This window comes from Diceros bicornis, chromosome 36 (genome assembly GCF_020826845.1).
Source record: "Diceros bicornis minor isolate mBicDic1 chromosome 36, mDicBic1.mat.cur, whole genome shotgun sequence".
Classification (NCBI taxonomy): Eukaryota; Metazoa; Chordata; class Mammalia; order Perissodactyla; family Rhinocerotidae; genus Diceros; species Diceros bicornis.
Window position 1 is genome coordinate 22440525 of NC_080775.1, and position 144179 is coordinate 22584703.

Sequence of the window (144179 nt, forward strand, 5' to 3'; positions counted from 1 at the left end):
AGTCCCATAACCGCATTATATTCAATATACTTTATTCTCATGATTCTGATCTGGGTTGTATTTTAGATCAACTCATTTAGTCTCAGTTCAAGGGATCCTTCCTTAAACAGACACAGTTGTTCAAATTTAAAACAAGCTGAATGCCAGAAGCCAAACTAGGGCATTCTCTTCATGTCAAGTGGTTGCTCTGACAGCCCTTTCTACTGTTTATCCACCAGCATGGGTTACACAGCCTATGTAGAGGGAATGGCTAGCAGTCAGAGGTGGAAGAAGTCATCCTGGGGCATCCTTCACAGAATGAGATATTATCTCAAAGAGACATGTTGTCTCAGACAACTGTTATCACTTTTGCTTTAAGTGAGATGTACCCAATTTTCTCTTAAACCTCACAACCTGTAATCTAGCAAACCAGCAGAAATCTCCATAGTGCAAGTTACGGAAACTGAGTTCAGAGTCAAAAGAATGTAAAAACCAGACTAGGAAATAAATGATTGCTCCTTAGGGACCCAGTCCACTAAGTTAAGCTGATTTTAAAGGCCTGGAGTCAAGTACACAGGGAACATTGTTTACTCTGAAACTCTATCTTTCAGGCTTTTAAATGATCTTGTTTATAGTGTGGCTGCCTGTTGTGTGAGGGGATCTTATTTTTTCACAGTGGGTGCTTAGTAGATTACCCTTGTGAATAGCCAAAAGGGCTCCCCACTGTTTCGTGACTGTTTGCAGAAGAGTGTCAGCCTCTGGGGTTCTTAATTTTTTTCTCCCCTGGTCCAACAAGACAAATGCACTGAAATCGTGCCAAGATTTTGTTTCAACCATAGCATGAGATAAATGGGATTTACAGGCAAAGAACTCCCTTGAACAGCAGCCAAAAAAGCAGATAACTTTTAAATAACACAATGTGGTGGAAGAAACTGCTCTGTGGCAATCCACTGTTGAGAAAAAGAGCAGCTATTTACAGTAATTGTTGGCAAACTATGATGCTTAAGCTCTAGAAAAGGTAGAAGGTTACCATGCTGTTTTTGGGTTTTCTTACATCGCTAACACTGAATTGAATGTCACAAACAGAAGTCTTACATTTTTATTATATATCTTCAACCAATTTCAATTGATTTCTGACAGTCAACCATATGACTAATTCAATTTGAATGGAAATGAATTCAAAGAATACATTAAAAGGAACATATTATGATAAATTACCTAATATTATACAGATGTACCCCCTCACTTTAAGCGAATTTAGATTTATAAAGTAGATAAATAATAGATAATTGCTTTCTTTTACTGAAGGGCTCTTTTCTTTTTCTATATAAAATGATTCATCCTCAGATTTCTCTAAATAGTGAACTCTCAATGTTCTTAAAGTATAATCAGTTTTCAAAAGTTCTTTTCAAAAACATATTTTTGGGAACATATCTACTGAATCAAATGAAGTTTGTTATGCAAAGGCTCTCAAGTTGCTAACATGGGAGATTTGGTAGTATCATGTGGTTTAATTAGCTCCCAATACCACAGTGCTTGTGGGTGATGCATGAGGGTGACAGTACCCAAGGACAATGATTTTTAACTTACATAATATGAGGTGACAAAATGTCTCCTAGCCACAGAAATAACTACACCGACTGTAACAAAATCCAGGGGACAAAGATGCTGTGTCTGAAGATCAATAAGAATTCAGTGGGGCAGAAAAATCCATCAGATTTCTCCCCTCCCCTAGTTCTAGTTCATATTCAGCCCCAGTGTTCTGATAGCTAAGTTAGTGCTCAAGTACCTTAATACCAGGAAAGGAAGTGCACTGATTTAAGGAAAGTGGGAATAGCTCTTACTATAAATTGTTTAATAGACTCATTTGATGATCTCTGCATGTATGGATAATGTCGAGTTACTGAACCAGGACTATTGGGGACCAAGTCCTGTAGATCTCACAGAACTTCTCGTGGTCAGTAAGACTAGATCAGTGGTTCTCAAACTTGCCCACATTATGACACATGCAGAAAATGATAATATTTATAAGTCCTACTGAGATGAACTGCAGAGGATTTGGAGGAGTCAATATGGGGCTTACATTTTCTTTATATTATATATTTATGATAAAGAAAAAATAAAAATTTGTCAAGATATATTAAATACTGAGTTTATAAAAAAGTTTACAAATAAAACAGCCTCATGTTTTGAAATGGAAAAGTTGTCTGCTTCTGTGAATGTTTCTCTCTCTCTCTCTCTCTCTCACACACACACACACACACACACATCTGATTTATAGCTCAAAATTTCTACATGTAATTCCTGATCAAAACCTTTCATATTCTTCCTAGTGACCTTGGTCAGAAACTATCTTTACACAAGTAGAGGTGGCAAATAGCAAATTATCACTTTTTCTTCAAAGAATGAAAACTGCTTTCTTGCCGTTTATTAGATAATTTGATCTTTTAAAATCTTATTTCATAGGTTTATCATTTTTTACGTATAAAAACTCTCCTGTCTTTGACAAATGCAACATTGAAATGTTTTGTGATGAGTGGATTTTGAATCCTTTAAAATGTTTTCATACTAAGTATTCAAAAATTTTAACGAAGTTTTTCTTCCCCCATAAAGATATTGCTCCACTGGTCTTGCTAATTCCCTAGTATTCAAATTCTAACACTTACTAAACATCAGCAGTGATTTTTTTTTTCTTTGAATCCATTAATGTTGACAGTGCACATTACTATATTTTGTGTGGTCCTTCCAATCTTGGGTCATGTTCATTAAGAAGCTCAAAATATTGGTTAACATATTTTTTTAAGCCAACAAAACAACCTTCAAATCTGCAAAGTAAGAATCAGTTATACCCAAACTTCTACCCACAATTTCAATTCTTCTTTTAGCTCAGAAACTGTGGAGAAAATTTTCATTGGTCATCTTCTGTGATATGAACTGGCAGAGTATGTTTCTGATCTTAATTCTTCACATAAAACTGTAAACAGGTATGACTACAGTGGCTTGGATTCACCATTTTGGGAATATCACTTAATGTAAAATACAGATCCACGGAAAATCTTTACTCCTACATTCCTCTGTAATTAAAAGAGGGAGTCCTTTCACTGATAGCGTTTTGGGAACACACTATTGATGTAAACCCTTTAATCTCTAACTGATTTTACCTTTAATTGATTAAAGCATTAATACACACATTTAAGCATTGTTCCTGATATATCTTATTTATTTCAACACATTCATTTAGCACTTTAAATACCTTACCTCAAGGAGTTTGTTTTGGTACCTCTTTGCAGAACAAATAATGTTTTTCTGAAACATTTCTCTTTAGGTAGTCTAACCAGATCTATTACGTGGGCACACTGCATAATGCCTGTAGATTCATCAATCACTTTTTGATTTAGCTATCTTCTAGATTAGTGTTACCTCTATGGCACCTCACATGTCATAAACGCATCTGCTAATGGTACTATTCAAAAGTGACATCTTTTCTATGTCTTTGTCTTGCTGGTCCCAAACATAGACAATTTTCACGTAGGCTGTTAAATTGGATGATTCTGAAAATACATGTGTGACTTGGCTTTAGCTATGAAATTGAGCTTAATCTCATTCAGGTGTGACTGATTTCATGAAAGAATTTCATTTTTTATTTTGAGCTTGCGGATGCTTTAAGAAGTTCAGATCCTTTTCTTTTGAAGATATAAGTTTTGTGGAGTGGAGCTGGCCTGATTTGCTAGGCACTATTGCTTCACTTGATAACTTTTCCATGACCAAAAAATAAGGCTGAGGAGGAAAGAAATTAATGGAGAATATATATGCTGATTTGAGATAGCAAGTTATTTGCTATCATCATTCTGCATGAAAGTGACTTAAGCTTCCTGATTCTTGGCTTTCTCAGTTGGCCATTTCTACAGTATTTTCCCCCCAGCTTTATTGAGATATAATTGACGTATAACATTATGTAAGTTTAAGGTGTACAATGTGATGATTTGATACACCTACATGTTGTAAAATGATAACCACAAGAAGATTAGTTAATGTATCCTTCACCTCACATAATTACCATTTTGTTATTGTTATTGTGAGAATATTAAATCTCTACTCTTATAGCAACTTTCAAACATACAATAAGCATTGTTAACTATAGTCACCATACCATAACTTAGATCCTCACAACTTATTCATCTTATAACTGAAAGTTTGTACCCTTTGACCAACATCTTCTCATTTTCCCTGACCCCTCAGCCCATGGCAACCACCGTTCTACTCTGTTTCTACGAGTTCAATGTTTTTAGATTCTATATATAAGTGAGATCATACAGTATTTGTCTTTCTCTGTCTGACTTATTTCACTTAACAGAATGCCCTCAGGGTCCATCTATATTGCTACAAATGGTGGGATTTCCTTCTTCCTCATGGCTGAATAATATTCCATTGTATATAGATACTCATTTTACTTACTATTGATGGACACTGAGGTTGTTTCCACGTCTTGGCTATTGTGAATAATGCTCTGCAGTATTGTTTTGAAAGTCATCTCTGAATGCTCATCCTACAACCTGGTCCTCCAGCCCTCACAACAATGCTACAAGTCTCTAATTCCCTGCTAACTAGAATAGATTTTGAGGTCTGCAATGGAACTTCAAATGATACAGTAATTGGAACCAAAAGTGGTTACTGACCTTAGAAGCTCAAAGATGTAAATGTGGGACTGATTGTTTGACCTCGTCGAATTTGAAAACAGTAAAGATCTGCTTACTTTGAGAGGATGTCTTATTGGGAGTCTCCTGTGGTCTCTTAGAAAGAAGTACCTGTTGGAAACAGTTTTGCTACTGCCATAGCACAGTGTGATGGACAAAAAGACTACAAGGGATGTGGTGTGGATGAATTACTTATATTTAGTAGTTCGGAGACAAAAAATGACAAGCTTAGAGTTTTAAGATCCCCGTAGAAGCCATGGCTAGAGAACCAGAGAGTTCCTATGACTGCCAAATGGTGACATCTTATCTTTTGTAACCACAGTCTGAATCTGTAGATTTCTGATTTATAATGTGTGCTGAATTCATAGCTTCACTGGGCTTCTGAAAAGGCCTAGAAGCAATAACCAATCCAGTAGCAATGAGCAACCATAGTGTTTAGATTATGGTTTCTAAATTTCATTTTCTGCTATAATGAACCTAGGCAGAAAACATTTCCAAGTTATGTATATGATAAATGACCTGTATCTACAATATATAAAGAACTCTTACAAATCAATAAAAATAAGACAAGCAACCCAGTTAAAAGTAGGAAAAATATTTGATCAAATATTTCACAAAATATAGAAATGCTTAACAAGTACAGAAAATGAACCCATCGTTATTAGTCATGAAAAAAATGCAAATTGAAACCAGAAGGAGATACCACTACATACCCAGTAGAATGGCTAAAATTTAAAAGGCCTGACAATAACAAGTGTTGAGGGGCATATGAAGCAATTGGATTTCTCACTCATTGTTGGTGGGAATGCAAATATAGTATAGTTCTTTTGGAAGACAATTTGGCAAGTTCTTATAACATCACACATACACATGGCATAAGACCCAGAAATTCCACTCTTGGGTATTTTCCCAAGGAAGGAGAAACATATGTTCACATGAAAACCTGTGTATAAATGTTTAGAACAGATTGATTTATAACAGTCCAAAACTGGAAAGAACTCAAATGTCCATTAACCAATGAATGGATGTTGTACATCCATGCCATGCAATACCACTCAGTAATCAAGAGAGACAAGCTACTGATACATACAGCACCATGGACAAAAGCATTATGCTAAATTAAAGAAACCAGACACAAAAGGCAGCATGTTGTATAGTTCCATTTATAAGACATTCTAGAAAATGCAAAATTATATAGAGAGAAAGCAGATAAGTTTATCCCAAGGAAGCGGGGTGGAGGAGGAGGTTTGACTTCAAAGGGGCATGAAGGAAATTTGGGATGATGGAAATGTCCCATATTGTGGTAGTAGTTACACAACTGCAAACATTTGTCACAACTCATCCAACTGTATACACTAAAATAAATAAGACCCCCCAAAATGCACACGTATTAGTGTACTTAGTAAAGAGTAAGTCTATGACAAAAAGAATCAAAACAGCAGTTTTAATTATTTCATGAAAACTCTTTACAATTGTTATAGCACTGTACTTTCAGGATGAGCTGGTACGATGGATTGGTTCAGAACACGGCTATAAGAGTCAAGCTGACCTCAGTTTAAGTCCTGGCTCTGCCATTTATTAGTAGAGTGACCTTATGCCAGTTACTTCATTCATCATACCTCATAGGGTTATGGGGGGATTTAATGATGCACTTTAATCACTTCATAATTGCCTGGCTAATAATGAGCTTTCAACAAATGTTAGTTATTTGAAGAACGTTAGAAACAGCCTAGGTGGGGAGATACACGTATAAACAAATAAATGACAATATCACGTGAAAGTAGCAGAAATAGAGTAAGTGTAAGGTACAGTGATGGTACAAAATGAGAAAGTCTCACTATGTCTGGAGAAGCCAATGGAGACTTCCTGAATGAAATCATGACTGAAAAAGATTTTGAAAGACGAATAGATGGTTTTCAGGCTGATTAGGAGAGTGAAGAGCATAAAATGTCACGGCATACTTGGAGAGTTATGAGCAGTTAGCTTTTTTTTTTTTAGTGATTAGAGAAGCTATTGCAGCAGGGAGGAGTCAGCCAGAACACGATCTTGAATGCCAATTTAAGAATCTTGTTGCATCTCATCCTGTATGTGGTGGAGTGATTGAGAGCCAGCAAGGAGAGAGACAAATTACAAAGATGAACTGGGTCACCCTGGAGAAGATGGATTGAAGCCAGGATGAAGTCAGATGATGGGAGACCTCTCAGGAGGCTTGTTAGGTGAAATCAGGTAAAGGATGGTGATGTTCTGTACCTGGACTATGGAAACGGAAAGACGAGAATAAATTCAAGAGCCTTTTAGGAGAATCCAAATAACTGTATATGAAGGAGAATGAGTCTAGCATGCCTGTCAGACTGGATGTTTGGGTATCTAGGTGGATGCTAGTACCCCTTGATAAATAGAAAAATATGTTTATATTGGGAAAATGATGAGTTTAGGGGGGTAGTGTTCATGTAGAGGTATCCAGCTGGAGGTGTCCAGTAGGAGGAAGGATATATGAGCCTAGAGCTCAGTATTGGAGAGTCTGATGGGGAGCTATATATACGGCAGTTGAAGTCACAAAAGTAACTAAGATCAGCCTGGAAAAGCATATAGTATGAGAAGAGAACCAGGTGCAGAACCCTGGGAAATAGCAACATTTAAGGCTCTATAGAAAAATATCTTAAATAATAGTCATGAAAGTAGGAAGAGGATCAGGAGCAAGAAATATCAAGAAACCAAGGAAAGCGTTTCAAGAATGAGGTATCATCAAGAGTGTTATATGCAGCAGTGATGTCAAGGAAGATGAAGGCTAAGAAATACTCCATGGATTTAGCTAGTTTTAGTGGTGAGACCAAATTAGATCACTATAGTTCAAAGAGTGAATGGAGGTTAAAAATGTGGTAGTATCCAATGCAGCCTAGTTTTTTGGAAAGTCATGGACAGGAAGAGAAAGAAAAATAGAAAGAAAGCTAGAAGGAGATACTGGTTCAAAGGAGGGTTTTTTTGTTTTTGTTTTTTGTATGAGGCAAAGGAGAGACTTCACAGTATTCATATACTGAAGGGGAAAAGGCTGGAAGAGAGGGAGAGGCTGAAGATACAGGAGCGTAATACTCAAGGTCCAATCAGGAGACCGAAATCACGTGTTATTCGACCATAGAAAATTTAATAGAAAGAATTGTTAAACATGCATAAAGCTGTTTATCAGGTAATTTAAAAGGTGAGGAGAGGACATAAAGGTATATGAAAGTAGCAATTGTAGGGCTCTTAGAGCTGGGGGACCAAGGGTGGCAGGTAAGAGATCCAGTTTGAAAAGTGTGAGGGGAGTTCAGGAGAGGGAGAGATTTTTTGCTAAAGTCAATTGGAGTATTTTATGAAATGGCCTTTGAGCTGGGCTTACTTAAGTAGAAATGAAAGAATATTCCAGGAGTTGCATGTGACTTGGCAAATAGGAGGTGCTTAATAAATATTTGTTGAATAGATGAAATAATGAAGGAACAGAGTGAGCCAAAATATATAAAAGTATGGAAAATTTGGGGGGGACAGTAAGTTTGGCTGGGGTTTGGGTGGTGGGATAGTGACGGGAAATAAGGCTATGATAAATAAATGAAAAGCAATAGGATATATTGGAGTATTTGAAGAAGCCATTTGGTTTAAAACTAATTTGGCCTGACCTTGTTTTTCCAAAGTGGCCTCATATGGCCTATTGAGCATGATTGTACGTCTACTTTAAATATTTACTATGTCCCAAAGACAAGAACAATGCCCTTAAAGATAGGGATGTAACTTCCCCCCATACCGGCATTTCTTTAAGGATAAGTATCTCTTCCTGGGAACTAAGGATTAATTACCAGCCTGCTGTGCTCACCTTGTGATCACTGACCTGCTGATCACTGATCTGCTGTGCCAGCTAAGCATCTCGTGACAATTGTAAAAGGGACATTCCTATCACATGTGATGTATGTTCTTTGTTTCAATACGATATATAACCACTCAGTACACCCCACTCTTTTGGTGCCCTTCCAGGCTAGTGGTCAGATCTGGCTCACAATAAACTCACCCCAATTTTTATTTATAGATTGATTATGGATTATTTGTGCCGACAGCTGCACAGGCAAAATAGGGATGGGCAGACAGCTTTGAATACCAGGCTAAAGAGTTTAGACTTTATTTTAGGAAGGCACTGAAGTTTGATTAGGGGAGTGACATGACTGGAGCAATAAGTTCTGGAAGGTTGATTTGTCTGCGGTATGCAGAAAGAACTGGAAGGAGAGAGAAACTGAAGTTATCAGTTAGAAGGCCAAAAATGATGAGCTGGATTGGGGTGACAGTAACGATTGAAGAGAGGGAATAGATCGGGAACGAAATGTAGAGAGCCAACTGAGTTAACTGCTGATTGGAGTTGGGGGGCGGTAGATGAAGGGAAACTGAGGCTCTAGGCAACTGGGCAGAGTGGCAGAAAGAGGAAAGAAAGGAGGCAGTGGAGGAGGTTTTGAAGGGACATGATAAGCTCTGCAGAGAAAGACTGGTCACCCTAGTGCGTGGAAAGCCGGCAGTGCAGGTCTACAGTTTAGCAGAGTTTTCATTTCAAAGCGGCGATCTGGAAGTCATCTGCTCAGAGACCCCGGCGGAGGCCTGGCATAGGTAGAAGGCAATAGCATCTCAGAGGATGTGAATCAATAGTTAGTAGAAGCTGAGGCTGCGCTGCCTGCTGATTTTCAGTTTTCACCTGGGCTGGCCCTCCACAGCTAGGAAGAGGAGGATTCCCACTGTCTATCCTACCCCAAAGCACAGGACTCAGGGAACCGAGGACGCACAGGGCTCTGCCCGGACTGACCGCCGTCCCCGACAGGACAATGGGCGCCTGGGGCAGCCGAGCGCGTACTTCCCCCGCGGAGGCGCGCGTTCCCGCCGCGCGCGCGCGCCCCGGTGTCGCCTAGCAACCAGGGACAACAGTGAAGCGGGAGGCGCGCGCTGGCAGCGGCGGGTGCGGTTCGCGAGGTCTGAGGAGCCGCTGCTCGGAGGATCTCCCGGCAGGTAAAGGCAGGCGGGCAGCTGCACGGCTACCCCCGCTGTTTGGAGAGGCCAGGGCAGAGGCCCCAGCAAAACCTGGGGAAGGAGAGAGTGCCCGGCGGGTGGGGACATCTGGCGCAGCTGAGCGAAAACTTGTGAGCGGTTGTCGTTACCTGCCCTAAACCCGCAGTGGTTTCATAACATCCCGGCCTCCTCGCGTTCAACAGGGTACAAAACTGAGGCCCCAAGTGGGGATCTGAGGGTCTAAGATTCTGTTACTTGACTGGGAGCATCTCAAGAAGTGTGTTCCCACTTGCTCCAGCTCTCCTCCTCCCCTTTAAGTCTTCTCAAAATAAATCTTCCCGTTAGAAAATATTTAAGATCTCATGGCTGAAAGTTCACGAAGGAGAAATACAAATGATCGATAACCTCGTGAAAAAAATGTGGCTCCTCTCCAATAACCAAGAAGATGCAAATATCAAGCGGACTTGTTTTCAGACCCGATTCCGTGAAGTTCATACCTTTTCAGCCAGTTATTTTACTGCTAGGGATTTATCCTAAAGAAACGGATGTGGGTGAAAATTTTTTGTCCAAGGATGTTCATTGCTGCCTTGTCGATAATGCCAGAAAATTGGAAACAAATGCTCAACAATAGGGGACTGGCTAGATAAACAGTGGATTTTAAATACTGTTTTAAAAGACATGATATGCTGATCCATTGGAGACGATTGGAGCAATAGAGGGAAACTGAGATTTCACGAACTTGTCCATTAATTTAAGAATTTCGTAGGAAACTGGTCCTGGAAGGGAAGTTGAGAATAGGGGATAAAAATCCATATAGGATGGTAAAATCACTATAGAAAACACATAAAAAAGGAACTATATTGAAATAGTGAGGATCTCCCTGAGCTTACTTCTGGGTGATTTTTTTTTTCCATGTGCCCTTCTTTATTTTCCAAATTGTCTGTAATGAAATGTATTACCTGTGTAAGTGGACAGTGGACACAGAACTGTACACTTAAAAATGGTTAGACGGTACATTTTATGTTATGTATATTTTAGCACAATAAAAAAAATCAATAGGCAGGTGGTAAAATAGTCAAGGAAAATAGGCTTAGTTTGCTTCAAATAGTCAAAGCGATTTATTTTCTTAATTTGACATCTCTGTAGCCTTAAAGGGAAACAAATCTTTAAAGAATAAAATAATATACGGTAATTTAGTTCTGTCAGGTTGATTTTAAGTGAAATGCGGAATTGACAAAGTTTAAAAAAACCCTTATCATCTCTGAGGCTCATTGCCCCTGGCCTATGTCAGCTGTATACTTTCTCCCTCATTAACTATTATACCCAATATGGTAATAAAAACTCAAACTCAGTGCTCTGTCTTTCACAGTATCGTGTAGGACCAGCTCCATCACTGTTATCCCGTATGTTTAGGCTATTCTAGCCTCTGTACTCTTCAATATGCGCTTGCTAAAAATCACTATGCTGAAATGCGAAAAATAAGTTCCTGAGTGAAAATCAGATGACTTAAAGTAACTTTATGCAGGTGTAATTTAATTGCTTCTTGAACATTATTCATAAGGAATTCTTGTGTAAATCAAAGGCTACTATATCTTGGAACTGGTTATAAAGAACTATGAAATCTCTTTTTCTTAGAGATTAATCATAGGATGGATTTTCATTTGTCCGAAATAGTTTCCGTGTGTCTGCCTGAAACCTTATAGGCACAAGGTCTAGCACCTATGAAAGATGTTTGAGATTTGAAAAAAAAATTGGCTCTAAAATATGAAAAGAAAACTGAAAAATTAATATTGTGTTTTTTACTAATACTAAAATTACATTTGAAAACAATTTCCCCATTTTGCAAGAAGAATTTCCACGTGTGTAAAATGATGCTGAGTAATTTCAAATGCAAAATTTCAAAACTTTTTATGGTGAAAATTATATTTAATGGGGGATGTGGGCACATTTTAGTGTTTTAATATAGAGGATACAGTGTGAGATAGTGCATCACAGAGTAAGCTTGCCCAGGCCCTCAAAGATCTTAAAATTGATGTGATCTGAAATTAGGGACCTGGAACGGATGTCTTTCAGAAGTCCCTATGAGTTTCTATGAACATGTGGCTTTTTAGCTTATGTGATAAATTCTGGTTAGTGTCTCTAATCTTAGGAGTTGCTTTTGTTCCTTGACAAGCCATCTGAACTATCCCTGACATTGTAGCTTCTCTCCAATGATTTTCTGCTTCCCGGAGTTTCTCTTGAGACAATAATTTCCTTGAGACTAGAATATACCAAATGAGATTGCCCTGGTGCCCAACATAACCCCACAAACTCTCACTGGAGAAAACATGAAAGATTTCTAGGATTATTCTAACAGTCGCCTACATCTTGGAAAGTTCTCTGCACCCAGGTGGAGTTACTCCCCTGTGGTATATCAACTATATATGCTATTCCTTTGACTTTTTTCTGCACAGTCATGGGCATATGAGGGCAGGTAGAGAAGAGTCTTGCAAGGAGCAACCCCAATTTCCCCAGAATACGTCTCTTTAGATTCTCAATTACTTTTTTATTGAGCTATGGATATTACAGAAAACTTTTTTGTTATCTGGGAAAATGACACAAATGTTAATTTGGAGTTGGTAGATCTTGGATACTATTCACAAAATCATTACTCCCAGGAAAAACAGATTATCGAATGCCTACTATGTACCAGTCACTGATCTAAGTCCTTGGGATAGATTAGTGCAAGAAAGCAGACAAAAATCCCTATCTTTGTGGCAAAACATTCTTGCAGATCTCAAAAGTAACTTGGATTTAGTCTCCCAAGCCCTACATAAGTAAGCTATAAGCATAATAAACTATTTCTTGTTATGTAAGTAAAAGTTATGTCACTAATATATTCTCTGTTCCAAACTGGAAGCCAGGACTAATGCTCGACAATCTTATCAATAAGTTCCTTTCAAATTTTTGAGTTTGAAATAAGGCTATAGGTACCATAATTGTACAGGTGCAATAATTTCTACATGTCTTGCGTAGTCTTTTTTTAGGTAAAATTTAAAGGAGGAAATAAACCTCCTCCTAAAGACATAGGTAACTGAGAGATTTGTGCATATGTGATGTACAAATGACACTTTAACCATTCATTGCATCTTTTTCCAGAATGGGTAAAAAGATAAAGAAGGAAGCAGAACCTCCTCCTAAGGATGTGGTAAGTTTCTGATTTGAATACTAGTAGCACATTAACAACCAGTTTTAAAAATAAATTGTTCCAACAGTTTGGCATGTACCAGTATACACATGAGTACACGGTGGCAGAAGTCCAAAGTCTGACTAATGATAAGATTAGCCAGATAAATCTAACGTTATGTAAACAAACATTTACAACATTGTCATTACATAATTAGCACAATTAGAGAGTAATTATTAGCTTTCCAGTATGTGGATGGCATGTTTATAAGCCTAGTTAATGAATAAATAGTTTTGGTTGGTTCTTTTAAATACTTCACATTGACATTTGCCAGTCTGTCATTGATGTTAATTATCCAAGTAAATTTTCAAAAATTACTGGAAGTTATGCTACAGCTATTGGATATGTATATAAGGTTGTCTGAAGATGACTGTTTGGACATCAGAAGTCCTGTATTTTCCAATTCTATGGGGAGAGAAGTCTGGGTTCATCACTTTTTTCTATTCCAAATGCTTAAGTAATGCATTTCCCACAACACAAGGCCCTGTCTCTCTCTCTTTTTTAATTTTTTTAAATTCCAAACAAAAGCTTTTATTTTCATAACCCATAATTTACACCCAAATTTTTCAAAAACACAGTTGCCTTTATTTTATGAATATATCCAGAATCTTATACAACCTCTGCTTTATTTCCTCTATGTCGGAGACTATCAATTTGTCATTGGTGTCATATTTAGACGCAAGGCACTGTGCGGGGACATGCAGGTGATTCAAAGAGGACTAAAAGATAACTCAAGATATCAAGAATACTATTATCAAATAGAGCTGCTAAAATATATTTTCAAATAATTATCATTCAAGAAAATAATGCACCTGATTCCATAAGTTTGACTGAGATCAAATAAAGTATTATGACTTTTTTGTAGAAGGGAAACATCTAATCTAAAACCTATCAGCTTGTGATTAAATAAAAACTATAAAATATATTATGTTTAGAAGTCTGAGCTCTGCAATTAAATGTTTGAAACTCTGACCCCTGAATCTACCAGCTGTTTGATCTTGTCCAAGCTACTTCATTCCTCTGGCCTTCGTGTCCTAATCTTTGAAATGTGATCAATAATTGAGGGGTCTGCGATAGCATAAGCGAAGCACATGGTAAGTGTTTTACACAGAGCACGTGATCGATAAATGTTAACATCAGCGCTTTGTCCACATCACTTCTAGTCTCAACGACTTCCTCGTTCCGGCCTGCATTTCCTAACTCACAAGCACCAGCCTACAATGTTTGTTATTCCCCTTCTTGTTCCCTTCTAACTGAGGCATGCCCTTCCAGACCTAGTGAAAATTTGCCTCTTTTAAGAAGCTTTTGTTCTTTTTTTTTTTAATTTTTTGTTTATTGCAGTAACATTGGTTTATGACATTGTAAAAATTTCAGGTGTACATCATTGTACTTCTATTTCTGCATAGATTACATCATGTTCACCACCCAAATACTAATTACAACCCATCACCACACACGTACCGAATTATCCCTTTCACCCTCCTCCCTCCCCGCTTCCCCTCTGGTGACCACCAATCCAATCTCTGTCCCTATGTGTTTGTTTATTGTTGTTATTATCTACTACTTAATGAAGGAAATCATACGGTATTTGACCTTCTCCCTCTGACTTATTTCACTTTGCATTATACCCTCGCATACCTTTGCATCCATGTTGTCACAAATGGCTGGATTTCATTGTTTCTTATGGCTGAGTAGTGTTCCATTGTGTATATATACCACAGCTTCTTTATCCATTCGTCCCTTGATGGGCACTTAGGTTGCTTCCAAGTCTTGGCTATTGTGAATAACGCTGCAATGAACACAGGGGTGCATGTATCTTTACAAATTGGTGTTTTCAAGTTCTTTGGATAAATACCCAGCAGTGGAATAGCTGGATCATATGGTAGTTCTATCCTTGATTTTTTGAGGAATCTCCATACTGTTTTCCGTAGTGGCTGCACCAGGTGATATCTCATTGTAGTTTTGATTTGCATTTCCCTGATAGTTAGTGTTTTTGAACATCTTTTCATGTGTCTGTTGGCCATCTGTATATCTTCTTTGGAGAAATGTCTGTTCAGGTCTTTTGCCCACTTTTTAATTGGGTTGGTAGTTTTTTTGTTGTTGAGATGCATGAGTTCTTTATATATTTTGGAGATTAAGCCCTTATCAGAAGTATGGTTTGCAAATATCTTCTCCCAATTGTTAGGTTGTCTTTTCGTTTTGTTGATGGTTTCCTTTGCTGTGCAGAAGCTTTTTAGTTTGATGTAGTCCCATTTGTTTATTTTTTCTATTGTTTCTCTTGCCCGGTCAGACGTGGTGTTTGAAAAGATGTTGCTAAGACCGATGTCGAAGAGCATACTGCCTATGTTTTCTTCTAGAAGTTTCACAATTTCAGGTCTTACATTCAAGTCTTTAATCCATTTGGAGTTAATTTTTGTGTATGGTGTAAGGTAAGGGTCTACTTTCATTTTTTTGCATATGGCTATCCAGTTTTCCCAACACCATTTGTTGAAGAGACTTTCTTTACCCCATTGTATGTTCTTGGCTCCTTTGTCAAAGATTAGCTGTCCATAGATGTGTGGGTAGGCCCTGTCTCTCTCTTAAAAGCAGGGTTTTATCTTCTCTCGTTAAAGTTTATGAATTACTAAACGATTGTATTAAAAATAGAAAATGACGTTGGGCAATTTTCAGTTTAGAAACTTTAAAAATAAAATTTTTTTTTTTGCCGAGGAAGATTTGCCCTGAGCTAATATCTGTGCCAATCTTCCTCTATTTTGTACGTGGGTCACTGCCACAGCATGGCCACTGATGAGTGGTGTAGGTCCGCACCCGGGAACTGAACCTGGGCCGCCAAAGCGGAGTGTGCTGAACTTAACCACTAGTCCACAGGACCGGCCCCTAGAAACTTATTTTGAAAAAGACGCTTGGTGTGATTTTCTTCAAATAAAATGTGAATGGAAAAAAATGAGTGTAGTTGACAGACTCAAACAGAATTTTACAGTTTGAAGGAATCTGAGCTAGGTGCAGGGATCTCCCCGAGAACATTGGAGCATTGTGGTTATGAATGTGAACTTCGTCCCAGTTCTGCCTGTCACAAACTGTTGTTATTTTGGAGAAGTTGCCAAATTTGGCCAAGTTATTTCAGTTTTTCTCTATCTCTTAAGTGGGAATTGCAATGTCCAACTCATTTCAGCTGTTGAGTGAATTAAAATGAAGTTAAGCACATAAAGTTCTCAGTGCCTGGCACATAGTTAATACTCAGTAATTAAGATCTATTGTCATGGGAATCCTTTAGACTCTGCCACACACACACACACACACACACACACACACACCTGTGTAACTACTTATATCTGACCCTTTAATACTGCTGGGAACAAAGACTACAGAAGCACCTGTCTGCCCAGCTGTAGGAAAGCTTTACAGAGGTGGTCATTGTGGTCTCCTGATGTAGTTTCATCAGTCTGGCTGCTCCCTTTTGGACATACTTCTAAAATGTTCCAAATTCTCTTAGTTTTTCATTGCATCCTAGGTTTGCACTACCCCTCTTTATGCTGCCAAATAGCATCATTGACATCTTATTACTAGAAAGTGGACATGTGAACATAGTACTTGACAGCAAACACTTTCTGATTAAAATTGGAATCAAGGAACTATTAAACAATACATATATTTGTCTAATACACTTTCTATAATTTCATAATGTCTTGCTGGTATTCTCCTCTGTCCTCCAATCCTTGGGGAACACAATCAAGGGCTTGAGAAACAATTCCAATCCTAGTGTTAACAAAAATCGAGCTCTTGTTTCCTCAGTTCACTACAGCCTTGGGGGCAGCCAAAGATGTGTAACAATTACCAATGGTCCTTCTATCCTCCCCCTGCCCTGACTTTATGTTAATAAAGCTGATAGACTAGTATTGAAATATCTAACCACTTTTCTATGTCGTAAATTCGAATACTTCAAAACAGTATACCACAATTTAAAGTATCTGAGCATGGAGTTTGTCCCAAGGTGTACCTCTTCAAAGTCTATGAAAGGTTTGTTGTGCAAATTATAAATGAAAACCAGATTTAAAAGATGGATATATAACTGCTTCAGAAAATAAACTTTTCTATGTCAACTAATGACAATTTGCTTCTTATACATTTCCTAAAAACATTGTTTCCAAAGATTTTAATTTTTGTCTTTCACCTACTGGTTAAAATGGATAACAGGGATAGAAAGCAGAGTTTTTGGTGATATGGTTAAAACAAAAAGCTCCCTTTGCTTTTCTTAATATTGTCATTATTACAAGGTACATTAATATGTGAATGTATGGTTTATTGAGCTCTATTCCTTCTCATAAAAGAGAACACTAGCTAAAGAGATGCCTAGATGTGGGGAAGATATGGCTTGAATGATCAATACAATTATATTCTGTGTCTCCAAATCATTTCTATGTCTGGCTGAAAGGTTGTTTGTGATGCTTTAATAAAAGGCAAACTTCCCGTGGAATGATTGCATAGAAGAAGTATTAACAGAAACGACCTTAGTAAGCAGTATTTAGTATAAGGCAAGATATTTAATGAATAAGAGTATAGGCTCCAGAGTTACGTACTGCCAGAGTCTGATCCTTACTCCACCATCCACCATCTATGACCTGGGGCAAATTTCCTAACCTCTGCCTAGCCCGGTGGGGGTGTAATGGTACCACTTCATAGGATATCCACTTCATATCCACTCCCAGCGATGAGGCAAGGTTAGATAAATATAAGATGCTTAGAACAGTGCCTGGCACTAGATAAGAACTTAGTAAATGTTGTTATTATGGATGATATAGTTGAGGGTGCTGTTCATCATTCTACAAAACTGTAAAAGTTTGTATGAACTGTGAAAGGAGGCAGGGATATCAGCTGTGGAAGACCAGCTGGCCACTCAAGTTCCCGGAGGCCCGTTGTGTGGCTGTCATGATTCATGGTCAGGTCTTGGAGTTTATGAGCATGGAAATTTTATTCTCTTAATATTTCAGAGGCGACTGAGCTTCAGTGGGTAAATCTACAGTATCTAAACTCACACGAGATTATGACCTGGCTCCAGAATCTCAATAAGTATCAAGTTAACTAAACATTTATGTTATTGGGTCAACACCTTCTCTCCCTAGTTAAGTGCTTTTGGAGGGCTAAGCTTGGTGAGTGTTGGGTCAGAGCAACGGGCAACAGCAGAATCTGCTCCCTCACCTGGGCAACCAGACCCAGTTCCTCAGAAGAGTAGGATGTCTCCGAGGGCTTGTTTTTCCCAGACCCTCTTCAACCTCAGAACTCAACCTTTAACTCTTTGTCGTACACTGCCAAAACTGCCATAAACTTTCTTTAGAAATGAAGTATCATAGGAACTTATTTTCCCTTCTTTCTCCCTCATCACAGATAAACAAAACATCATAAATTAATAAAAAATATAGTATAAATTCATAAATAACATATATATACAAAACTGTATAAATAATTACCAGCTTGCTTACCTTGCTCTAGAAGTTTACTTTGATTCAGATTATAAAGAAAGCTAGAGGCCATTTTAGTTGCTTTCAATTTGAACCTTTACACTTTTTAGTGGATTTTAATTGATGTCTAGATATTCTTGATGAAAAGTTTATACTAGAGTGGTACAGTCTACCTCCTTCTCTTTATCAGTCTCTCTCTTCCTGTGTAATTGGCTCCTCATGATCTGGGACCACTGATGTGGTCAACACATTCCAAAAGAAGTAAAAAAAGTCTTTTATTTGCATTTATCGATACCATAAAAATCATTCAGTTGTCATGATTTACCTATTTTCACTGAGTTTAACTTGATAATTTTGTATTCTTTTAGACCTGTGCTTCTAATACAGTAACCACCAGCCACATATGGTTATTTAAATTTAAATTTATAATAATTAAAATTATATTAATTAAAATTAACAATTAAAAAATAAGATAAAAAGTTCAGTTCCTCACTTGCATTAGTTATACTTTAAGTGCTCAAGAGCCACATGTGTCCTGTGACTGCTGTTATTGGACAACGCAGAATCAGAACATCTCTATCATTGAAGTTCTATTGGACAGTACTATTCCTGACAGTCTTATTTCCTTAACAGAGATATAAAAATATTTCTATAAGTCTATCGCTTCTCTAATTAACTGAGCTTAGAATTCAGAGCTTAGCCAAATCCCTTCCCTTTCTTTCATTCCTTTTGTAAATAATTTTGGTTCATCATTTATTTTGTACAGAGCGTGAAATTATAATTCCACAATCAGCTTACTGGTGACTGACTGTGAGTTCCTCACGGGAAGGCAGATGGGATATGTAATTACAGCACAGTATTATTTATTTAGTCATGTGCCATTCTGTTATAGCTATCATTTTATTCTCAGTGCCTTTTTTAATAAAAAATTACTATAATGCTGTAGGCTCTGTGGGAGAAACAAATGTCATGCCAAGTTTCTCCACTCTCTGCCAAGCACTGGTATTTCTCCTCCTTTGATAGCTCTTTAGATTGTAATTCTCACAGTCTCAATCTTCCCTTTAAGCTTCTTGTACCCCGTATCACCTTTTTCTTGATGATGACTGGAAGATATGGTAAAATACTGAAGTGTTTTCTAAACTAGTGAAGGGGGATTAAGAGGTAATAACTATAGTTTTTGTTTAAATGTGTTTTCATGGGGGCCAGCCTGGTGGCGTAGTGGTTAAGTTCATGCGCTCCGCTTTGGCGGCTCAGGGTTCACAGGTTTGGATCCCGGGCGTGGACCTATACACTGCTCATCAAGCCATGCTGTGGAAGGTGTCCCACATATAAAATAGAGGAAGATGGGCACAGATGTTAGCCCAGGGCCAATCTTCCTCAGCAAAAAGAGGAGGATTGGCCACAGATGTTAGCTCAGAGCTAATCTTCCTCACAAAAAAAGAAAAGTATTTTCATGTACTCTGCTTCTTTGAGAATTGTAGTCATTCTGTGGAGATCACGACATATCCATGTTTCAATATAGGAAATTTATTCATATGGTTATAAAATCAGCTTTAAGAATATAAAATGTCAGAGGGCTCTGAAGTGGAAGTTCTAAAATTGGAAGGGAAATTTTGTTCTAAATGGGGGTTGCTGGAGAAGGTAACCAGCCAGAATGCTGGGAAAACTGTCTTATGTGGTAAAGATAATCTAAGGGTTCGGTGGGGAGTCAGGAGGCCTTATGAGAGTAGGATGGTAACTGTGGACCCTCTCCCCACAAAAAAGCATGCACGCACACACACACACACACACAGAGAAAGCCTAAGGATTTTCAATATCTAAACTACCATGAATAAAAAGCAAGAGAAAATTTATCCAGAGAGATAGAGTCCTGACAATTTAAAAAGGTATAAGCTTCTGTAGTTTCAAGTATTGTTTTATTATTATTATTATTTTTTTTAACATCAACTTTTTTTTTTTGAGGAAGATTGGCCCTGAGCTAACATCTGTTGGCAATCCTCCTCATTTTCTTTTTTCTCCCCAAAGCCCCCAGTACATAGTTGTATATCCTAGTTATAGGTCCTTCTAGTTCCTCTATGTGGGACACTGCCACAGCATGGCTTGATGAGCAGTGAGTAGGTCCATGCCCAGGATATGAACCTGTGAACCCTGGGGGCCACCAAAGCAGAGCGTGCGAACTTAACTGCTGCACCACCAGGGTGGCCCCTGTTTTATTATTTTAATTTTCTAGAAATGAAATAAAACTATCAAGAAGTGGTAGGTGACGTGGTGATCACTAATGATGGCCTTAGTGAGAACTATTTTGGTGAGTTGATGAGGATGAAAGTCACATTGGGGATGTTCAGCAGGAAGTGAGAGTGAGAAAATGGAGAAAAGTAAATAATTCATAAGATTTTTGACTGTGAAAGGGAAGGAGAGATAGGTTGGCACATGGAGGATGATTAATATCTGGGGAAAGTTTGTTTTTGTTTTAAAATAAGAGTTTTGAGAAATCAGAGTTCACGGAGGCTAAGGTGGCTGGAATTTTCAGGGCAGAGTGCGAGAGTGGAGGGGAGTGCATAGACAAATAGCTCTAGAAATCTGGTGAATGGGGTCTTTGATTCTTTGACTTCTAAGCTGCACAGGGTAAAACTCCATATGACAAAGAACAGGCATGATCAGCTATTAGGGAGTTGTCAGCTGAATAAATTTTGGAGTTCACACAAGTCTGGGAGACATTCTAATTTTGAACATAAAGAATGGAGAGACCTTAATGAACACCCAGGGCATTAAGTAGAGGCCCCAAAAGGGTCATATATTAGCAGTAGTATGGCTAAACCAGCTCTAGAGTAAAGGCTTCCCTAGACCTGCCCTAATAAAGCTTTAAAACAGGCCTTAGATAGATCAGGCTGATCTATAAGTAAGGCAACTGCCTAGCAGAACTAAATTCAACATCCTTCAAGAGAAGACCCCTTACCTAAAGAATCCAGACACTCAACAACATAATTTTCACAATGTCCAGTATCCAATCAAAGATTATTATATAAGCAAAGGAAAATGTGACCTATAACCAGAAGAAATATCAGTTGATAAGTCAATAGGGGAGATAAAATTGGATACTAAAAAATTCAGTTATCCAAAAGAAGACAGGAAAAAAGTAACAGAGAACAAATGGGAAAAAGAGATAACAAATAGCAAGATGGTCCATTAAAACCCAACCATATCAATGACTATATTAAATGTAAGCCATTTAATACCCCAATTAAAAGTGAGAGATTGTCATACTGAATAAAAAAGCAAGACCCAACTATAAGCTGTGTATAAGAAATCTCCTTTAAATATAAAGATATAGATAGGTTAAAAGTAAAAGTATGGAAAAATATATACCATGCAAACCCTAATGATAAGGAAGCTGGAGTGCCTGTGTTAATACTGGACAAAGTATATTACAGGACAAGCAATATTACCAGAGAAAAAGATATACATATCATAATAATTGAAAAGATTCATTTTTAAGAGGAAAAACAGTCCTAAATGTTGTTCACCTAAAAACACAAGTTTAAAATACATGAAGACAAAAAAGATATTATTTGCCATAGCATCAAAAACAATGAAATATGCAGAGATAAGTCTAACAAAATAAATGTAAGGCCTATATGCTGAAAACTATAAAACATTGCTGAGATAAATTAAGAAAGATCTAAACAAGTGAAGAGGTATACTGTGTTGGATACAGATACATTGCTGATGGGAATGCAAGACATTAAAACTACTTTGGAAAAAACTTTTGTTTTCTGGTAAAGGTAAACATACACTTACCAGACAAGCCAGCAATTCCACTCCTAGGTATTTACTCAAGAGAAATGGAAACATACGTCTACAAGAAGACTTGTATGAAAATGCTCATTGCAGCTTTATTCATAATGACCCCAAACTGAAACAACACAAAGATCCATCAACAAATTGAATGGATAGACAAATTATTCATACATCTCATATATTCATACAATGAGATACTACTCAGCAGTAAAAAGGAATGAACGATTGATACATGGAGCAATATGGATGAATCTCATAAGCATTCTGCCAAATGAAAAGAGCCATACATAAAGAGTACCTATGTGATAATTTCATTAATATGAAATTCTAAAACGGTCAAAATTAATCTACAGTGAAAGAAAGCCAGGTCGGTGGTTGCCTTGATTGGATATGGGAAGGGGAATCAACTGCATAGAGGCGAGAAAGAATGTTTTGGGGTAATGGAAAGTGCCACATATTGTTTGGACTGGTTGATTTTATGGTCATATATATTTCTCAAAACTCATCAAACGTACACTTAAAATAGGTGCATTGTATTGAATCTAAATTGGCCCTCTGTAAAGTGGATTCAAAAGAAGTATATGGGAATAATTCAATTAATAGGAAGAAGTTACTACACCTGAGAAAGAAGGGATGATTAATACTAGGAGGTAACTGAGAATCTATAGGTTTTATGAGAATGGGGGACTTGATTATCTTGTTTAATGTGCTGTTCTTAGTGTCTGCGACTTATTAGGGGTTGAGTATAAATGTTTATTGAGTGAATGAATTGATTAACATGAATGGATTAAAAATCCAAAACACACATTAGATAATGGGCTTGGATAGTAGAAGAAACAGTTTGTCTAGTGTAACAGAAGAAAATGTGCAGATATGGTAGATTTGAGTCCCTTCTGAAATTGTTGATCATGAATTTATAGGAACACTAATTTTTCCTGTAGTTTAACATTCTCTAAGAATGCTTGGATGCTTGATGCAAATGCAAAGAAAGCAAATACTAGTGTTTGTTCATGGTTTGGGTTTTCTAAAACTGATTTAATGAAACGACAGAAGGACAAGGAGGTTTAGGGTTTGGCAGGAGTGTTATTAAAATAATAGATCATAAAATCTAAGCAGGGTAAGAAGTAAAGTGAAGGAATGAGAAAGCTGATGAAGTGAAACTAGAGGGAATAAATGGACTGGGGGTCCCAATGAAGTTGAAGAATAGCTATAGTGGGAGTAGCTGAACAATGAAGCTGTATCTTTAACCACTTGTTGGTTGGCTACCATGATTTTCCATGTGCAAGTATTAAATTGGCTTTTCTCCTGTTAGTCTGGTTTTGTGTCAATGTTGTTATTAATCCAGCCATAAAAATTCAAGAGGAGTAGAATTCTCCCTCCCTGACAGTTTACATCCAAGAGAAATGAAGGCATATATCCACAAAAAGACATGTACAAGAATACTCCTTGCAGCTTTATTCATGATAGCCTCAAACTAAAAGAAAAGAACCCAAACTAGTATATTCATGCAACAGAATACTATATAGCCATAAAAGTATGACTTAGTAATACAAAAATGTGAATGAATCTCAAAGACATTGTGCTGAGCTAAAGAAGGCAGATGTGAGAGTTCATGTTGTATGATTCCATTTATATGAAGTTTAAGAACAGGAAAAACTAATTGATCATTTTAAAATTTGTATAATGACTATCTTTCTGGAGTTTTGGAGGAGAAAGGAATGTGAAGGAAATATTCACCGGTGATAGAAATCTTCTATATTTTGGTCAGAGAGATCTGAATTCATATTCTGGACGATCAAGTGGAAGAAATATCTATCGATACACAAAAAAACAGAGTAGGTTTTGCTTTTTAACCCAATCTGACAATCTTAGTTAATGAGATTTATTTACCCTATTGATGTTTATTTTGGTCATTGATATATTTGATTTTATTCCTGTCATTTTATTTTAAGTTTTTGGTTTTTCTTTGCAACATTTTCATGTTGTATTTGTTTTATATTTTCTTTCCTTTTTCTGAATTGAGCCACTTTGCTTTGGTACCTTTTCCTTTTGGTAATTTGGAACTCTACTACTTATCTGTAGCCTATTAAAAACACATATTTAAACCTGTTTTTCCTGTTGATGTAAAAAATAAGTAATAACTAGGCAACAATCTTGTTTTCTTTACCAAAAGTTTCTTTTACCTGAGTTTTGTTGAAAAAAAATCTAGAATTTTAATTCCAAGTCATTATTAACGTTTTTCTTGTAGTGTGTCATTGTTACTTCAGGACTCTTTTCTTAAGAATTACATTACGATTCACAGCATCTTATCAATCAGTTTGACTATATATTTTACTGTGCTTGTTGATCCACCACTGTTGTTTTTATATTTTGTCCTCCCCAATTTTGGCTGGAGTATTTTCCAAGTAATTTGTTTGAGTATATAGTTGTTGAGTTTGTGAATGCCTGAACATATCTTTTTCACTTATGAATGATAACTTAGCCAAATATAAATTTCTAGGGTCACAATCCTTTTACCTCTGAACTTTGTTGACTATCTTAGTAGAGAGTTGAGTGAAGGGAGGGTCATTGGGTCATTTGCTGAGGCCTTGTCTTTCCTTATTATTCAAAATTATTTCTGCTTCCTATTATGTATTTTCTATTTAGTCAAGCTCCTCTTTTATCCACCATAAAGCCAACGTTCATTCCCATTTTAAACCTGCCTAGTGCGATTTTTCCCATTTGAATATCCTTCCTCCTTATCTCAACCTTTTATTCGTTCTTCAAATCATATCTAACATTTTACCACCTCCATGGACCTTTCTCCATTTACCTCAGTTCAAATTAATTTCCCCTTCCTCATCCCAACATTTATTGTCTCTGTCATGTTTTTGTATTTCATAGAATCCTAGAGTTTTATATCTGGAAGAGATCTAAGAGGTATAATCCAACTCCCTGATTTTTCAAATTAAAAAAATGTGGTCAGTGAGCCACATGTGTAATCTGATGACCCCAAGTCCTCTGGCAATCTGGGGCTGCCCTTTAATACCTAAGTAAGATGGTTCTCATGCTTCAGTCCTCAAATACTTTCAGAAGTTCTCCCTTAAAATTTCTGTGGATTTCTGCGTCCTTACGCTCTCCTGATCAGGGTTGCAGCCAGCAGTCTAGCCATTGCTCTGGGCTCTGCTAGAGGCCATCTTTTCTCACTGGTTCATGTCACTGGAAACACAAATACCACAAGCCTGGTGCACATGGCAGACTGTTACTGAAGATTTTCCCCCAAAAAAGAGTCTAAGAGGCTTGAGAACAAACAACATGACTTTCTTAACTCTTACAGTTCCTAGTATAGAGTTAGACATACACAGACAACAGCTTTAATTTGGTTGTTCGATATTGCTGTCTTAAAATCCAACAGCCATTTCCCCTTTAAGGGGAATGTTTATCCCAGCCGTGCCCTTTCAGGTCATTGCTTTCTGCCATCTTCTCTGTCTTCTTCACTCTTCCATCCTCACACAGTTATGTTTCGTTATTCAGAATAATGTGTCTCTACATCCTATGCCTGAAACGGAACACCAATTTTTGTTATATCCCAAAACACAGTGAGATGTTCATTTAGGAAGGGCCAACACAAAGAGCCAGCTAAAGCTTTGAAATTCAATTTTGTTTTTAGCATAAGCGGAACTTCCTCTGCCACCAGTCTAAGTGGAAGAAAAATAGTGTAATAATTTGTTTTCTCCTTGACCGAAGAAAGCCCATAGGTGTCATGAGTTTGTTATTGTTCATTTTAGCTACACGTGAATTCTCAAGATCTCGTGGCAGGATATAGGTCTTCCTGGAGTTATATATATTTTCTTTATACTAAATTACTATTTCCCCTGTTCCAGATTTTATCCAATTTTACATTTTGTTATATGCTGTTTTCTATTGTTTTTTAGTTGTTTCACAAATGTAATTCCTCCTTTCCCAGAAATAGTATAGTGATTAGAAAGCAGGTTCTGATTATGGATACTGTCAGGAACTCTATTATATCCAGGTACTCAAGAACTCTTATGTATTGACTAAGAATTATTCTAATATATGTTATTTAGTCAGCATCTATTATGTGCCACACAATGTGCTAAGTGCCTTACATGTATGATCTCTAATCCTCTCCTGATCCTTTAAGATAGGTATTATTATACCCATTATACAGAAAAGGAAACTGAAACTCTAGCAGCTTAAGTAACTTGTTTGATCCCGCATGGCTAAATTAAGAGGCTAGATTTGTCAGATTTCAAAACACTTTGCTTTTCCCACCATCCTCCAGGAATTCCAAAGCTGCCAATGTTGACAACGGTCTCTCTATCAGTGATATTTTTTAAATAAAAACTTTACAATGCGCTTAGTGCGCAGTGACCACATCTTTTTTGTAAGGTTACATTCTCTTTAAGTTTCCAGACACTATTTATTTTTTATGTGCTTCAAATCTCATATGTGAACCTGATATTTTTCTCTCTGCGTTTCAGTTTGATCCATTAACAATTGAAAGCAAAAAAGCAGCAACTGTGGTGTTAATGCTTAATTCTCCAGAAGAAGACATTTTGGCTAAAGCATGTGAAGCCATTTATAGATTTGCTTTAAAAGGTTTGGATTTTTTCAGTTTATCTTTCTATTTCATTAGTTTCTTAAAATATTTCCTACATAATGGGCACTCTTCTCCCTAGTCTTGAACTTACTTCCTGTCAGATGCATTCTTTCAGACAACCAGAATATCATTTAATGCATTACCTGTAAGTAATGCATCTCCCTAAGTGCCTAACCTAATCCTAAGGAGTAATTCAGTCACTGGGTAGAATAGTCATTTTGAAGGTTTTATTGACGTTTAAAAAATTGTAAATGTCACAGGAGCTGAAAGAACTTCCAAAGGTCAAAGCTGGAACAATTTGAGCAACAAAATAAATAAAGTAGTATTGGATTATAACCCAAAGTAGAAAATAAATATCTATGAGCCTATACTGATACAAATAAATGATTGAATAAGTAAATAAATGGGAGAGAAAAGACAAATCCCCTATGTGGAAGAATTCCAAATAATTTACGTAGCTACTCTGCCCTCAAGGAGGCAGAATATAACTTCCCACTCTTAGATGCAGGCTGTGCATAGTGACTTCTTTCCAAAGAGTACAAAATGGAAACAGGGGAAAAAAGACTAGGTCTATATTGGAGAAACCTGACAAACACCACCTCAGCTAGGTGATCAAAATCAATGTCAACAGTGATAAGTCATGTTGATATGTGACCTTGACATGATATAATGAAAATGGTATTTACTTCTGTTATTTTTCCCAAAAACCTATAACCCCTAAATCAGGCAAATTCCAAGTCAGGGACATTCTACAAATGCCTAGCCAGTACTCTTCTAAACTGTCACAGCCGTCAAAAGCAAGGAAAGTCTGAGAAACTCTCACAGCCAAGAGGAACTAAGGACCCATGATGACTAAATGTTGTGGGGGAACCTGCATAGGATCCCTGAACAGAGAGAGAGAGTTAGGCTAAAAGTAAGGAAATCTGAATAAACTGTGGACTTTAATTAATGATAATGTATCAATATTGGTTCATTAATTGTAACAATGTACCTACTAATGTAAAATGTTAATAACATGGGAAACTGGATGTGGGATATGTGGGAACTCTCTGCACTATCTTTGCAATTTTTCTGTCAAACTAAAACTGTTGTAAAAAATAAAGTTTATTAAAACATTGTAAATGTTACAAATTAGGATCTATTGAAAGGCTTATTCATAGAGGATTTACAAACATGAAAGATGGTTATAATTTAGTTCATTTCAAATGGTGATAAAATGAGACTTACACGGCATAACATTTTAATTGCAATATTTGAAGAGTTCAGTATAACTTGGTATTTTTAACAAAACCTTTTAAACTAAGATAGGAGCAATTTGATTTTTAAAGAAATGATACCTTAAACATTGTTTTGGGACTTGAATGATAGAACAACAAATCATTCAGCTAGCACATGGTGAACCACTTGCCTTGCTGTATCACTCTACTGCCTACTGTATCATCACTGGGAACCCAGACAGAGACCAGAGTGGTTCTGGAAGGTATGGTCCATGAGTAGATTGTGGAGAATTCTGTGTCAAATTTCAGGGAAACACTGGATCATGCATCTATGGCAGCATGAGTCTCATTCAGCCTTATAGAGTCATCATCTGTCATGGCTTTTTATATGACAAGAAATAGGTAGGCATGTATTTTATGTGAAATCAATTGAGAAATTATTCTAAGTCTGGTGTTTTGTACTAGTAGTATTTTCTGAAATATTTTTTTAGGATAAATGATGGAGATTTGCCTTCTGGCCAAGATAGAGTAAGGGGCCAGGTTTATCCTCCTGACTGAAACAACTAAGAAAATAGAAAAATATATGAAATAACAGTTGGCAAAACACTGAATATCAGGCAATGAAGAACAGTGACCATTGAGAGACAGGAAACAAAGGAAGAAGCCCTATGATTGTCCCAGCTTATTGATTTCAGAGAGTTTCCAGGCCATAGCACAGGAAGTGCCTGGTGGACTCTCTGAGTTGAGAAGACAGATCTGAGAGTCCAGAGAGACAAAGGCAGCAAGAGTTTTCAGGACAGAGTAACAGGAAAAAGTTGTACAGAGAGAGAACTCAGGAGATCTGTAAAGGGTCTCACTTCAGTGATCTGAGTACTGATCAGCATGTACATGTGTGGGAACTATGTGAAGTCAGACCAAGTACCCAACAGAATTAGAGATAACAGTGCCTGGTGCTCACACAGGGCCAGAAGTAGTGCCTGTTCCCATCAGTCACACTGAAAAACCTCAAGATTCATGGAGAATCATGTAGGATACACAGACGGGTCTTGCCTCAATACTTAGAAATAATTAGCCCTAGATTGAGCCTTGTTCTAGTATTACCTAGGAAATATTTAAAAAGCAAGTCTGGAAAGGATCAAACTGTTTCCAGAGAACTTAACTGTGTCCCAGAACAAATTTCAAGAATACAAATATATCCATTGTCCAACGAGGTAAAATTCATAATGTCTGGCATCCAATAAAAAATTGCCAGGCATGAAAAGAAGCAGGAAAATACAACTCATAATGAGGATATAAATCAATCAGTAAATGCAAACTGACCCAATGTATGTGTAACTAGAGTCTCTGAAAAAATGAGAGAGGGACAGAAAAAGTATTTAGAGAAATAATGACCAAAAATTCCCCCAATTTGATGAAAACTCTAAGCCTCCAATTCAAGAAGCTCATCAAAACTCAAGCACAATGAATATGAAGAAAACTATACCAAGGGACGTCGTAATCAAATTACTTGAAAAGAGTGATAAAGAGAAAAATCCTAAAAGCAGCTAGAGAAAAAAACATGCTACATTCAGAGGAACAAAGATAAAGATGACAATAGACTCATCATCACAAATGATACAAGCAAGAAGTCAGTGGAGCAACATCTTTAAAGTACTGAAAGAAAAAAACTTTCAACCTAGAATTCTATATGCAGCAAAAATATCTTTCAGAAACATAAGAGAAATAAAGTCTTTTTCAGACATTCACAAGCTGAAGTAGTTCATTGTAGGCAGACCCACACTACTAATTATGGTAAAGTAGCTCCTTCAAGCAGAAGGAAAATAATGCCAGATGGAAATATGGATCTACACAAAAGAATAAAGGTAGAACACGAGAAACAGTAACATATAAGATTTCTTTCTTATTATTTAAATCACTTAGAAGGCAATTGGTTATGTTAAACAAAAATGATAATCGTATATTGTGCAGTCTGAAACGTATGTAAAAGAAAGATATATGACAACAACAGAACAAAGGTAAAAAGCGGAAAAATGGAAGTATGCTATTGTAACGTTCTTGTTCTATACGTGAAGTGGTATACTACCACTTGAAAGTAGACTGTGGTAAGTTAATGTATATTACAGACCCTAATATAACCACTAAAATAACAAAACAAAGAGTAATATCAAATAAGCCAAGAAAGGAAATGAAATGGAATCATAAAAATATATTCAACTCATACAAAGAAGGCAGAAATGAAAAAAAGGAAAACAAAGAATAATGAGACACATCAAAAACAAATAACAAGATGGTAGATTTAAACCTAACTGTATCAATAATCATATTAAATAAGTGGTGTGAGTACCTCAATTTAACAGGGAGAGAGTGTTATATTGGATAAAAAGCAAAATCAAATTATGTGCTGCCTTTAAGAATTGCACTTATAGTATAATGACACAAATAACTTGAAAGTAAAAGAATGAAAAAAAGATATCCTATGCTAGCACTAATCAAAAGAAAGCTAGAGTGGCTATATTAATATCAGAACAATAGAGAAAAGAGTAGTATCAGAGGTAAAGAAGGTCATTTTATAATAATAATAAAGGGGTTAATTAATCAAGAGGCTCTGAAAAATCCTTAACAGTTACATACTTAATGTCAGACTTTCAAAATCCATGAAGCTAGAAATGCAAGGAAAAATAGATATCCACAATTATAGTCGAGGATTTTGATACCCTTCTCTCAATAAATGAAAGAATAAATAGATGTTAAATCTGTAAGGATATAAAGGATTTGAACAGCAATATAAATGAATTTAACCTAATTGATATTTATGGAACACTCCAGCAACAGCAGAGTATACATTCTTTTCAAGTGCATACAGGACGTTTATCAAAATAGACCCTATTCTGGGCCATAAAACAAGCCTTAATAAATTTTTAAAAGTTCCAGTCATACAAAATATATGTCATATCACAATAGAATTAAACTAAAATTCAATAACAAAAAACTCTGGACAAGCCTGAAATAGCTAGAAAGTAAATAACACACTTCTAAATAACTTCTGAGTGAGAGAAGAAATCAAAAAAGAAAAATCCAAATTGAAAATGAAAACACAGCATATAAAAATTTGTAGGATGCCACTAAAAGAGTATTTAGAGAGAAATTTATTGCACTAAATGCCTCTTAGAAAACAAAAAGTTCTCAAATGAATGACCTCTGCTTCCAGTTTAAGAAACTCGAAAAGAAGAGCAAATTAAACCTAGTTATTAGTAATAAGGATATAATATACATCAGAGCAGAAATCAATGAAATAGAAAAATAATGCACAAAAGCAATGAAAAGAAAAGCTGTTTTTTTTTGAGAAGATCAATAAGAAAGATAAATATCTAGCCAAACTGATAAATAAAAAGAGAGAGAGAAAAATTACCAATATCAGAGATGAGAGACAGAACATCACTATGGATCCTACAGATATTAAAAGCATAATATGAATATTATGAATAGTTTAATGCCAATAAATTCTACAGTTTAGATGAAGTGGGCAAATTGATTTTAAGACACAAATTCCCAGGGACCGGTCCGGTGCCCAGGGGTTAAGTTCGTGAGTTCCGCTTTAGCCACCCGGGGTCCGTAGGTTCAGATCCTGGGAGTGGACCTACTCATCAAGCCATGCTGAGGCAGCATCCCATATAGAAGAGCTACAACTCTACAACTATGCTACACAACTATGTACTGGGGCTTTGGGGAAAAAAAGGAAAAAAGAGAAAGTTTGGCAACAGAAGTTAGTGCAGAGCCAATCTTCCTCAAAAAAGAAAAAAAAAAGGAAGGCATCTTGACCTTACTTCACTCTTAAAGAAAAAAAAAAAGAGAGACACAAACTCCCAAAACTCACTAAAGAAAAAGTAGCCTGAATAGCCCTATATTTATTACAGAAATTGAAATTTGTAGTTAAAAACCTTCTCACAAAGAAAACTCTAGGTCAGATATTTTCACTGCTGAATTTTACCAAACACTTAAGGAAAAAATAATACCAATTATACACAAATTCTTTCAGAAAATTGAAAAAGATGGAATACTTCCCTCTTCATTCTATGAAGCCACCATTACCCTGATACCCAAAATCGACAAAGATATTACAAGAAAAGAAATCTACAGGCCAATGTGCCTCATGAACATAGATGTAAAAGTTCTAAACAAAATATTAGCAAATTGAATTCAACAATATATAAAAAAACTAACAGATCATGACCAAATGAGATTTATCCCCAGATTTCAATGTTGCTTTAACATTTGAAAATCAATCAAGGTGTTTTACTGTGTGTGGTAGGGAGAATAATAACCCCCGAATGTCTGCATCCTAATCCCTGGAAGTTGTGAATATGTTATGTTACATGGCAAAGGGGAATTAAAGTTGCAGACATAATTAAGGTTGCTAATCAGCTGAATTTGAGGTGAAGAAATTATCTTGGATTATCTAGGTGGGGCCAACACAATCACAAGGGTCCTTATAGGTAGAAGAAGGAGATAGGAGAGTCAGAGTTGGAGAAAAAGACATGACAGTGGAAGCAGAAATTGGAGTAGTGTGATTGCTGGCTCTGAAGATAGAAGAGGCTCATTGAGCCAAGGAATGTCCGTTGCAAAAAAAAAGGAAATGGATTCTCTCCTACAGCTTCAAGAAGGAATATGGCCCTACCAATACTGTTGAATTTAGCCTTTTGAGACCTACTACTACTTCTGACTTCCAGGCCACAGATAACAAATTTGTGGTTTAAGCCACTAAGTTTGTGATAATTTGTTACAGCAGCAATAGGAAAGAAATAGATCATATTGTTTAAAAGTAAAACCATATGATCATCTCAATAAATGCAAAAAAAATGTTTTTATAAAGTCCAAAATCTACTCCTGATAAAATATCTCAGCAAAGTAGGAGTAGATACAAACTTCCTCCACTTGATGAAGGGTATCTATAAAACACCTATGGCTAACTTACATCATACTTCATGGTGAAAGACTGAATGCTTTCCCTTTAAGAGCAGGAGCAAGAGAAGGATGTCTGCTCTTACCACTTTCATTCCATATTGTATGGGAGGTTCTAATCAATGCAATCAGTCAAGAAAAAGAAACCAAAGACATCCAGATTAGACAAGAAGAAGCAAAACTATATCTGATTTATAGAAGATGACATGATTTTTATATAGAAAATTCTATTGAATGTACAAAAAACTGCTAATACACGAGCAAAGTTGCAGGATACAAAATCAATCTACAAAACTCAATTGCATTTCTGCATACTAGCAATAAACAATTGGAAATTGACATGAAATATAATACTATTTACAATAGCACCAAAACGTATGAAATACCTAGGGATAAATCTGACAAAAGATGTGAAAGATCTGTACACTGACAACTGTAAAATATTTCTGAAAGAAATTAAAGAAGTTCTAAATGAATGGTGAGATATACTGTGTTCATGGAGTGGAAGATGTTAATTGTTAAGATTTCAATTCTCCCCAAATTTATCTTTAGATTCAATGCAATTCCTACCAAAATCTCAGCAAGGTTTTTTTTTCGTAGAAATTGACAAGCTAATTCTAAAATTCATATGGAAATGCAAAGAACCTAGTATAGTCAAAACAATTTTGAAAAAGTAACAAAGTTGGAGAATTTACACTATCTGATTTAAGAATATTAGAAAGCTACAATAATTAAGATAGTGTTATTGGCTCAAAGATAAACAAATAGATCAATGAAACAGAATAGACAGTCCATAAATAGGCACACATATAAATGGACAATTTTTTTGACAAAAATACAAAAGCAATTCAGTGGAGTAAAGACAATCTTTTCAATAAGTGGTTCTGGAACAATGAGATATCCACATGCAAAAAAAAATTTGCACTTCAATTCATATTTGTGCCATATGCAAAAATTAACTCATAATGAATAATAGACCAAATTGTAAAACTTAAAACTGTAAAACTTTTAGAACACACAAGAGAAAACCTTGGGTTCTGACCTTGGCTTAGCCAAAAGTTTCTTAGATGTGACACTAAAACATGATCCATAAAAGGAGAATTGACTAGATTTCATCAAATTTACACTGAACACACACCTCATCAAAGAAGATATACAGATGACAAATAAACATCTAAAAAGACATTGTATGTCATTAGGGAATTGCAAATTAAAGCAATAATGAGATACCACTACACACCTATTAGAATGGCTAAAATTCTAACACTGACAACACCAAATGCTGACAAGGATGTGGAGCAACAGGAACTCTCATTCATTGGTGTGAATCCAAAATAGTATAGCCACTTTGGAAGACAATTTGGTAGTTTCTTAGAAAACTAAACTTAGTCTTAACCATATGATTTACCAATCACACTCCTTGATTACCCTAAGGAGTTGAAAACTTATGTCCACACAAAAACCTGTAGTTTATAGCAGCTTTATTCATAATTGCCAAAACTTGAAAGCAACCAAGATGTCCTTCAATAGGTGAATGGATAAACAAACTGTGGTACATCCATACAATGGAATATTGTTCAGTGATAAAAGGAAATGACCTATAAAGCCATGAAAAGAAATAGAGGAAACTTAAATGCATATTGCTAAGTGAAAGAAGTCAATCTGAAAAAGCTAAGTACCATATGACATTCTGGAAAAGGCAAAACTATGGAGACAGTGAAAAGATCAATGGTTGCCAGTAGTTTGGGGTTAGGGAGGGTAGGATGAATAGGTGAAGCATAGGGGATTTTTATGGCAGTGAAAGTATTCTACATGATACTTTAATGGTGGATACATGACATTATGCGTTTCTCAAAACCCATAGAACTGTACAACAGGAAGAGTGAATCCTAATGTAGATCATGGACTCTAATTAATAATAATGTATCAATTGGTTGGTCAGTTATAACAAACATACCACACTAATGCAACATGTTAATAACAGGGAAATGGGGGATGAGGGGAGACGGAGTATATGGGAACTCTGTACATTCTATTCATTTTTTATAAACTTAAAACTGCTCAAAAAAAGGTCTAGTAATTTAAAAAAAAAATATGCTATAGACTGCAAGAAAAGTTTTGCAAATCATGTATCTGATAAAGGATTTGTGTCCAGAATATACAAAGAACTCTCAAAACTCAATAAAACAAACCAAATTGAAAAATATATATGAGCAAGAGATTTGAACAGACGCTTCACCAAAGAGATATATGGATGATAAAAAAGTACCTTTTGTTCAACATCATTAGTCATTAGGGAAGTGCAAATTAAAACTATGATGAGATACCATTTCACACCTGCTAGGATTGCTATAATCAAAAAGATGGATGGTAACAAGTGTTGGCTAGGATGTGGAGAAACTGGAACCCTCATACATTGCTGGTGAGAATGTAAAATGGTGCAATCACAGTTTCTTAAAAAGTTAAATGTACACCTACCATATGATCCAGCCAAATTGTGGTATATCCATATAATAGAATAGTACTCAGCAGTAAAAAGGAATGAACTAAGATACATGCTACAACATGAATTAATCTTAAAACACCTAGACTGAGTGAACAAAACCAGACAATAACAAGTACATACTGTGTGATTCTATTATATAAAGTTCTAGGAAATGCAAAATAGTGCATAGTTAGATATGTTCATTATCTTAATGGTGGTATTGGTCTTATGGGTGTACACACTTGTCAAAACTTATCAAATTGTTCTCTTTAAATATGTATGGTTTATAGTATGTTCAATCATATCTCAATAAAGCTGTTAAAAAAGAATAAAAAATAGATATAAAAGGTGACAGACAAGTTACTAGTTTTGCAAATCCTTTTCCTCCAGTCATGAAATTAGAATATATACCATCATTTTAAAAATGATAGGGATAAATGTGTTTTAATGAAGAAATAATTTGTTATATGATAAAAGTCTCAGACTGAAAATTTAAAGACAAAATTTTAATTTTTATAAAAATCTGATATATAACATAGAGTTTTATTTAAGCATAAGTATCTTAAAATTTATCTTAAGTTAAAATTCACTTGACAAAATATTTTCATCTAAAAAATTAACTTTTAGAATTTCAGTAAAATGCAAATATTATGGAAGACTTGAAAAGGAAGTTTGTAATAGTCAACAATGCAAATGTCAACATATTTTTACCAGGTGACAGATTTGATCATTTAGAAACAGGGCAATTCCATGGGCTATAAAAAGATATAGTCAGTATTTTGAGAACTGGTTATCAGAATATGAACTTATAACTTAAAGTACAAAATACTTTAATTTTATGACAGAACAGGCAAAACAAGTTAGTGACTTTATTATATTCTCAAATTAATTTTGAAAGTGAAATTTGTATTTTCATAGCCCGTGAAATTGAAAAGCTGAAATCAATCAGACCTAGACATTATTCCTGACTTTGTAGACTGGTATCCCTCTCATCAGGGTGTGGATAAACTGCTTCCACAGTTAGGTGAGACTCGCCTTACCTGACCTTCTGGTTCTGGGGCTTCTTGCCACAGTTAAGGGGTCCCCAGTTACCCTGGCGGCTCGCCTCTGGGTGCACCTCCATGCTGGCTGCAGGCATATCTTGCGTGACATAATGGGAGCTGTAACCCCATTGGGTGAAAAATGAGCCCCCCAAACTCCACCACGCACACTCTAACTTAAAGTGGGGACTGTGTGTGTTAATTAATTTTTATAATTAAGTTGGAAATTATGCAATTAATTATGCCAGTACCTGACTGGCACCATGCTAGGCACTGAGGATATAAGAGAATAGAACAGAAAGGGTATCTGTCCTCACAGGAAGTTAAGTTATAGTGGAGGAGGCAACAATGCATGGAGGTCCTTAAGTGGTGTGAAGAAAATAAAGCAGGATAAAGAGAGAAAGACTTGCATGTAGTGATAACACTAGATAGACAGATTAGAGACCCCTCTGAGGAGGTGCAGTGGAACTAAGAACTGAATGACAAGAAGCCAGCTTTGTAAACATCAGGGGAAGGAGAGCAGGAATGTCCAGGATACCTGTGCTCTAAAGTTTATTCTGAGATAAATACATGTGGAAGCAAAGAGGCATGTGAAAGGCAGATGGCAAATAAGAAATTGGAATGACACAAAGAAGAGTTTTGATGAGATTGATGATATCCATGCATGATTTTATTTTACCTGTGATGTAGGTGAGGAAAATAAAGCAACCCTTCTTGAACTTGGAGCTGTGGAACCTTTAACTAAACTGCTCACCCATGAAGACAAAATTGTAAGAAGAAATGCTACTATGATATTTGGGATCCTGGCTTCTAATAGTAAGTAAATCAACTTTCAAAAATAATCAAATAATCTCGTGTAATACATTATCCTTCTTTTAAATGTAATGTTAAGGAATTTGTTTTAATTTTATTCAAACTGACTTTAATGTTAATAAAAAAGTTAAGTATAATGCAACAAAATGTATGATTTCTTATTTTAAGGGATATTTTTAAAATATAAAAATATGTGCAAATATATCCACAGAAAAACTCTCAAAGCTGGTGGTGTAGTACGTTCCATCTTACAAATTGGCAGAGCAATCATTGTCTCTTCAAATTAAAATAGGTTTTCCTTGAGTTAGTATAATGTAATTTGTCTGTCTTTATGTAAGTTACACTTCACATGTATTTCATGGTGAAGGAAGCCCAAGGTAAAGAGTTTCGATACATTTATTTTTTTGAAACTGTAAACTATATTTTGCGAAAAATAAATTTAGACGTGTATTTACTCCTTAAATCAGACCTATTACTTGCTTGAACATTTTCATAAATTTAATGTGGTGAAATAATAGTATTAGTTAAAATATGCCATTATGTCTATTAGAATATCAGTTTGACCAAAACCATGCCAATAAAGGCAGTCCTTGACTAATGAACAGGATGAGTTTTCCATTTGAAAGTCATTTTCAAATTATAGTGGTAGCTTTTTGAGTTAGCCAACAAAGCCTCGTAATTTATAATAAAAAATAACATTCTTGGTGGAGACTGAATTCTAACATGAAACTCAGGCTGCTGGGATAAACATGTCTCTCTTTATCGTAGTACATGACTAAAATCGTCATACTTCCCCCTCTCAGCAAAAACACAAGCACAAATTCCTCCCCTAACTTCCTGCCCATCCCTCCCCCACCCCCTACTTTCTCTGGACGCTGTGTGAGACAGTGGGGTCTCCTTATTCTATGGCATCCAGCAAGGAGTTAGTGTCTTCAGACACAGCTATGAGTGGAGGATGGAAGAGAAGAGGAAGGAGAGTTTTGTGTGGCGTCTGTGCCGTTACAGCCACAGCTGCAGAGACTGTGTGAACAGCGCCCTGCAGTGTCGAGGCAGATGGGACTCAGTAGGGTTTGTTAGTGTAGGGGGTTCTGGTAACAACTGCAGGAGCTCAATGGTGGCTGTGCTGTAAAGCGGGGGCTCTGGGAGTATTTCTGGGAATGGCAGCAGGATGAGGACAGTTGGGGAGTGGATGTTCCACCAGCCTAGATTATGATAACATTGTCAACACTTCTGTAGCACTTACAATGTGCCAGGCACTGTTCTACGTGCTGTTTATATGTTAAATCATTTTAATGAGGTTGGTGCTATTGTTATTCCCTTTACATATGAGGCAACTGACGCACAGAGAAGTTAAATAAGGTAGTAATTATTTGTATTGTGGGGGCTCCATAGATTTATCTCAGGGGTTGCCTGTATACTAATTCTGCCATATTGAATGAGCCATATTGAACGCATTTATAACCAAAAAAGAGAAAATTTAAAAGCTTCTTAAGTTTTATTCTGTTTACACAACACAGAATTTGAGAACCATAGGAACTTTGTAACACCTCTTGTGCAACTCCTCATTTTAAAAATAGGGCAGAACCCTCAAAGGATTAGGTTCCTTGCCCGAAGTCATGGTGGTGGTTAGTATCCATTATTTTTGCTGATTTAACCTCAAGAAAAGAAAGATTCTTTGAACAATCTGATGTCAAAAAGCAAACTAACAAATTGATCAACTGTGCCATCAATTTACAAGAGCTGCCAGTGAATCTGAATCATTCATTGAGCCATATGAAAATGGTCTAGTGGATAGTTCTACAAGCTCTGTTATTGAACAGATTTTGGCTAAATTCATACAGATGAGGGAATTTCATGCCACGGAGAATCCTCTGATGAAAACTTTTAACTTGTTTGGGCAGACCAAGGCATGGTGTCACATACAGATGCAGCAAGGTGGCGTCTTCCTGTAGGAGCAGATTCTTCCTGCAGAGAAACAAGAGGAGCAGAGAGCTCCCAGTGCATGAATCTTTTTGACCTCATGGTCAGTCTTGCAGCTGAAACTTTGAAGTATATGGAAGGTTATTTTGTATACTGAATGGAGAATGTCCTTGGAGATCTAAAAGGCCAGAAATATTTTTGTTCAAGCATGTAAACATAGACTTTGGTACGGCCTTCACACAAATCTTTCCAAACAATATAGATTGGACTCATAAGAGTGAGAAGAGAATACCAATACTCTTCCAGAGGGTACACATCTGTATAGTTCACCAGAACACTTGGAAGGATCTGAGTATTATGCCAAGTCTATTATTTCTTAACCTGTGGAGATGACACTTGGTTTTTTTTAAATGAATGTTGACTGTAGAATGATGCCCACCACCTTAGGACACTGCACTTCCCAGAAGCTCGATTATTCTTTTGTGCTTCAAGCTTATTCACATACATATAGCTAGCTGCAATTTTGCTGGCTCTCTTTTAGCCATTTTGAACAGAAACAGAGAGAGCAGAAGTTTTGACAGGTTGAAGAACAGCACATCCCTGAATCCCACAGGAAAAGGTGTCCAGTAAAAGCCAAGTATATCCAGTGGTTAGTGAGGAAGAATTCATCCAGAGACCATCTGCTTCAGCTGCTGCAAGGTGAACTTTTCCAAAATTCTGTTAATGCTAATTTTGGCTTACAGATGAAGATAATTGACCAAGAAAAGAAATTGCAAAACTAAAGTAGCAGATGGGAGTGCAAACTGGTGCAGCCACTATGGAAAACAGTATGGAGATTCCTCAAAAAATCAAGGATAGAACTACCATACGATCCAGCTATTCCACTGCTGGGTATTTATCCAAAGAACTTGAAAACACCAATGCATAAAGATACATGCACCCCTGTGTTCATTGCAGCGTTATTCACAATAGCCAAGACTTGGAAGCAACCTAAGTGCCCATCAAGGGACGAATGGATAAAGAAGATGTGGTATATATACACAATGGAATACTACTCAGCCATAAGAAACGATGAAATCCAGCCATTTGTGACAACATGGATGGACATTGAGGGTATTATGCAAAGTGAAATAAGTCAGAGGGAGAAGGTCAAATACCGTATGATTTCCTTCATTAAGTAGTAGATAATAACAACAATAAACAAACACATAGGGACAGAGATTGGATTGGTGGTTACCAGAGGGGAACGGGGGAGGGAGGAGGGCGAAAGGGATAATTTGGCACATGAGTGTGGTGATGGGTTGTAATTAGTATTTGGGTGGTGAACATGATGTAATCTATGCAGAAATAGAAGTATAAAGATGTACACCTGAAATTTATACAATGTTATAACCAATGTTACTGCAATAAACAAAAAATTAAAAAAAAAAAAAAACTAAAGTAGCAGCTATTACTTCTCAGAAAAAGGGGGTTAAGGATGGCAGGAAAGAAGTAGGGGCATACCTGTCTAGCCTTAATTAGGCTCATATAAATAATACAAAAATGAACTTTAAAAAAAATCAATATACTTATCTTTAAACATTTTTGGCATTTCTGATAATTAAATGGAATGCAAACAAGATGTAATTCTTACTTGCATTCTGTACAAGTTTTATTAAAATCAAAATTTAACATGGATGGATATTGAGGGTCTTATGCAAAGTGAAATAAGTCAGAGGGAGAAGGTCAAATACCGTATGATTTCCTTCATTAAGTAGTAGATAATAACAACAATAAACAAACACATGGGGCAGAGATTGGATTGGTGGTTACCAGAGGGGAAGGGGGGAGGGAGGAGGGTGAAAGGGATAATTCGGTACATGTGTGTGGTGATGGGTTGTAATTAGTATTTTGGTGGTGAACATGATGTAATCTATGCAGAAATAGAAGTACAATGATGTACACCTGAAATTTTTACAATGTTATAAACCAATGTTACTGCAATAAACAAAAAATTTTAAAAAAAAATTTAAAAATGCCCTCCCAACAAAACAAAAATTACTGCTGAAGGGGAGGAAAAATTTCTCCTCTTCCCTTCTAAGTTCTTCTCACTGGTCTAAGAATTAAATTGACATGAGACAGATTTGCAGGAGAAAATCAAATTTAATTTCGTATGTATGGGGGCTACATAAGAATATGAGGCCCACTGGAAATCAGGCAATTGAAACTTATATGCCATTGTGGGGAATCAGAATTGGCCACCTCAAAATATGTCTCTTTACCTTGATTATTTTCTCTGGAAGAAACTTTGATGCTCCCCCCCCTACCTCCACTAACTGCCTAAAAGAATTTAAGATAGAAAGCCTGTCCCTAGGACAGGCCATGACCATAGATAACTCTGGGGATGGATAGACTGGGAGGGTCCTTGCTAAGCCCATTCTTATCAAAGCTCTGGAAACCAAGTAAAAGTAGAAGTTACCCTTTGTAAGAAACATTTACATTTGTAAGGGAAATCTCCACTTGTAAAGGTATCTCCCTCTCTGTACCAGGAAGAAGCGGGGATAACCTCACCTGTAGAGACTTATCAGTGTGGAAGATGAGGCCTTCAATCTGCATAATAACCTTACTCTTGTTTACTGTGCTTTTCTGGTAATCTCCCATAGCTGACTCCCCCCACCCCTAACATCCTCCTTTGTCTTTATCTGAATATGCTATTTAAGATGCGAACCTCCACCATTTGTCGAGTTACTCAGTTTCTCTGCTCTCTCCCATGTAGACATGTTATAAAGCTTTGTTCGCTCTTCTCCTGCTATTCTATCTCTTAATGAATTTAATTTGTAGCCCAGCCAGAAAGGACCCAGAGTGGACAGAGGAGAGTCCTCCTCCCCTTCACCATCAAGAGCTAAGGAGAAGCGGGTAGGAGTCTGGGACTTCAAAGGGGAGGAAAACAATTTACAGGAAGATGCAAAAAACAAATATTTGATAAGCAAATGTTTGCCATGCTATGCAGAGACAATGGGACACAGAGAGGACTTTGATCAAACAGGCCCTGCTAAGTTTCCCTGGGTCTACCACACCTAGCTCATATGCTTTGCAAATATCTCTGGTGATACCTCTTCTTCCTGGAACAGGCCCTTTATCTAAATTCCTTTAGGTAGTTAAGGGGGAAGTAAAAGCTCTTCCTGAGTCTTTTGTTTCTTAAAAACAATCAGCCTAAAATAATCCTCATGCCGAATAGACACATTTTGGGGTGGCAAATTTTGCTCCCTTGCGCTGCTATATGATAAACAAGTATAGGGCACGGTAACTCAACTTTACTGATAGGTGTTCTAGGCACATTTTGCACTTCTATGGTTATCTCTTCTAGTGTTTTGGAAGGTAGTATAGCTCAGTGATCAAGGAGTGTGGGCTCGATTCTGCCTGGGGTCAGACAGACCTGGGCATGAAACCTGGCCCCGCCACTAATTTGCTGTGTGATTTTGAACCTCAATTTCCTTATCTGGAAAATTAAATAATAATTGAACCTATCTTATGAGGGACTATTCAACAGACATTGCTATTATTATTATCTTTAATAAATGTTAATATTCTGTTTCTTCTTTTGTAGATGATGTCAAAAAATTGTTGAGAGAGTTAGATGTCATGAATTCTGTTATTGCTCAACTTGCTCCAGAAGGTAATTTTGCATCTTACTTCTCTTTCAAAAAAATGGGACTGGTTTATTTTTCACATTTGATTAAACTATTTATTGAAAATAGTTTATGAAATACCAATTGTGAATTGTCACTAGAGTCTCTCAAACCAAGATGGGCTCCAACCAAGGTAAGATTCGTGAAGCTTTGGTTTTCAAAGCATGTTTTAAAATAATGGTTGAGTAAGCACTTAGCATACTTGTGTGATTTATTTTTGATGTGCAGAAGAAGTAGTTATCCATGAGTTTGCTAGTCTTTGCCTAGCAAACATGTCTGCAGAGTATACCAGCAAAGTGCAAATATTTGAACACGGTGGATTAGAGCCACTCATTAGACTGCTGAGCAGCCCAGACCCTGACGTGAAGAAGAATTCTATTGAGTGCATTTACAACTTGGCCCAGGTAAGAGCAATTTCTAAAAATGTGTTTTGACAAAAACTGATTATGTAATTTATTTCCCCATCAACCAAAGGAAAAAGCTTTTAAGAACTCACCGGTTTTGATTAACCAGTTCTTCTCAGTACTATTTAGTAGTTATTATTCAGGGAAAAAAATAATAGAAGTTTAGTGCGGATAACTTTCAGTTTTCACATTTTATAAGTAATTGTCTCCCATGAAAGGGCATTTTAAAAGCATATTTAAATTTTAAAAGAATAGAACAGCTTATAAATTAAGGTGGCATTATACTAGATAAAATGTATTTCTTCTGATACAGGAAATCTAATACTCATGTTGAAATAGGTTTGACCTGGGCAGTTTCCTATTGACATAACCTTGGTGATCTAAGCACACTGGATGTAAAATACGCCCTCTTCAGTGTACCAAGATTTTGGATTAGACTTATTTACTGTTGAAAACCTAGTGAGTTGAGTATGTTGAACAGAACTCATGGTTCACAATTGCAAGATGCTATCTCACTGTGCTGTTTTCCCTTGTGGAAAGAAACAGCCTACCTCCCCCTCCCCCACCTATTCTGTCCTCTGCATCCCCATCCCCCATCCTTCAACCCAATGCACACACCCTCACACCCACAGCAGGTCAGCTCCCTGACACTGGGGACAGACTTCTCTGCTTCCTTCCCTGCTCAGGCTCCTGAATAATTCTCACGCACATTCTTTAGATCAACAGAAAACACAAAAACACCATTTTAAATAGCCAGGATTAGAGTGTAAAAGGAAGAGATCGTGAAGCATAGGTACGGGAGGGTTCATTGAGAGGCACAGTATCTAGACAAATTATATACAAAAAGAGAGACAAATGGGCTCATGCCAAAAGGCAGCAAAAGCATACATTCCTGGCCTTGGATGTAATGCCATGTGGCTGGACACTCACTGGTTTTACCTTCAATCCTCCTCCCTAAAAGAGATATCCTCAAGAGGACGCTCAGCTCTGTTTCCCTTCTCTGCTTACGTCACCTCATCCAATAGGCCTAAATAATCCTATAAATGTTTGTGTTTTTCATCCCAAGACTCCTCATAGCTCTACTTCCCTATATTTTTTATCAAATGGAAATGAAGACTTAACCTCCGCTATTCTTCATAACAGAAATACTAGTTAATAACAGTGTATTAATTTCCTAGGACTGCTGTAACAAAGTACCACAGACTGCGTGGCTTAAAACAACAGGAATTTATTCCCTCATGGTTCTGGAGGCTGGAAGTCGAAATCAAGGTGTCAGCAGGGCCATGCTCCCTCTGTGACTCCCGGTAGAACCCTTCCTTGCCTCCTCCGAGCTTCTGGTGGTGGCCGTCGATCCCTGACGTTCTTTGGTTCACAGCTGCGTCATCACAATCTCTCCCTCTATCATCTCTCTCTCCTCTTCTTATAAAGACACCAATCTTACAAGGACACCATAAATACCCACCCTATTCCACTGTGACCTTAACTTAACTAATTACATCTGCAATGACCCTGTTTCCAAATAAAATCACATTTTGAGTTACTGAAGGTTAGGACTTCAACATATATTTTGGGGGGACACAATTCAACCCGTAGACAAACAGCAACCTCTAATTTTTATGTCCAAAGGAAGCTGAATATTAGAGGTCACTTGAAGGATGGATAGAGGAAGGCTAAGCTATAAGTGGGATCTTTTCCACCTTTAATACTATTTTACATTTACCATGATTTGATTTAAAATGTCATGATTTAGCAGTCAGAGTTTCGGGACTTTTCATGGCTTTTTAACTTGTTTTTTTCATTGTTCACCCCAACCAACCCCTCCCCCGCACACACACAGAATTACAGACATGCGATGCAGAGCAACTTGCCTAGACCCTAATGACCCCTTGATATTGTAAATGTCTTAAATAAAGGTCATGTGTCTGAACTAAACCTGATGTAAATTTGCATGCACAGAGCCTGCCAACAGCACTGTGTGTGTATAAGCATTTTATAAACAATCCATCTGAAGGAAGATAATAAGGAATTGATGCCATCATTTCATTTTATCAAATACTATTTGAAACAGGATATAGAGTGTGAAAAGCATTTTATTATGCATAGATTTTATCGTAATGCTGTTTATAGTAATAGGAATTTGTTGTATTCCTATTACTATACTATAATAAAGAAACAAGAGATACTGCAAAAATCATAGATCATGTCTGTTTCCTGTTATTGACAATGTCTGCATAGATAAAAAGAATATTTTGGTGTTGTCAATTTTAGGGTTTGCTTATTTTTGTGAGTTGTTTTGGAAGAGAATCTGGAATAAAAGATGGGAAAATTATAACATTCTTTGTTAGAAAATAGAATTTGTCCCTTCTTGAGACTGTATTTTGCTCTAAAAATTACTTATTTGATCGTTTGTATTTCATGGCAGGATTTTCAGTGTCGAACTACGCTTCAAGAACTAAATGCAATCCCTTCTATATTAGATCTCTTGAAGTCAGAATATCCAGTCATTCAGTTGTTGGCTCTCAAAACCTTAGGTGTTATTACACTTGACAAGGAATCCCGGGCAATGCTAAGAGAGAATCAAGGAGTGGACCACCTTATTAAGATCCTAGAGACTAAGGTATTTCTAACATTCAGTCAACTCTCTATGAGGAAGTGTATCTCTCTTAAATATTGTTATAAAATACAAATTGTAGAATTTTTTTTAAATGAACGCTTATTATATTTAAGTATGATACTAAGTATAATAGACTAATTTGCTTATTGCTCCATAGTTTATCAGCATGATTAAATCGGCTATTAAAAACAATTGTTTAAATCTTCTGGTTTAAAAGATTTAAGATTTTTGAATTCTTGTTTATGATCTTCTTCAAGATTTCCTGAAATGCCTAGAATTAGTCTTTTAAACTTTGTCTGCCATAGTTTTCTCTAGGTAAAAGCAATGAGTAATTTACCCCACATTATAGAGGGTAATCTGCTTTACTAAGGCTACTGATTAAAATATTAATTTCACCCAAAAAATACCTTCACAGAAACATCTAGAATAAGGTTTGACCAAATATCTGGATACCATGGCCTAGCTAAGTTAAAACATAAAAATTAACCGTCACAGGTCCATCCCTTGTCAATTTGGCACCATACACATCTCCTTAAATCACACTTCATCTCCAAATAAAAACAATAACAAGGTCTTACTTGCACCTAACGTGATACAACTATCCTGTGCACAACCAAAAATGCACTGACTCTTTCCCCAGAAGAGGATGCAAAGTCCTTGCATGATGTTTACTTTTCTCCTTGACATCCTGTAACGTAAATAAATTAACTAAATACTATTTTATAAAGTCAATACATCTTATGTTACCTAAGAGGGTAAGAGAGGGAAGAAAATAAAGATATTTCATACACACACACACACATTCCTAACAAAATAAGGAAGAAATACTCATGACAATTACAGTCCTTTTTTCTGTAACTGGTCACATGGTTGGTATTTATAACTACCTTCTTCCAATACTCATTCCATAGTCCCTTTGCCCTCAGCAAGTGCCTCAGCTCGTCTTGGTTCTTTGCCTGGTGGGGTGACACACACCTTCATTCCTGAAGGGTCTGGGCCATAGGTAGTCCTGCCTGGGTTGGGTTGTTGTGGTGGTCCATTGACCTTAATCACAGGGCATGGTAATACTAAGGATGCCCTAAGGGACCTCCTCTGTTCCAGACATACTTTTCCTTACCTCTGTTGTAGAGGAGCTATCCATTTTCCCCTTGGTAGTTTGGATCAATCACCCTAGTCAGCACAGTAACTCTCTTCTTTGCCTGTTGATGCAGAGGCATGAGGAGCCCAAAGTGGGTAGATGGCAACCTTAACTTTTAGTTCAATGGAATCATTGTTGTGCCTCCTGGTGGAAGCATTCCTCCCTTTGGAACTAAGACCTTTAGGCCAGCAGAGCATAAGGTCGCGGAGACAGGAAGCAAAAATTTTGCTAGTGGGTCACAAGAGGTAATAATGAGTGATGCCACTCCCATTTCTACCCATTGATCCGTGGACTCATGAACCCTGGCTATGGGAGAAACAGCACCATGTATTGGACACTGATTCAGAGCATATACAGCCTTCTGGAGAACCTTGCTTCAGCCCTGCAAGGTATTGCCACCTAGCTGGCCCTGGACAGGAGTCTTAAAAAGGCCATTCTATCAAGCCAGCTGCTTCAGGATGATGGGGAACATGGGAAGGCCAGTGAATTCCATGAGCATGGGCCCATTGCTGCACTTCTTTTGCTGTGAAGTGAGTTTCTTGATCAGAAGCAATGCTGTGTGGAATACCATGATGGTGGGGCATCCTTTCTGTTTCTCTCATTTTAAGGATTTCCACCTTAAATTTTTAGCTGTTTAAGTAAGGCTGCAGTTTTCCACTGCTATGGAGATTCAGGAGATTCCTCAGGCAAGAAAGCCACACACTCACAATACTTCCCTCTACCTGTTGGAGATTTTAAGGTTTATACTTCCCTTCAGCTTCTGACTGATTTTTCAAAAAATATTTTCTTCTGCTTTTAAAATAGTTGTTGGTGGGAAGTTATATGAGCAACTTTACTTGGATACCATTACCAGAAGTTTCCATTAATTATTTTTTATACATAAAACATTTTGGAGTAGGGGAAATGAGAAAAGATGGGGCAAATGAGTAGAGAGAATGATGTTCTGTTAATAAACAGAACTGTTTGCTTGAGCCTCTGTCACGACAAAATTAATTACATTATGTTCTGACTGACCTTAGTCTCTCTTGTAAAATGTGGAAAGCATAAATTTCTTTTAGTAGAACTTGCTAGAGTTGTGATGTTTTTTTCTTATTAGGAATTTAATGACCTTCACATAGAAGCACTTTCGGTGATAGCCAATTGCCTCGAAGATATGGATACCATGGTGCTGATTCAGCAGACAGGGAGTCTGAAGAAGCTCTTATCATTTGCAGAAAACTCTACAATTCCTGATATTCAGAAGAATGCAGCAAAAGCAATTACTAAAGCAGCTTATGATCGTATGTCTCATTTTATATAAACTAAGCATACATATTTCCTTTTATACTCTTAATTTTGATTGGTACTAACAAACACTAGAGTATTTGTCTGCTTTTAAATGACCATTTGAGAATAGCGCTGCACTTACTACTTAAGGCCAAAATTCATCTCAGTGCCAATGAGTTAAAATAGAGATTATGTTGTCAAGGATGTAATAACCTCAATGTGCTTTAATTATACCCCTATCTTTTTTAAACAATCCATTCTTAAATTAAATTTTAAGCTTTTATTTCTCTTGATTTTGGAATTATACAGAATTTATGCATTGTTTGTGATCATGAAAATGTTGTTTCAATAAATCCGCATTTGGAGTGATATCTATATAGTAATTTCAAGTTTCAGCTGGAGGCTAGCAGTGCTATGTTATATAGCTGTGAAAAATAATATGCTCATACTATATACATAATACAATTTTCACTTCAGTGGCAAGCTACGTTGACATAAATCTGTAAAATATGAGAGATTAATTACATCACAAGCACCGAAGATGAAATTATAGTTTTAATTTATGTATATTTAGAGTATTTTATTTAATAAAAGATGTGATTTTATTTCCCCCTTCCACATCACTTCTCTTATAAATGGCAACAGCTTTGACTAGTTTAAGTGATTTATATTCTAAACATATATACTCACATCTGTATATATGTCTGTGTGTATATTATGGGAAACATTTCCTTTTCCACCCATGCTGGATTTCTTCAAGGCAAAGTTTTAATGCAGTCAGCCGAATTCCACTATCCAGTACACTGCTAATATAGAGAGGCCTTGTGAGTTACATTATAAATGCCAAATTTAAAGACAGGCTGTAAAATTAAGGATTTTAATATTGGCAAAAGTTGATTGATTCAGTATTCTGTCCAATGGAACTTAGACCTTATCATATCCGGTCAGTTCTGTTTTCTGTCTATCCCAGGCCTTCTTAGCTCTTTGAGACCCAAAGGGAGGGCCGTGAGAAAATATGGACAATGTCAAACCTAAAATTTTTGTATATCTCCACTTCTCCTTGGTCTGGTGTGGCTGGGCCATTCAAAGATTGTTCCAGCCCCTCTTGGGGTAGTGAATTTCATGAGTTTATTACCCATCATGTGACATAGTAGCGGAAAGAGCACTGGATGCAGAGCTCCTGGTGTTCTAGTTCTACTAGTAGTTCCACGGCAGTGACCTTGGTGTGTGACTCTGAGTAAACTACAGCCTCTCCGGACCTATTTATTAAAGATTTATTGAGTCCCCACTTTGAGTCAGTAAACCCAGAACCGGCAAGTAAACGTGATCACAATGCAGTGTTAATGGCACTTGATGATGGGAGGACAGGGTCCCCCAGGAGGGCCCCCTAATGCAGACTTAGATCAGACAAGTCTTCCTGAAATAGGTGATCTAAAAGCCAGGACCTAGAGTAAATAATAGAAACTGGCTGGGCAAAGAAGGGCCTGGCGGGAGGGGGAGGATCAGCATTGCTCTAAGGAGAAGAAACAGTGCGTGTAAAGGCCAGAGAGGGACAGAACGTGGTAAATTCCAGAACTGAAAGTTTTCAGAACAGCTAGTGAATAGAATGCCGCAGAAAATGGAGAGTTAAGGCTGTGGAAGCAATGAGGAGGCAAATGCTAATGGACATTGTAAGCCAAGTTAAGGACTTTGGACTTGATTTTGATGACTTAGAGAGGAGAGGGAACATTATGGATTTTCACTTTTTAAAGAAAGAGCACTCTTGCTGCAAGGACACAGAGTGATCAGGAAGGGGATTGCTGCGGTGATGTAGGCGAGAGGCGAATGTCCTGAAACAGAGGCATGGTGGTTGAGATGGCTCAGAGGCATTTTTGAGAAGAACCACCAGCGCAGTGCTTGGCACACTGGGGAGTCCATAAGTGTTTATTGAATGACTACATGGGTTGGGGAGGAAGAAGGTGATGTCAAGGACAAGGCTGGGTTTCCGGCTTGGACAGCTAGAAGTAGAATGGTGCCGCTCACAGAAATGGGGAACTCAAGAAGAGGAGCAGGTTTTGATTGAAGGAAAGGAAATGAGTTCTATTCCTTTTTTTTTTAAATTGTGGTAAAATACACATAATATAAAATTTACCATCTTAACCATTTTTAAGTGTACAGTTCAGTGGCATTCAGTAAAGTCACATTGTTGTGCTACCATCACTACCATTCATCCGCAGAACTCTTTTCATCTTGCAAAACTGATACTCTGTACCAATTAAACAATAAGTCCCCACTTCCCCCTCCCTACAGTCCCTGGCACCCACTATTCTTTCTGTCTCTATGATTTTGACTACTCTAAGTTCTTATACAAGTGGAATTATACAATATTTGCCCTTTTGTAACTGACTTATTCACTTGGCATGATGTCCTCAAGGTTTATCCATGTTGTAGCATGTGTCAGAATTTCCTTCCTTTTTAAGGCTGAATAATATTCCATTGTATGTATACACTGCATTTTGTTGATCCATTCATCCATTGTTAGATACCTGGGTTGCTTCTATCTTCTGGCTATTGTGACTAATGCTGCTATGGATGTACAAATCTTTCTTTGAGTCCCTGCTTTCAATTTTTTGAGTTATATACCCAGAAGTGGAATTGCTGGATGATATGGTAATTCCATGTTTAATATTTTGAGGAATTGCCATACTGTTTTCCACAGTGGCTACGTCATTTTATATTCCCATCAATAGGGCACAAGGGTTCTGACTTCTCCACTTTCTCACCAACACTTGTTATTGTCTGTTTATTTGATAGTAGCCATCCTAATTGGTGTGAGGTGGTATCTCATTGTGTTTTGATTTGCATTTCCCTAATGATTAGTGATATTGAGCTTCTTTTTCCTGTGCTTATTGGCCATGTGTATATCTTCTTTGGAGAAATGTCTATTCAAATCCTTTGCCCATTTTTTAACTAGGTTGTTTATTTTGTTGTTGTTGAGTTGTAGGAGTTCTTTTTATATTCTGGATATTAACTCCTTATCAGATATGTGATTAGCAAATATTTTCTCCCATTCTGTCAGTTACCTTTTCACTCTGTTGATTGTGTTCTTTGATGCACAGATGTTTTTAATTTTGATGTGGTCCAATTTATCTATTTTTTCTTTCGTTGCCTGTGCTTTGGGTGTCATATCCAAGAAATCATTAACAAATCCAAAGTCATGAAGTTTTCCCTTATGTTTTTTTCTAATAGTTTTATAGCTTTAGCTCTTATGTTTAGGTCTTTGTTCCATTTTGAGTTGTTTTTGTGTATATGGTGTAAGGTAAGGATCCAACTTCCTTCTTTTGCATGTGGGTTTCCCAGTACCATTTGTTGAAATCCATTCTTTATTTGTAACACAGAGAAATTCAACCAGATAGTCTTTAAGTCCCATCTGGCACTTAATGTTTTATGAATCTACCTCCTTATGTTAGTTCTAAAATGACTACATTCTAGTTTCAAATTGTGTCTTCTCACTCTTTATTTTAGAATCTAATGACTAAATCTGTATGTATTTGATCTATGCCGTTTGTGATTTTTTTCACATTCTCTTTAACCATCACTTTCCCAGACTGAAGAATCCTTATCTTGTTTAGTCTCTCTCCATACATCATATCCTCAGGCTATCCTGTAATCATTCTCTTACCTTTTCTGGACTTTCTCTTGTTCATGATACCCTCCTTGAAGTGTGGTGATAAGTATTATGAACAGCATTTTAAAAACATGCACCATTATTTATATGATAGAAAGATGGGTTATTTTATGAATATTTTCAGTTTCAGTCTTAGGAATCTCATATTTTAGTCAGCCTTTTGACCATGGCAGCATTATTGGTACAACCCTTTGAGGTAAAGACCTATAGTGCACCCCAGATCCGATTTTTCTGTAAGGACTCTGAGCTCAAAGTCTTTCATTTTAAATTCTAATATTTCTGACTTGTAGTTTAAAAAATGCAAAATTTGATTCAAGGATAATAATGCATTTTCACTGAGGCCTTGTATATAGTTAATGTGTACAAGTGTTCTATGAAATCTTGAAAAGGTATACTCTTTGCTTACTACTTAACAAATATTTATTATATGCATTCTATATGCAAGGCACTATTCTAGAAGATAAGGATAAACAATGAATGAGATAAGTGAATAAATATTTGATGAATAGACAAAAAGATGTATTTCCTGTGGAATGTAGAATTTGATATTTATCTTTTAGTTCAACTTTATAAATTATATTGTACAGTTCTTTTTGTCCTTATTTATTTTTTATCTACTTTGATCTATCACAGATGAAGAGTAGTATGTTAAAAGTTTCCCACTATGTTATTTCTGTTGATTTTCTCTTGTAGTTTTAGTTTAGTTAACCTTGCCGTATTTGATATTGTTTTATATCCAGTACTGATTTTTTAAAAATCTATCAAATTCTAATTTAATATTAAGATTGCCATGTATCGTCAAACGTGGTCTTGGCAGAAAACAGCTCTGTAAACTCCAGATGCTTTAAATAAAGAGACAGATGAAGGGACAACTTTCAGAAGTATAGTTAGAGTTAGCGGAACAAACAAAGTGATGAGGTTCCCACAGATGAGCAATATTGTGAAACCTTCACTACCACTAGATCCAAAGGCAAGGCGACGAAACCCTGTTAGATTTATTTTTACAATGATTAGGCCTTCTTTCTGACATCATGTTAATGCTTTCTGTGTTTTATTTTTCTACGCTGTCTCCTTTGCTTGCTTTCTTTCTTTTTGTTATATAGATTTAAAAAAGTTTTTTTAAATGGTTATTTTAAACATAAAGTTACTATAGTTAAGATAGCGTTTTTGCTTCCATAACTCTTCCCCTTCCCAATGTTTATAAATTTCATAGGGGTTATAGATTCTCCTCTCTAAAATCTACATAAACCTCTCTTTGTTGAGAATCGCTTTGCGGGCCGTCCCGGTGGCGTAGTAGCTAAGTGCACGCGCTCCACTTCAGCAGCCGGGGGTTCGCGGGTTCGGACCCCGTGCACGCACCAATGCACCGCTTGTCAAGCCATGCTGTGGTGGCATCCTATATGAAATAGAGGAAGACGGTCATGGATGTTAGCTCAGGGCCAATCTTCCTCACAAAAAAAAAAAAAGAAAGAAAGAATCACTTTGCCATTACATTCAATTTCATCCACATTTACCGTTTAGCATTATGTACATACTGGATCTATTTCAGTGTACGTTGTAAATTTCTCATAATAAAACATACTCATTCTTTTTTTTTTTGGTGACAAAGATCAGCCCTGAGCTAACATCTGTTGACAGTCTTCCTCTGTTTTGTATGTGGGACACTGCCACAGCATGGCTTGCTGAGCGGTGCATAGGTCCACACCCGGGATCCAAAGCTGCGAACCCCGGGCTGTGGAAGTGAGCAGGCAAACTTAACCACTATGCCACCGGGCAGGCCCCGTACCCATTCTTAAGATTTTAGTTTTGATTCATTTCTCAATTAACAAGAGTATATTTTTTCAGTTAAAAAAATTTTTTTTATTCAGAGATAGGCAAGTGGTGTATTTTTCAAGACCTTACCTCTGAATATTTGTTGCCTTCAAGCATATACGACAGTTTAGCTGGGTTTGGAATTCTCCTCATTGCATTTTCTCCTCAAATCACTATAAACGTTGCTTTTGTTGAGTCTGAGTCTAAGGACAGCTGGATTTGCATTCTTTTGTATATAAGATGTTTTCTTTTTGTATTTGGGTAGAATCCTTATCCTAAGAGTTCAAAAATTTGGCCAAAATGTGTCTGAGACTCTCTCTCTGCTTATAACATGGTGAAGCCTTTTGATCTCCAGAATCATGTTTTGTTTATTTTCCCTAACGTAACACTATTTTTTATTATACTTTTGATTATTTTTGTTTCATTTAATATTTTTCCCTGGGAATATTTATTATTTTTAGATCATCTCTGTTCTCTTTTGTCCATGCTTATTATACATTCTTTCATAATTTTTGTTTTTTTGGTGAGGAAGATGGGCCCTGAGCTAACATCTGTTGCCAATCTTCCTCTTTTTGCTGAAGAACACCTATGCCCATCTTCCTCTATTTTGTATGTGGGATGCTGCCAGAACATGGCTTGATGAGCAGTGCGTAGGTCCATGTCCCGGATCCAAACCCACGAACCCCAGGCTGCCAAAGTGGAGCACACAAACTTAACCACTATGCCACCGGACCGGTCCCCATAATTTTGGTTTTTAATGTTTTGTTCACCATTTCATGAGGAGTGCTCTGCCTAGGCCTGGTATTAGTGAATAGACAAGGCTTACAGGGTGCTCTTTGCCTATATTCCCCATCAATTGAGATGGCAAGGGAATCGTTTAGCCCAGTTTTGTATGATGATGAGGCTTCCCTCTAATGTGGTGTCACAACACTAACATGCTATTTCCTCCCCGTCCCACTGGTTATAGAGGAAGAAGCTGACCTAAGTTTGGAGCATTCTGCAAATCCCATAGTTGTTCACTGATCACAGGTAGTTTATGGGAGTTTGTTTCTTCCTCTCTTGCCCCTGCCTCAGGATCCTCTTTTTCTCCTTTTCTGTACAATGAACCTCTTTGAAAGACCAATCAATTTTAAGTAACTCCATCTCTTCATCTTATCTCCATCCCTTAACCTACTGCATTTGACTTCTGCCTCCACCATTCTGCCTAAACGGTCCTTGTAGAATTTGACATTGACCTTCCAGCTCCTAAATCCTACAGACACGTTTTCCATCTTTTCTTTGCTTGATCTCTCTGTGCATTCCACACTGTTGATGGCCCCCTCCTCCTTAAAACTCTTCTAGCCCTTGATTTCTATAACACTCCCCTCCTTATTATCCTAATCTCCAGACCAACCCTTTACCTTCACCAGCTTCCTCTCCTCTGCCTATCGTTTCAATATTAAACCTCCTTCCCATCTTCTGTCTTGTTCTCTTTTCAATCTCCCTGAGTAGTTTAACTTATGGCCATTTCAGCTGACTCCTTATTTGCTTATGAATCCCAAATCTGTATCTATATATGACCCGTCCTCTGAATTCCTTTGTATTTCTGATGACTTCCAAGCAACGTTCAACTACGTAGCCCAAACTCAACTTTTGAGGAGTCTTGTATTTCTTTGAAAATCTGATGAAAGAGTACCCCCTCCCAAATGCGCATATGTACAAAATTCTGCATATAATTTCAGGGAGCTCATGGACTGCCTGAAGCCCATCTATGCCTTCTGGATCCATGGACCCCAAGTTAATAACTCTTGGACTAGGAGAAACAGTATCAAGTTCAGATGCCCTAGCTTGGAATCAGAGATGCTTCCATTTTATACAATCATATGGCCATTGGTTATCAATTGGATCTTGCTCAGACTCTCTCCCTTGTGCTCTGGAGCATATAACTTATGCTAGAGCATAATTTTGTACACATTTGCTCTGGTTTAGGTCCTCAGTCTGGATTCTGATTTTGGAAGTCCTGTTTTGATCTATTGGCATTTATGTTCTTCAAATGGCTGGGCTTAGAGGGAAAATTAAATTTTCTAATTTTATTGCCTTTTGAGGTGTCAATAAAATAACAGATTTTTCTTTCTGCCTGTAAGAAATTTTAGAACGTACTTTCTCATGCTTTAACTTAGTGTAGCCACTCTGCTTTAAATATGCTCTCAGTTTCCTCACACCATAGCCTTCATCTATCCCTGCTATGCTAGATTAATGTGTGAACTAAGGTAGTCTGACCCTGCTACTTTGGAATACCAAGTAAGCACAGCACAAAAGTTAGCTTCCATTGCTTAGCAGAACTCCGTTTTCCAGATGGGAAGAGATTTACATCTACCCTAACATCACTCGACCAACTGCCCATCTGTGTTACAGTAGAGATCCTTCACCATTGTCTGGCAGGTTTCATCTATTACTGTAGAAGCTTACATTTTATAATTCAGCTTACTTAACTGGTAGCCTTCCTCTATCCTTTCTGGCGTAATCTCCTTCCTTCCTAAATTGTTTCCATGTTTGGTAACTGAACAAACACTGGAAAAGTATATCAAATGAATCTTCAAATCCAATGGATGCAGAGATGGTTTAGTTTTCTTACAGCTTGATTCTTGGAGTCTCTAGAAAGATACGTGATTCCACAAAAATTCAAGCTTTCTCCTTATCTGCATATCCCAATAAATCATCAAGAGCAAACCCTCTCCTGATTGGAAGTGTCACCGACTAGGCAGACTCGAGACACTCAAGGGTGGGTTTGGAAGCAATTAACTGTTTCTCCAAGTTGTTTTTTTCCTTTTGTATGTTAAGAAGATGTAACCACCAACCATTCTGAAACTGACCAAGCCTCCCCACAAGAGCTATGCCCATGACCTTTGCCTTTCCTTTAATGCTAAAATCTCTCCAGGAGGAGCTTAGGCTTCCTTACCATAACCTGCAGTGTATGTGGAAGCATGTTTTCCAACTGAGCCTGTGCAAGTGAATACCCACCTCTCCTTTTTGAATATTCATTCCCCATCCGAAATAAAAGTTCCTGCTTCCCTTTGTTCCAGGATGCCATGACTTTGGAAATGATTCCTCATGGCCTCCTATTTGCTGCAAATACACTTTACTTGGTGAGACAACTTCCACTGGTGTAGAGTCTTATTTAACTCACCAGGAGGTGAGCCCACTTGGTTCGGTAACAGAAGGACAGGGCTTTGAGAACATCTCTCCATTCCAAGCTTATCCAGAAGCAGAATTCCCCTAAGGACTCTGAACTGCCTTAGCCATAACAGTTGCGGGTGGAACTGCCCACCTACGTCCAGAACACAATATTAGAACAAAAACAACATCCTGTTCCCTCAAGCCTGTGCCAGAGGATAGATTGGCATCTTCCCCATTTACCTGATTATTCTCTTCTATTTTTGTTGATTTATTTCCCTTTTAATGCTGTTTACCTGGCCAGATCCTCCTTGCCTCCATTCTAAACTTTGCCTTCTTTTCAGAGCCTACCTGTATTTCTTGTCTACTCTTTCTATATCAACTGTGGCCTTCCTTGACCTCTGTCTGCCAGACCCAGACAGATATGGCATGCCTGATTTTACATTAGACATGCTTTATTTTATATTCATAACAATGATAAACTCTAAAAACTTAATGTGGATTAACAAAGTTATCTCCTAATATTTCTATATTGAAAGTAAATAACCATGAAGACATTTTAAACTAATTTTCCACAATTAGAAAACTCCACAAGTAGGTTTTAACAAATATTGCTCCTTATATTTGGCTTTCCATGGTGGAGATGCATGTTAAAACTTTACTTAACAAACAAAACTTAAAGAATGTGTATTATGTGTTTGTGTGTTGTGAACCATCAGTGTTCATTTATAACATTTTCTTTTCACTTTACATCATCATCAAAAAAATTTTGTAGTCATTGCATGTCCAAAACACAGTTGAAACACACAAACACATAATACACATTCTTTAAGTTTTGTTTGTTGAGTAAAGTTTTAACATGCATCTCCACCACGGAAAACTGAATCAGTATGCCCTTGACCTGGTACCAGGAAGAGGAAGGTGTTAATTACCGTGTTGCCACAAGGTTTATGAACTGGCATTAACAGCTCAGCGGGGACAAAGGTGGCACAATGGCAACTTCTGAGAATGGTGAAGAAAAGCATCATTACCTACAGATTTACTTTCACTTACAAAACCTCATGCTTTTTATTTGAGTGATACTCAACAAATGTTATTTTTAAAGCACATTACTCTCGTAGTAGCATAATTACCTTACCATCTTTATTATCTGCATAATTAAAACGTAAATACTTCTCAGTGTAGCAATTCAGTGAAGATACTTGGTTAATATGTTAATTCATCCTTTAAATCTATTACAGCCATGCTGCAGTCAGCACTTTTGAGGTTTGGTGAACACAGCTGGAATTTCAGAACACTCCCAGCAGGACTGAGAAACTAATTGCCCACAGTACTTAAATATTTAAAAAAAAAATCTTTCCAATAATTGCATATATACTGTTTTTTGAATGCGACAATTACATACTCCAAAGTTAGTCTTTTCAAAATAATTATTTTGGCCCATTTTCCTGATAGAATCTACACTCAGATTGTTCTGTTTAGGAAAGTTCATTTAGAGTCATCTGGGAAGGCTTAATTATAAATCTAAGCATTTTAGGTCAGAGATTCTAGAAAAGTCTCTGATCTTTTTTATTCAGGAAAACTACATATATTTTAAAACATTTTGGGAGCCACCTACTTGAAATTTAAGTATTAATTACAGCTTTTTTTTATGAAACAGTTATGGCCTGCCTGAATTCTAATTTTGAAAGGATCAAGGGATTAAAATGATAGGATTACAGGACATGGTTCATGATTGGTTTAAGATGAATGAACAGAAGTGTTAGTAACTTAGTTTGTGCCATTTAATGGGCAGATTGCTGGCATATATCTCTGTATCAGGCCAAAGAAGTATTTGCAAATATGGTGACATCTGAATGGGATACTGCTTCTGGGAAAGGGGGCGATTTTACAAAATCATTGCTGAGAGGAGACAGAAATCATTTATTAACTTTAAAATGGAAACCTAGTTGCTATAATTTCTGAAGATATTTCTGGAAAAACACAATTAATATATGTACAAGTAATGAATTAGTTCCACATGTAGATGTAATCTAAATTAATATCAGCATTTTTGCAGAGATTTTTATTCTAACAGAATATTCTTTCTTATATGTCAAGATCCTAAGAGCATATATTACACATTCTTCTATTTTAATCATATAAATTAATCATGTAAATTAACCTTTATAAAGGTTAATTAATGGGGAATCAAACCTATGACAAAATTATTTGAAGGAATTCTAAATAAAAGAATTATTTGTAAGCTGTTTCTCTTCAAACTAGTCTCTGGTACCTCTTACGGCATTAAAACTGAGTTTGGCTTAATATATCTTTTCTAGTACATGCTTTTAATAAATAGTAACTTATTTAGAATTAACTATAGAACACAAAACAAAAAATTAGGTTTTAATGTTCTAATTTAGTTTAATGCAATATTTGCTTTAATATAGTAATCATATTGTCATTTATTAAAAGAATCAAACGAAATCAAGAGAAAAACATTAGGGAGCAAAAAGAACATTAAAAATACTTTGGTTTTTAATTTAGTGTTTTATAATGGGGTGAATATCATGGTATGTACTTAGAGTCATGACTTTATTTGTTTTCAGATAAAAAGACTATGCTAATATATGTTTATATTATGTTTACGGTAACTTAGGAATTAAATAATTCTTTTAATTTTTGCTACATCAGCATGTATTGTAACTTAAGATAAAAGATGATTATGATTTTTTGATATGATTATAATAAATTCCTTAAGACATGGGATCGTACTTTATTACTCATTTTTACTTTCTTCTTTTCTCTTCAGCATCCAGCTCACCAGTTGGTACATTTTAGGCGTTCTTAAAATATTGGGTTTTGTGTTTAAAATGAATGTCAAATAAACAAGTTTTTGTCCTTAGTGAGAAGATAGCACGTGTGAACACAACGCCAGGCCAGGCACATGACTGGTATTAAATAAGTTGTTGCTAAATCTGAAACTTGCTTCTTTCTTATTATAGAATTTTCTTTGCCATAGTATTGATATCATGTAAGCGAAAAAGAAAAAAAGGCAATATCCATAATTCATTTTGCATAACCTCTCTGTTCTAAAGGTTAAATGGTTCGAAAAAACTATCGCATTTTGGATGGGGAAGTAGTTATACTTGCACAGCTTTTGCAGCAAAATTTTGATTGTTTTCCTTTTGGTTTATGAAAGCTGAAAATAGAAAACTTTTTCATGAACAAGAAGTTGAAAAGTGCCTTGTAGCCCTTTTGGGTTCTGAAAACGATGGAACTAAAATTGCTGCTTCCCAAGCTATTTCGGCCATGTGTGAGAATTCAGGCAGCAAAGAGTTTTTCAATAATCAGGGTAAGCTAACTGGAGAAAACCATTTGGAATATTTTTAGGTTATCATATTGTCGTTTACATGGATGTTTGCAAAGTCACATTTTTACCTTTTTTTTCTGTAGGGATTCCACAGTTAATTCAGTTGCTGAAAAGTGACAATGAAGAGGTAAGGGAGGCTGCAGCCCTTGCCCTGGCTAATCTGACCACTTGCAATCCTGCCAATGCCAAGTAAGTACAAAAAGACTCATTCAGCACTGCCTTACTATGGGATATCTAACAGTCCAAGATGTCCTCATTTTAATCTTTTGGCTTTCAAGGCAGTTTACATATTCGTTCAAATGTTCTATCTTAGGTTATTCCTCAGAAACCCTTATGAAAATAAAAGTCATCACTTAGGCCTGTTTTCCAAAGACATTACAAAATCTTGACTCTTTCCCGGCTTGTTGGGAAAATGCGTGGGCCTTTTGATTCAGGCAACAGGCTAACGCTTGTGGAAGGTTCCAGTACAAATAAAACTGGATAATGCTGGAAATATTAAAAATGACATTACATAAACATTTGATAAAGCTAGAAAAAAATTTTAAGATCCATTTTAAAAGGACATAAACATTGGATAAATCTAGAAACATTTAAAAAGTCAATTTAAAACAACATATTACAGGTAAATACTAAGAAGAAAGGTTGAAAAGGAAAGCCTTCTGTATTCCAAGCACTGTGGTATGTGGTTTATATTCATTTAAAAATTTAATTATCGAGATAATCCATCAACTAATGAGGAAAGTGAGGCTCTGCCAGGTTACCTAATTTTCCTGGGAACATATATTTATTAAAATAGCTGAGCTGGAAATTAAAACCAGATCTGTTGGACTCCAAAGTCTGTGTTATTTCCTCTACAGAAGATAAGGTTGTCTTATAAAACAGTAAGAATTTCTTGAAGGCAGCTTTCATAAATAAAATAATTATTTACCCTCCGTATATTTGGTCTGAGTGTTAGTCAGGGTTCTCTAGAGAAACAGAACCCATCAGAGATATGTATGAGGAGATTTATTATAAGAATTGGCTCATGCGATCATGAAGGCCGAGAAGTCCCATGATCTGCGATCTTCAATCTGGAGAACCAGGAAAGATGGTGATGTAATTCAGCCTGAGTCTGAAGGCCTGAGAAGCAGGAGTGCTGATGTCCAAGAGAAGAAGATGGTTGTCCCAGCTCAAGCAGCGAGCTAATTTGCCCTTCCTCCTCCTTTTTTTGTTCTGTTTGGGCCCTCAACGGATTGAATGATGCCCACCCACATTGGTGAGGGTGATCTTTATTTAGTCTACTGATTCAAACGCTAATCGCTTCCAGAAACACCCTCACAGACACACTCAAAAATAACGTTTTACCAGCTATCTGAGTATCCTTAGCCCAGTCAAGTTGACACATAAAATTAACCATCACAATATGGTAGTTATTAACTTTCATATATTATTGTTTTATGGCATTGTGGCTAAAATTACTCTTTGCTAACTTGAAATAAATCCACCTCCACCCTCGTCGTCATAGACTTAATCTATTTCTTACCCTTTCTTTCCCTTCCTCTACTCCCACACAAATATTTTAATGGAATGACTAAAAATCTAACAATGCCCAATAAAAATATAGCCAAAATGTATGAGCATCCAAATTGTGTTCCTTTAATAGCTACAGTCTTTGATACGGTGATTTCCTAAATTCAGGGTTATCATCATCTTGTATGAAAGCATACAAATTTCTGGAATATTGAGTCATAGTAAGTAGCAATTTGAAAATAGCATATTTCAGGATAGTCACGCCAGTGCAAAAATCTTATCAGTGACGTGAAAACACTTCTATCTCCAGTGCCTTTAGATTTATATATTATCTAGAATACTTTAGTATGCCTCCAGAGTGTATAGATGTCTTGATTTGATGTGAGTTTGCCTGGCTTATATCATTTCAGAGTTTTATATAAAATCATAGAAAATTAGGATAGTAAGTAGTTCTAAAAGAGGCTGCCTTCAGATTTTCTCTTTCAATTATCTGTTTCACAGATTTTTGTCATCTGCCTCTATAGTTTCATTTTGTCAGCATAGAAAAGTCAATTAGGACTAAAGGATGCCTGACATTTTCTCCATGACAATCAACTTTATTTTTGTAGTTTAATTTTATTTTCATAAATTTTTAACTGCTGTTATTTCATTAACCTATTATATACTGTCCATTCTGATTTTTTCTTTTTTTTCAATTTGTATTTGGTAAGGGGAATGGGATATGAATGAAAGTGGTTCTATGGATGTCCTTTGCGGTCTATAGAGTTTTTACTTTGGACTTTTTGAGCAAAAGGATATGAAAATAAATGTTTTTGAGGAGGAAAGGGAGTCAGATTTGACATGTTTGTGCCAAATGCTAAAGGCTGGAGTTGAAAAAGATTCCATAGTCAATCCAAAGGAATGAAAACAAATAAGCCATGTTGTCTATCCTTCTAGCAAGGCTCCTAAAGTATTAATTACTGAAGCTAACCACAGCAGAAGAGACAACAAAGATGACTGGTTATTTTTAATAAAAAATGTTTTCTACTCAGATCATCTTTAAAAAATTGTTAGCTTAAGGGACTGGCCCGGTGGCATAGTGGTTAAGTTCGCGTGCTCCCCTTTGGTGGCCCAGAGTTTGCAGGTTCAGATCCCGGGTGCAGACCGATGCACTGCTTATCAAAGCCATGCTGTGGCGGTGTCCCATGTAAAGTAGGGGAAGATGGGCACGGATGTTAGCCCAGGGTCAATCTTCCTCAGCAAAAAGAGGAAGATTGGCATCGGATGTTAGCTCAGGGCTAATCTTCCTCACAAAAACAAAACAAAACAAAATTCGCTTAAACTTGGCATTGGTGAGTGTTCCCAAGATCACTTTTTGGAAGCAGTCCATTCCATCACCTTTCCTAGCAAAGCACTATGGGGCTGAGGCTGAGTCATGGCTCTGCTGCTGGAATGGCTGGAGTTGGAGGTTAGAAAAAGTTAGAAGTTGCTTTTCTGCCACACCTAAGTACTAAAGGAAGAGGGAAAAACCCAGAGCTAATGTCTTCCAGGTGCCTTTGATAGATGTTTGGATACCTGATAATTGCTAACCTAATTAACCAAAAATATCCTTAAGCACTGTGAATACTAATTTTGTTTGTTAAAATGTAACCCCTTCTCCTATTCTCATATCTCGATGTGCCTAAATCGATTTCTAATTCTTAAACTCAAGGTACCTTCTGGAGTTGGAGGCTCATTTCCTGAATTGAGCAATCACCAGTGTGTTATGATAACATAAATGCTAGTGTAATTTCCTTTATCTAACAGATTTTTGCCTGGAAAGTTGTGGGTAAATCAAAATTTTCTAAATTAAAGAAAAAAAGTCAACCAGAGGAGGGAGAAACATACTTAGTGGTGACTCTTTTTGTAAAACTGACAAATACTTTTTTAAATTAAGTATTTTCATAATCTAAAAATAGAATATTATAATACATGTAAAATAATTTATAATCTAAAATACGTGAATTCAGATTTTCACAAGTCTTGCTTTCTTACAAAAGAAAACATGCTCATATGTAATAAAATAGTAAGATGATGAGCAATTTTAGTAGCAGTGATAAATAAATAATGAGACCATCTATACACCATTGTGGGAGATTTTCAACTTTAATTACAAATATCACCTTAATTGGTACCAAAAGATTTTACCTAATAGCTATTCTCTGGGCACAAGGCTTCCTAGATACTCAAGTTTTCTGGATATTTGAAAATTTACTTCTTTAATCAACGAAGCTTTTTAAAATTTGTAATGACTTTGAATTAAAATCTTCTAAAATCCTTCCCACCTAACCTCCTGAAACTGATCATACTGTTATTAAACTTGGGGTGTGTGTGTTATGGTTACCATTTTGAGTAAGCTGCTATCATGTGCTCCAGGGTGGAGCTGTCAGGACCCCACAGGGAAGGTGGGTGCTTGCCCCACTCTCGGAGTATAACCTCTGGGCGCAGTGGCTGTTGGGTGTCATGCGTTTTGTTGACTCCTTATTGGCAGGCTGTCAGTATTAATTTCACTGCTGTCTGTAGATCTGATTGGCAAGGCCAATCCTGCCAAAGTCCTCTTCAGATCCCTTCCTGTCGGTCAGTTAAAAGCTTGGATACCAGATAACCAAGCTTTATCAAATTTTATATAAAAGCTATAAGTCAGGGCCTGAGGCTTCTTCTCTAAGTGGTGTTTTGGTCCTCAGAGGCCATGTCTTTTCTTTTTTTTCGGACAGTTCTCATATATATTCTGGATGTATGAAGTTTCCAGGTATTTGAGTTATGGATAAGTGAGACTGTAGTTAAAAAAATAATCTAACAAACACAAATCCCTTTACTTACAAATAAGCCAGTGTTGGGGAGTAAAATGATAAAGAGTAAAGTAGGTCACCGAATATGTTCTGAAAGTATGTTCATTCAACTTCCAGTAAGTATTGTGCCTCAGGCCTTTTGTGTTGACCATCTTCTCTGCCCCAGAATGCCCGTGGCTCACTCCCTCACCCCCTTCAAGTCTGTTCAAATGTCACCTTCTCCAAGAGGCCTACCAGGACTACAGTGTTTACAATTACATTCCCCCCACACATATCCTCAATCCTCCTTCCCTGCTGCCCTTTTTCATAGCGCTTTTTATTTTCTAACATACTGTATAACTCACTTATTATATTTATGATTTATTTTTTGTCCCTCCTTCCTCTGACCAGCATCCATGAAGGGAACACCTCTGTCTGTTTAATTTACTGGTACACACCAAGCATCTAGAATAGTGCTCAGCCCATAGTAGGCATTCAGGGGAAATGGGCTTAGACCAAAAATACAACCAAAAGGAAGACAATGAAAAACAGAAGGTCTGTCAACCAATGCCCACAACTTAAAACAGAAAGTGATCATCCGTACTGTTTTGTTTGTTTTTGCATAATTTGGATCACAGATGCAACAGTGGAGACTTACCTAAAAGAGTCTTCTGTTCATACTTTTCATTCTTTATTATCTGCAGAATAAAGGTCATTTAAAATGGATAAAAATATGAAAAGGCAAGTAATAAGAATAAAAATAACTATTTGAAGGCATAGGAAAAGAGGACAAGAACAGCCAAATTCACTTATTTTAAGTGAGAAAAGGAGAAAGAGAAGTAAAATTATTTTTTAAGTGAATAAATAAAAAGTGAGAAAGCAAAATAACCCCCACAGAAAGAAATAGAGGAAAATGGAAACCAAAAAGCAATAATGAATTTTACATAAAAATGTTTTCCATTTAGTTAATTTGGACACTGTTATCCATCCTTTCTTGGTTCACTGTTGATCTTTTTGACGTGTCAATTTGTAGTACTTTTTAGAAAGGAGAAAGTTGTTAACTTTTGAAATAGAAAATACAATTTTTGGCTAAATTTGATGTTATATTTACCTTGTACTCTTCTATCCAATTAGTCATTTCAAAGTTTTACATTATTTTTGCAAGTACTGAGAGAATTATTTTTGGTTGACATTCTTCTGAGGGGCAGATCCTACATATCATATGAATATTTTAAGCTATTAATTTATACCATCACTGCCATCTGTTGGATCTGATCAGAATTAGAGTTTTTAAGTCACCCAAGAATGAAAAAAGTTCAATGTTTTTCATTTCCCTTTGCCAACATTAACTAAATTTTGGCTATTGGTAAACTATGAAAAGATTAGAAAATAGTCTGATTGGTGACTAGATTGTTGACTAGAAAATAGTGTGATTGTTGACTAGATATTTCAAAAGATACAATTATTTTAGGAAATAAAACACAATGAATAAAATAAAAATACAAAAAGTAGTAACTACAATTATTTTTACTACCTATAGATAAGTAAGTAAAAACTGTGATTTTGCTATAGAAAATACATAAGCTAGTCTCTATGTGTAAACATACTAACTCGTACTGATTCTTAAATCTTCTTATTTCCATTTCCTTGTTTATTTTTTTTTATTTTTTATACCCCTCCTTGACTTCTCACAACAGCATTGACTCAAGAAAGTTCTAAAGGGCAGCACATATAGTGGGTACTTAAGAAAAAAGATTTGATTGATTGCTGGGCCACTGCTGGCCTCCACAATACCAGAGACAAAGAGCTCTTCTCTAGGGACTGTCCTGCTATTGTGTGACCTGTGGTCAGGACCACAACAAAGGAAATGAGGATTTGAGTAAGGAGTACACCCCAAAGGGGCTCCAGAAAGAGACAGAATGCTCCCAAATTACATGCATGTGCGTCTGAGTGTTTGGGGAACTTTTGAACATCCTCTTTGTATCTAGATGACTTTATTTTGTATTACCAGTATTAATATTTCTCTTCACTAACATAAAAATAAAGCATTGACTGAATCATTTTAATACCTAGTAGAATTATTCATGGAGTACCATGCCTAAGAAAGCCATGGAATTTGTAGAGAAGATATGTAAATATGTACAATGTATGCCATGTACAGAACTTAACGGAGTACTTCAAGAACAGTACTTCGCTTATTCACAGGGACCCAACTCCCTGTCAGTCAATTCAGTATTGTAAGAGAAGAGCCTGACCTTTAGTGACCTCTTGGAATGTTAAATCTCTCTAGTGTGTACAGAAAGCACTTTTCAAGGCCTTTTTTTCCATTCCCACCCCATTAAATAGGGTTGGGGGAAGGTAATATATTTGTATATTTACTTTTACCATTTCTTTTATTCTGTAGACAAGTATAGTCTAATGCTATTCTTTAGAATTGCCTATATTTTATTGTGCGCTTAAGGCTGTAGTGCAGTGAATGATCATAGTCATTTTGAAGGGAAAGAGAAACCCCACCTCTCCAAGCTGGCAAAATACCACAAGTTTCATTCCGCCCTCTCCATTCCTTTGCACGAAGAGATGGGCTATTTACCTCTGAGATGGCTAGAGATGTGTGCTGTCAGCCTTTGAAAATAAATTTTAACGTCTGCTCTAGATCATACTTCTTGGCAATATGCACAGATTCACTTAGAATAAGTAACCTTGTCACTTAGAATGTTTTTTTATTAAAGAAACATCGACCATAGAAATAATCCACGGTGATTTACAAAATTAAAATGCAGTCTCATGAAACATGCAAATTCATGTTATAGACTTGATGTATCGACTGGACTTAATAATGCTAAAGTTGTGTGGTTATTGTCTTTGTCGCCTAAGGGTTTTTTGCAGGGAAATCTTTTCCGAGTTCCATTTCCCTTCTAACAGTTAGAGGAACTGTGTCTTCATACTGACCCCTAGTGGCGGTTTCGGAGCAGGGTGGGGGAGGGGCAGAAAGGTAACAGGATTGTTCTGTGTTTTAGCGAAACGCACAGTAATTTAATTTGAAACACTGTCCAGTGTGTTTAAAACAATATTATACAATATTATTAAAAGATTGTGATCTGGAAAGCATTTCATTGTGATGCTTTTAAAGAGATCATAATCTACTGCTAAATGTGTGTGAATAGATGCTCGGGTTCGGCTCCGTCCCTTTGTAAGGTAGAGTCATTCAAAATGTTTTGACACATTCATTGTTCTGGTGGCTGAATATCTGCTGTGCTATATAACCATGTAGGATAAATATGATACACTTAACAACATAAATTAATCTCATTGTTATCGTAGTTACTCTAGAGTTGATTTTTTGCTCTTGGCTTTGTATAATAGAAAAGATTATTTTGTTTTAAAATTCTTAGTTATATCATTTTGTTGTGAGATGCTCCATCCTTTGAATTAGAAGGCTCACGATACGAGCATCCTGCAAGATGGCTTGAGCTAGTTTCAAATCCTTTTAGGAAGTTCAATTTCATATTAAAGATGTTTCAAACATCTTGTATTAAGGATGTTTTGTTTTGTATTAATACTTATTTTGTATTAAGGATGATACCTCAAAGAATTTATGTAAAGTGTTGTTTACGACTTTAAAAGGCTTCTGAAATGAATAGATAAAATAGATGGGCAGAGTCGTCATGGTAAACTTAAGAATTATTCCTGCATTATTTCCACCCAAGTTTACAGAGTAGATACTTTCCATCTCTACCCCTTAGAGCCTAGATTCCTTCTCTGCTTGATGGAATGTTGTTATAACATAGGCTGTACTGGATTGAGGAAATCATACTGAATCTGAAAAAATGTATAGAATGAAAAGCTGGATTTTGCAATAAAGCAAGTTGATTGCACATCCCCGTTTTGTGTCAGTTGATGCCTACTCAACCTTCACGGTTTGAGTTTTACTAGCTACCAGTTTTATAAGCCTAGGTGAATCCCTTGAAACGATCAATTGGAAAATTATCCATGTGCTTTTGTTACCTAGAGAGCAGAGACTGACATATGTGTAACCTTATTTTAAAGTTGCTCGTACCTCTTTCAGGTCTAATTTCCAGTGTTCCTGATTTTCTGGAAATTATCAAACAGTTTGGATACCTTTCTATTGTGTGATTTTTCTGTCACTCTCTCTTTCAATTTGAAGCAGTACTTTAAAAACCCACATAAATTCCATTTTTACTCATCCTTGACTTTTTATATTCGTCATTTTCCATGATTTTTCTTCCCTCTGAAAGTGGCCTTTATTGCTCATTGATTACACCTAAAGGGAAAGATTTGGGTGAGATTCCTGAGGAAAGTGCCCAGCTCCAACCCTGCAGCTGTTGTAGATTTGACTGTCCAGCTGAAAAGCTGTCTGAAAATGAAAATTCCACACACATGCAAATTTGGAAATATGATCATATTTTCTCATGGTCCAAGAAATCGAGACAGGATATAGGAAAGTCTCTGCCTTGTGGCTCATGGAGTATGAGCAGATGGTGATGGTGGTGGTGGCTGGCAAGTGTGGGGCAGGTGTGGAGCTAAGTACCAGATGTGGAATAGATCATCAAATCCTCAAAGCAGTCCAGGGGGGTAGGGAATATTATTGTTACGTTCATTTTGCAGTTGGGGAAACAGAGGCACAGTCTTTGCCCAAGGTCCCCGAGTGGAGGTGGACATTCACATAGTCTACTACCCATAGGGAGCTTGCAGGAGTCGAAACTCTTTGTCTCCATCCTTGAACTTCTCTCTCTCTACCTCCTGCTCATTGCTTTCTGAACTCCAAATCTTCCCACCAAAATCTTTTCCTTCGCCTTCCTGATCTCTTTGAATTCCTCCAGACTGGAATGGCCAGGGCTCCTTGAACTCCAGTAGACACCTTTGGAGGAGTGAGTTTCCATCCCCTCCTTTCTTCCTACCCTCCTTCCACTTTTCTCCCAGGTCCCTCACCTCGTTGTTCCTCCTCTTTTCCTATTCTTCCTCTTCCCCCTCCTCCTATAAAGAGAATAAGAAAAAAGGAAAAAAAAAATGTATCTAACAGTTAGTAAGAATTTCCCACTACGCTATACGTCAACGGTCTGCCTCATTTCTCATTCCCTGAGGAATGATAAAGTGAACCAAGGAGATTCTGCCCTTTTTTTTTTTCTAGAAAACACTGTGCTTTTAGAAGCTTCAGATTGATATTTGTAAAAAAAAAGATAATGAACTAAAAGTCAGAACACCATAGTTTTCATCCTGTGTCTGTTGATTGAATTGCTTCATGAGCAAGTGTTAGTCTCTCTAAATTTTACCTTTCTTAACTATAAAAAAAACGGAATCTAGATTATCTATTACTTTTGGGCCTCTGAGTGATTACCATCTCTCCAGTATCATAGAGAGTCTGGAACACAACTTCCACTAGGAACTAGATGGGGTCACTGTTTACCACTTTTATTATTTTATCCCAAAGCCTAAGGAAGTTATTACTATGAATTTAGGTTTCTTTGGTAATTATTTCACCATTACTTGGATGTTCTTTGTGTGCCAGGCACTGTTCTAGGCTGTAGGGATACTCTAGGGCACACGACACAGGTTCCGTGAAACTGCTTTCATGAAACTTACATTTTAGTCAGGGAGACAGACAACACAGGAGTAATTTTAAAAACGTAATTTCAGAAGTGATAGCAGAATAGATTAAATAAAGCAGCACGATGTCATAGAGAGGGGCATGCATGACACCAGGGTTGTGAAAGGGGTCGGGGGAATGACCTGGAGCTCGTCAAAGAAGGCCTCTCTGAAGAAGTGACATGAGAGCTGATGAGAATAAGCCAGTCCCCCCAAGTGCCGGGGGGGTTTTACGTGCTGTCACACGAGAGCATTCGGTGTCCTTATTATTTAGTTAAGAAAATCAACAACACGGTATCTCTAATTGCTTCGGAATTGTGTCTCTTGTCATCCACAGATATGTAAATAGACTGATTTCCAGGCGAAACAGAAACATTTGGTGACCGCAAGAGCCATTTATTATGAATATTCTAACACCTTGACCATTATTCCTGTTTTATCAGGAGACAAGTCAGCCATGTAAAATGAAGACAGTTGTTCTTTCCTGATGGCAGCTAGTTAATTATTGGCAAGCATTCTGGCTTTGGAAACAGAAGGTGGCGTGAAGGGAAGTGCAGTATTGTAATGGAACAGATAGGTCAATAAGGGTTCCATGTCACTTGCAAGAAGATTACATTTGATTTCCCTAGACTTTGATTGACTGCCTCATAATTGGTAACAAAAACCTGCATGCTGTTTGTGAAGGTGCTGGGTTAGCACGTCCTAGTTTCTTTGCAACTAGCAGTTCTCGCTTGAGAAACCGTGATATCACCGCAGAAAAGCACATTCTGAAAGTCTCAAAATCATGCCTACTAAGGCACATCAATATGATAGAAACTATTTGGTTTCACATACTTTTAAATAGTTTTTGGCATTTTTCTTATTTTGCTATAGGATGCAAAACTCTACCCATTTCTTTCTGTAGCTAGGTTTTACTTTAATGATCATGTGACTTTACACCCTGCATTGTAAGCTTTTGCCTGCAATTAATTGTGATTCTCTCCTTTACTACTGATAAGCTTCTTTAAACAAAATTTCTTTAAAAGGAGAAAATTCTCCGGGCTACTGTTGTCAATCCTGGAGTTCAGCCGGCGTTCCGGGCACATAGCCCAGTCTTCTGCAGCTGTGGGGCTGCAGCGGGGTGCGAGTTGTTTGAGACTCGGAAATTGATCAGTTTTACCAACACACTTGACTTCTTGGACTATTACCTTTGTTGAAAAACTGGCTGGAACGAGAGTCGGGAATCCTGTTCGCAGCATTCCAAATCTGGCTGTGATGTCCCACCCCCGAGCAGCTGTACAGACCACCGGGAGCCTGCAGGGCTTAAACACACCTACCCTGAGTCGCATTTGCACCTCTCCTGACCACTCACAGTGTGTCTGCCGCCGATATGTCTTTCACACGCCGATATGTCTTCCTTGGTGTGACAAAACTCACCGAGACATGTGAAAAGTCATGCTGGTGGGAATGGTTGTAATCACTGTTAACAAACAAGGTCCTGATTGCCAATATTACCATCTGTTCCAGCGAGTTCCACATATTACCCTGTATGTGGGCTCTGTTAAACAGATTTCTGTACTGCTCAAGGTCACCCTTGGTTCACGTCACCAGCCTTTGCAGATGGGTTCAATGGGAACCTCCACACTGCAGCAAGGATCAAATTCTGAGAAGTACCAAATAGTGTCATCTGATGACACAACCCAAATAGGCAGAGTCAATGATGTCTGCAAAGACAGAATATAGACATCCCATGATGCATGAAATGGATATATCCCTAAGGAGTTGTCTAAAGTGCAAGATTTTATTTATTAAACTCCATATCAAAATTAGTTCACTAAATAATTAGAGAGCCATCGGGGGTGGGGAGGAAGTAAACTGATTTCAAGAACAGCTGGAAATGATGCAAGGGGAGACCCCAACTTTGTTGGGTCCTATCCCTTCTTGCAAACTTACCATTGAGCTGAGTTCTTTCTCCTCGGCCCTTCTCGACACCTGCAGAGGTCTGTCTTCTTCATCACTCCCCTTGAGCTGATTCATTCAAGTCAATTAAAATATACTGATCTTCTCAGCACTGGGGAAATAAATAAGACTTGTGCACTGCCTCTAAGAAGTAAGCACCAGGTGTAGACATAGCAGAGAGGAGGGAGTGATTAACAAGGAGGGGCAGTGCTGGTCACGGATGACTTGGCAGAGGAAGGGGCTGTTGAGGGGATTTTGAAGGTGAGCTGGAGTTCCTCAGGCAGAGGTGGGAGTGGGAGAGGGAGGGAAGAACGTTTTGGGCAAAGGGAACATTAGTGCAAAGACACACAGACATGAAATAGCATAGTGTTTTCAGTGAGCCATGGATAGACACTCTTTGTGTAATGGAATGTTTCCTTAGCAGTGTTCTTAGTGTCTGTGCTGTAAGGGCTTTTTCATTGTGGGCTTGGGGACTTACATGAAAAACTTTGTGCTGAATTCCTTTCCATAACAAGTGCTATAAAATAATACTTCGAGATTGTTGCTATTCCTTGACTGTGAACATTTGTTCTACAACATTATTTTTTTAAACAAAAAGAGAAGAAATATATGTATATTTAGCAAACAAATGCTCTGAGCTCATGTAAAAAAGAGACCTAATGCAGTTTTGGGGTCAGGATAGCTTCCCTGAGGAAGACACATTTGTGCCAAACTTTGCGAGATGAATGGGAAGTGTCTGGGGGGAGAGTACGTCAGGTAGCAGGGCTGGCGTATGGGAATAACCTGAGGTAAGACAGAGCCTGGCATACTGCAGGCTGCCAGAAAGGCAGAGAGCACAGAGCAGCAGGGAGCGGTGGGAGAGCTCCTGGGCTGGTGAGGCAGGCAGGGTCTGCTCATGCAGGGCCTTGGAGGCCATGTGAGAAATTTGGGGCTTCATGCTGACCAATGGGAAACCATGCAAGTTCCAAGTCGGGAGCAATACGATTATATCTATTATTTCAAAAGATCACTTAAGATGTAAGGTGGAGAAGGGATTAGAGTGAGAGAGGAGAGACCTGTTAGGAGAGTGTTTATATCAATCAAGAGAGGATGTTGGCGTGGATTCGGTGGGAGAGATGGAGATGGAGAAAAGAGAGAGCCTTGAGAGATGTGGAGGAGGAGAACAGTCAGGACTTGGTAATAGAATGGATCCACATGACAGTCAAACCACTTCATTTACATATCTCAAGTGATATAAACAGATGTTTTTATCTACTTCCATATTTGGTTTTTAGTTAGTTTTTTTTTCAGTTTACACTTTAAACTTGTACTTGATTAAAGTCCAACTGGATGGAGACTAGTGATAGTAAATATCAGAAAATATTTTCAGATTATTGTGATGACATATGGCCCTATAATTTTGGATTTTGTAACAAAGCAGTTTGACTTCTGTCCCATTCATTTGGATAATGCTATACTATCTAGGAAACTGAAATGTGTTTTTAAAATGTGACAGGCTTCAGCCTGTGTATGTATTAGACATAGGGAAAAATAAAACAGAATGTCTTGGGTTTGAAAGACACAAAATTAATGCAATTCTTTTTTTAAAAAAGTACAGATTCTGCACTCTATTTCTATCAGTGAAATTAGTTTTTTTAGGTAAGAATAATAGCTTGCTTTTTTTCCACCATAATAATATAGTCTGTTATGCTTTTTACACTTAAATAGAGCTGCAGGTAGCAAATTGTGGGCACATACGTACATATAATGCAAGTTGTTCTCCCAGCTGTGTGTGTAGGATTTGTCTTCCCGTGCTGGCAGCTATGTTCAATTTAGTAAGAGCTATATTCCACCATGTACTAGAATCTCTGGTTTTTTAAACAGCTAGGTTTTTATGTACTTCCCTTTACTGCCTCCATAACAAGCAAAGAAAAAAGCAGAAAGTAGAGATATAAATGAACCAAGGCAAACTTTGCTTTTGTACAGGAGAAAGGAGGAAGCAGAAAGGCTGAGAGCAGAGGCACACCTAAGGAAAATTCCTGTGTCTCCATGACCCAAATTTTTCTATAAACAAGAGAAACTAAAATGATGGAGTGTGATCCTATGTACTCTCTTAAATTTTCCGAAAACCCCAAAGACAAAGCCTTTGAGAATTTACTGGTATACATTTACCTAAAATTCTTCTGGCTTCCGTCATGGTACCACTGAAATACCTCCATTATGTGCTCTTTCTTCACTCTCCAAGACGTTTTAAAAAGCAACCATTGTCAAAGGAAAAACCACTAAGAGACAAGGGAATCGTGCATTTTAGCCAAGGCATGTTCATAATGATTTAAAAACTACAAAGTATTGGGTTTAAGGGACTGATTGCATTAAGTGCTAGAAAAATAAGGAAAAAAAAGGAAAAAAATGATTTTTGGAAAGGTTTAAGTATATATTGATTAATTACTGTATATGCACAATTTAAAATTCTTGCTGGCAATTTAAAAAAAATTTCACTGTTTCAATTGTAAGTAAAAATATGCGAAGTTTATGATAAACTAACATAGTAGGGCCTCTAAATTTTCCCTTATTCATAAAATCAAATGACCACCATGTCAATTAATAATAGAAGAGAGAATTAAAAGTGAAAGTTATCTTGAGCGTTTATTTTATCTCCTAGGAAAAGAAATTAAATGCTGGCCCTCAGGGTATCATAGTGAGATTCAGGGCCTTCCTCCCAATATTTTTACAGGAAGAAATTTTGGTTACATGGTGTCTAACCAAATTTTAGTTTTAAGGGTTGCATCCCCCAACAAAGAGTGGGAGATACCACAAGAAGGGTTAAACATACACCAAGGACTGGACTATGGGAGAAATGGAAGTAGGTGCTGATTTTGCCTTGGTATCAGTATAGTGTGTGTTCTGGACGGATTTATATAAGCCAGGGGTAGGAGGTGCCCTCAGGGTTAACACCAGTGGAGCCCTTCATTCTCCGGAGCTGCCACCTCTAGTCATTTCATTCCTGCCCAATCGCTGCTGTCCAGTCTCCTTCAGAGCTGGTTTGGGCCTGCATCACAGCTTCCTTTCACCTAGAGTACCAGCCTCCTCATGGAGATTTTACTTGTATTCTGCTCTCGGATGGACAGTTGTACTAACTTCTACTCTTGAGGTTGTCAGTTCTCCTTCACAATTAGCAAATCTAAGTAACAGTACCAACTTAAATTTAATTCATCAGAATACAAGGTAATGGGCTAAATTACATAGCCTGACTTGTTTTTTTTAATTTTGATTATTAATATGCTCCTAAGTGAAAAGATAAACATATTCATATTATTGGAGTCTCAAGTATGTTTTTATTGTCTTGATTGCCTCTGTTACCAGGATGATCTAAATCACTTTTTCGTACATAATTTGGGGTCTTCCTTTAAAACCAGGATGCTCTATATATCTTATTGCTTGGAACATCTCTTATTTGAAGCAGTTCCAAACATTGCAGAACATAATTAAATCGTCTTCCGCTCGTTAAAATGATCTCTTTTTTGTTATTACTGTTTTATGAGCTTTTTAAGTGATTACAAAGCAAGGACTATAGAAAATATGGTGCTCTTAAAAGGAGATTTAGGCTTCCTAATTGTGAGAAAATGTAAATATATAATGGATGACTGTAGTCTTTTTACACTAGAAATAGGAAATTTAACAACTGGATATGCCTACGTTACTGAAATTATCTATTTATGTCAATATCTTGACTTTGATCCTTGATGTTTAATTTGCAAAAGCAACATTCCCCTCCCAAATGATTTGCTGCCTTCAAACATGTTAACCTCTGCCTACAATTAACAACCTAATTTGAAGAAGAAGAAGAAGAAGGAGGAGGAGGAGGAGGAGGATGAGTATGAGGAGGGAGGAGGAGGAGGAGGAGGAGGAGGAGACAGACTAAAGAATTTTAACTTAATCAAGAGTTCCCATGCTCACTCATTCCTCCTATTAAAAGCTTTGTTTTCCTACTGGCTAGGAGTATTTTAATAGACTTTTTTTGAATAGAATTTCCTGGTCTTATAAGTATCACAGCGTTAAAAATGAACAGCTATGGTAGAGTTTCTAGGAAGTAGTCATACGTTTTTCTATAGCCAAAGGCTGTAGAAGTAGGAAAAGGATTATTTAAATTCATTCATACCTGACATTTTCCCAGACTCCATTTAAATCACTAGTGCCTCAATTCTGGGTTCATCACATTGCAAATTAATTTCTTTCTAAAATAGTATTTATGTATTCATTTGTTTTATCAGCTTAGCTGTACGCTCCAAAGATCAATTCTCGAACTCAAATGAATGACATTTGTTTCTCTTTCATTTGCCCAGTGCCGTTGCCGAAGCTGATGGTATTGATCCATTAATAAACATCCTGTCCAGTAAACGAGATGGAGCCATTGCCAACGCAGCCACAGTATTAACAAACATGGCAATGCAGGAGCCACTACGTGTGAACATACAGAGACAGGACGTCATGCAGGCCCTCATCGGCCCGCTGCATTCCGCCAACACGGTCGTGCAGAGCAAAGCTGCTCTCACTGTGGCTGCAACTGCGTGTGATGTTGAGGCCCGGACAGAGGTGAGAGTTTTAGTAACATTTGTTCTCTCATTTTTCTGGTCCATACCATATTGGTGGATTAATTGGAAACTTTTCAAGTATTTGAACCCACCCATCATTTAAGTCCTTCAGAATTGGTGCAATACTTTGGAAAATAAATTGGCATTGTCTAGCAAAAAAGATGAGTGTACCCTATAATTCTGTTTCTGTACCCGGTAATTCTGTTTTCTAAGTATGTGCCTAAGACAATCTCTTACCTCTGTGCACCAGGAAGTATTGTTTATAATATCTAAACACTGGAAACAAACCAATTGTCCAATTGCTAAGAGAATGAATAAATAAATTTGTGATATATTCATAAAATGGAATCTCACATCACTAAAAATGAATGAACAGCAGCTACAGACATTCACAGAGATGAATCTCAACAAGCATAATGCTGAGCAAAATCAAGTTGCAGAAGAATACATACATGTATTCTATTTGTATAACATTCAAAAATATGCAAAGCTAAGCAATATGTTGTTTAGGCATACATACATGTAAGTTAAAACTATAAAGAGAAGTGGGAGAATGATTAACCCCAAATTCAAGAAAGTGGTTGCTTCTTGGGAGAATGAGGGGATGGATGTGATTGAGAGGAGCACACAGGGGTTCAAGGTCATTGAAATGTGCTATTTCTTAAGCTGAGTGGTAGACAAATGGGTGTGCCTTTTACTATGATGCTTTAAACTATACATATGGGTTACATGTACTCTTGTGTTTCTCTTATGGTTCAAAATTTTAAAACATAGAATTGCATTTTTTACAAGTCCATCATATATAAGTGTGTTTTGTTCTATTCATAAATGTAAACCTACGGACACCCCTTTTTTCCTGTTTTTCTCATATTTACTTGTCATGTGGCACTCATTCAAACAGCCTAGGACTTTGTTCCTCTCTCACCAATATAAATAACAATAGCTAACATTTATGGAGCACTCACTACGCACCAGGCACTGTGCTAAGTGCTCTATGTGCATCTAAGCCTCACTTGAAAGAGGTATGTTGGTAATCCCCATTTTACAGATGAGGAAAATGAAGCTTAAAGATATAATGTTCTCAAAGCAGAGTGGTAAATTGGTAGATTGGGAATATGAGAACACATCTTTCTGAGTCCAGAGCCCATGCTCTCACACTATGCTATCTGCTCAGACAACTAACAAATCTTTTCTCTTCTGTCTCTTAGATATCTATTCTATCCCCCTTCTGTGTTCCTATTGACTCAGTTCATTTGTATTCATCCATTAAGGTAGTAAGATGGTCACCAAATATTTATTCATCAACCACTATGTGCCAGGCACTGTGGTAGGTGTTGACAACACAGTAGTCAACAAAGATGTCTTGGTCACACCTCCATGCAGCTTGCAGAGTGGTCCATCTATTTCCTGGAATATTGCAGCTGACTCTTCACTGCTGTCCCTCCCCCTACCACCTCCTAGTCCCCACACTGCCTCCAGACTGATCTTTCAAATAGATGACCCTCATCACATCATTGCATCCCAGTGCCATTGCCCATGGTAACAGTTAAGCCACTCAGTGTGATATGCAAGGGCTCTCGATGATCCGCATCTACCTGCCTAAGCCTGAAGTCTCTTCCCAGGAGTAACTCTACACTCCAGAAATGTCTGTAATTCTGTCAGTATGCTCTGTTCTCTTATTTATACCTCTTTGATTTCTCTGCTTGGGAAGCTAGTCTCACTCTTGTCCGCCTGATAACATCCTGTTTCTCCTTCAAACCCCAGCCCAGCCGTCCTGTCCTCCATGAGGCCTGTCCTCAATCCTCAAACTCGGGTGCGTCCTCCTCCACGTTCCCGTTACACCCATGCATACCTCCCCTGTCCTCCGTGTTGCTTTCTATGGTTCTTGTATGAAAGACTAGAAGCTCCCGAGGCTTTAGGGAAGGGAACTGAGGTTTTTCTTCCCTGTGTCCGTGTTATTAATATATACCCGGCACATAGTGTATGCTTAATAAACAGTTGTTAAATGAATGAGTAAATGACTGAATGGAGGAATGAATGGAGGCATTAATAAATGAATTAGATCTTTGCCAAAAGAACACATGGAGTTAGATTACTATCTTGTTTTATACTTAGAAATAAAGATGTTCAAAAATTTGGCTTACTAAGCATAAGATGATTCAAGAAAACTTTTCTAAGCTGTCCAAGTTATGTATGCTGACGTGTAATCCCTGCCAGATTCCCTGTGTTTCAGAAGAAAATGACTGAGAGTGGATCACATCCCACAGGGCTCTTGTCCTCAGTTACTGCACATAGAGACTGGTGGAATATTCTTTTTGTCCTCCAGGCTCAGATAATACAGTATTGCATTTCAGACAGTGAGACAAGAGCTGCCAAATCTTTTTTTTTTTTCTGGTTGGAATAGTTTTATACATGAGTAGTTTCTTTTAATAACTTAATGTAGTTCTGGCCAATTCTCGTTCTTTTTCTTCTCTTTTTCACTCCTTGGAGAGATGAAGAGAAGACACTGTGCAGCGATAACAAAAATGGGTCTCTTTCTAGGGAATCGCTTCGGTGTTGCTTTGGCCACACCACTGACTTGGTGGCAGTGTCCAGTGACATGGGTGGCACTTGCTTGCATCAGTTCCTTCTGCCCAGCCTTGGGGACTCTATTAGTTTCCTATTGCTGCAGTGACAGATTACCACAACTTTAGTGGCTTAAAGCAATACAAACCTATTATATTACAGTTCGGGAGGTCAAAAGTCTGAAAAAGGGTCTTATGGGTTGAAATCAAGGTGTCTGCAGAGCTGTGTTCCTTCTGGAGACTTTAGGGGAAAATCTGTTTTCTGGCCCTTTCTAAATTTTACCATCCGCCTGCATTCCTTGGCTGTGGCCCCTTCCTCCATCTTCAAAGCATATTACTCCAGTCTCTGCTTCCACACGTCTCCTTTCTCTGCTCTGGGTGCTCTCATCTCCCTCTTGTAAGGACCCTTGTGATTAAATTGAACCCATCTGATAATCCAGGACAATCTCCCCATCTCAAAATCCTTAACTTAATCACATCTGCAAAATCCCTTCCACGAACAAGGACATCTCTGGGGGACCATTATGCTGTCGATCACAGGGCCAGATGAACATTCGTGTTGAGGAGCAGAGTGGATGAACACGGGACATCCCCCTTGTAGGCAGTGAGAGGATGGGCTCTTTGTCCGGTCCCTGCCCTGTGTAAAATCGTGATGACTTCTGTCAGTTACTTTACTGTGGCCTCTTCTTGACCTTGAACAGAAAACTGGGCTCCTGTCTGTAAGGTTTTGCAATAGATCGTTTTCCCTGAATTTAATAAATCTACATATGGACATATCCTAAAATGTTTTTACGTAGTTAAAACCTTTTAACAATCAAATAATGAGATTTTTTTTAAGCATAAATGTTTATATTCTGTACTCTTAAATGTGTAAATTTTGGTTTCTACTTTTAGTTAAGGAATTCAGGTGGACTGGAGCCCCTCGTAGAGCTTCTGCGCTCCAAGAATGACGAAGTGAGAAAGCACGCCAGCTGGTCTCTAATGGTCTGTGCCAGTGATGAGCTGATGGCCACTGAGTTATGCAGGCTCGGGTGAGTGGAGCTGGCTCAAGTTTCTGGCTCAAATGAAGAGCAGAAGATGAAGAAGCACACTCTTCGGGCCCAAAGAAGGTCAAGCAGACTCTACATTCCCACTCTCAGGCTGCAGAGCGCTCAGGAGCTCTGCATGTCAGAGCACGGGCCTTACCTCTGAAGGGACTGCCCAGTGGAAACTGGGTTCTTCCCTGTTCCTCCCACCTAGAGATCTCCCTCACAACCTTTACAAAATCATCTTCCACTGTTTCATCGTGATAACGCTTCTCTTTCACTTTCCTCTGCTATCGCTAAACACAACCTGTTTGTCTCTCAACTTTCAAAGCTAAAATAAAATGACAGAGCCATGAGTACCATCTCCATTTTCTCCCCTCCCCCACCCAAACCTTTTCATCAGAATTATGCATTTAACCAACCTCGCCAAATCAGTTCTCCTTACCAATGGCAGATGAGTTAGTTGCCTTTAACATATCAGCAACTAGGGTTTTAAGGTTCCACAGACAGGTTTGCCCTATTTCTAACCATTTTTATTCTTTGTATATATTGCCTGGTTAGCTGAAAAAGTTGGAGTCCAATACTAATTTTGCTTTAAATGAAGAACTTTTTTTTGTGAGTGTCCTCTTCAACTGTTTGAATATGAGTTACTACGTGGCGTATATGTTCCCAAAAGGGACTGATTTTTCTTCATAATTTTGTCAGTATTACTTTATCTCAAAGGGCGGGATGGCTTTAACCTGTCCGTCTCAGTTCTTCATTCATGATCTTAGATAGGTATATAAATGGGAACTTAATGTTGGATTGCTTGTATAAAGCAAATAATGCTTTTTGCTTTTATTGACAGGGCTTTAGATATCCTTCAAGAAATTAATCTATCAGTAAGTCGAAAAAATAAATTCAGTGAGGCAGCTTATAACAAATTGCTCAACAACCACCTGTCTCTGAAATATAGCCAGACTGGCTATTTGTCATCAAGTAACATAATTAGCGATGGATTCTATGATTATGGTCGGGTAAGTGGAAGCACTAATTTGTCTTTTAGTATGTATGATAATTTCTTCTTTAGTCATGATGCCATTACACTGCAATTTTATAACCACCTAACAGAATTTACCACCTAACAGAATTTATATTTTTATAGACAAACTTGGGAATCAGAACTTCATCCTTAACTTTGGCTGTACGAGTTTGCATTTGTGTACAGCTTTAATTAGAATATGATTACTTGTATTTAAATAAGCTTGCTGATGCTAGTCTCAAGTTTCAGAGAAGATACAATAGAAGGAGCATTTTCATTTTGGGGTTTCTATTACTTCTAGGGCTCAATGGTAGTGATAAGGATTGAAGCATGGGGTTTTCATTTTATTAATTATAATCTAATTTAAATTAACCAAATTGTAATACTGGATTTTAAAATGTAATGTAGAAGAAAATTATTTTACTTATCTGCATTTCTGATTGTGATTTTAAAAATAATATACAATTCAGTGCTAGTGCTGAGAGAAATGGGAAACTGAAAATTGGAATCTTGAGGGCTTTTGGAAATGCTGCTTAAGTCAGCATTTTCTACTTCTTCTGGAAACCAAAAGCAATAAGGAGAATGGGGAAAGTTTCAAAAGCCCACCAATCTCATTTTAGGAAAGACTAGGAAACAGATATGATCTACAGACTTCAAAAAATTGTAGTTACTAACAGTCCCTGAGATCAAGCAGAAGCTGTGCTGGAGGAAGAATAAAAAGGAAAAATAAAAAGCACAGAGAGGGACAAGAGAGTGAGCGGTGGCAGATCTCAGAAGGCACCATCAAAAATAGATACCTCCTGGGGCTGGCCTGGCGGCGCAGTGGTTAAGTTCACACGCTCTGCTTCAGTGGCTTGGGGTCCGCAGGCTCGGATCCCGGGTGTGGACCTACACACCACTGGTCAAGCCATGCTGTGGCAGCATCCCACATACAAAAAGTAGAGGAAGATGGGCATAGATGTTAGCTCGGGGACCATCTTCCTCAGCAAAAAGAGGAAGATTGGCAACAGATGTTAGCCCAGGGCCAATCTTCCTCACCAAAAATATATATATATATATATATATACACTTTCTGAGGTGATGGAGGAACTCAGAAGTGCAAAAGCTGTATGCTCTGTTTGCCAAGTGGGTGCGTTCGTTGAGGAGTGGGGATGAGTAAGGCTGGCGGCAGAAGTCATCTTGGACCAATTTGGTTCCAAGAAGCAGAGGAGACAGGCTATGAAAGAATCTCACAGCTGAGCCGTATTTGCAGGAAATACTATCATAGTAAGAAAATCACAAACATTTTGAATAGTGAAAAACAGCGAGCCTACAGCTTCACTCGACCTCTTCCTTCTGCTTCCCCCAGCCACCAGCACCACCACACCCTCCATCACACACGCACGAACCACTGAGAAGTTGCTGCTCTAAGAAAGCCCATCTCCTCAATGATGACTAATTTTTAAAAATCTGGCACAGGGGCCAGTGCAGTGGTGTAGCAATTAAGTTTGTGCACTCTGCTTCAGCCGTCCAGGGTTCACAGGTTTGGATGCTGGGCATGGACCTACACACCGCTCATCAAGCCGTGCTGCGGTGGTGTCCCACATACAAAATAGAGGAAGATCGGCATAGATGCTAGCTCAGGGACAATCTTCCTCACCAAAAAAAAAAAAAAAAAAAAAAAAAGCAAAAGCTGGCACAACATTATTAGTACAAAGATGGTTTAAGAAAAACCGACCAAGAACACTTACCAGAAAAATGTTGCCACAGATCAGATAAAATTGTGACAAAATATATTTGTTCATGAGTTTTTTAAAAATTTAATGAAACAATATCCTTTATAAAGGAGAATTCTCTGATTCATTCAATAAATATTAATGTCTGATATTACAGGCTTTGAATATGTCAGTGAACAAAAGAGACAAAGATCTCTACCTCCATGGTACCAGTGAGAGGAGACAGACAATAAACATCACAAATAAATAAATGATGGCACATGATTGAATGATAAGAGCTATGCGGCAGGAGAGTGGAGCAGGGCAGGATATAGGGGCTCTGTAGTACCGGGGACTAGTGAGCTTTGATGGTTGTAATTTTAGAAATTGTGGTCAGGTAAGCCTCACTGAGAGGATAATATCTGAGTAAAAACTTGAAGGAGGTGAGGGGCTTAGCCATGGGGATATCTGGGGGAAGAGCTTTCTAGGCAGAGGAAACTAGTGCAAAAGCCATAAGGTGTAAAGATGCTTGGCATATTTAAGGAGCAGCAAAGTGAGCGTAGCCAGAGCTGAGTGAACCAAGGGGCAGTATAGTAGAGACTGTATCAGAGAGTAAAGAGAGACCCACTTGTCTAAGCCTTGTAGACCGTTGGAAGGCTTTTGGCCTTTACTCTGAATGAAGTGGGAAACCTTGTCAGGGTTCTGGGCAGAAGAAGGGCATGGTCTGTCTTATTTCATAAGGATCATGAAAAGTATCTCAGAGGAGAGAAGGACCTCACTATAACATGACTGGAAAAAGACCTCACAAGATGATCTGGTCTAACCCTCTTCACCAGGCTGGTAAAATTGCTAGGATAGGGCTTTGTCTCACCTATTTATAGACATCCTCACAACATTTTTAGTAATTAGTTACTGTTACAGACCGTAAGTTATCCCTTATGTATACAGATCGATTTGCAAACTCAAATACTTTCAGGGGCCAAACTCATAATTATGGTGTGAAACAGCTGAGTACAAAGCAATAGAGATGGTGGGGAACTAGAGGGATAGATCCTGCCCAACAGCAAGACGTTCACAGGCTTCAGGTTTCCATTTCTAATTGTGTGTGTGTGGGGGGGGGGTGAGTGTGTGAAATTAGACACCTAAAACAGTTGAGAACATAGTCTATCAATATTCATTTTTTAAAATATGCCCCATGCAGATATTACTTTTCAATCCTTAAATTATCTACAGATAAATCCTGGCACCAAACTTCTGCCTTTGAAGGATCTCTGCTTACAAGAACCAAGTGATCTCCGCACTATACTCTTAGTTAACAGTAAATCTTCTGATATGTGAGTCTTTCAGGGGAGGAGGGATCCAGGGAAGCACATGATTTTTTTGTTTGTCCATCATCAAGAGAGTATGTAAAGTTTCCCTGTACGGTATCTTTTTTTTATCCTGTATTTCACACCATGAAAAGAAACACTGGTTCATAAACTCATAGCCTGACGTAGTAAAGACCATGGAATAACCACCACCATGGTTTTTCCTTTGACTCCATGTTACCATCCAATTCTGTATATATTTCTGCAGTCAAAACTTCTTCCTCTTCTGGTAATATGAAGTAGTTGAAGAAAGTATAAATAGATAGGAGCAAACCAAGATGAATTATGTTTACAAGTCTCTGGAACCGTATGCAGGTATACACAACTACCCAATGTGTTTTTTTTATAAAATAAGAAATAGTAGAGCTAAAAGTCAAAGCATCAACCTTCTTCTTTAAAATGGTTGTATATACCTTAATATCTAGATAATACATTTTATGTGACACATTTATAAATACATTTCCTGTTCCAGCTCATGAAAAGCTTTATAATATTCTTTTTGTCTTATTTTAACCTCTCCTTTATGCTTTTAAAATAATATGTCACTATTAAAAGTCAGCTCCAAATGTGATTGTCAGAAAAAAACTATTTTGAAAGACAAAGTCAATAATGGCAAATAAATTATTTTAACTTGTGCATAATTTCAAATATGTAAAATTTTAGTTCTCCACCTGTATCTGTGGATGATAAACCATCAGACACTGGTCATGGTCAAAGAATTTCTTCTTCATCTTCTTTAAGAAGAGCAAGTAAAGAAAAGACCAAGTAAGAAAATGATATTTTATATTCAAATAATTCTCCCCTTAGTTTGAGAGTAAAAGAAAAATTTAGATTTTAGATTTTGGCAACTTAATTCTTATTATTCTTGTAGTAATATTATTTCATAACTTTTAAATTGCTGTGGAAAAGATCTCTGGAAAAGGAGCCAGCAAACCTGGTTTTACGTTCTGTCTGCTGTGACCCTACAGCGAGATCTTATAAATTATAAAATGCTTTGCAAATGTAATGTATCATTATTTTCCATATGATTGAAATTGGTTATGGTTTTTTTCAAATGACAATAAAAAATAGTTTTCATTTTAGTGCTGGAATTGGATCTCCCACAGAAGAGAAATCAGAACCTACTTCCGGACGAAACACTGCTCTTAGCAAAAGCGCCACTAAAGAAAAAGTTTCCAGGTAGGAAATGTGTCAGTGTATTCTTCTCATTATAATCCTGTCAAGTTGTAGTTACCCAACAAAGTTGGTGAAAGGGAAGGGTGGCTTTTAAATAGGAAGCGTTGCTTGTGGAATCAGTATGTTGAACGAGGCAAGACTCCTGCGATGTAATTAAAAGTAACTATTTTTGTCTCTTGCTGTCTCTTTAAACTTACCCAGAGGTCATTTTTTCTCCAGCCTCTGGATGAGAACTCGGGTCACTTTGGTCACTATAAAGTCCTACAGTCACTTTAACTCAAACGACAACAGACACAGCAGTCTCTAGTCAGTCATTTGAAAGTCCAACCCTGTAATGAACTTAAAATGAATTTTCTGCCCGCCCTGACAGCCACTTTTGCAGGTGGTGAGCCCCACATGCTGGAGTGAACTCCTCTCTTTCCCGGCCTTAAGTTTTCCCATCCACTCCCCATCTTGCTCACCGGAATCTCTGACCCTTCAGGAAGCAACCGGAGGGAGGAAAGGAAAATGGCACCCGGTTCTTACTGGATGGAACAATTATAGTGTGGTTTTGTGCTTTTTAGGCCTGGCATATTTTAAACATACTTTTACATGTTTACATATTTTTAAACATATTATTTCTCTTGTGAGCCTTTTCCTGGATTTTTTGAAGAAAAACCATTTGGACCTCTTGCGACACTCCATGACCCTTTAATTACTGCTGACTTGAGCCCTTCAGAGCCGCTGTGGCATTGGAGGCTATTTGGTCCCATTATCTAGCATCCACTTTCTAAACTACGACTGTCCCCTAAGGTCCCTTAAGGTGTAGGCCGTAGTTTGCTCTCCTACTCAGACCTCAGAGCTGTTTATTTTGTCTCTGACTTTATTTTCTATTGTCAGTCTCTGCTGCTCATTGTTCTGCTCTGCTTCTAATGTCCTGTTGTTCCAGCCCTGACACTTTTTGCCCACCCCTCCCCACCACTCCCCTCCCCTCCCCTCCCCTCTCCTCTCTTCCCTTCCCTTCCTTGCCTCACTTGGACTCTCTGTGCTTCCTCTCTACTGGACTGAGAGCTCCTTGAGGACAAGAACATGTTCTGATCTGAATAATTTCTCTCTTCATCCCCAGTATTTAGCACAGTGCTTGGTTGGCATACATAGGCATTCATGTTTATTCAAGAGAACAGAAATCTAAACTTTTGCAGGAAAAGGTTATTTTTGACAAAGTCCACACTTCTAAACTGTGTGTCTTGAGCAAATTGGTTACCTTCTCTTTGCCTGAGCTCCTTCATTCATAAAATGGAAATAACCATAGTCCCTCCCTCATATGGTGTTGTGAGGACTGAATAAGCTGACATGTGAAAAGTGCATAGAGCAGTGTCTGGCACAGAGTAAAGGCTCAACAAATGTTAGTACTGTCAGAAGAAACAGCTAGGAGCCAAGGCCCACTCAACCCTTGCAGGGATGTAGAGGAATCTCCCACAATCCAATGCAGGAAATGCATGCCCTCAGGGGACAGGAGCTGGCCGGAAGTTGATAACTGTAGGGTCTGCCTGCCTCTCCCCCTCTTTCTCCATGTGCATGGTATCTTATTTACAATTGCTTTGTTATCTTCCTTAACTTTTGGTTACTGTCTCACCGGTAACTGTAGCTTATATGTGACTTTGGTTTGCCATGGGATCAAATCTGGCCCCAATTCCAAAGAACCTTTCAGTTCTAAAGCCCAACAACTATCTAGTACAATTTCTGTTTCTCTTAGTGCATATTTGTGAGAGAGACCATCTTAGCCTCTTGGCTGGCTTTGAGTCAGGTGTCTCCCTTTGGTCTACCCAGCTGCAGCCCTGGGGAAGAATTGGCCTTCTGCCCCCTCGATAAGGGAAGGTTGGGCCATTGGTCTGATGAGTGACCAGTATGGACATATTGTACATATCATCATCAGTCAAGGCGCGTCTTTCCCTCTGGTATCTCTGATACCATCTCGGCTTTAATCTTTGGTGGTTCTGCTATTCTTAGCTCTTTTTCATTATCTTATTTTTCTTACAACTCAGTCTGATTCTTAATCCTAAATCTTTTGAAAAAGAATGGGCAATCCTTCTGGGTTGAAATTTATTTCATATACTCATAAATATCAAAATGCTGATCTTCAGACAGCCACAGGTTTTTAATTGTGATATTTGATATTAATGTTTTTCTGTAACATTTGGGAGCAATCACATCGTCATCTCATTTGGCCCATGTCTCCTTGTTCTATGGATAAGTCTTTTCTTTTCTGGCCCTTTTTGCTCTCTCCTCATCCTCTACAACGACCTTACATATTGATATGTATATTGTATATCCATTGCCTATTGGACTTCTCTACCCTGCTACCCAGGAAACAAAACATCCAAACTAAACTCATTGTTCTCTCCAACTCCCAAACCTCCTCCTCCACCTCTGTTCCTTCTGCTGATTAATGTTTCCATTTTCCCATACAATTGCCCAAATCTAGGAGTCATCTAAATCCTTCTTGTCCCTTATCCCCAACACTGAATGAATCTCTTAGTCCTACCCACTCTCTGTCTTAAATATCTCTTACATCGTTCTTTCCTTTCATTTTCACCTTTATTTCCCCAGTTCGGGCCTTTATATTATATCTCAATCACATTAACCTCCTTATTATAAAAGCCTCCTGCCTTTTGAATAGCCCTCCGTAAGCCCGTGCCCCATGCTATCCCAGAGCTACCTTTTTGAAATAAAAGTCTGACCATATTACTCTGCCTAAAACAATGATTCCTTATCATCTTCCAGATGGAGTCCAAACTCCAACCATGGCATACCCTGGAAGAGCTTTCTATGTCCTGTAGGCAGGACAAATTCCTATTCTTTCTTCATTGTCTTTATATTTTTGTTTTTGAGAGGCCTTCCCTGATCACCCCAGGTTAAACATTCTCTTTGTGTCTTCTCCTTTGTGAATCTGATTCTGTCTCTTACACGTAACCTGAGCTGATTGATGTTGATTTATTTATTTGTCTTTCTTACTAAGCAATGAGCTGCTTGAGATCTGGGACCACGCCTTTTTAATCTTTGTATTCATAGAGCTTAGAATAATATCAGGCACATCAGGGACAGTAAAGAAGCATTAAATATTCACAAATTATTTCAAATATTGAAAGCTGGTAGTTGAAAGGACTAAGTGTTTGACTTCCTTAAGTATGCCCAGGGAGAAAAATTATAAACAAATAATGATGATTATTCCTTTTTCACACCATTTCCACTCTCTACCTGGCTTCTGCATGTTGTTGCATCTCACATCTCACTCAAAGATAAACCCTGATGTGCTGCCAACATTCAAGAGGATTGTTAGCATAAAGGAGAACACACAAATTTTGGATTTAGACAAAACTGGCCCTCAGTTTTCCTATCTGTAAAATGGAAATGATAATTCCTACTTCATAGAGGTGCTGTTAAGAGTAAGTGAGATGATGTAGGTAAAGTGCCTAAACCATTGCCTGGCATATTTAAGTGATTAATGTCTGTCCAATCTCTTTCCCCTTCTTAGCCCTGCGTCCACAGGGGGATAGATTGGTCATATTCTTGTTGTCCTGTTGTCTCTCTTTTGGTCAACCCTTCTTGTCTTGTGACTATTAAAACTTTGGACCCCTAGGATTAGAGTAAAATATTTTAACTCTACTCATCTGATAATGTCATTGAGAGTGTTTAATGTTAACAAATAGTTACTGAGAGATACTGACAAAGAATATCTGGAACCACAAAGTGGCTGAATTTTTGAAAGGGAGAGGAGAGAAGAGATGGGAAACAAGCAGGTCAATTATGTGTGAGGTGGCCTAATACAGACAAGAAAAATATGGATTTCTCTCTTCCTGATGAATATCATTTCCACATACCATGTAAATTAAAATCCTTAAGCAAGAGGCTCTCATTGGGAGACCAGCCACCATGTTATTTTTGTGTTGGAAGGTTTTAGTTGCACTCTCTTTCATGGCAAAACATTCACAGGAGAGGTGATTAATTTATTTCCCATTTATTCAGTCGCCTTCTTGATACTTTCGTAGACTTCACTGAGACCAACATGTCTAATACACCCTCTAAAGCTTTTCCTTGTAAAGACCATTCTCCTTACAATAAACATTTACTATTCCTATTTGTGTAATGTATTATAAGTTCTATCTGTACTATATTTTTGTATTCAGACCAGTTTTCATAAAGTTGATTGCACATGAGTCTATTATACACATTTAAAAGTTTATTGTTTTTCTGTCTCCTATTTTGTCTCCTTCCAGTCTGTTCATCTCTGCAGGCTTTTAGATATCTATATATACTTTACTATTTCTTCTTCTCAGACAATCTTGATTCCCATCGTAATGACTTCCTAAAATATTTTTATCTTTATAATAATTTCCCTCAAACCCTCTTTTTACCTTACTAATTTTTCCTCCTCCCCTTACACACACACACACACACACACACACACACACACACACACTTACACACACACCATGTGCCCTTCTAAGCCCAGAATAAATGTATCTCCACTTTGTACAATACTCCCTTCTCATCCTTTTGGAATAGATTGGGTGGAATAGGACACTCAATTGGGATAGATTTCTTTCAATATTGGACGCCTCCAGTTTCTGATTTTTAGCACTCGTGTGGAATTTATTGAATTCTATCTGGTATTATGATTATTTTTCACATACCAAAATTTTCTTGCTTAAATTGAAACCCCAAGTAGGCTGGATTCATGACTTATATTTCTCCCACAAGCCTTGCCCTGTAATTTATATATTCAAATAGTTGATGGCATAAAAAAGGAGCAAGCGATTAAACTTTGAAAATGTCAATACACAGTTTGGAGCCAGACAAATCTCTCTCTCTACTTACCTCCTTGCCTATTCATCCACCAATGAACATAGAAAATATCCTTATTGTTGGGGATTCACACATTAAATCTCTGTTTTCTGAGGTAGTTTTGCTAAAGTTTGCAAGAAAGGTAAAAGTTCTGCTATCTTTAATCATAAATTGATGTTCTTTCTGAGGATTAATTTTACAGGAGTTAATTTTGTAATTTCCAAGTGTTTGTTTCCATATTTATTTAGAAAGAAATTCATTTAAGTATTGAAGCACTCATTAACACAACTTGGCAGCCTTTATGGGAAGGAAGTCCAAATGAAATACTTCTATTTATAGCAGCAGGAGACTATAGTTCAGGAGTTCCAGTACATTGTCTGTTTTTAATCACTCAGTAAGATTGCCCTCCCTGAGGCACTTAGCCGGGTGTACTGGATGTCGTCTTCTATGTGCCAAATGATTCTTCTTACTTCAGGTAGCACACTCAGTGAGAAACACCCCTGCTTTGTTTTATAGGTGGCTCTGGGTAATCACTGGGTCGAGCTCGCCAATCTTACAAAGCTATCCTGCAATTTTAGAAAACAGGTCAACTTATCTATGCTTTCTGCCATTCTAATTAACCTTCCTACTATTGGTTCCTAATTTTCTAAAATCTTACTATGCATATGAAGATGTTCAGTGTATCTATCTTACAAAAAAGGAAAAGGGTTAAGATGATATAGCTGGGAAATAACAATTTTTGATCCGAATTTTTTTTTTTTTTTTTTTTTGGTGAGGAAGGTTAGCCCTGAGCTAACATCTGTTGCCCGTCCTGCTTTTTTACTGAGGAAGATTGGCCCTGGGCTAACATCCATGCCCATCTTCCTCTACTTTATATGTGGGATGCCTGCCACAGCATGGCTTTATAAGCAGTGTCTAGGTCCACGCCCAGGATCCAAACCTGTGAACCCTGGGCCACTGAAGCGGAGTTCACAAACTTAACCACTACACCACCAGGCCGGCCCCAGAAATTTTATCATAATATATTGTTAGTGCATTTAATACATGTTTAGACTCTCTTCTTTACTTAGCTGCAGTAAATAGAATATTAAATTAGAAAATATAAAACTTTGAATATTTGTTATGATTATAGAGTTTTGTGTAATTCTCCAATAGCAGTTGATAGGATTATTTTTGTATTTTTTTCCTCAAAATAAATTAAAGAGAAAACTCATGGACTTCAGTTGATCCTCCCTTCCCAGGCTTCAAGTAATACTTAAAGATAATTCCCACCCCTAATTTACTGCTAGTGGAACAGAATGCTCAGTACTTGTGAATATACAATTTAGGAGATTCACCTGCCTACTCTGGCCTAGCACCATTTTCTTGGCTTTCAAATATATATATATACAAAATTATGGTTAAGATTTGTTATAGCAAAAGATGCAATGCAGGAACAGCAGGAAAAAGATACACATAAGCAAAGGCTGGAGAAGTCACACACAAGCTGCCTAGTTGTCCCTCTCTCTCTGCTAGCATAGCATAGGAAGCAATTTTCTCGTGTGAGATAGCTCCACCCAAGGAAGCCTATGTGAGTCCAGGTGGGATCCAGAATTCATAAAGGTGCAAACTCCCATCTCCTATAGGAAAAAAACAATTTGAATGACAGTACATTTTTCTCAGGCCAGAAGGAAGTGGCACAACATTTTTCAAGTGCTAAAAGAATCAAACACGTATTCTCTATCTGGTGAAACTATCCTTCAGCCATGAGGAGGGGAAATAAAGATCCTTCAGCAAAGAAAAGGGGAAATAAAGACATTCTCAGGGGAAGGAAAACAAAGAATTTATTGCTAGCAGGCCTAGCTTTACAGATTGGCTAACTGAAAGAAGTTCTTCAAACAAAAAGAAAATGATGAAAGAATCTAGAAAGACCAGGAAGAAAGAAGAAACAACAAAATGATATGAAATATGGGTGTAAACAATAGATCACCCATTTCCTTATGAGTTTTATAAATCATATTTGGCGATTGAAACAAAAATTATAACAACATCTGGTACTCAAGACAATGATATTTAAAAGTGGAGAAGGTAAAGAGAACTCAATGGATGTGAGGTTTCCACTTCCCTCAAAGTGGTGAAATGTGGATACCAGCAGACTGTGATAAGCCAGGTATGTATTTTATAATACCTACAGTAACCACTGCAAACCAATACAAAGAGCTACACTCAAAACCAGTATAAATAAATCAAGATGGAAAACTAAAAAATGTTCAAGTAACCCACAGAGGCAAGAAAAGGCAAGAAAAGAAACACAGAGGATTAAGAACCGATCAAAAGGCAGATATTGGCAGAGTGGATTAAAAGGTTGTGATCTAACTATACACTGTTTAAAGAAACTTACTTCAAATTCATTGATATAGGTAGATTGAAAGGATGGAAAAAGATACTATTTAACCATTAATTTTTTAAAAAGCAGGAGTGGCTTTTTCAATATGTAATAAAGTAGACTTGAGAGCAAAGAAAATTTCTAGAGACAAAGAGGGACATTACATATGATAAAATGGATCAATCCGTGAGGAAGACGTAATGATCTAATGTATATTAGATACAGCAAACAACACAGCCTCAAAATATGTGAGGCAAAAACTGATAGAGTAGAAAGGAGAAATAGACAAATACAAAATTATGGTTGAGGACTTCAACACTCCCCTCTGAGCAACTGATAGAACTACTTGACCTAAAATCATCAAGGATATAAAAGATCTGAACAACACCAGTGATAAATAGGATCTAATTGAAATATTATAGAACACACTACCACCTCCAACAGAATACAGATTTTTTCAGCTGTATATGGATCATTGGGTCAAAAAACAAAGCTCGGCAAATTTGAAATAATTGAAATCCTGCAGAATATGTTCTCTGACCAAAATAGAATCAAACTATAAATTAATAACGGAAAGAGAACAAGAACATCTCTAAATATGTTGAAATTGAAGGACACACTTCTAAATAATCTATGGGACAAAAGGAAGTCTCAAAGGAAATTTAAAAATATAGAGAATTGAATGAAAATACAACATATCAAAATTTATGGGATATGGCCAAAGCTGTGCTGAGAGAGAAATTTATTTCACTAATATATTAGAAAGAAAGAGAGGCCTTAAATCAATAATCTAAGCTCTTACCTCAAGAAACTAGAAAAAGAAGAGCAAAATAAATCCAATACAAGCAGAAGGAAGAAAATAATAAGGAGCAGAAAGCGATGAAATTGGAAACAGTAAAACAATAGAGGAGGTCAATGAAATCAAAAGCTGATTTTTAAAAAAGATCAATAACATTGATAAACCTCTAGCAAGACTGACAAAGAATAAAAGAGGGAAGACATAAATTGTCAATATCAGAGATGAAAGAGAGAATTATCATTACAAACCCTACACACTTAAAGGATAATACAATGAGCACCTTAATTCAGCAACTTAGATGAAATGGACCAATTCATCAAAAACTGCAAACTATCAAAAGTCACCAAAGATGAAATAGAGGACCTAAATAGTTCAATAACTATTAAAGAAATTGAATTTGTAAAACCTTTCCAAAAAAGAAATCTCCTGACCCAGGTGGTTCCATTTGTGAATTCTAGCAAACATTTCAAGAATTAACACCAACTCAAAACAATCTTTTGCAGAAAATAGAAGAGAATGTTTTCTAACTCATGTTATGATACCAGCATTATCCTGATGCCAATACCCGACGAAGGCATTATAAGAAAATTACAGTTCAATATCTGTCATGAACAAAGACGCAAAAATTCTTTCTGAAATATTAGCAAATCAAATCCAGCAATATATAAAAAGAATAATTTATCCAAGAGGAGATTATCTCAGGAATGCAAGGCTTGTTCAATATTTGAAAATCAATCAATGTAATCCACTATATTAACAGTATAGAGAAGAAAAACCAGATGATCGTATTAACTGATGCAAAAAAATCATTTGACAAATTCCACATCCCTTCATGTTAAAAAATAAAACTGTCAGCAAGATAGGAATATAAGGGAATTTCCTCAACTTGATAAAAGCCATCCACAAAAAAATCTACTGACTACCTAATACTTAATGGTGAAAAACTGGATGCTTTCCTGCAAAGATTATGAACAAGACAAGGATAACTGTCCTTATCATTCCTATTCAACATTATATTGGAAGTCCTAGACATGGCAATAAGGCAATTTAAAAAAGTATACAGATTGGAAAGTGAGGGGGAAAAAACTTTCTATTTGCAGACAACATGATTTTCTAAATACAAAATCCTTAAGGAATCCACTTAAAAAAAAAACCCTCCTATAACTAATAGGTGAGTTTAACAACATGTCAGAATATAAGGTTAACATGCAAAAATCATATTTCTATATACTAGCAATAAACAATTGAAAACCAAAAAATTTTGAATATCATTTTTAATAGTTCTAAAAAATGAAATGTGATCTAAAAATGAGAGTGAAACAAAACATGTATAGGACTTAAATATTGAGGACTATAAAACACAAAGGAAATCAAAGAATCACTAAATAAGTGAAGAGAGACATCGTATTCATGTACTAGAAAACTCAACATAGTAAAGATGTCAGTTTTCCCCAAATTGATCTCAGGATTTGATACAATTCTATTAGAATTCCAGCAGGATTTTTTGTAGATATAGACATACTGATTCTAAAACGTTTATGGAAAGGTAAATAAATTATAATAGCCAAAATAATTTTGAAAAAGAAGAATAAAGTTGAAAGAATCATTCTACCCGATTTTGTGACTTACTATAAAGCTACAGTAACCAAGACAGTATGGTGTTGGTGAAGGGATAGACAGAGACATGAACAAACAGAATGGAGTCCAATGATAAATGATACAAAAATGGCCAATGGATTTTTTTAACTGAAATTTGTATGAGATAATTGCAGATTCACATGCTGTTGTAAGAAATAACATAGATTTCTTTGCTTGCTTTCAATAGCATTTTTTAATATTCAGTATACCAATCCTATGCATGTTTTGTAAAGTTTAATACCTAAGGATTTAATTTTCTTGGAGCAATTATAAATGCTCCAGAAATTTTTTTGGTTTCCACATGTTCATTGTTACTATATAGGAACGCAATTGATTTTTGGGTGTTGGTCTTACATCTTGAGACCTTGATGAACTCATTTGTTAGTTCTAGGAGTTTTCTTTGGTGGATTCCTGGGGATTTTCTACACAGACAATCATGTCATCTGCTTTGTCTTTAGTTTTCAATAGTTTGATTTTGATGTGCCTGGGAGTGGATTTCTTTGGGTTTACCTAATTGCCATTCACTGAAATTCTTGACTATATAGATTTATGTCTTTAACCAAATTGAAGAAGCCATCTCAGCCCTAAGTTATTCAATATTTTTTCTGTGCTGCAGCCTTTCTCCTCTTCTTATGGGTCTTTGATGACACCAATATTAGATCTTTTTTGTGTGTGTGTGTGAGGAAGACTAGCCCTGAGCTAACATCCGATGCCAATCCTCCTCCTTTTTTTTGCTGAGGAAGACTGGCCCTGGGCTAACATCCATGCCCATCTTCCTCCACTTTATATGGGACGCCGCCACAGCATGGCTTAACAAGTGGTGCGTCAGTGTGCGTCTGGGATCCGAACCGGCGAACCCTGGGCCACCGCAGCTGAGTGCGTGCACTTAACCGCTTGTGCCACTGGGCCAGCCCCTAGATCTTTTTTTATTGCACCACAAGTCCCTGAGATTCTGTCAATTGCTTTTTCAATCTTTTGTTCTTTGTGTTGTTCAAATTGGATAATTTTTATTGATCTATCTTCAATTTAATAGATTCTTTCCTCTGTTATCTCCATTCTGCTGTTAAACTCATGCGGGGAGCTGTGTTTAAGTTTTGGTTGTTGTATTTTTCAATTCAAAATTTCTATTTTTGTGTCGTCTCTTTCTTTCTAAGACTTTGTAACTCTCTATTCATTTCAAGAGTGTTTGACCTTACTTATTGGAGCATTTTACATCTGTGTCCTCTCAGCATTGGTGTCTATTGATTATCTTTTCCCATATGAGTTGAGATTTTTCTGGTTCTTCATATGCTGAGTAACTAGATTATAATATTATGAGTCCATAAGTCTTATTATTTATGAGTCTTATACATATTCTAAGAAGACTAATCCTTTTTGTGTATGTTTTAGCAGACAATTGATCCAGTTGGTTTCAGTCTTCGAATTCCAACCAGTGTTCTGTGATTGTCATTCCACTGTCAGTCCAGTTTTCAAAGACTTGGCAATGCTACTTGGAGCAGTCCTGTGTGTGTGCCAGCTAGTGCCTGGTTTGGGACTTGGGTGATGGTCTATCCCATAGTTCCATCCTCAAACTCTATGATGTGCCGTTTAAGGTTAGAACCGTGCATGTGCAGCTCAGGGGGAGGCCTAAGAATTCATCAACAATTTTATGAGGTTGCTTTCCGGAGCTCCTCTCTCTCCATGACATCCCTTGTTTTTTTCTGGTTCCTTGGGGCTTCCTTTTTTGTCCTGAAGCCAGAAAACTTTACTTACCCTGCCCTGCTACACTCTTGCCATGACTGCACTTATGTCTGCAGCCAAACAGCTGTAGACATAACAACAGCAGGAGGACTGAGCAAGTATATAGCAGTTTTAGGTTCTTATGAGACCCCAATGTCACCACTGCCAGCACTGTCACAGGATTCCTTAGGGGCTGAGGCACAAGAGAATGGAGAAAAAACAAAAACAGGGCTTTCCTCCACTCTGTCTTTCTCAAGAGGGTTTCTCCTTGAGCTCTCTCTGTGCTGATGTCCACTTTTAGATTTTGGGCTATGTTTAGCTCAGCTTTGAGAATACTGGAGGAAAATAAAAACATAAACTCACCATCCATTCAATAGTAATTCAAAGATTGCTCTTCTCCGATCTTCCTGCTACTATTTGTTTTTCAGAGTCTTCAAATAGCTGTTGCAGGCATCGTGTCCAGGTTTTATCACGGTGTTCAGCATGAGAGACAGAGTGAAGTGTGCTTACTCCATGTTACCTGGAGGGAGAACCCATATCACTGCTTTTGTTCAACTCATTGATTAATGAGGGAACCAGTAAGACATTAATACTGGTTCAAGGAACATTTGAGGAGCTAGGCATTTATATCCAATTTAATTAAGAAATGTTAGGAAAAGATTACGGGGGACTGGCCCTGGGGCGTAGTGGTTGGGTTCGGCACGCTCCTCTTCGGCGGCCTGGGTTTGCGGGTTCAGATCCTGGGTGTGGGCCTGCGATGCTCGTCAGCCATGCTGTGGCGGCGACCCACATGTGGAATAGAGGAGGACGGGCACAGATGTTAGCTCAAGGCGAATCTTCCTCAAGCAAAAAGAGGAGGATTGGCAACAGGTGTTAGCTCAGGGCGAATCTTCCTCAACAACAAAAATAATGCTGAGTACATAAAAAATTGTTTAACATCCTACAGGACAATAAACTGTAACCTTTGGGAGTATCTTTTCCATTGGACAGAAATCATTTGCATCTCTTCTAAACAAAAATCTACACGTTAACTAGTAACTTCTCTAAGTCTGGAACTTTTAATTAATAGTATCTTTTAATTAAGCAGTATCTTTACTGTTTACTGAGTACATTTCATTTTTCCTAAGTACAGAACTAAGTACATTCCCTATATAAACTTTAGATAAGTCTTTGCCCCTGCATGGCATGGAAATTCCATGTCATCCTTATTTTGTTTTGCTTTTTTCCATGTTTTGGATAATTTTTCTTAAAAATAGTGATCCAAATTCCGCTTGCAGAAGGTCTCAACTGAAGCAAGAAGTGATATAAGTCTGGCTTAGACTTGCCGAGGAGGCAACCTATTTTTTTCCAATTCAATAAATATTTATTACATACCTACCATGTGCCAGACATCTTGCTAAGCAATTGTGCAGAGGACAATGCATGACTTTCATAATATATATCAATTGTGTAGTGTTATCTTGAAAATTAATTTCTTCTGCATACTATAAAGACTATGATATTTTATCCTTGTCATCGAAAATTTGAAAACTATATATGATATAGTGGTTGAGGTATAAAATACTCTATTTCTGTGATACTCTTCAGATGAAGTCAGAGCACAGCTAATGCTTATTCATTTTGTGATTTTGATTGCTGTTGTTTACTCTCACAGGAAAGGGAGAGGGAAAAAAGAGGAGGAAAAAGTGAAAGAGGAAGAAGAGTTTATGGCAGTCCCCAAACTGACTGGAGAAGGAAGCTCAGATAAAGCGTGGTGCCCTCCCTCTGATCCTGACTTCTGTGTGTATGTCTATGAAGTGACCAAATCAATACTTCCCATAACCAACATTAAGGAACAGATTGAGGCTCTTGCCAAGTAAGCTGTCTATATATACAGATACATTTTCAGTCTCTGAAAAAAGGTTTTGATTTTAGTGGTTTGCATTTTTTAGCCAATTTTCAGACAACTACACCACAATAAAATTGAGCTTTTATTGTGGTGCACCCTCCCTCTGACTCCAAAGCAGAAACACAATGAATTGAAAAAATTCTCAATTTCTGTTTTAGGTCATATTTCCAGCAAGAATCAGAACTAGGAGCTGGAAATTGCTTAAAGAAAAATGCCTTTGTAATTTTCTCCAGCTAAACCATTAAAAGTATCTTTCAATGAGACCCTGAAGAAGTTATGAATGAATCAAAAGTTTGAAAATTAAATTATTCATTAGATATATGAGGTGTTCACAATTTCAAGGTATCTCATTGTGAATTATTTGTAAACTCACAAATTATTATTATTATTAATTTTTTTATTTTTTTGGTGAGGAAGATTAGCCCTGAGCTAACATCTGTTGCCAATCCTCTTCCTTTTGCTGAGGAAGATTGGCCCTGGGCTAACATCCCTGCCCATCTTCCTCTACTTTATAAGTGGGACACCTGCCACAGCATGGCCCGGCAAGGGGTGCGTAGGTCTGTGCCCAGGATCCTAACCTGTGAACCCCGGGCCGCGGAAGCGGAGCATGGGAACTTAACCACTACACCACCGGGCAGGCCCCAGTAAACTCACAAATTATTTTTTAATGCAAATAACCATCCCCCACTTTTATGTCGTGTCTGATATTTTGTGCTGCACATTGTTCTGGCCTGGGGGTGTGAGTATTCTAATTAATGGCTGTTTGGGCTGGCTCAGAGCTCTGTATAAGCCAGTGAAGTTGCCTTCTTAATTAGAGCATTTAATCTGATTCCACTAAGAGAAAGCTGAGAACTTGATTTGGTGACTGTAAGGGATTAGAAATCACTAGAAATGGAGGAGAGGCTTCGTGATTGACACCAACCAGTAGATGAGCTACTGGGTTGTGCAACAGCTGCAGTCTCCACGGGCACTTGTATCTACTCCAAACAGAAGTGAGTTGCAGTCCTCAAACCTGGAGGCGACAACTGCAAGAAGCACAGCCGCCAGATCATTGACTTCCTGTCAGCCAGACCTGGAAGAGAACATTTTTGGCTACTGAAGTTTTCCTGACGTCCTTGAGAAGTGATGACACCAGCAGAACTCTGAGGCAGCCCATTTCAACATTTGTCAGATTTCCTCATGCTTAGTTCCTATCAGAAATACTTTTCATCATTCCCAAGAAATTGTGTGTTTAACCTGAGCCCACCCCAACCTAGCGATACAGTGATTTGTCCCTATGCCTGTGGTTCCTGGCTGGTGGAACTGCAGGTCAGTTCAGTGGCTTCCTCCCCAGCCCTCTCTATTGTTTGTCACCATTGCCTTCTCCCACTGTTCCACATACAGCAAGAGGAAATTCTTGCTTTAAAATGTGCAATTCTGGGGCCAGCCCAGTGGCGCAAGCGGTTAAGTGCGCGTTCTCCGCTGCGGCGGCCCGGGGTTCGCCAGTTTGGATCCTGGGCGCGCATGGACGCATCGCTTGGCAAGCCATGCTGTGGCGGCGTCCCATACAAAGTGGAGGAAGATGGGCATGGATGTTAGCCCAGGGCCAGTCTTCCTCAGCAAAAAAAGAGGAGGATTGGCAGATGTTAGCACAGGGCCAATCTTCCTCACACACACAAAAAAAAATTAAAAAATAAAATAAAATGTGCAATTCCATCTGTACTGCAAGAATGTAGTAGCCTTAGTTGACAGAAGATTTTTGTAGGTGTTTACTGGCTTATTCAGTGACTTCTTTAATATTAAGAGTAATATTAGGAGTTTACTGACATCTGTAATGTTATGAGAAACTCACAGGCAAACTAGACCACATCCATTCTGCCTCCCCACCTAACTGTTACTTATTTTTCCTTTTTTCCTCTTCCTCTCTCCTCTAACTTGTGTTACATAAATGCCATGTCTTTCTCTAAGTTAAAAAAATATATTTTTTAAGAAAAAAAATAGAATTATAAAACTTGAAAATATTTGTGCATCTAATGGGAAAATTTCCTCTGTATTTGTCTTGTCTGAATTTAAATTCCTTAAAAGAAGGATCATATATTAGTATAATTCTTGGATTTCAGATTGAAACATTTAAAAATACTTTTCAAGAGTAAGGTAAGATGTTAAAACTGCATACATACTGATACAAATTTAGTGTGATATTGATTTATATCTTGTTATAAATATTGGGAAAATTAACATTCATTTCTTTCTTCGTGTTGAATGAAATTGTTAGAATTTCAGTTTATATATGATAGTTTGAATACAGTAAGCATAATGTTAACCTACTTATAGTAAGTATATTTTTAAAACTAAAGCAAACAATAGAAATCAGAAGGAATATCGTTTTTACACGTCATTATACATATAGTTACACTCAGAGTATCCCAAATGAGATATGAAACTTGACTGACTTGATCTCAATGTGATTGACACAGGTATGTGGCAGAAAAAATGGGCGGTAAAATTCCAAAAGAGAAACTGCACGATTTCAGCTGGGAGCTTCATATAAGTGAACTAAAATATCAGCTTAAATCCAATGTCATACCAATTGGACAGATCAAAAAAGGAATCTTCTACCATCGAGCCTTGCTTTTCAAGGTATGTAAGATGTTTTGCCTCATTTGCCTTTAGGTAAAGATGTTTTGTCTGTATTATAATGGAGTGAGCCAGTTGCTAACATTTAACCGGATAATATTAGTCCTATCATTTAGATTTACTTATATTTGAGATATATATGTACATATATATAGATACATACACACACACATACATATATATATTCACCAGACTATTGGAAGCATGTTCATTCAACATTTATCATACACCTACTATAGACGAAGGCCTCTCTTAGGTTCTGGAAATCTATAGTTACCAAAGTCACAGTCCCTGCATTCAGACTTGTGGGTTCCAAGGCGATGTAAGGGAAAGTTTCAGGGGAGGAAGTGATACATAGCCTGAGTATTAGAGACTACATAGGATTTCAGCAGGTAAGGAAGACCAGAGTATTCTGAACAAAGCAAACATTTTATACAAAATTAATGTGAGAGCCAATGGTCCATTTGAGGAACGTAGAGTAGTTTGTCTGGAGGAAGAAACGAGAAGGGGTTGGATGAGGCTAAAGGACCAGATCATAAAGCACCATGTGAGTTTGTGCTTGATCCTAAACTCTGTGGGTAGCCACTGAACATTGTTAAGGGGAAAGTGGTAACATGGTTTTGAAAGACCATTCAGGCAACAGAATGAGAAGTCAATTAGAGCAAGGGCCAGACTGCGGATGGGAAGACCAATTGGAAAGTCACTGGAGCAAGGAGTATGGGTGACTTATACTAAAGTCATGGTTGTGAGCAGGTGAAAGAGGAGGTAAATTTAGAGGAGATTTAGGAGATAAAACTGGAAGGAGTTGGTGACTGCCTAGGTGTGGTGTAGGAGATTGCCGAGAAGAGTAAAATTATTTCCAGGTTCTGGGTGCGGCAACTAGTAATGATGGCATTCTTCACTGACATGGGGGCCACTAGAGAAGGCTCAGGTTTAAGAGAGGGGGTTATCTTTTTTTTTTTCTCTTGTATCCAGTGTCTGGAATATAATAGGAACTGAGAAAATGGCTTGTGAACCATAGACTGAGTGTACAAAACTCCTACCCTCTACCAAATACCTATAAATCTCATCACATCCATGTAGATCTTGCCTCCAGTTCCAAGCTAATTCTATTTATAATCCAAATGCCAGTCTTTCTTATTTCTCTGGATTTCTTGCTCTATTAATTCTTCTTTCCTGTCTTAAATTTCTTTCTCTCTATTAGCTGTTTCTCCTTTAAAATCTAAACTTCAGTCTACAATATTGAAAGAGAAAATATAAGTCTTTTCTCATAATGTCTACAACTACTCCTATAGCTCCTATTACCACGATGACCATCATTTTGAGCTATGTGCCAGGCTCTTGACAAGTATAGTTGTGAAGAGTCTCAAAAAGGCAAGAAAGTTGAAATTCCTACCCTTGTATTAAAGATAGGAAAACTGATACTTAGAGAGGGAATTTACCCAAGGTCAACCAGAGTTACAGCTGGAATTTGAACCCATGCCTATCTGAATCAAAACCTAACATACTGCTTCTATCTGTAGATAATTCTCATTGCCGGCCAAAATTCTGAGTCATCTCAACTCCTTGTCCCTCCTTGCACACCTCATTTTTCCCCTCAGCTCACTGCAGTCTGGCCTTTACTCCCTCTCAGTAGGGATCATAGTGATCTATTGTCTGTCTTACTTGATATGTCAAAGAATTTGTCATTGATCCTTCTCTTTCTTTGACACCACTCTATTCAGTAACTTTTGTCCTCTCTTTCCACTTCATCTCAATCTCCTTTGGAGACCTCTTTCCTTCTACTCCTCTCTTAAATGTTAGGGTCCCTCAAGGTTCTGACCCAGACTCTTCTCTTTTCTCCCTTTATGTACTTCATATGGTGATGTCATCCTCTCACATGGCCTTAAATACCAGCTAAATGCCTAAAGTTTCCAGATCCTTTCCTCTGTCCCACAAACCTCTCCTGATTCCCGACCTATGTAACCGTTTACCCTGTAGCTAGCTGCACTCGAGTGCCTCATAGAAACTGTATTAGTCAGCTAGGGCTGCTATAACAAAATACTGTACATGGGATGGCTTAAACAATAAACATTTATTCCTCACAGTTCTGGAGGCTGAGAAGTCCAAGATCAAGGTGCCATCAGAGTCAGTGTCTGGTGAGGGCCCACTTCCGAGTTTGCATCGGCCACTTTCTTATTGTACCCTAACATGAGGACTCTGGTCTCTTCCTCCTCTTACAAGGGCACTAATCCCCCAGCAGGGGCTCCACCCTCATGACCTCATCTAAACCTAATTACCTCCTAAAGGACCCACCTCACATTGAGAATTACCATCATGTTGAGGATGAGGGTTTCAACATATGAATTTGGGGAGGACAACCATTCAGTCCACAGCATTATGCCAAACTGAATTCATTACCCTCATGCCTCAACTGAGTCATGCAATTAATTACCCAGGTCTAGCCCACCACTGAAATCCGGAACACCAATGCTCGCTGATAAAATCTCTTATCCTTCCATCCCTCCTAAATTTTTCACTCCTCCTGTATTTACTCTTCATCTCCACCATTTTCTTCCAGTTTGTTGGCTCCTGTTTAGCTTTATTCTTCCCCCTTAGCAGCCTAGATAAATCACCCATAGACCTTATAATTTGCTCACTAATTTCCTTCATTTTCTTGCCCCATCCTTCCACCCCTCTACCTTGCCGGCCCACTCTGAATCAATCCAATTGCCTGCCCCTCTCCATGATGACACTCAGGCTGCAGAACATGCCAGTGGGGAGTGCCACTGCTGATTCATAGTGTCCAATGCTGGCGGACTTGTGTGTTGCCTGGTCACCCTTTTCCAGCTCCTGGTCCCGGGCTTTTCCTCCTCAGCAGCTGTGCCCCACCTCTGCCCTTCCTCCTAAGCCTTTTCATCTCCACCTCTTCTTCTAAGCAGATGACCTTGTTTCCCACTTCACAAAGAAAATAGAGACTTTCAGATGGGAACTCATTCCACTCAGTTGAAGGCAGTATTACCCTGAGGTTAAGACCTCAGACTCCGGAGACAGATCTCCTGGCTCTCCCATTAGGTCACCACTTACTGGGGCCTTGGGAAAATTATCTGACCTCAGTTTTACTCTCTACAAAATGGGGAATACAATAATATCTATTCCACAGGGTTGTTTTGATGATTTAAAGTGCCTTGACATGGAGTAAGAGATCAGTAAGTGTTATTTTGGAAAACAGAATATAATTATATGTTTATTTTTGTCTCTCTGCCACACTAGACTGTGAGTGCCATACTCTCAGATACTGTTGTAGTGCCATACTCTCAGATACTGTTGTAGAGCCATACTCTCAGATACTGTTGTGTTAGAGTTGACTGCTTACCAGGCAGTCTCAGACTAGACAGAACAGGAGGCCCTAAAAATGACAACCAGGTCCTAATTATCTTGGTCTACCCAAGACTACCTGGTGCAGTCATTACATAGTAAGTAATCAATAAATTACATTCATATATAAATATACAGGTTGTTAACACAATTCTTGCCTTCTAGTACTAGGAACATTAGTTGTGTACTTGCCCTGTGCCAGCATTCACGGCTCTCAGCACTTGACACGTATTAATTCCGTTCATCTTTATAACCACCCCACGAGGAAGGCGGGTGGGTATACTGTTCTTATCCTCATTTCACAGAGAAAGAGATGGAAACACAGAGAGGCTGAGTCATTTGCTTGAGGTGACAACAACTAGTAAGTGGCTGAGCCGAAATTCAAACCCAGGCAGTCTGAGCCAGCTCTCTTATCCACTATGATGTGGCTAAGAAGTTTCCAGATTATTTTAAAGGCACTTTTTTAATAACCTCAAAATCAGGGCAAATTGAAGAGAGAGCTTCCAAGGAACATATGCAGCCCCCGAGGGGGTGGCGGCAGGCAGCTCAAGAAGGGCAGCCACTCACAATTCTGCTCCTCTTACTCCGCAGCACCCGGCTCCATCACACAGAATAAATCGGCTAGAAATAGGTCCCCACCAATTTGATCCCTCCATTCAATCTCACCGCACATCACACCCAAAGAGCAGCCCAGAAGCATGGAAAGATTGATAGATGCACGGGTGCTGAAAGCCTGCGGAATAGCTTTTCTCCAATGACATTATCAATCTTGTGCTGATACAATGCAGCGTAACTGCCTGAAAAATGTCACTTCCCAGCAGGACCTACACAGAGATTTTGAGTCTACAGAATCTTGAGGAACAGGGGAACTTAGCACATCTTCTTGGCTCCTATAACAATATTCCACGTTTTTTCAGCCTTCTGTCTAAGCACGTCTTTGCAAGAGTTGTATATTTCACCTTCAACCAAGGTGGGTCTTACAACTGAGGATTTCCCCCCACCCGCCTCCCTCCTCACTCTTGGTTGATCTCGTGTTTTCTCCCACAGGCTCTGGCGGATAAAATTGGCGTCGGCTGCTCTCTGGTTCGTGGGGAGTACGGCAGAGCTTGGAATGAAGTAAAGCTGAGGACTGAGTCTCGTAGGGGGGTGACCGGGGGTCTCCCTCCTCCCGAGGTATACATAGTTGACCTCGTATTCCATCCAGGAGGACTGATGAAGTTAAGAAGCAGAGAGGCAGACCTGTACAGATTTCTCTAAACCATCAAACGAACACAAAAGGGGGTCCAACCAGAAATTCATTAGATACATTCTCTATGAAGTTCACCTATTAATTTTGTTTCTTTAAATAAAAGTATTAGAAATGCTCTCTCTGTGTAGAAATGAAGACACTTGGATTGAACTTGGGTGTGCTTCTGATTTCAGGCTTTTGGCAAGAGTTCCGTCTGATTAGATAAGATTATGGGCACTGTCCCATAAGCACTGTAAAGCTTATGATTGTCGAAATTAATCCACCCCACTGTTTCCTAAGGGGCATCTCTGCTGTTCCCAGGACAACACCGTGGCCTCGTGACTGTCATTCTTCACACCCAGGATGCTGCAGGAACACTTGGTTAAATGAGGTCCATGGCTTTTTAATGTCTTCAGTCACCTTATCCCACTTTCATAAAGTAAGATTATGATAGTTTGATTATTATAGATCTACTTTAGTATTATAAATTCTTTCTACAAATTTTTTGTTCACATTTCTTAAAACCATTAAGAACACTGTTTAATATACTTCACTGAACTAAAAATATTTCTAAAAATGTTTCCATAAACTGTATTTGTCTTAGTCTTGTCTATTTGACTTGGAAATATGCCTTCAGTTAAAAACGATTCTGCTTTGCTTTAATACATTTTAATGCTGGGTCACAAAAATGTTACTTTAAATTTATATAACCTAAAAATTCTTGTTTTCCAGAAATTTTTGAAATATAGAAATAGAGTAAATCTTTACTAAGGGATTGTGTTTTCAGTATTGAGCACAAAACAGGGAGAGACACATTTCAAACGGTAAGAGAAATAAAAACAAGTAATATGATGAATCTCGTCAAGTGTATATTTCCTAGTCAAGCTGTAAGTCTAAAATTTACTTGTGTAATCATTTTACTAGAAGGTTTTTAAAAGTGAGTGTGATTTTAGAAATTAAGGCTCAGATTATTCTGTATGAACCCATGTGTGATTTCAAAGAACGTGTAATTCTTTATTTCAAAATACAGTTCTGTATATCAAATGGTGTGATAATTATATTTATCTTGCAATTTCATGAACTAGAGCATGGATTACAGGATACAAACCCATCGAAGCATTTTCAAGCCTGTTTTGATCTAGAAAACATTTAAAGTGGATTACAAAGATATTTAAGATGTAGCAAGATAAAAATAAATGAAAAACAGGCATAAGTGTAGGAAAGAAAGTTCAACAAGGCCAGATAAGCTTAGAATTCAAATGTCTCCACGAAAATCCCATCCATTTGTTAGAGGTGGGTGAAGACTTGACTCTAAGCAAGCTGGCAGTCTATGCAGAGGGAAATGTTATCAGTTACATGATTCATAAGAATCCCCTAGATACAAGCACAAAGCAGTTTCTCAGGAAGAACGAAGACCAGGGGAATTCCTCTTTGGGAGCCTCATACAGATGACAAATGTAATATAAAAAATAATGTCTTTGAAAAACCACCTTCTAGTAAGTTCTGGAAGAGTTGTCATATGCCAATGGCCTGACATCAAAATGGAATGAGGCAAAAGTTCCGTATGGTCCAGGTAGACGTTACTTTTTTTTTTTTCATCTTTGAGACAATTATGTATACTGTCTTTTTCAACTGGGTTCTGGGCAATTATTGAACAGGAATGAGTTAAATTATATTCTCAGACAGGTCTTTGAAGTTTACCTATTCTGTGTTACCAGGGAAGTGTAGAGCCATAAAATTTAATAATAAGCCAATCTATTATTTAAAAAAATCACATTCACATTAGCAACAAAAATTATAAAATACCTACAAATAGATTTATCAAGGAATATACAAGAAAAACTATAAAATTTTAATCAGATCTGAATAAATGAAGATACCATTTTCCTTGATGGAAAACTCAGCAATATAAATATTTCAGTGCTCTCCATAATAATATATACATTTAGTATAATTTCGGTTAGAATTCCAACATATTTTCTTTTCTGGAACTTGACAAATAGTAAAATTTATCTGGAAGAATGAATACCAAAAATATTTTGAAATAGAAAAAGAGGAATTGTCTCCATCGTGTATCAGAACATATATTAAAAAGCAGTAATAAGTAAATTAGTATGGTACAGGTAGAAAAATAGAAAAATATTAAGAGTCCAGACACAGACCCATATATATAGATGGGGATTTAGTACTGATAAACGTAGTTTTTCTCCCCAGTGGGGAAACAATAACCTATTCAGTAAATGACAATGGGAAAATTATAATCTTGGCAAGGGGAGAGCCTTTCTATTTATGACAAAAAAACTAGAAGTCATAGAACAACATATCTGACAAGCTTGGCTACATAAAGCTTTTAAATTCCTATTCAGAAAAATACAGCATAAGCAAAAGTATTTCTGCTCAGCAAAATAAAATGTAAGAAAAATTATAGTCAAGGAGAAAAATTTGCAGCATATGTAACAGACAAAATGTTCACATCCTTAATAAACAAAGAGCTCCTATAAATCAATGAGAAAAAGATAATCCACTTGGAGAATAGGCAAAGACAACTGTATTTGAATAGGATATCTATACAGTGATACTAAACAACCCCCAGATCTTAGTAGCTTAAGATAAAAGTCTTTTATCACATTACCTGTCAAACACAGGTCAGTAGAGGGGGCTCTGCTCCACATAGTCACTCAAGGACCCAGGCTGACAGCAGCCCTTCCATTTTGTAGCTGCGTTCTCTGGACTACATGAGCTTCTCAGTCACTACAGTGGGAGGAGAAAGTGCTAAGGGTCTCCTTCAGGAAGCACATGTTTGGACTGGAATAACATGTTATTTGGTCAGAACTAGACCCAGGAAATACGGGTCTGGAACCAAAGAGATCTGAGTTAGAGTTCTGACTCTGTCACTGAAAGACTGTGGTAACTCGGGCAACTATTGTTGTGAGATTTCAAAACAATTTATATGAAGTAACTTGTTATTGTGTCAGAATCAAAAGCTACAGTTTCTCTTCTGGAAATAAAACCATTTCATTAAAATTAATATCTAACTTTTAAAAATAGCTATTAATTAAATGGAAGAATGGACCGTTAAATAGAATCCTTTTCACAGGCTTCTAGCCTTTGAGCAGGTGTCATCAATGAGAATTCTTTTAGTAAGTACACATCAGATTTCCAAAGTAGTATTTCCTCGTCAAAGAAGCAGCATTGTCATCCATGAAAAATACTTTTCTAGAAGCTCAAAATAATATGTAAAATCAAATGGATATTGACCTTTTCTTTTTATTGACAGAATTCTTTAAAAAGTAACTTGTTTCTCAGCAAGATGTCACCATAGTAGTCCTCTGCCAGAGGCAGCAATCTGGGGATAAGACGTAGGGGTTTCAGAAGATGGTGCGTTTTCCCTTAGAACCATTCACAGAAAGGCTGTAATCCACACACTGATGGTAGTTGTTTGTTTGTTTGTTTGTTTTGCTGGGAAAGATTCACCCTGCGCTAACATTTATTGCCAATCTTTGTCTCTTTTTTTTTTTTTAATTTTTTCCTCCCCAAAGCCCCAGTACCTAGTTGTATTTCTAGTTGTAAGTCCTTCTAGTTCTGGTATGTGAGCCCCCACCAAAGCATGGCTGCTGACAGTTCCCATGCCTGGGAACCAAACCCGGGTCACCAAAGCGGTGAGAGTGTGGAACTTTAACCATTAGGCCATCAGGGCTGGCTCTGTTTCTTTTTTTAAAACTTAGCAGAATACTAAGGGTAGAATAAACTGACTCTGAAACCTATATGTAAAATATCACTATTTTTGGTATATTCTTAGAGCAATACAATAGGATCAAACCACTTATCTAGAGTTTATATTTAAAAGTACTGTTCTTTATTTAAAATCACATGAATATTATTATATAGACCGCTAGAAAAAGCTTTGCTTAGGCCTATGCTTTTACAGCCATGAATATAATTATTTTAATAATAAAAGTGGACTTGACTTCAAAAGACAGCCATCAAAGTGTCAGGTGTGAATATAATAATAGAGTGAATTCAAATAAAGCTCTTGATGAACTCACACAGTGCAAGAGACCTGTAGGATCTGCCAATAAATAAACCACCAATCACAATTTAAAAAGTAAAAAGAATTGTTGGAAGAGGTAAAGAAATTTTATTGAGGTGATTTTACTTACAAATTCAATAAGCCTTTATTATTGAGAAGCAATATAACAACAGTGGTAAAAAGCCCAGGTTTTGCAAAGATTGAGTTCTGCATCTACCTCTTTCTACCTGTGGTACTTTGAGAAAATTATTCAACCTCTCTGTTCCTCAGTTTACTCTTCTGGAAGATGGGGATGAATAATAACAAATATTTACCTATTGTTTACTATGTGTCAGAGGCATTTCTTGACTTCATTTATTCCTTCCAGTAACCCTATGATGCATGTGTAGTATCACCCATGGTTAGCAAATGAGGCACAGAGATGTTAAGTAACTTACACAAAAATCACCCAGCTGGTAAGTGGCAAAGCTTTAAATTTGAACCAAGTTTGTCTCCAGAGGCTGTGCTCCCAATCTACATGCCTAATAAATCTGCTGAGAGGATGAAGTAAGACCATGCATGCAGATGACAGACATGTGCATGAGGGCGGGGAGGGGTGTGTGTACATGTGACTGCATGTGTGTGTTCAGGCATGTGTGTGTGTTCCTAGTTGTATATTCTATGCTCACATAATGTTCTGTTCATACCTCTGCCTTTAGTGTGTTTTGAGGGAATTGTTTATTCTTCATGTATCTGTCTCTTCTTTTAGATCAGAGGTCAGTAAATGTTTTCCTTAAAAGTCCAAATAGTAAATATTTTAGGGTCTGCAGGCCATATGGTCTCTATTGCAACTGCTCAACTCTGCTATAGCGCAAAAGCAGCCATAGACAGTACCTAGATAATAAACTTTATTTAGGAAAACAGGTGTAGGCCGGCTTTGGCTCAGGGGCCAGCTTGTCAATCCTTGCGTTAGCTGATGAGCACTTTAAGAACATGGACGCGGAAAGAGCTGTACTCTACTTAACCTAGTGCCTGGGCACCTTGGCTAAGCATTCAGGGGAGACTCTCACACTGGCGCTTCATCTTCCTTGGTTTCTCCAAGCTCTAAGATGGATCTACTTGATATTAATGCAATAGATGCCAAAGCAGATGTCTTACTTTTCAATAAGGATGAGGACAAATTTGACCTATTTAAAAAAGAAAAAAAAATTCTTCTATCTTCTAGAGTATGAAGGGTCTGAGATCTTACCCTTCTTGTGAGTTAATTGCCACAGTTTCATGGTTGCTGTCAGAAGACATGAGATTCCTGGGTCAGAGACAAAAGACTTTATTGCTCATGGCACAGCAAGCAGCATGAGACAGCATGCGGTGTCAGTTCTCCGTGCCCCCAGGTCTCATGAGGGCAACCTGGAGAGACCCAGATGGATGCCTACAAGTGTAGTGGCTTGTGTTACAAAAGAGGAACGCTGAGCTTAGAGAACCTAATCTGTTACAACAGACAGTCGCATGCCTGCCCTTTTCCCCAGAGGGGAGACACTGTATCTTCCAAGGCTGTTCACTAACAACCCTGAAAAGATAGTCCAGAACAAAGGGAACTAAGAATTGCCAGAAATGGACTTCAGAGCCCCACTCAGAAGTAATAATATGGAACCCATCCTAGCTGGCTTTAAGGAGGAGCACAAAATTTAGCAACTGGAAAGCCCTCTCCACGCCCGGGAGCCATGATTGTTAGCTACATAAATGTTACTAGTGAGTTAAAAATATTTTACAGGATAACCCAAATGCTCCCTTCTCACGCATATTCTTTACAAAAATGCCCTGAGACTCAGGATTGCTGTGTCTGACGCTGCTACACCATCACATTCAGAGAATATGCTCACAAATATGAAATCCCACAGAAAGGAAAAGAAGAAATGAGGAAGACCTTGGTAAATCTCTTAATACCGACAATCTGATTCTTTTAAGACTAAGTTTTAGGTTCACCATCATGTTATGGGCATAGTCCCGAAAACCTGGGCTGGGCAGAGAGAGGAGGATGACTGATGTCCAGCTGGGAACCTAGTCCAGAGACTTAATGTAAATCGCTTTTTTTTATGAGGAAGACCAGCCCTGAGCCAACATCTGGTGCCAATCCTCCTCTTTTCGCTGAGGAAGATTGGCCCCGGGCCAACATCTGTGCCCATCTTCCTCTACTTTTATATGTGGGATGCCTGCCACAGCATGGCTGAAGTCATGCATAGGTCCGTGCTGGGGATCTAAACCCGTGGACCGCGGGCCGCCAAAGCAGAGTGCGCAAACTTAACCACTATGCCACTGGGCGGGCCCCCATATTGACTATTTTTAGCTGAAGGAATTTGAGAAATGGCAGATGCAGGAATGTCTCCCTGACCTCCTCCGTCTCTCCTGAAGCAGGTCATGACACCCTCATGTGGGAGATGCCCTCCCTATCTCTGAAGACTGAGGGACTCCAAGAGGAAGCCAAATGAATAGGCCTTGCTCTGTTCCCCCCCTGTTTACTACCCTTAGCTCATACCCTTTTGTCTTACCACAATCTCCCACAACCTTCCACTCTTCATTAAACCTAGCATAAAAATCCTCAGCTTTCAGCTTTTTTGGGGTCTTCATTTCCTTATGAGGCTCTTCTGTCACATAAAACTTACATTAAATACATTCCCATGCTTTTCTCTTGTTAATCTGAATTTTGTCAGTCCAATTTACAGGACCCCAGCCAGAGTACCTAGAAGGATAGTAGGAAAAAGACTTTTTCCTCCCCTACACTGTAAAGGGGCAGACTTGAGTTGGCTGAACCACCTCCTTGTCTTTACATATTCATGCCACTGGTGTATTTAATCACTAAAATCCTTGGGCCTTGAAAATATTTAGATGATAGCTCCCACTGGGCACCAGTCTCCATTGGTAGGCTGTTTTTTATTCTTGGGACTTGGGTATGTGGTTTCCACAGGGAGTAATATTTGTACCCTCTCTTTTCAAGTAACAGAATCACTCACTCCCCAGTCTCCTAATTATGGATGTAAATTGTTAGCACATTATAATTAGCATAATGCCTGGAAAGGTATTTCATTATAATTACTTTTTAAAACTTCTACCGCACAGATGTAAGCAAAATTTGAAATGACCATCTGCAAACGCCACGGTGGGAGATGACGTGTCTCCTTGTGGTTATCAGCTGGAGGCCATTGCAGAACATCCGGGTTCACGTCCTGGCTCCGCTACTCTCTAAATGAGTGGCTCCCAGGCTCTCAGTTTCTTTGCTCAGAAAGAGGTAATAACGATAGCCGCCTTCTCATAGAGTTGCTGTGAGAATTAAATGGATGAATAAGCATACAGTAGTTAAAGCAGTGCCTGGCACAGAAGAAGCACCCAACGAATGTTAGCTCTCCTCAGGCGTGCCCTGGGACCCAGATTTTCAGACATAACAAAAAAAAGGGGAGTCTGCGAATAGCAACCATCCACAGCCTCCTTCCATTCCGTGAAGGCTGCGCCTGATGTGACCAAACCGGAAATCCTCCCCCCTCCTCTAGCTGTGGTTTGTGAGGGTGAGTTGGGGTGCCGACATGTAAGCCCTCTCACTTTGCCATCTGAAAACAAGACTAGGAAAATCTGCCCAAATGGTTTCTCACAGCCCTAGGAGTATGATAAAAGGCTGCTTGTTTCTTAAAAGAAAAATCACTTCTAATCACTCAGGAGCTGGGACTTTGTGTTGTAAAACGCCCTCAGTCTCTGGTTCCATTTTTTCCCCATCCCCAAAGAGAGGGCCGAGGAGGCGCCACTTGGCAGAGACCCTGAAACTCAAGGGCAAGGGCGGGGCCGGGAAAGTCCAGTGTTTCCTGATCTCTAGCGTTCCAAACAACAGCTGGGCTTTCCAGGAATTCAGGACTGCAAAGGGGGAGGGTCCTCACGTCTGCACTTGAGATTCCCAGAGTGCCAGGTCACCAGGTGCACCCCTGGCCAACCCTGTGATGGGGAAAGCTGGTTTCCCAAACCACCTTCCATCCTTTTCTCCCGGCCCCTCCCCTCAACCCCCACACACCCTCAGGCTCATCAGAGCCTCTCTCTGGGGGCCCGTCAATTCCAAAGCCTTCTTTCTAGATGGATGAATGCCTCAGTGAGGCTGTAAAAGACAGCTTCTAAGAGAATCTGCATTTTAAAAGCATAAAAAACTTGAAGCCAAATGAATGTCTCTTTGTGGAATTTCAAGTATCAGTGAACATATACAAAATGTATGATTTTGTTTTTGAGACACATGCTTATTATAGATACAATGGAAAATATAGCAAAGAAGAAAGAAGTTTTCTACCAACCAGAGTATTTGCGTTTTGATATATTTCTTTCCAGTCTATTAATCTGGACTCTTTTTTTTTTTAACGTAATGGTCTACTGAATGTGCAGATTTTGTTCCTATTCCCAACATAGAACACATTTATTTAGGAAAGGTATTGGGGGAGAAGTCTGGAACAAGAGGAACCCTCCTCGTGTCCAGAGGTCATGCTACAGCCAGCAGTTCCCTGCCCTGTCCCTCCTCATGTTCAAGGGAAAGCTGAGCGGTAAGAGGCAAACTGGGGAGAGAAGGACCTGGCCATGTTACATTTCCTACGTCCTCTTCCTGTGTTTTGAGTCCCTGGCCCTCTCTCCAAGGCCAAGCTTGCTGGACTAGCAGCCACAACCCGTGACAAGCTGGGTGATAAATAGGATATTGATGGGCAATTACCTGACGCCAAATAGCTCCATAAATCAACGTGCTAGAAGCTGGTACCACAGTCAAGGGCAGCTCTAAGGGAATGCAGGCCCCGCACGCTGCCCTTCGAGGTGAGAATGGGGAACAAAGATGGCCCTTGAGAGCACCTTGCTGAGCGTGGGAGATTTCCAAAGTGGAGAGCAGATGCCCCTGCCCTCACCATGCTGTGGCCCACCAGTCTCATGGTTTGGGGACCCTCAGACGGGGTTCTGGCCCAAATGGGGCTGTGTTCCCACTTTGGAGCCTGCCTTCCACTACCATCCCCATGATACCTCCTGACCTTCTCCAGAATGGGGAGCTTTAAAAACAGTGTTTTAGGATTCTGAAAGTAATACAGTTTCATTGTAGAGAGTTTTTAAAATGTAGATAAATATATAAAGAAGCAACTGTCACCCACAGTCCGGTGACCAGAGAGAACTCATGACTGTTAACATTTTCTCCCCTTTTAGGCTTTAAAAAAAAATAGTGTACCGTAATCCTGGGTGCTATGAAGTGGTACATTTTCATCCTCTGCCCCCATCACCACCCACTCAGAAACAAACATCCCACCTCCCATCCAGGGCCAGTTCAACTTTCTCTCACTGAGAAGGCAGGGAACTCAAATTTCAGGCAACTATTTTCTTACCAAAAGATGGCCCCAGAAGCTTCTAGCTGCCTTGATGCCTGAGATGCTAAATCCTCCCTGCTCAGACTTATAAGGATACTACAAGATGTGTCATCCCAGACACATAATACCACCCCAGACAGAAAAAATAGTTTACCACGAAAACAAAAGAAATCAGAAATCTGGTCTTAAGGATAGACATTTTAGGCACTCCAAGCAGAACTGTTTACCCAAGAGAGTGGCAAGCGTCCTTCTGAATGTCACCGGGGAAAGCCTTTATAGACTTCTCCCCAGTGGGCCTCCTTCCTGGGAGGAAAAGAAGACAGAACAAACGCCCTACTCCCTCACTCCTACGGGAGTCATCCTTAGAAATAACAAATGAAGTGAGAATGTATGATTTAGTAAAGTCATCTAATACAGGTATTTTGCAGATAATCACTGAAGCTTTTTTAAAAATTCCTTTACAGGAACATTTTAAATACATAAAAAGCAGGAAGTGCTCAAAATGAACATATCTTGATATACCCTCATCTTTCAGCAGTATGTGCTGACCAACACGGGGCACAGATATTTTTACTTGCCGTGGGGATAGATCTTATTTCTCACAAAGTTCTTTATCAATTACTGCCTAGATGGAATTCACTCTTTGTGTTCATAGTCACACAAGCATGTCTAAATGAAAAACACACCTTCTCGGGCCCTCTAACAAAATCAATCCCTCAGCAGGAGAGTGAAAGCTTGTCTACGATCATGCATTGAAATGCACATTTGCATGCTAATTACCCAGAAAGCTCCTGGAATTCACCGAGGTGTTATGGAAATACTAGGTCAGAATTCTAGGGGCCCAGTGCTTTGCTGCCCAAGTGGAAGAACAGGAACTGAGAATGCTCTAGATGGAGGCAGTTGGGATACAGTTTATTTTTAAAAAGTCATTTCTGAAATCTACTTTAGCTGAATTAGTCAGGTCCAGTTAACCAGAGATCGCTCTCCTGGAGTTGCTCTAATTGTGGATCAGCACAAATGGCTTATTTTTTTCTGTGTCATTTATGGCATAGGGAGTCCTTCCACTCAGATTCTATGTGCCTGCATGCAAGAAAATACAAACTTCAAATCTCATGGACTGCTCCAAAGAACCACTCAATCACAGCTCCAAAGTCCTGTTCTATGGCTCAAAATATATTGCTTTCAAATAGGGTTGTAATCAAAAAAGAGTTCTTTTATGATTGAATAAAATGAAGCTACATCTATTCAGCAAAGTCAATCTGTGAATACAATTTGAAAACTGCTTTCTTCCACTGAAAACCACAAGGTAGAGATGGGAACCAACTTTGACTCATACATATAAATTAAAAGCAAAAAGCTCTTTGGTTTTTTTATTTTCTCCATTCTCTGTATTTGGGGATGAGTGGGCAACATTTTTTCCTTTTTCCCTTTTTAGGGAGATACTGTTTCTTTTTCTTTGCCATTTTCCTGTTTTGCTTCTGGAAAGTTTTGAAACCCTGAGAATGCCAAATGGAAGTGGACATTTTTCTTGCTGTCTCTTAGACTTTGACTGCTAATATTTTATGCTCTGACTTCTTTTTCCATTTGTGTCAACATTACTTCTGTTCTGAATGTTGTCGCACACACCTGTGGTCCCAGTGATTCTGTGCACCTCAGAGCAGTGTTCCCATATTAACCAGAAACTCCTGGAAGGCAGAGCCAGTCTGCCTGTCTTTTCATCCTCATTGAGTCCAAACCAGCCCTAGCCAAGCCCCTGGGGCCAGAGGCGTGGCTGGAACATGCAGGTAATAGTAGATACTCGCTCTGTTGTCCTCTTAGTTCAAAATCTCTCTCTCACAATTGTTCGCACATTCAAACCTTAAATTGAAATAGTGGATTAGGGCCCAACAAAAATTGTTCTCCTTTTTAAGCTGCTCTATAGACAGTATCATTGAACTGCCAGAACCAAGGATCCTAAGTGTGCATGGGGATGGAGCAGTAACAAAGAGGACTGGGTATGGAGGCATGCAGTGTGGACAATGTGCTATGTGTCTCCACTGTGATATTTACTTGGCATGTTCTGAACACTCGTCAATAGTACATAGGGTTATTAAAACTTTTTTCCTATACTAAATGATGGAACTGTGAGCAATGCAAGAAACACTCTAGCAGTTATCTTTACATTGTAAACATTATGCAATGGCAGCTATTTTTCATAGAAGGATAGGATTCAGTCTATTCCAGGTGGTTGACTCAGATGTAGTTTCACCCCATATCATGAAATCCAGGATTCCAAGCTCCCCTGTAAGTATGAGTCCCCATCAAGCTGGTGTTCTGAGGATTGTGTCTCCTTAACTAAAGAGGAACTTATCCTTCCACTATACCCTCCTTCCCTCCTCCATCATTTAATTTCTTTATAAAACAACCATGAAGAACTTATTATCTGATAATTATACTAAAAATTCACTTTAAAAAGTTTACGCTATTCTAGAAAATAAATTATTTCCTCCCTCTGACAAAGGTTCTTCCCTTGACCAAACTTCAGACAGGCTCCTCTGAGCCTGCTTTTCGACTAGGCCCTGTCATTGTGCCTTGTCTTCGACCTGCCTAATCCAGTTGTAGCAAAAATCCTGCTAAGTCAGAGTAGCAAGGATCCCTCCATCCTTGATATCTGATCACCCTCAAAATCTGATCAAATTCCCTACCCTTGATATCTGGTCACCCCGGCCTGCCTTCAGCAAGAAGCCTAAGTGGGTTTGGCAAGAATCCCTCTACCCTTGACATCTCGTCTAAGTCATTTTCTATTTCCTGACCCCCTCACTCTGCTCCTTGGCTGTAAAGCCCCAGCTGACTTTACTGTATTTGGAGCTAGGCCCAATTTCTCTCTTGTCTTTTGCAATAGTCTTGGCACCTATCTCAATAGTCCCAAATAAAGTCTTCTTTACCCTTTTAACAAATGTCAGAATGATTTTTCCCCAGCACCTCCCAAATGATCTGCTGCTTAAAGCTTGCCAAGAGCTCCCCTATGTGAATTGTCTATTGGTATTTTCTTTTCTGTTTCAGAAAGAACTTTTTGGATTATCTTTATTCCACATATACCATCATTAAAGATGGAAATCACAGTCATAATATGCTTAAAGCAACCAAAGAATCGCAGAGCAAATGAGTGTTTAAATCCACAGTTAATAAAACAAAGGCTGTTGCCTCGATTACATTTGATAATATAACAACAGAGTTTTAGACCTTGAAGAATTCCTAGAGACTATCTTGTTCAATCTTCTTATTTTATAGCAGGGAAAAACAGGCCCAGAGAAGCAAAGTGAGTTGCCCGAGGTTTTTAATAAGTTTCTGGCAATGCGGATTCTGAGTGCAGGTCTCTGCGCTCTCAGTGAAGTTGTCTTTCCACTCCTTAGGGAGGTGTGAAACTAGACCAGCTAGCTCCTCAAGAGCAAAGAAAGTGTCTTCTTTTTTGTGGTCTCCACCAGAGCCTGTGCCCAGCTCCCAGATGCTCTCCTGGGAGCCAGCACAGTCCTGGATGCCATAAGACTGGCCAATACAGCCTGGGCATTAGAAGGAGGTGAGTGCTGGGGCCAAGGGCAAGGGTGAGGCTCCCATCTGAGCACTGCAGGGGACTCCTTTGCTCACCTATGAAATGAAAGGGCTGGATCACAGAGCACCCACTCCTGCAAGTGCTTTCTTGTTTACCAAGCTCTGTCATGTCAGGATCCATGTGACGGTTCTGGAGACCTGGGAGGCAGAGCAGGAGCTGCTCATCCCGGTCCACACCTACGAGAAGTGAGGCTCAGGGAGGTTGTCACCTGCCCTGTTTTCACATAACCACTGGGTACTAGAAGCACAGCAGGAGTCTAGAGACAGCCCCTGACTCCAAACCTTCTCTCTTTCCTATATCCCATGCTGCTGTCACTCTGGGTGATCTCTAAGGTCTTCTACAGGTAGAGACAGAAGACAGAGGAGGATGAGGGGCTGGGAAGGAGGAGGAAAGGAAGAAAAGGAAGTCCAATCTCTCCTTACTAAGATTATTCATGATAATGCCTCTTTATTTCATCATTGGCACAGTGGAAAAGAAAATCATTTATAATGATCAGTTAGACTCGTAATACTGTGTCCACATAAGATATTTCCCTGAGGAGTTCAAATAATCCAGAAATCATGGCAGACACTGGTCTTGAGCAGTAACCCCAGTGGCCGGCCCCCTCTCTTTGGCAGAATCAAACATGGAGCCTCCGGTCCTGGGGGCCGGCTCCTCCTCCTTTGCAACTTCATGGGAATTCTCCCACAGTTCTGCCAAATCAGAAATTGGCCGATGTGAGGGAACTCTCCTAACGCAGGGAGAGAGCAATTTCTCTCTGCCTGGAGTGTGTAAAACACGAACAACATAGCGTAGAGCAGCTCTTAAATCACTTATATTTCCCCGTTTTATGAGGCCATTGCAAATTAGCTATTTTTTGCATTTGTAATTAGAGGCTGGAACAGATGGGGAGGCCGTAGTTCAGGGAGATAAATTTGCAGGCGTGCAGTGGCTGTTCAGTCTTTCCCCCCGTAAGTCATCCAAATGCCTCCCAAGAAGCCAGGCACCAGAACCTAGGGTCCCCCTCCCCCCATCAACTTCTTTCACATTTTCAGAGACTCCCGCTTGCCAAGAACTCCTTCCCAATTATGGAGGGGAAGCCTCAAAAGTAGAAGCTACATTTCTCACACATCCCTTCAGCCCTCAACTTTACTTGCGCAAGAACTCTATCCATCACACGGAAGCCCTGGGCATCGGTTTAAAAGTCACAAAACTAAGCATTTGCAAACAAAAGCTGATCATAAGTCAAGAAGCACTCTGTCTAGAACTAAGAATTGCTGCTCATCGTCAACATCTCATTGCGTCTGGAAAATGAGTTCTGAGGGAATAATTGGCAAATGGATCCTGCGTACAGAGCGTAGTGTCTGCCACATGGTAGATGTTTAATAAGGACTTGGGAAAGGATGCTTGGCTGGGAGGATGAAATATACAGGAGCTGAAAGGTAATTTTGTTGTACGACGCTCTTCCTGGAGAATCCAGTCAGCCCAGGGATTCCTCCATCTCTGGCTGAGCCCCTGGTCCCCATGAGCTGCCCGCGGAGCCCAGAGCCAGGCAGGGGCAGACTGTCCCAGGACTACTCCAGCCCTCACTGCCCCCAGCTGGGCTGGATGACAGGGCATCCCTTTTCTTTCCCAGGGTATCTCCTCTGCTCTGAGAGCACGTCCAGCTGCAACCAAGAAATTGGAGGGCCTCCGAAAATGTAAGGTAAGCTTTCCAAAGGCTCAGCTCCTTTTTCAATCCGGCAGGACGCGGTTTACGTTGGGGGTATTGGATAGCGGTTTAGGCCCAGTTAACACATCTCTCCCACCACAAATCACCCTGTGGCATTCTCAGATGACATGGGCCAAATAAACTCTGGGGTCACAAGGCGCTGTCTGCTGTTGAAATGTAGAACAAGGGGGCAGGAAACTGGATACGGGACATTGGCATGAGATTCAGGGACCCATCTGAAATCCGCTTGGAATCTGCTTCTGTTCTCTCTGCCGTGAAAATACAATTTTGGTTACATAGCATGTGGATGATACCACAGGCCCTCCCCTACAGTGGTTCCTGTCCAACTTAAACCAGCCCGCGAAGAGCGAAGAGCTGCTGACAGCCGACAGCTGAAGGAAGACGTTTGCAATGGTAACGGGGAGATGTTTGTGTGCTGAAGTCTCAGATGGGTTACGGTGTTTTAGGATCTCTTTGTAAACTAAAACCTTACATTTGTTGCCATTTGGAGAAAACAGTATTATAGGAATGAGGTTCTAAGAAACAAGAAACCACTCTTAGGTATTGGTTTCAACTTCTAAAGAGCACTGGCCACATACGCAGAGCAGCGAAGAAAATCTTCGATTTGCCACTTGTCGTTGGAAATTTCTTTCGGGATGACCCAGCATCTTTCAGGTAAATGCTTGATGTGGCAGATTTCTCCCCCACGTCACCTCCCATCACACTTCTCCCCAAGAGGGCATCTGGGTGGTCACTGATCTGCAGAGCCGGGCCCTGTGAGGAGACCACTGACAGAGAGGTGCTGGCATCTGGCCTTTTCTAAGGAAGGAGAAAATATGATGCTGCCATCATGGTCCCAGTCACTTGTCTCTGGCCACACATTCCATGTGTTCTCTGGCATCTCTGTTCTAACCCCAGGCTTCTGTCAGTCCACTGATCCCTTCAGCATCTCTTGCTGGGGCATGCAGTGAGTTATAGATCCCCCACAAATTCTATGAAGACTGGGGAGAGCCGGGAGCACCAACTGCCCTGGCCACTGGCCCAGACACCTCCCTCTCCCAAAGCTGTATGATAGCTCCCTGGTGCGGTGTGCAGCAAAATGCAGGTGTTTCCTGGAGGATCACAGCCTCGCACACGCTATACCCAGGAAAATGGGCCACTGGTTCCTGATGGTCTCAGGTTTTACAAAATCTGCGGGATGTTTCTCACTGTTCCAACCCATCGTACTGAAGAACAAGGAGAAAATAAGAAGCTTGGCATTTGACCGCCTCATCTTACTTCTTCTCTGACTCCTCACACTCTACCAATGGAGGGAATGGGCTTTTTTTTAGTGTCATATCTGCCTTCTTCCTTACTTCAGCCTCACAATGGGCCCATGTATCAGTTAGCTATTGCCATGTAACAAACAACTATAATATCTTGGTGGCACATAACTTGTGAGCATTTATTTAGCTCACGTGTTTGTGGGTACACTGGAGGTTGGCTGATACAGGCTGGGCGCCATTGGGATAGCTCTGTTCTATGTGTCTCTCATCCTCCTCCTTGGACCAGAGGGCCTGCCTGAGCCATGTTCTTCTCATGGAAATGGCCACATCACAAGAAGGCAAGTGAAAACACACAAGCTTCTTTCTTAAGACCTAGGTTCAGAACTTGCACGTTCTCACTTGCACCTCATTCTTTTGGCTGAGGCAAGTCATGTGGCCAAACACAAGAGCAAAGAGTTGGGAAGTATTCTCTTCTCCTTTGGTGGGAGAAACTGCAATGTCACAGGGCAAAAGTAGTGAATACAGATGGGGGAAAAAAATCTGGGGACAATGACATGATCTACCACAGTGTGGTGCAGGGAGAGAAACTGGATTGCTAACAATGGAAGATAATTTGGGAATTCTTTCAAAAATATTAGATCCATTACATTCGTCTATACCCAAGAGCCAAAAATGCACGGTTATGTGACCTAGTAGGTAGATTAACTGATCCTTGGGAATCATGTTGCCCTTTTCTCATCTTACTGGCAGGTTAAAAGCAGGAATTTTCACCAGCCTGCCAAAGCGCACAGATTGTTTATGAAAGGTACTCCACTCCCCCAGCATTGTCTGTGTTAAATGAATACCTTACAAAGAGAAGACAGCTTCTCTACAGCAGAGTCCTCCTGGCCGCTGCCTCTTGTATCCCACCCTTAGAGGATTTTGAGCCTCTGGATTGTGAAGGAGGCTGCTAGTAAAGCTACAGGCTAGACTGAGCTCCATTGACTTGTGCATTTAATGGGCATGCGTTCAGGGCCAACCCCTTCCTTTACACAGAGATTATATATTGTATTCTCATCTACATATAATAGATTAATAATAGGAGGAATACAGTTTGTTTCTGCCGAGTCTGAGGATCCACAACACCTATGTTTTGATCGGAAACTCTAGGTATGAGATGAAAACCACGAATGATAATATCGATTATCATTCGATAATTCGAATGATAATACGAATAGACATCGTGATCTGGGATTGAGCATTGAATCAGAATGGGTATATCCCTGTCTCCAGAATTGCCTGATTATTCAAGAACAAACATACCAACATACAGTAGATATTAAAGCCAAAGGGGTATATGATTTAATAGGGAGGATAAAAGGTACCAGGAATCATCTTAAATGGCAATAATACTAACATTTTGAATACTTACATTCCAGGTACTGTTCTAAGCATTTACATACATTATTCATTCAATTATCTCTATAATCCTTTGAAGGTTTTATGTTATTATTTCTCCTTTAGAGGTGAAACCTGAGGCTGGAAAGTTAGATAACTTGCCCAAGTCCAGTATCACTTGGATAACGAATGGTAGGGTCTTGATTCTAACCCATAAATCTAGAAACATGTGGTCAAAAGTCACTCGCTGTCCCCTCCAGGTCTTAGCACAGCCTTGAGATCTCCTGCTCTGATTTGTAGGAATTTTTAAATTGCTACAATGTAAGGTTACTAGTTTGGTGTCTGGAAGGCACAACGCCTGGAATTCACAGTCTTTCCAGGAGGATAGAACAATATACAAAAAAATAGTCCCAGAGATTCTATCTTAGGTGGTGGGCTTTCAGGTGATTTTTGTCTTTTCTTTTCTTTGTGCTTTTCTGTATTAAGTTTTCTGTATCAAAATTACCTTTACATTTAGCAAAAAATTGAAACTTTTTTCTTCTCACTAATTTTTTTACTGAGATATAATTGACATATAACATATTAGTTTCAGGTGTACAACATAATGACTTGATTATGTGTGTATTGCAAAATGATTGTCAGAATAAGTTTGGTTAACATCCATCACCTCACATACTTACAAACTTTTTTATTATTATTTAAAATTATTGTTAATTTTTTACTATTTTGGAAACTAGTTATTTGTCAAAAAAATGTGTTATTTACAAACATGGAATGGATTTATTACTGTTATTTTTTAATGAATTAATAAATATTTGAATTTCTCCATTTTAATTTCCAGTGCGGTAAATAGCGATAGGTACTACCTATAGAAACAATACTCTTTAGGGTCCCCAATAATTAGAGTATAAAGGGGTCTTGAGACCAAAATATTTGAGAAGGGTGATGTAAAGGCTACAATGGGGATATAGATTCCATTGAAGATGGAGATTCTAACTTCAAGTTCATTTCCCTCACTTATCTGACTTTGATTTTAGGTAAATTACTTAAGTGCACACTCCTAAGTCAGACTGTCTGGGGTCATAATTTTGGCTCCACCGCCTGCTGGTGGTGTGACTTTGGGTGAGTCATTTCACCTGTGTAAATAGGGAGACCTATAGTTCCAACTTCTTCAGGTTGCTGTGAGGATTAAATGGCTTTATCCTTTTTAATGCTTACAACTGTTCCTAGAGCCTAGTAAGAGCTCAGTAAAAGCTAGCAACTATTATTAGTCAGAAACATTTTTAAATGGGAAAATATTCCTCCTTTTTTCATCATCTTGTGGTTCAAAATTGTCAATCATAATCATGTATGATTCTAAAAGGCTGGAAGCTGTAACAAAATTGACGTTCTTCATCTTCACCTTCCGCTTCCTTCGGGCAGGTACTGAAGTCAAAATGGATCATTGTTATTTTCCAGCAGGAGGACGTGAGGTAAGTTGTGACTCTGAATGATGGAGGTTGCAGGTTGACACAGGGGCCTGAGAGGACCCTGGAGAAATCCAGGCCCACAGGATGGCTAAGACCGTTTAGACCTGGGAGACATCCAGTCCCCTAATTGAGCACAAACCTGGCTCCTTCCCTGTCCCCCCTACACACCATATGGTCCACAAAAACACCATATTCCAATGTCTCTGGAGCCCCCAGTCCTGCAAAAAGCAGCCTTCCCTTCCTTTCCCTCCTGTCTTTTCCCCCTCTTCCAATTCTCTTTTCCCTCCCTCCTTCCTTTTGCCAGTTTTCTCAATCCCTTCCCTCCTCCCCAGTCCCCTTCCTCACCCTCCCATCTGGAGGCTGGCAGTGCTCTTCTCTGTCAAACTCATTAACCGACAGATGAAGGCCCTCCAGGAGCACTTTCAGAGCCTCCCCAGTTAGAGGCCTTCCAACACCAGGCCTGGCAGCCTGCCTTATCTTTGCATGGAGGTGAATATTCTGCGGCGCTCGGCGCCCCCTAGTGGGCTCTTCGTTATCCCAAATCCCACAGACGCAATAACCTTTTTGTCCACAGAGAAAGATGCCTTTAGTTAGGAGAAAGAAAGTTGACAAAATAATGATTCTGTTCTAATAATGCAAAAAAACCAGAGAAACTTCTCTGCTCCCTCACTTCCCAAAATATTTTTCTAAGAAAGTAGACAGAGTGAAAATAAAGTCGTTAAGCAAAGAGCCACTGCGCTTGACAATGATGTTTAATTTGTTTAGAATTCCTGGTACGATTCCCCAACACGAAGACAGAGTGAGACAGACTGTGGAGTATATAGCGATGCAGAGATGGGACTGGAAGAAGCAAAGGGCAGGAGAGAGATGTGGATCCGGCGATAGCTGAGGCTTGACCCCGCTCTGGCACTTTGAGCCTGCTGGTTTATGCTTGAATGTAAGGGCAAGGATATGCAAGTTCAAGAGCAACGAGCGTAACTTCAAGAGCCTTAAGAATGCTCTTTGGGAGGATATGCAAGCAAGACAGTCAGTGTTCACTCCATACCCTGCTCCACTGCAGCCATCCCCCTCTCCCCCCAGGCAGTAAAGCTACGAATCCCTAGACCTGGAGAGAAAATTTCTCTATTCCGAGCATAACACCCTTCCTCTGAAGACCCCACCGTGCCAGGCTACGCAGCTGCCTTTGGAGGCCCAAAAGAGTCTCAGCCACGGATTCCAGCTCTTTCCACTGCTGGAGACCCATTCCCTTTAAATGGCAGGTTGTTCCAAACGAAAATCTCTCCTCTACAGTAGGCCTAGGATGAAAGCACATTGCTTTAACTTGTAGCTTTTAAAGTCAGGTCACCATAGCCTAGAACTCGGGGAAACATCGTAGTGAAATCATAAAAGCTTGTATCTGGCCAAAGTGATGTGTTCCTGTATCAACCATTCATGCGATCCTGAACAAATGCAATTTTAACAGATGTTAGTATACGTGAGCTGCTAGAGCTTCTCTATTAATAACTGTCTGCTTGTTCTGGGAGACTGGGGAGACCTCGCCTCAGCACAGGCTCAAGTTCAGGGTAGGCTGGGAGTAGTATTTCCACTTAGACATTTTTAAAGTAACATTAGTAGAGGCTTGAAAGTTCCTGACAAATGGCAGAACATAAATATGTGAGCAGTGTGACTGTTTTTTAACGAGTTCACGCAGGCAGTAATTACTCCTCGGTCTTATTTGATACCTGCTAATTCCTACCTTGTTCAAATTGATTCGACTGGAGGTCCCTGGGTCTCATAGTGACAACACAGAAACTAAGAGAAAAGATGATATTTCCCAAGAAAGAACAAAAATTACCACACATGTCCCAGAGGAAGAACAAGCTGTCGTTGGGACAGGGTGGTGGGAGCTGCTCCAGGCACAGGGAGAAACCAAGGACAGGTGGGCAAGGGCTGCAATATCCTGGTACCAACCTTTTCCTTGGCAACTGCCTATCTCATTAATCAAAGAAAACTCAGGGAGAGGGAGAGACTCTTTCCTGGTCAAGTTGGATATACATGCTCTTCTGGCTTTTCCTGGAGGGTAAGGCCCAGAAAGTCTATTAAGAATGCTGATGCCAAGGCCACCCCAGTGGCCTAGTGGTTAAGTTGGCATGCTCCACTTCAGTGGCCCAGGGTTCATGGGTTCGGATCCCAGGCGTGGACCTACACACGGCTTGTCAAGCCATGCTGTGGCAGCGTCCCACATACAAAATAGATGAGGAGTGGCATGGATGTTAGCTTTGGGACAATCTTCCTCAAGCAAAAAGAGGAACATTGGAAACATGTTAGCTCAGGGCCAAACTTCCTCACCAAAAAAAAAAAAGAATGCTGATGCCAGCACTTATCTTTTAATTGTGATATAAAGTTCTTGTTACAATTGTATAAGAACCATTGGAAAATTCAGACACAGACATCATTTAAAATGAGGGCCATAGAGGCTGTGTCTAAAGCACATGGAAAATAGAGAAGAGAGAGGAATTGGGTGCTTCAAGTGCTAAAATACTCTGTCTGCAGTATTGAGTTTACTGCAGCTCAAGAAATAATGTGCCGTACAAGATCTGGTTGTTTGTCCCCGATATGCCCTTGGTCATGGTTGGGTTGGGTCATCAGCTGTGGGCTGTGCCCGTGTTCAGACATCTCTCCAGGAGATTGGCTACTAAGCAATTTGTTAACATCATTGTCTCACTGTAAACAGTTAAGTAATTACTGAAACCATTAACTAAGGCTAAGGAGCTGTGCCCCCAAAACCACAAGACACTTCAAAAGGAACGTAGTCCTTATTGTTCCATCCATTAACTACTACCTTGCATTAGCTAAACCTGGATAGACTCCGGTACAAGAAGCTGAAGTGTGTCCGCTGCTCTCATAGCATGAGCCGATTCAAGGCACTTGCTCTCACACTGGACTGGTAGAGCGACGGGTCTCTAGCTTCAGAAGGTGTCAGAATCACCTGTATTCTGGTGATTGCTGGGCCCCACTTACAGAGTTCCTGATTCAGTGGGTCTGGGGTAAGACCTGAGCATCTGCGTTGGTAACAAGTTCTCACGTTATACTGACTCTGCTGGTCTGGGGCCACCCTTCGAGAACCACTGTCCTAGAATCTGAAGAAATTGCCCACTTAGGCTAGCCTGACCCTTTCTCCATGTTTGTGTACCAAGAAACCCAGCAGACTCTACTTACTCCTGAAAGGCTAACTGCCATTTTGGCTCATAACTGAAGGAGATGCGCAGTTTTGAGAATTTCTAAATTAAAGTCTCTTCATTAATAACCTATGAAATTTCCACTTTAGCTTTCTTCGTGCCCTGGAGAGATGATCACTAGGAACAAGGAAAACACTAAATTCAGAAATGGGTCACCTTCTAATGGTAGCTGCCATCATCTTGAGGGCATTTGAGCCAAATAAAGGTATGCTCAAATATTTTTTTCTTATTCTGTACACTGAATATATTCAAAGACAGCAGAATCTTTAAGATGTCTGGGACAAAAGATGAAAGTAAAGAAATATAATCTAAATGGGACAATTTAAAAGCAAGGAAAGAGATTCAGATGCATACGATAGCTTTATTATACTAAATTGCCCATTTTAGCACAGGATTTTTGAATTGGAAAAGAGATAGCAAAAGCGACCTATATCTATATCAAAACAACTCTCCATTCACTTACTGGCCCCCAGCTCTGCAGATTTATAAATTGATGATACAAATGGGCTAATGTGTAATTAATGCTCAGGGTGCAGCTTTAGCTGAGTCCTTTGTGTCAGGAAGATGCCTTCAGCCATGAGCTCTGCAGTCAGGGTCTTCAAGGTTTGACACCCTGAGCAAAGAGCTTAGCCCCCATCCATGTTCATTCAATGATTACTTTCCATTGTCATAGTTAATGATGGCAACTATATCACAAGGACCACCTCCATAACTGCCTAGGTGGGACTCTTAGTGATAGGATTGTTTAAAAAAAAAAATGGCAGAATGAACACATCCAAATTCAGTTGTAGGCACAAGTTCTGGTGTCTGTTAAAAATTCTGTTCCACTATTTCACATTTAAACTTGATGTCGTTCGACATATTTAATTACGTCATATTCTCTGTACATTATGGTGAGATTGGCCATTAGAGAGTAATGGCCATGTTTTCCTTGAGTTTCAAGACTATCTATGTGTGGTCTAGTGGGATTGTGAAGTATGGGGTCCTGGCTCTTCAGAACCGAGAGGAGAAAGAAGAAAGAAGAAATCTTACGATTCCAGGAAGGAAGAGAATGGAATTCTCTGAGCTGGGCATTCTCACTGAGCGCAGACTGGGCAGGAACCGGGAGCAGAAGCATGGAAGGGCATGAGAATCCACAGATGAAACACCTCTGTACGACCAGGGTGTTCCTTCCCCCCATAGGCTGATTATATGGAAAGTGCAGACTTATACCTGTTCCCAGTGGGAATTTCCTTAGTACTGAGGAGAACCGTGCCTCCTGTCCAAACCTGGAGAACTTGAGCCATTCTCTTGGCGCCTACAGCAGCTCTGTGCTCACAGCACTTGATAAAAAGCAGTTGCTATAATGAAATGTTTGTCAGGAACTGATCCTTGAATGCTTTGCAAGATCACTGCATATAGCTCATTATTTATCCAAGTGCAAGTAAAAAGATGAAGAGTTTGATGTTGTTTTCTAGGACTCAGAATGATAGCTCAGAAACCTAACACTGTCAAATGTCACCTATATGCCTTTTTCATTTATATATTTATATCCCATCTTGTTCCACAAATAATCTGAAGAGGCTTGTAAGATGCATGCCACTTTAAAATAAGAGAAGGGGAATAAAACAATCAGGGGAGGGGTAATATGAGTGGAATGGGAAGATATGACCAGAAAGTCCTATGCAATTTCCAAAATTGGAGATTAGGTCAGAATCTGAGCCCCGGGCTTTTCAGCAGCCCAGTCTATCAAAGTCTATTCTTTTCAGTCTATCAAAATAAAACGTATCAGTTCATCAGAAGAAAGGCTTTTCCCAATTCTTGGGGTGAAAGAACTTTCCTGCATGTACATTCCTCTGGGCCATGTTGGGTTAACCGCATCCTTCCAGTCGAGCCCACCGGGGGAAGAACACTGGAGTTGGAGTCAGAAGACCTGCGTTTGAGTGGTAGTTCCAGTTACATGATCTTGGGCCAGTCACTTGCCTCTTATAAAGTAGCAAAATATGCTCCACTTGAGAATTAAGATGAGATAAATGAAGATCACGGAGAGCTGCTCAAAAGTAAGGCATTTTAAAACCATTTTTTTAAGTTATTATTTTAGCTTTCCTTGCCATAGAGGTCGTGCATGCCCTCCCACACATCCTCCTGGGTCTCAGAGGTCAACAGGTGCATGTCTGGATTCAAAACCAGCCTACATGCTGGAGAGCTGATTTACTTTGGGGGCCTGCTCTCAGTAATCAGTAACAGTGAACAGCCCCTGATTTATTACAGCCCTTCTCAAGTTCAATCTCTTGATCAGCAAGTCAGAGATTAATCTGAGAAGCCCATTCATGTGTTTATTTGTCACAACTTCTACTTTTTGCCCAGCTCACTCTATCCATTCTTTCTCACCATTCCTTCTTCATGGTGCAGCCTAATGCACATCCCCAGGCTCTGCACACACGCCAAAGTCTAGGCAGAGTCTTGGCAACAGATACAATTTTATTTTGTATACTTATTTTTTAAAAGTGACTACCCTTTGTGCCTAAAGCCTCATCGAGGTGATGTCAATTGCTTATTTTAAAAGGTTCAATATAATGAAAGATTACTTTTAATCCCAAATTCCCAAACACCAAAGATAAACTACAAATTATGGAAAAACTATTGCAAAGCCAAGGTGAAAATTTTATCAAATGACCATCAAAACCAGAGGCTCAGACCTGTAACTAATATACTAACATCCTTGGAATTTGTCTATTTTTACGTTGGTGTTGGTGATGGTGACTGGGTTGCTTAAGATGATAAAATCTCTTTACTAAAACAAAGGAACTCATACAAGACGAAAGAAGGTTATCCATTTCTTGTTCTGTAATTTTTCATCAGCCCTGCCTCCTCTTTTCATGACACATGGGGACAGGTCCTCCAGGTGAGAAGGGCTCAATGGCTCAAGTTTGTAAGACACATGAGTGCATTTCATCCATGAGGTCACCATTTGGAAAACTGCTGTTCCAACACATTAACCATAGGGGAATAGAAGTGGTACTGTCTTCATACTTAGAGAGAGAAGATGTCTTCTATTTAAGGAATTTCTTCCATTTATGACAATATCGATCCCAGATTCTACTAATTTCCTTCTATGTTTTTGAAGACAAGGGATGAAATAAGAAGTGCACTAATACTTTATATATCTGAAAAAATTTTGGTAACTCATAAATTAGTTTTCTGGATAGAATAACTTTGCTTCCTTAAAATCCCAAACTTAGAAAAAAAAGCAGCCACCTTGGATGGCAATCGTTCTAAAGTGAATTATATAGTAAATGATTTACCACAGAATTTCAGTTCTCTGAGGACATAAAGACATTATTTTCCCCTCAACTACAACTTTTAGTAGTGCTATGTCAAATGAGTTTTTCCCTTCTCCCAATGATATTTTAGGCAGAATCCATAATTTCTGGTTATTTTCAGTTATTAAAACTTAGCTAAATTCAAAGCTCCTTCTGACCCAAATACAGGCTAAGTTTGGGGGCCAAGGGCTCGGAGTGCGGTCTAGGGCATGGTTTTCTCATTCATCCTTTCTCCCACCCTAGCATGATGGATTTGGCTAGGGGATGGAAGGGGATGCTGGCCCCACTCCTGGGTCCAGCTGCTCTCCGGTGGGGAGATAGAGGAAGAATGGGGAAGTACCACTGCAGCCCTGTGTTCACAGCACTTGATAAGTAGCATTTGTTATGATAATGAAATGTTTTTCAGGAACTGATGTTTGCATGCCTTGCAATAACACTATATATAGCTGGATATTCATCCAAGTGCAAGTGAACAGATGAATTTGACATGTTGTTTTCTAGAACTCAGAATGACAGCTCAAATCTGCCTTTGGTTTGGTCTCATACTGGTGACTTAGAGTGACGTGGTAGACTCCACATAGGTGGTCTATGCCCTTTCACTGGATGGTGTTCAGCTTCATCCCAGACCCCTCTGTCACTGAAGACCCCTCAGAGAGCAATATGTGGTCTAATCTCCTTTTAGCCTCTCCAGCAGTCCACACTTCCAACTCTTTCTCGGGATGGAGTACCCCATCATTTGGTTTGGTGGCCTCCTGGGAAACTCCACAGCTCTTACCTTTTCTCTGGGTTCCATACTCCTTCATGTGGAGCCATGGGAATGACTAGGATATTTTTCTCTCCAAGAGCACAGAGAAGTTGGTTGGGGTGGGGCAGTGCCCCACTTCTTCCCAGGCCACTACCACGGTTCAAGACTTGCTGGTGCAAAGTACTCCACTGGACCTTCCTCCTACGGAACACTCTAGACCAAAATTGGCAACAGCCCCCATGTGTGGTGGGACCTAAACTCCAGAGAATTCATGTCAAGTATTTTTAAGAATTCTCTCACCGCTCTTTGCTCTGACTTGTCAAGCCTCCAGCTGGGGAATCAGAGGCAAATCTCTCCTTCTTGCAGGCAGTGCAATTTCTATAAATGATTATTTTGGAGAAAAGGAGAGAACTAAGTGAAAGAAAAGGAAGGCAGAGTTTGCTTAAGTCCTATTCTGGAACACATTTGACCTGATCAAGAGGCGGAACAGAAAGAAGTCCTCAGGAAAAGAACTAGAATGTTGCTTCACTTCTCTTAGGAAGAGTAGCTTCTAAAAAGTTGACTGTGAAGAAGAAAAAGAAACACATTGATCCATGTGACACTCCCGATTTCTGTTGCTTGTCACTATGTAAGTGCCATGTTTTCTCTTTCATTGTTTGCGAGCCACACTATCTTTCAGCCTTACAAAAGAAAGCTCTTTATACCTCATGTCTTACAACACAGGAAAATATTACCTCACGGCCCAAAGAGAACCTTCAGCTGGCTTGACTTGTCAGGCATTAGTATGTTAGGATTGATGGAACATTCCTCAGGGAGAAATTAATGAATATGCATGCATGACTAAAGCTTTTCATTAGTGGTGTGTGTGTGTGTGTGTGTGTGTGTGGTGTGTTGAAAACTTTGACTTACATAGTTTGGTCAATGACTCAAGTCTGGTTAGAAAACTAAATAACAAAACTTTCCCTGAGAGAGATGGCCTAACAAACCAGAGTTAATGCAAGCATTTTATACCAACTATTAAATTAAATATCTGTCTCAGCACAATGTGGCACTCAAAAAATGTTGCTGACATTATTAGTCCATATGGATACTCTTATTTTATACTTTCTAGCAGAAAAGGGCTTTCTCCTCATGCATTTAATAAGTGATAGGAAAATTTTAGTTCCATGAGTAAATATCCACAATTTGGGTGGATTAAAGTATTAACCAATCTATTGCCTCTTTGAGACTAAATATTGGTTACTATGGCAATATTATTTGTTGGGAATCTCACTATCCTCAGATATCCTATCTGAATGTTCAATGTTCTTTGTTTATATTTAATGTGACACATTTGCACAAGATACATAGAAATTCAGGCTTGATCACATCTCAGGTTTTATTCTTTATCAGAACAGAATAAAGCAGAACAATAGAGTTCTGCTAAAGCCACGTTAAACTTCAGCAGCGGGGAATTCTAACTACCTAATCAGCAGAAATGATTTTTAGTACGTGTTAACCTAGATGTAAATTTGTACAGTAAACTAGGAATCTAATTCCAGCAAAAGTATTTTTCATGCAGCAGGTCCAACTCCTGGGGCTTGATAAGGGTTTTCCTTCATGCCCATAATGCTCATCCATTCCTTGAACTTGACTTCTTCAAGACCTGTTTCTATTCTCACCTCCTCTATGAATTGAAAGTTAGAAATTCAAAAGTAGAAGCTATAACAATCACAGTTAAGACAAAAATTTATCCACAACTAAATAGTAATCTCAAAATAATATAGGTCAGGGGCCAGACCTGAGGCTAGAACCTGAGATGAAGCTGAATTTAAGGAACTCCACACTGCATGGAAACTGAAATGTAATATTAAATGGGCATGAGTCTTCACTGCCTTCTGGTTTGCAAGGCAGGTGAAAACACACAAGATTAGAGCCATTTGCAAAATCCTAATTGGAATTACACGGTTAATAAGAAGAGATAACAACATTTGGCTCCTAGCATATCTGATCCCCTCTTGTAGAAGTAGAATTGGGGCACAGTGGTTAATAGCATATGAAGTGGAGCCAGATATCTGGACTATCAAATTCTGACCACCACCACCACCACCACTATTGGCTATGGAACCTGCAGCAAGTCACTTCCCTCTATGAACATCAGTTTCTTCATCTATGAAAGAGGGAGAGGAATAATGTCTATTTTCTGTTGAAGTCAGATAACAACCACTGCCTCATCGTTGGAGAAGTTAAGTAAGATCAAGTATGCAAAGGGATCAGTAGAGTGCCTGGATCTGAGGAATGTTAGATCTTACTGGTTCTTATTTACTTTCTCACCTAATGTAGACCCTACAAATAGCCTGCTTGCTCTCTTCTCTATTTCTGTTTGCTCTGCTACTCTTGCTTTGAAGGCTTTCCTTCCAGCTTCACAAATTCTCTCTTTCCATACCTACCTCCAGTCTCACGCGTCTATAAAACTGTCCCTGACTTTCCCAGCTCATCCACAATTAGCTGTCCATGCATGTGGATGTACATCTTGACTGCCCAACTTGGTTAGAGACATCATGAAGACAGATATAACATCATGCCCTTTATTTTATGACCTTTCATGAGCAGTTACTAAATACTTGTTGACCTAAGTCCTTAAATGAGGTCCAAGTTGTAGTATTGAGAGTTTACAGATGATGCCTCTTTAATCCATAGTTTGAATGTATAAAAAGTTCTATAAAATTATAAATAATAAGTAATCAAGAAGCAAATGATTTTTATTCAAGTGAAGATTATTTATTTACAAAGGCATATAAATAGATGATACCCTGCGTGGATAATTACTAGATTTACGTGAACCTGGCTTTCAGAGAAACGGTGTGTGATGTTCTGCTTTTTTGCAATCCAGTCACCCAAAAGCCCAGACAGATCTGGATAAGTAAAGAGAAGTGAGGTAAAATGTAATCCAAATAGGCTGCAAGGGGCTGCTTGTTCAGCTGTTAAGAAGTGCAGTAAAATGGATACTTTTAAATAAAATGTACATATTCATTATAACAAAAATGAATACGTTCAATTAAAACATGGACCTTCAATTAAAACATGGACCTTCGGAGCAATAAACCAAGAATTAAGAAAGTTAGACTGCATCAATATAATCAAGACAAAATAGATATGATCGTTTTAGTCATTTCTGTTTCACCATGGCCCTCCTACTGGGTTCTCTGGTGAATAGAACTTATTGAAAAACAGGTCTACCTCTAATAAGACAAGGGAACCAGAATAGGTGAATTTTTCACTTGCATAGTGAAACATAAAGAATCTACACTAAACTTCAGAAAACACCAGCTATCAATCTGCTTCGGATCCTTGAGCTGTGTGAAACTGGGGAAAACATCAGCCTCTCTGGACTTCTTTTGACTAAAATGCAAATGAACAGGTTGACTCTGATGACTTCTAAGGACTCTCCTACTTTAACATTCAACACAATACTTGCATAGCCTTGGGAGGATAAAATCCTGCTATACTATGTGCTCAAGTTCTTAATTATGAATGTTAAGATTATTGCATCTTTATAAAATTATTTCATGGACCCATAACAGGTTGACTACTCTCTAGCTTGGCTGTGGTGTGGATAGGTTTGCGGGTGGGGTTTCACTTTAACCATGAATGACCCAATTCAGAGTAAAGACCATAAAAAACCTGCTGTTCGCTTGGGGTCAAGGCACTAAAAATGAATTGGAAGGCTCAGGGAAGTTAGAAAGCTTGAACTGGGATCACTTGGCCTTGTCTGAGAAAAAGACAGGGTTTTGAGACCCCTCTTGAATAGTGAGAAATAAGACTATTTATATGGACATGAGCATGGAACTGGGAGGAAAAAAATGATAAGCAAGTTTTCTGCAAGCTGTGTTTACCTGGGCTTTCTAAACCTAGCTCTTTATATGCTTCATATACATAAATCCCTCTGATTCCCCTTAAGTAAAATTCTAGTATATGCAGCTTCACTGCTGTATAAAACTTTTCTGTAGTTGCCAAAATTCCAGTTTGCAAAAAAGCAAACCTTGAGTCACTCCTATTAAAGAGAATTAGAAAAAGAAGGAACGGGATATAGGGAAGAAGAAAGGAGAGAAAAATGAAAGAACAATAGAAATTTTTTTCAGTGCCACCTTAGGAAAATGAGTAAACAAATGAAAATATAGTATTCCTTCCCCTAAAATATGAAGGTTTATATTTCTAAAAACCCCTGAGCTGAATTTTGGGTTCTGGTCATAATGAAATAACAAGTATCAGATTCACCCTCCCAACATAAAAACTACAAAACTAGACAAAATATATGAAGCAACTGTTTTCAGGCAGTAGACAGCAGACAGGGCAGAGTTGTGATCTTTGAAAGGAAGGAAACAGCACATTCATCCTGGAATCTGCCTGGGGGCACTTTCTAAACTATGGCACAGGAAAATGGAGCCCAAACAGATAGCAGTGGTGTCACTGGGCTGAGGAAACAGTGATCAGGTTCAAGGATGTTAAAGTGGCTAGAATTTGGGAGATACAACACTTACAGAGGAGGGAGCTTCACAGAGAAGGAGCTCCAAAAATCTTCGATTCTCAAAGGGTCCTTCTGAGTCTTTGGCTGATGACTAAGCTGTGCATGTGCAAGGTGAGACCCTGTGGGGCTGAGGACAGCTACTGGAAGGTTCTGAGCAGGACAGAGTTTCCAGAGGTCATGCAGGGCTGGCAGATGTTGGAGTACCAACCAGCCAGAGTGGAGAGAACTTGTTGAACACCTCAGGCACTCACCTGAGAGCTTAGAAAGGTCACATCTAAAGCAGGGATGACCCAACATCTGTCCTAACAAAGCCTAAAATAAGTCTCAGCAGGATCAAAGTGACCCATCAGTAAACCAACTGAATGCCAGAAGTAAACCCAACACTTTTTAAAGAATAACATCAAAATTCAGCACTAAGTAGCATTCTCAAAGCATATAATAAAAAAATTCCTAGATGTGACACAAAGCAGGAAAAGGTGGCCCATAACCAGGAGGAAAAAAAATTAATAGGAACAGATCCAAAGATAACATGTGTTGGAATAATTAGACTAGACTTTAAAAGAGATATTATAAATTTGTTCAATGATTTAAAGGAAAAGATGAACATAAGGAGTTAATAGATATGGCATCTCAGCCTAGAAATGAAAAGTATAAAAAAAGGGAACCAATGGAAATTTAAATCTGAAAAAATAAAATATCTAAAATATAAATTTCACTGTATTGGTCTAACAGCAGATTAGGCACTGCACAAGAAAAGGCCAATGAACTTGAAGACAGGATAATAGAAACTTTCATAACAGAAGCACAGAGACAAAAAGGACTTTTTAAGTTAACATTAACAGAGCCTCAGTGACCTGTGGGACTGCATCAAGTAATCTAATATACATCGAAGAGTCACAGAAGAAGAGGAAAGAGAGAGATTTAAGCAGAAAAACCATTTGAAGTCATAATGGCTGAAAAATTTCCAATCTTGTGGAAAAATTTCAACCCAAAGATTCAAGAATCTCAAGTAGAGTAAACATAGCAATAACCACATCATTGTCAAAATGCTGAAAAACAAACCTTAAAATCAGGTGGTGGGGGTGGCAGAAAGATCACATTACATGTAGAAGAATAAAAATGATTGTTGACTTCTCACAAGACACAATGAAGCCAGAAGTCAATGGGATGACTTTTTTTTTTTTTTTTTGGGTGAGGAAAATTCACCCTGAGCTAACATCTGTGCCCATCTTCCTCTATTTTGTATGTGGGTCACCACCCAAGCATGGCTGACGAATGGTGTAGGTCCATACCCGGGATCTGAACCTGTGAACCTGGGCTGCCAAAGCAGAGTGCACTGAATTTAACCACTACGCCACTGGGCCGGCCCTAGGATGATATTTTTAGTGTGCTGGTGTTTGCGTGTGTGCATGTGGTGGGGGAAGACAGTCAGCCTAGAATACTATAACTAGTTTAAATATCTTTCAAAAATGAAGGTTAAAAAGGAGATTTTCAAAAAACAAAAGCTGCAAGACTCTGTTGCCAGCAGGCCTGCACTACAGTAAATACTAAAGGACGTTCTTCAGGCTGAAGGGAAATAATGTCGGTTGGAAACTCAAATCTACACAAAGGAATGAAGAACATCAGAAATGGTAAATATAAAAAACCTTTTTTTGTTGTTTTCAAAAATTTCTTTACAGGTAAACTGACTGCTTAAAGCAACAATAAAACAATGTGTTTACAGTGTACGTTGAAGATGTATAATAACAATAGCACAAAGGGAGTGGGTCGTAAGTGGATGTATATAATTTAAGATTTGATATTGGAATGATATGTTGTGATAAGTTAAGGATGTATATGGTATTTTCTAGGGCAACCATTACAAAATAAAACAGAGAAGTATAACTTTTTTTCCCCAACAGAGGGGAAAAATAAAATACCAAAAAACAAAAAACTCAATGAATCCAAAAAAAATCAGGAAATGAGACAAAAAAGACACAAAAAACAGATGGAACAATTGGAAAACAAATAGCAGATAACCCCCTGAGCCAAGTGTAATGGCTCCTGGGGGAACTCAATTCCTATGTGAAAAGCCCTTACAAATATTGTTATATTCACTAAATCACATAAGCATAGCAGCACACAAAATCAATAGTAGTATCTATGATAATTTATACATATTAGCTGAGTATGAATGGGTTCTTAATAATTCCCATTGACGATCTTATACTCAGGAGGAATTTTTAGGACCTTCTTTCCTAGCAGTTTCAGCAAGAAGCTTGGAAATCTGCCTCGCTTCAGATGAAATACATCTTGAGACTAAAAGCTATTTCCCCTGTCATCAAGGTATTTCTGATTCTATGACTGGGAGTTCCACCAGTCATAGAGACAAAAGCTGCCAGAGGCAAAAAGCTTTGGGTATCACCTTTTATTCAACCTGCCTGGCTTAGTGATTCTGATGCTCTGGTTTCCCGAAGGAAGCATTGGAAGACATTAAACTTTGGAGCCAAACACAGCTGCAGTTAGGGTGTCAAACAGCCCGCTCTCTACACGAACTCCGAGCTCGCCCAGTCACCGGGCTGGAGAGAAAGACGGTGAGCCAGGTGCAAATGTCCTCAGCGAATGTGGGAGTGTGGCCCGAAGGCTAACAGACGGCAGGACTGAGGAACAGCTCATGGCGATTGCAGACATGAGTAACCCGAGCCTCGAGGCAGGAGTTTGTTTGTGGTAGAAGGAGTTCCAGAGGGCACATTGCAGGAGGTTATGTGGAAGGGAAGCTGGGGGACGAAGGGGGAATCTGGGCGCAGTGAAATCAGATGACGGCAGAGGATGGGTGAATGCAGGAGGCTTAAGTCTCTGTTTCCCTTTGATTTTCCTTTTGCATTTACTAACATTCTTTAGAAACTGCCGTTCTGCTTGGGCTGTGCTGAGGGGAACCCACTACATTCTTTTGTTGCTGTTGTTTATAGCAGAGCAAGACACTGAACACTGATGGCTCCAGACGGGCAGGCAACAGCCAATGGGACGGAATTGAGAGCCACATGTGGACTCTCCCTCTCTGGTTTGGGAGATATCTTTTCTACAGCTCTTCTCTGCCAAAACACTTGGAGGGCCCCAGGTTTACCATGTATTGAGGCAAATTCCTCTTTTACAGATAATGTCTCAGATTTAATTCCATTACTGCTGTTGTAATGTGAACACGAACAACATAACCTCTACCCGGGCTTTCTTATCTCCATCTATAAACTGTGGAATAGGAGATTTACAACGTCCCCACCTGGTGGGGAGGCTCATGAAACAAAGTCATTACAAAGACTTTTATGTCATGTGTCATAAAATAGAATTAGGATTCCATTTCTCCAGCTTTTAAAAACAATGTGTAATGAAGTCAATGCACCATTTTACAATGACTCATAAAATCTAATTTAAATACAAACTTTGGTAATTTATAAAATTGAGGGAAATGCTGAGGACCTATTAAGTTTTTTTTTTACTTTAGTCAAAACATACGAACACTATTTTTTTTGTTCTCTCATGACCTCTTGATAATCATAAAAGCCAAGATACTACCTACGTCCAAAAAGTTGTAAGTCTGTTATAGTTTCTAACGGAGATTTTTTACTCCATCACCTTGGCAGTATTTCTAAAGAGGCGTTAAATATAAGGACTAGTCTCTTCTTCATCTGCTTTGTAACTCTGATTTCCTTGTTTGTCCAGTGGAATGTAGGAAGCTTCACTTTTTTAACCTCATGATGGCCATCAAATTAAAGAGAAACATTCATTCAACTTCTAATTTTTTCTGAGGTAGAACTTCCTTTTCAGTCCTGGAGTATAAATTGGACTTTTACAATTCGCTGAAGGTGGTGTCAAAGGGCTGGCAGTTTCCATTGTAAAGTTGCCCCTATAATGAACTCTGGAAACATCTTGCCTCAGATTGCGTCAGACCAGAAGCCAATCAAATAGGCAAAGGCGAGTCCAGTTATGTGATTATTTCCCAAATCCAATGTTTGGATGATTTTGTTTTCCTTTTAAACGTGGCCAATTCCAAATGCCTCTGAGCTCATGAGAAAAATTAAAAAAAATACACATACTGATGCAGAGCAGCAGGCAACCTCTCTCACACTTAGATATAACACAATTCAATCAGACTCAGCTGTCTGCATGGCAAAGGTCCTAAAAGACAGGCTTTGCACAAAGCTTTTGAGGTCGAGAAACCCAAGGCTATGTGGAATAATTTGCTCTTACTTTTTTTTTTTTCCATGATTCTAATTTTTAAGTGCAGGGGATTACCCATTGCCTGTAGCTCATTAATCACGGTAGCTTTTGATTATGAAAAGTGCAATCCAAAAGATAGTACTCTGAGGACTTGGCAGAGAGGTTCTATGCCCATCCCTTCAGTGTGCCAGAACACCCTGCACTCTGCCAACTATGATTACACTTGGCATTAATTGAAGATGCTGAGAGCTATAAACCTTCCTGAGTTTAGCCACCTGGAGCAGATTAAAATCTGGGTCCTGCCGGTGAGGAGGTCTGAGGGATTGGGAATAGAAGGCTGTTTTAATCTTTTCCAAGTCAGGCCGTTTAGAAATATCCATACATCAAATGTTCATGGATCTCATACAATTTCCCTCTCAGGGGAGAATTCAATTACCGGTAACATGAAATGGGATTAACTTGTTGTGGCGAGCCATCTGGAGAGAGAAGATTCACCATCCCCTGTAAATATGTTCAGAGATTTGCCACCATGATTTTGAAGAAGTTGCTGAAGGTGCTCAAAGGCACAAATGATGTTTCTTCTGAAAGACTTGTTCAGTTGACCCAGTGAAATTAAAATGCGACTGGAGGAAGACCTCAACCTCCCCCTGTGTTGAAATATTCCTCTGCCACAGGAGGATGATATTTGGATTTTAAGGACCACATTGAGTACTTGTAAAGATATAACAAAAAGCCAGTGGAAACTGTCCTGAAACTCTATTGCATAGGTAAACAGAAAGGCTCATGAAAAGGAAAGTGAGTGGAGGGAGAGACTAACAAGGAAATTACTGAGTCAGAATTCAGCTCTCTGGATCACTCTAGAGTGTCAGAAAATGGCTGACTCCCTTGAAGAACATAGAAACAAATTTAGATTAGCCTCAGAAAGCAGAGGACTCAGAGGAGCACAGAAGGCAGAGAAAGCCTTCACATTTTAATGGAAGAAAATAAAGCATAGTCTGGAATAGAGACAAGTTGGCCTGGGAGATCAAAGACCAACTCAAAGATCCCTGGGCCAACCCAGGGCATCTGAAATGATGCCAGTCTTCAGAGCAGTAAGCAGTGTGTCAGTTCTCTGGAGGGGGAACTGAATCTCAACTAAGAGTAAGTGCCAGCCACAACGATTTGGCCAGGTAACCTCTGTGATATGGAGGCAGAACTAGATAGATCAGGAAGATAACAGATAATTTAAAAATTGGTTTTATAAAATATGTACCATCTTCACAATTAAAATTATTGACAAACTATACACATAGTATATTCTTCAATTTGTAAATAAATTATGATACATCCAAACAATAGTGAATCCATTAAAATTATGATACATAGCTACATTGATTTCGAACAATATACATAAGGCTTCTAGACTCATTTGGTAAGGCTAGTGTAAGTTCGATATTAAAACCAGGCAAGGGCATTATGAGAAAGGAAAATTACAAAGTAATCTTAGTTTTGAATATAAATGTGAAAATCCTAAATAAAATACTGGCAAACTATCTAAAAATATGTAAAAAAACACATCGTGACCAAGTTGACCAAGATTTAAATGATGGCTTAATATTCGTAGAAAATCTATTAACACAATACACTACATTAACGTAGTAAAATAGAAAGGCCATATAATTACCTCACTAGATACAGGAAAGTCAACAAATAAAATTCAACACTCACTCATGACAAAATCTCTTAGTAAACTATAGAAGAGAACATCTACATCTAGTAAAGATTACCAAAACTCTACAACAAACATCACGTGTATTGGAGAAATGTTAGAAGCATTTCCTTTTGTTCCTTCAGGAAGAAAACAAGCGTGGCTACTCTCACTACATCTATTCAACATTTGTTGGAGGTCCAAGCCAACACAATAAGAAATTAAAGATATAGGAACTGGCGAGGAAGAAGGATGATGTGACGATAAGATTATTTTCATAGAAAATGCAAGAAACTCTTCAAGACAAACTGTTGAATATAAGAAGAGAGTTTGAAAGATTACTGGATAAAATATCGCTATACTAAAATTGCATTCAAATACACAAACAAGAAATAATTAGAAATTAGAATATGTAATTAAACACACACAATAGCAATAAAAGTTACAAGGTTTCTATGACTAAATCTAACAAAAGATGGAACAACCTCTTTATTGATAATAACATAAAACTATAGAAAAATATAAAAGAAAACCTAAATAAATGGAGAGCTACATTATTTTGATAAATATTTTCAAAAATAGCAATTGTCTGACCCTTAATTTATAAATTCAATGCAATTCTAAACAACATTCCAATAGAGCTATTTTTAGGCAACTAAATTTCATATGGAAGGTGATCCTATATTTCATTTGGATGAATGAAGAGCCAAGAATAGCCATACACTTTTGAAGAAGGGAAATTTATATTTGCCAAATATTAAGGCTTATAAAAGTATAGTATTGAAACTGTGATGTTGGTACAGGGAGAGACAAATAAACCAATGGAACAGAATAGACTTTTTAATAAATCATTTAATAAATGCTTCTGACAATTGGCTCTCCATGTAGAAAAGACAAAATTAGATCCTTACTTCACACTACACACAAAAACTACTTTCAGATAGACTAAAACCTTAAATGTGAAAAGCAAAGCTATAAGCTTTAGAAGATACCATAAGTGAATATCATTGTTACATAAGATCCACTAAAATAAATAAAATAGATTTTAAAAATCCATACAGGTAAAATTTTAAAACAAAATATTGAGTAAGATAAGCAATTTGGAAAAAGATACAAACAGTACGATGACAATAGTATGTACTGTTTGTGGAAAATTATACACATACACACATATGGGAATAAACAATAAAAGGGCATAAACAAACTTAAAAAAAGGTAGATTTACTTACTATCTACCTTTTACTTGCTAAAAGTAAAGGTAGATAAATTTGACTACTTAAAAATTAAAACTTCTATACAAAAGATATCATGAGCAAAGTAAAAATCTAATTCACTTAAGGGGAGAAAATTGAATTGAAACCATACAATCAACAAATAATTGGTGTGCATAATAATAAAGAATTCCAACAAAGCTGTAGTAAAGGGAGAAACAATCTAAAAGAAAATGAGAGAAGAATACACACAATTCACAGATAGAAAAACCTTAGTGGCAAGTAAATGTCTGAAAAGATTCTCAACCCCATTAACGATCAGGAAAATGAAAATTAAAAATTAATGAAACTCTATTTTGAACCCATCATATTGGCAAAAGTTAGTAAATCTCATAACATGAAATATCAGTGAAGATGTGGGGAAATAGAGGGTCATGTACATTGTTGGTACCACCACTTTGAAGCAATAGGGGAAGTTCAAGGAAAACTGAAGATGAATTCTCCTTTGATCCAGTAGTTCCACCTCTAGATGTCTACTCTAGAGAAATCTTGCATGAACAAGGAGGTTTGTACAAAGTTGTTCA

General features: G+C 38.4%; 1 protein-coding gene across 1 annotated transcript; it reads left to right on the forward strand.

The window, feature by feature from the left end:
- Positions 1–12825: 12825 nt before the first annotated feature.
- Positions 12826–106105, forward strand: ARMC3 (armadillo repeat containing 3). The gene is made up of 18 exons (XM_058532565.1): positions 12826–12873; positions 26651–26768; positions 37161–37286; positions 42790–42858; positions 43100–43275; positions 45698–45892; positions 48124–48307; positions 60110–60262; positions 60364–60469; positions 76440–76689; positions 80147–80283; positions 81125–81293; positions 84226–84326; positions 85023–85124; positions 85443–85538; positions 98535–98735; positions 101225–101387; positions 105789–106105. Exons 1-18 carry the CDS (start codon positions 12826–12828, stop codon positions 105996–105998), a joined length of 2604 nt encoding a protein of 867 aa, XP_058388548.1. The 3' UTR covers positions 105999–106105.
- The last annotated feature ends 38074 nt before the right edge of the window (positions 106106–144179 follow it).

Excerpts from the sequence above, each read along its gene's own strand:
- ARMC3 (XM_058532565.1), top strand. The coding sequence starts at position 12,826 with ATGGGTAAAAAGATAAAGAAGGAAGCAGAACCTCCTCCTAAGGATGTG. Across the intron at positions 12,874-26,650 it reads AACCTCCTCCTAAGGATGTG|TTTGATCCATTAACAATTGA; the intron begins GTAAGTTTCTGA and ends TCTGCGTTTCAG. Across the intron at positions 43,276-45,697 it reads GCATTTACAACTTGGCCCAG|GATTTTCAGTGTCGAACTAC; the intron begins GTAAGAGCAATT and ends ATTTCATGGCAG.